Source organism: Aquarana catesbeiana, linkage group LG08 (assembly GCF_042186555.1).
Source record: "Aquarana catesbeiana isolate 2022-GZ linkage group LG08, ASM4218655v1, whole genome shotgun sequence".
Lineage (NCBI taxonomy): Eukaryota > Metazoa > Chordata > Amphibia > Anura > Ranidae > Aquarana > Aquarana catesbeiana.
The window spans coordinates 264,185,631-264,329,809 of record NC_133331.1 but is presented as its reverse complement, the minus strand read 5'-3'; the positions used below and the strand labels follow the sequence as shown (position 1 = coordinate 264,329,809).

The 144,179-nt window shown below is 44.3% G+C and overlaps 1 protein-coding gene across 2 annotated transcripts; it reads left to right on the top strand.

Annotated features, from left to right (window-relative positions):
- The first annotated feature begins 35,886 nt into the window (after positions 1-35,886).
- LOC141106399 (membrane-spanning 4-domains subfamily A member 4D-like) lies at positions 35,887-132,967 on the top strand. Of its 2 annotated transcripts, XM_073597160.1 has the most exons (7): positions 35,887-36,037; positions 86,601-86,881; positions 88,819-88,929; positions 98,163-98,219; positions 113,384-113,554; positions 116,658-116,777; positions 132,797-132,967. In XM_073597160.1, the coding sequence occupies exons 2-7, from the start codon at positions 86,606-86,608 to the stop codon at positions 132,929-132,931; spliced, it is 870 nt and encodes a 289-aa protein (XP_073453261.1). In that variant the 5' UTR covers positions 35,887-36,037; positions 86,601-86,605; the 3' UTR covers positions 132,932-132,967. The 2 variants fall into 2 exon arrangements, with proteins under 2 accessions (XP_073453261.1, XP_073453262.1); XM_073597161.1 differs by lacking the exon at positions 113,384-113,554.
- The last annotated feature ends 11,212 nt before the right edge of the window (positions 132,968-144,179 follow it).

Here is a 144,179-nt window from a genome sequence, read left to right as displayed (position 1 = left end):
AGAAAGAACTCACCACTACCTGACCCTTATGCAGATATTTCTGTGTATTCAGATCTCTCGCAACACACCATGCAGGCCCGTAGAAACCTGGCTACGCTGACGAAGCTCTTTCAAAACCATAAATTACCATACACCTGGGGTTTTCCAACAAAAATCATCATTACAAGGGAAAAGAAAACCTATATTATTACAAACCTGGAAAATGGCTTGAAGCTGGCAAAACAATGGAAACTGATCCCAGAGGATGAAACACCCCCCATTGCTTCTCCCTCCCTGGACTTCAGGAAGCACAGTCCCCTTTATTGTGCTGAAGCAAATGTTTTTGCATATGGCGATAAGTTTACTTTTTTATATGTTCTGTTTTTCTACCCTTTCTTTTTTATGTTTCATGTGTACCAGCAAACTGCAACTAACTTCACCAGTGGAAATCACCTATGACTTCAAGACAGTCAGACCTGTACAGAATCTCCAGAAATTCATTCCTTATGCTTTGCTGCCATCTTCAGGTGAAAGTAAGGTACTGCAATTTCTTTTTCAATGTTCTAGGCACCACTTAGCAATGACTCCTCATATCCATCATGACTATTAAAATAATTTCTCTTAATGCACATGGACTAAACAGTCCATTTAAAAGAAGGTCCATGTGGCAAGGGGCAAAAAACTTAAAGGAGACATTCTTTGTATTCAAGAAACTCACTTTTCCCAGGACAAGCAGCCTAAGTGCACAGACAAGTCATTTCCTTACATTTTTCAAGCATGTGCCTCAACTAAAAAGCGAGGAATGTTGATCGCAATCAACAAATCCTTGGCATTTAAACTTCACACATCTGTTATTGACCCCAAAGGAAGATACATTATCCTAGTCTGCAAATTGAATAACATAATGTACACTTTAGTCAACCTGTACGCGCCTAACTCAAGCCAGGCGCCCTTTTTAAAGGCCTTATACCAAAAAATAGATACATATAGGAAAGGATCTTTGCTTATATGTAGCGATTTTAACTGTGTAGTAGATAGAGCTTTGGACTGTTCCTCCTTGCAAAGAGTGCATTGATACGAGCTAAGATCATTTCTAACAGAATCTAATTTGTACGATACTTGGAGATGTGTTAACTCCTCGGAAAGAGACTACACATCCTTCTCAGCCCCTCATAATTCCTACTCGAGGATTGACTTAATTCTATCTGACCTCACCCTTTTGCAAAGAGCACAAGAAGAAAAATACACGCAATAACTTGGTCAGACCACGCTCCAGTAACTATTACAATTCGGGAGCAACACTCATATAACCCTGCCTATCTTTGGAGGGACAATACCTCTATACTATCCAACCTGCTACATCAAAAGAAATTGTCTAAGCTGCTTGAAGAATTTTTTTTGTGTAATGATACTGAAGACATTAATGTAATATCATTATGGTGAGCACACAAGGCTTACAGTAGGGGCTTGCTGATCCAAGATGCGGCACGGGAAAAGAGGCAGAGGGCTAAAAATCTTACAGATATTTTAATAAATTTAAACACCTTAGAATGGCAAAATAAACAAAATCCATCCCCTTCTACCCAAAAGGCAGTATCAGAACATAGACATAGGCTACGCCTAGCTCTATTGACAGACCATACAACATCTTTAAAACGCTTCAAGGCCACTTATTATGCACATGGAAACAAAGCAGGCAAACTATTAGCTAACTACTTACGCAAACGACAACACCATTCTAAATTAAATTCTATCACAGACCCACATACCAGGAGATTTATGAGCGGGGAGCAATTTGATTGTGTCTGAAATCTCTTTTTCTAAAATTGGTAAATTGAGAGTGTCTAATGCTTCCTTGTCTAGTTTGGACAGGGTGACTGAGTTTAGGAAATTATTTATAGCGGCCTCAGTAGGTTGTGGGGTTGTAGGGTCCTGCGCTAGATTATATAAATCGCGATAGTATTTTTGAAATGGGTTATTAATTGGGTGATAAACCGTCTGACCTGTTAACATGCATGTTGGTTGCCTGGACTGCAAAAATTAGTCAGGAAGAGGTTTTGGGGATTTAGGACCCCTGGAGAACCTATGTTAACATGCATGTTGATTCCTTGGACTGCGAATTTAAGTCTGGATGAGGTTTTGGGGACTTAAAGACCCCTGGAGAACTTGCGTAACATGCATGTTGTTTACCTTGACTGCAAAATTTTGTCTGGATGAGGTTTTGGGGACTTAAAGACCCCTGGAGAACTTGCGTAACATGCATGTTGGTTTCCTGGATTGGTAATCAATCAGGAGAAGGCTTTGGGGTTATCAGATCCCTGGAAAGCCTAAGTTAAAAAACAAAAACAGTACTGATATGTAGCTACTAGTAGAAAAAGGTACCTTTTGTGGTGTAAATAATACTCATGACTTTAGAAATGTCAGGAGAGGTAAGTCCTGACATGTAAATAAGGTAAAGGTTTTTGAGCTCCATTTGTTAACAAAGTTAAAAGGTATGTATCGTCTTTGTGCTATAAGTGTATGTGTTTATATGTATCTGTTGTAATGGTCTGTACTAACTGAGTTAAGATCAGGTTGAGACATTCCTGATCGCCGTGGCAAGCAGGGCTTGGCGGTTTTTCATGTCTTGAGACAAGCGTTTTGGTAAGGAGACGTATGCGCGTACGGTGCCTATTGGCTTTACTCTGAGCACTGCTGTCCATAAGTAATTACTAACTAACCTGTCAGTTTTAATAATTCTGTGAATATTTGTATATTTATATATAGTCAGGAATTTGTGTTCATGTGTATGCATACTTTGCTAGGTGGAGTGACTGTATTGCTATATAGAAAACAGAAGATAATGACATTTTGTTAATGAATGTTCACAAATGTAAGTTAATTTCTTTGTAATCTTTGTAGACTGTTGGGGAATATTGTATGTGTGAGGGAGACTGATCATCTCCCAAATTAGGTTAGAATAAGTCTGTAGTGGTTGTAAAAACGTTGGTGTGGAAGGACCCTGTGTGTTAGTTCTATGAGTGAATTGTAAGAAGTATGTAACTGATGCTGAATTCTGCATAGTGTATGATGAATAGGGAAATGGTATGTATCCTCCATACAAATACAATTAGAACTTTCTGTGTCATATCTTTGATTTCGTGACACTTGTTATTAGTATTTGATAGGAGGATTTATATTTATATGAGTTAAATGTGTGTGTGTGTGTGTGTTTTTGTATGAGGTGTAAAATGAATCCCTATGTGAATGATTGTATGTGTCTTTCGTTGAGAGGCTAGGGATTGATACATCTATGGTGACTGATTGACTTTAGCGTCAAAGTTCTAAATGTTATTGGCAGTGAGTGTGTGTGTGTGGAAGGCACAATTCATTAATCTTTTTATATTCTTTTGAATATGTACCTCAGCTAGATAGCGCCATGAATGAGCTGAGGGAGTTAGAAGTTATTTAAACTGTAGAAAAAAGAAAGTTGTTTGTTTTAAGTAATTTACAACACAAAGTTCACCCATATTTTTTTTGTATCCAGCATACTGCTTCTAGAAGGAAAATATAGTTACATAGTTACATAGTAGGTGAGGTTGAAAAAAGACACAAGTCCATCAAGTCCAACCTATGTGTGTGATTATGTGTCAGTATTTCATTACATATCCCTGTATGTTGCGGTCATTCAGGTGATTATCTAATAGTTTCTTGAAGCTTTCAATGCTCCCCGCTGAGACCACCGCCTGTGGAAGGGAATTCCACATCCTTGCCGCTCTTACAGAACCCTCTACGTAGTTTAAGGTTAAACCTCTTTTCTTCTAATTGTAATGAGTGGCCACGAGTCTTATTAAACTCTCTTCTGCGAAAAAGTTTTATCCCTATTGTGGGGTCACCAGTACAGTATTTGTAAATTGAAATCATATCCCCTCTCAAGCGTCTCTTCTCCAGAGAGAATAAGTTCAGTGCTCGCAACCTTTCCTCATAACTAAGATCCTCCAGACCCTTTATTAGCTTTGTTGCCCTTCTTTGTACTCGCTCCATTTCCAGTACATCCCTCCTGAGGACTGGTGCCCAGAACTGGACAGCATACTCCAGGTGCGGCCGGACCAGAGCCTTGTAGAGCGGGAGAATTATTGTTTTATCTCTGGAGTTGATCCCCCTTTTAATGCATGCCAATATTCTGTTTGCTTTATTAGCAGCAGCTTGGCATTGCATGCCATTGCTGAGCCTATCATCTACTAGGACCCCCAGGTCCTTTTCCATCCTAGATTCCCCCAGAAGTTCTCTCCCCAGTTTATAGATTGCATTCATATTTTTGCCACCCAAATGCATTATTTTACATTTTTCTACATTGAACCTCATTTGCCATGTAGTCGCCCACCCCATTAATTTGTTGAGGTCTTTTTGCAAGGTTTCCACATCCTGCGGAGAAGTTATTGCCCTGCTTAGCTTAGTATCGTCTGCAAATACAGAGATTGAACTGTTTATCCCATCCTCCAGGTCATTTATAAACAAATTAAATAGGATTGGTCCCAGCACAGAACCCTGGGGAATCCCACTACCCACCCCTGACCATTCTGAGTACTCCCCATTTATCACCACCCTCTGAACTCGCCCTTGTAGCCAGTTTTCAATCCATGTACTCACCCTGTGGTCCATGCCAACGGACCTTATTTTGTACAGTAAACGTTTATGGGGAACTGTGTCAAATGCTTTTGCAAAATCCAGATACACCACCTCTACGGGCCTTACTTTATCTAGATGGCAACTCACCTCCTCATAGAAGGTTAAAAGATTGGTTTGGCAAGAAAGATTCTTCATGAATCCATGCTGATTACTGCTAATGATATCATTCTTATTACTAAAATCTTGTATATAGTCCCTTATCATCCCCTCCAAGAGTTTACATACTATTGATGTTAGGCTAACTGGTCTGTAATTCCCAGGGATGTTTTTTGGGCCCTTTTTATCTGTAGATAAATTCAATGCTGCTAACGTAATTCATGTCATGCTTAAAAAAAGATTTTACAGTTGTAGGTTTTTTCATGTTGGACAAGATAATGTATTTCTTTCAGTATGAGCGTAGAAAGTTTAGCCACCATTTTAGAAATAGCTGTCTGTACGTATGTGAAAAAAAGACATTAAATCACTCTGTACTAAGATGAAAGACGCACGTTTAGGGGAGTTATGTCTGGTGCCTTTAGACAGAAACTGGATGAGCTGACCATAAAAATAAATAAAATAAAATCTCAGAATACGTTCTTATTCTTAAACATTTGTTGATTTTTATTAGAATATAAACTGTAGGTCATAATAGGTATTCTGTCTTTTATATTATGGACTGCAGTAGTTCAAGGTGCATTTTATTTTTAGTGTATAACTCTTGTAAGTAGGGTGCTTATTCTCCCTTGTAGCTTTTGTTGTTTATTTTGTCATGTCTCTATCTTATTGTACAGTATTATGTATACTGTCATCTTTATATATTTGCCTATTTAGTAGTATTCACAAAGATAGCAATGGGATTTATTTATTTGGTAACAGGGAACTCCAAATTTATATTTGTTTATTATTTTCTAAAAAGAATAATGAAGAGTGATACATGATAACAACAGTGCTACCATCTTATTATATGTGCTATATGTAGCACATACAGGGGGGTGAATTAGATAATTAGAGTCTTAATTTTAATCTTAGCTTGTAAGCTCTGGTGAGCAAGGTCCTTATTGGTATTGGCTATAACTTATTTTGTCCTACCTGATTACAATATTTAGTAATCATCAGGCTGATTATTAGTTTGCCTAAAGAAATAATTTGTTTCTTTATTCCAGGAGCAGCCAGCACGTTTTCATATGTACAGTTATACTTTGTAAAATTTCACTCCTTTTGATTTTTTTATTATTCAAGTTCCTAGTTATGCTACTACAGGTGGCAAAGTCAGTTTTTTGATTAGGGTCACTCTGCATTAATATGATCTAATTAACAATAAAATTTGTATATAATTGTTCTTAAGGAAGGGACATAGTAATGCACATTTTCTTAAAGGGGTTGTAAAGGTAAACATTTTTTCACCTTAATGCATTCTATGCATTAAGGTGAAAAAACTTTTGACAGTACCGCCGCCCCCAGCCCCCACGTTTTACTTACCTGACGCCTCGAAACTTCGCTGCTCGTGCTCGTCATCTTCATTGCAGCTCAGCCTGGTCGCTGATTGGCTGCAGTGGATGGATTGAAAGCAGCGCAGCCATTGGCTCGCGCTGCTGTCAATCACATCCGATGACGCGGCGCGCCGGGGGGCGGGGCCGAGTGATACAGCGAGCGGCTATAGCCGCCGGCTGTATCACGGGAGCGCGCCCGCAAGCACTCACCACCGTGCGAGGGAGCTCGCATGAAGGTGGTAAATGCTTGCGGGGAGGAGCTGAAACAGCCGCCGAGGGACCCCAGAAGACCAGGTTCGGGGCCACTCTGTGCAGAACGAGCTGCACAGTGAAGGTAAGTATAACATGTTTGTTATTTAAAAAAAAAAAATAAATAACTTTACAACCCCTTTAACCTCTTTTGATTGAACAGACTGTGCAAGTGACCATGTAATTTTATTTTGATTTCTTTTTAATTATGAACAATCACAATGTAGTTTCACAAAATGTAGTTCTTCAAAGTCTATTTTGTATGCCTGTATATAGAGTTTATTGCAATGAAAGAACAAAGCTGTAGATATGGATATACTTTAATAAATGTCTGCTCCTTTTTAAAGTAAATCACAATTTTTCATATGGTCATGCAAATGTACGAGACAACAGCTAAGTGTCTGATGTGGGAAATTTCTCCCAGGATTGGAGTGTATTCAGCACTGATATCAGATAATTGTACCCATTTTTATGAAACATCAGTTCCATTCTGCTCTATGCTTGGCATAGACAATAGAACCTTGTGTCCACACTCATATTCATTGGTGGATAGGTTGTATGGGCTGTTCTAGACCAAATTAAATACAATTTGCTGGGCCATATGAAACTTTGGATAGATTTGTCACTAAGTTTAGGAGTTCTAGAGGCAAATGATAGTTTCTTAGACTTCATGCTGTACAGTGGGAGATAAAATGTTCATGTGTTTATAATAATTAATCAAATTGGTGTAGTTTTGTTTCTAAACAGATCCTTGTTTTAGATGCGATCTCTTGTTCCAGTCAAAGCCACTAAAGGAATGTATGTCAGTAACTCTTGATGACTGCAAGTACATTAAAGATCATAAAAGGAAGTGGAAGAATTCACAATTCAAGTGTCCATTTAAATCCACATTTGTGATAGTGACATTTCCATTTCTATAGTAGTCAAAGTCTGAGTGAGATTACCAAGAGTGTTATTCACATAAGTGCAAGTGGAATACATACAAGAGACTGTTGCAGACAAAGACATTGGAAGTATTTCAGTAATGAACAATTCTAATTAATTATATGTGATACTTTGTATGTAGAGGCTTACTGTTGTCTTGTTTGTTATATATGTTATAAGTATTATTATTGTGAACACCTTAAAGTGGAACTTTGGTTAGAAAATTATTTTCTGCTGGGTTACTTGAGGCTGACCCCTTTTGCAGGTGTAGCTACGAAGCACAGTAAAAAATAAGTGCCTATACTGTTTAAAATCCACTGTTCCACCCTGCTCTACACAGGCTCGGTTGTGCTCTATTTTTTTTGCACTGATTAAAATCTAGAGGCCAGTCTGCTGACAGCCTGAAATTCTACTGCTGCTCAAAGGTTCTGGGCTTCAGTAAAATGGTAGCATAATAATTAATGTGGAATGTATTTTTCTTGCTAATGAACCTTATTTTATCACATTTTTGTGAGTAGAGTTCCACTTTGAGTAAATGTTCAATCATTATAAACAAATAGTTTTTTTTTTTTTTTTTCAAAAAAAATGATAAAAGTGGGGAGGTGTAATGTAATGAGCATGACATTATCGCTAAAAACTGTATGCTATTGATGCTTTATGGGATATGTTATGATATGTGTCTTGATTTTGTTTTATTATTTTATGTTTTAAGACATAGGAGAGGTAGGCTACTGACTTAGACAGTATAGCAGTGACTGACAGATGCTGACCGTTATTGTATAATATTCTGCAGTATAGTATGTGCAGAAATGGACAAAAAGTGAAATGGTTTTGGGTTTAGCAAACTTTGTGGGAAGACTACAAAATTAAAACTAATGAAATATCTGGACTGACTATATTGACAGTATGACATGACCAGGGTAATAGTGACTGATAGGTGGAGTCAAGGTTAAGAAATGATAAGAATTTTACAATTATTGTATGGGAAATAGTATAGGTTGGGAAATGTAAAAATAATAGTCTATATAAAATACTTTGTACTGAAAACATGTACTTCAAGGGATTTATACAGATAATTATTATTATTCTAAGAGTATATAGTATATAGATACATGTATATTATTTTAGCGGATGTTGTAGAAGTAAAAGGAACACACTAAATTAAGTTATTAAATAAAATTGGAGCGTAGGAGCCATTGCTTTGTAGGTTGCCCTGAAGTGCTTGCCAGAGACCTATTGTATCCTGACACTGACTTTATTTTTATTTTTATTTTTTATAACTATAATTTTGAAGTGTATTTTATATCCAGACAAATATCAGGTGATCGCAGAAGACATGATGCAACTTGTTACAAATGATTAATTGCTACAAAGGAAGGATTTCATGCAATAAAGGAACATCTGAGACTTGTACCTTTGCAGAACAGGTATGCACTGAACTTGTGTCTTACAGCATTCAAAGCAGCTTGTGCTATGATACTGGACCAGCAAATGATGATGAAGAAGGAGATCTCTCCAAATAACATCCAGCACTTAGCTAAGCTGAAAAGACCTATGCAGGAAAAGGCAGAGCCTTATGGGACTGAGTCTGCTGAATGCTCCTTGGGACCACATACTTGGCTTTCATTCACTAGCTGAACGGATTGTTCCTCTTCCTTGTTATCCTTGATGTGATGTTGCTGAGTAACTGTTGCCTGTTGCAAGAAGTTTGTGGCAAGAATGATCACAATGCCACTGAGACTGACAATTATGTTTTCCGTGCCACATATGGAGAATGACTTTGCAGCTACAGAAGAAGATGCAGTGTTTTTGATTGGACTGATTTATTTATTTTTTATTTTTTGGACTGATTTGTTTTTATTTTTTAGACAATTTGTGATAAGTGTCGGGTGCATGGGGTCTCTGAAGAGCATGGTGGGTGATCTGTACTGTAATTGCTGTGAGGCTTATGCCTCAACAGGGGGGAAATGTTGTAGAATCTCATATTAGCCAATGTATTTCATATTATTCATATTGATTTGCATGTATTTTATTGATTATTATTATTATTATTATTATTATTATTATTATTATTATTATTATTATTATTATTATATAGTAGTGGTTTTATCAATATTATTATTCAATAAGTAAAGCAACAATTATTAATTTTTAATAATGTATACTGTGTTTTCCATAGATTTAGAAAGTCTTCATTTTTAAATGCTGAACTTTGGATGACCTCTCTGCTTCTTTCTTATACTTTTATAGTTTACTGGGTGAAAGTTCATTAGAATAGATTCAAGTAATATAGAATTGTCTCAGACAGATAAGAAAACAGGTGGTTAAAATAATTGGGTGGAATACAGGAAAGTTATGTACAGAACATTAATTAAGTTTGACAGGGTCAAACAAAGGTCTGCTTGTGCCCTCATTAAAACTGTTAAAATACATGCATATAGTGAAACATATAAAACATCTGGTGGGGTTATTGAAAGTTAATTGTCTCAAAGTCGTAAATCAGCAAATCCTTGAAGCTAGTTAAATCTTATCAAGATAAGGAGAGTTTGATAACACAGCTGGGTGCCAGACTGTCTCTATACAGGTGTTTTTAATTGGACAAAAACAGTTATAAATCACTTTAATGAACATATAGGAATTTTGGGAATAGTTACGTTTATCTGGTTGTAGAACAGGTGTCAGATTTATGGTTGGTTACTTTGACGTAGATCTTAGCGACCAATCATATGTAAGAGAGATGGTTGAGATAAGACTTGTAAAATGGTATATAAATGCAAGCTCTGCAATTGTTAGACAGACATGTCAGATAGGAGCTCATAAGGCTGAACTCTGTGTATGCTGCCCTATTGCATGGGTCATAGAGGTCAGTACCAATGGGCAAGTATCTGTCCTAACTTGTCTCCTCTTACGAGTCAGAGAAGACTTCTTAACTTGTTCCAGAATGTGGTCTCAGGTGAATTTCCCTCACGAACTTGGTCGAGCTGGAACTCAGAACTCTGTGAGGGGACCAGACCACCGGCCAATTGGCTGGTCCCTATCAGGTGACAGGTTCCCAAGAATTGGCAGTAAAGACCCATTCTGGTTCAAGGTGAGAACAATTCACAATTGTTTCAATTCGGTTAGAGGATAAGAATATCTATATCTAATATGCTTGCATTATAAGAAACTGTATAAATTAGACCTGTATCTTGTAATACTTTGAACATAAACCTGTATGTTATCAGTTGTTAATAAACCTGCATTGCTGAAGTTCTGCCTGGTTCGATACTTTACTATTCTACTTCACTGCTGAGGCCAATTTTCCGCTTTCAGCGCTGTCGCACTTTGAATTACAATTTCACGATCATGCAGCACTGTACCCATATGACATTTATGTTATTTTTTTCACACAAATAGAGCTTTCTTTTGGTGGGATTTAATCACCACTGAGTTTTTTATATTTTGCTTAACAATTGAAAAAAATCTCCTCCTACCCTCCCTCCCATTCTTCTGGAAACTTCTCAAAAGTTCCAGCAAGTAGGGGGAGGTACCAGGGGTGCTGCCTGATGAATCATTCCAACCTCCCTGAGTCACTCAAACCCTGGCCCTGAATAAACCGAGAATTGGCTGCCAGCCAAGCCAAATAATTTACCTACACTAACAAAAACCAATGTATATGTAGCAATAACTCACGGTGGAGCTGCTGGTTTAAAGCGTGCTGTTACCGTCACCTTTTTTACCTGAATTTCACCAGAACCGGGTCTAGGGTCCCGTTGAGCTTAATACCAAACAGTGTAGGCACCAGACACTTGAGTACCTTTTCCAATGCTTTAATAAAGAGTAACTGAAGGAAGTAGCAGGAAAGAGGTAGAAGAAGAGTTGCAGGGAAGTTCAAATACCTTTTCTTAGTGTAACATTAGGAATTGGAATCTTGTAGATGAATGTACTTTCCTTTTAGAGTTGAATCTTTGCCCGCCCGGATAGGTTTCTCTCACTAACCTAGCAGCCAGTACGCAGCACAAACAAAAGTCTCTGCCACAGACTTGAATGGAATAGAAACCCGTATGATCCTCTGCCACAGGATGTAATGGTTTACGATGGATAGCAAACACAGCACTAGAACCTTTAAGCCGACCCGGCAGTACTATGTGGTAGGTTAACTTTAGGATGCGTCCTCCAACTGAGTCACCAGGCCCCTCTCCAGGCCAGCACTCTGCATGATCCTTCCATGACGGGTCCTCCCCTGGGATCTTCTCAGTTGTCCAGCTTCTTCCCGTAGGAAGCACAGGACCATTCCCTCGCCGCTGTGGTAGTCCCCAGACAGGCTTCTGGACCCACCCACACGCTGCAGCAACGTGGTCCTCTCGGTCGGAGGACCACGCGGTAGTACTCCTAACACATACCTGTCATCCAGGAGGGCCAGCAGGTGGAACAAAAAGAACCCTAAACATGGCGTCTGTCCGAGTTATCTCCGGGACAGAAGAGCACTCATACGCTTCAACGTGTTGCCTTTCCAACACCGACCCATGGCGACAATGACACCCACAGGCACAGTGTGAAACTACATGCAACACAGCCAAACTGGAACAGAGGCTAAATCTTACTATGTATGAAACAGGTAAATCTACCAGCGCTACATATACTTCTAGCACTCAGTGGCGTAGCATGGGTTGCCAGCACCCGGGGCAAGGCAAAAAACTTGCGGCCCCCTAACCTGCGGACTTAGCACTCCCCGAGTCCCTTCAAATACAATAGGAGGGAGGAGGAGGAGGACAAGGAGGAGGACGAGGAGGAGGACGACGAAGACGAGGAGGAGGAGGTCTCCCCCGCGCTCTAGCTGCCATATTCAGTGTCCGGCGCAGTGCACTGTGATTGGGAGTTATGGGGGTCATGTGCGGAGGCGGGACTTCAGGAGTGATCGAGGATAGGCCAGCTCTATGCCTCACATGACACCCATACGCCCAATCACAGGGCGCCGGACACTGAACATGCTGGCCGGAGCCCGGGGACACAGGAATTTAAAATTAGGAGGAGGCAGCCAGTGACACATACTGGCGCCCCCCTAAATGTCGCGCCCGGGGCCACGGCACCCCCTGCACCCCCCACGCTACGCCACTGCTAGCACTCTACACTAGAGGGTGCTAAATTATGTTTATAAAGGATTATTTATAAATAAATATATACAAACATATGAATTTTAAATTTGGGTTTGAGCTGGGAATGCTGGGTGCTGTAGTGCAATGACATTCAGAGCCCGCCTCCAGAATCCACTTATAAGGCTCCAATAGTCCTCTCCCCACCAGATTGAGTAAGGAGAACACTTGATGTTCCAGGCATTGCGCATGCTCGAAAGCGGGTGACATTTCCTTCCCAGTGATGTCACCAAGCTTCACATTTATAGAGAAGCAAAATGATACCCCAGCTCCACTGCCAATATGATGATCTATGAACTGTGATCCGGTGCTCTAGCCAGGACGTTCAGGCCCCAAAACACAGTACTTGAATCAGAAAAGGGCTGGCGACTCGGATGCTCTTGAATAAAAGTCCTTTATTGGGTTACATGGGTACACGGGTACAGGCTACGCTAACACATGGAGAAGAGAAAGAGAAGCACAGCAGGCATATGAGAAGCATACCATGAACAAATAAAGCATATTCAAAATGGTGCGATAAATGTATCAAACAATGCAACTATGTTGAAAAATGCAATTATGTCAAAAAAAGATTTATATCCATCCTATTGTTCAAACCATACGGTTTTCTAGTATTGAGGGTATGTATCCACCATACTTCACGCTTGAGCTAAATATGATGAGTGTCACCTCCTCTTGGGGGTTTTTTAACCTGTTCAGCACCAAAAAAGGAAAAAGTGTCAAGATTACCATGATGGAATTCCCGAAAATGTTTTGACACATTTGAGATATTTTTAGCATTAGAATTTGTAGTGTCATTCACATGTTCCGAGATTCTAACTCAACGGGCGTATAGTGCACCCAACGTATTGTAGACTGCAGGCACTACACTTAATAACATATACCACCGATTTAGAATTGCAGTTTATATACTGTTTGATGGTATATGTTTTCTTGGTAGAAAAAGAAAAAACTGAGGTGCTTTTTTTATGTCTATGACACTGCCTACAGGTGTTGTGGCCACACATGTAGGAACCTACAGTGGAAAGCCAGGTCTGCGATTTGTTTAACTTCTGGGAGCAAAACAAGCTGGGTGACAACATACTTCCCAGACTGGGGGCCCTTCTACTGGAAAATTGACAACCGCCCTGGATAACGGAGTACAGATCCTTGTCAGCATGCAAAATGGGGAGATGCGCTTTAAGAATCGCAACAATTTTGTTGTATTCTAAAGAGAAAGTAGTGACAAAATTAACTTTATTTCTATTGTAATCCCTACACTGTTTGTGTTTATTTCTGTCACTATTCTGAATCATCTCCACCCGATCTCTATGAAATGCTATATTTTGACTTCTAGCTATTGATCTTGTACTATAGCCCCTTTCTTTGAGTCGCTTTTGAATCGCTGTGCATTCTTGCAAGAAATCCTTATCTGTAGAGCAGTTTCTCTTGGCCCTGATGAATTCACCAGTAGGCAAAGACTTGATGGTGTGACTGGGGTGACAGTTATTGGCCAATAAAAGGGAATTTCCTGCACAGGGCTTTCTAAAAGTTCTGGAAGTCACTGTGTTGCTATCTGGGTGCCCCATCAAGGTCAAATCCAAATAGTCTATTTGGGTCGGGTGGTGCACACAGGTGAACTCCAGGTTTAGGGAGTTGGTATTAATATATTTCATAAAGTCACCTATGTCACCACTCGATCCATGCCATACTACAATCAGATCATCAATGAAACGACCAAACCAGGCGATGTTGGTTTTGAATGGGTTACCATGGGCAAATAAAGTGGATTCTTCCCACCAGCCCATGTAAAGATTCGCCAAAGAGGGGGAAAATTTAGCCCCCATGGACGCACCTTGACTCTGAATGTAGTAACGTTCAACAAACATGAAGAAATTGTGCGTCAGGAGAAACTCTACTGCTCTACAAATAAACTCACGTACATTAGGACTGTAACCACTGTAGCATGAAAGATGATGTTTGATGGCTAACAGTGCTAGAGAGTGAGGAATACAGGAATACAGGGATCTAACATCTGTGGTGATCCAAACGCATTCTGTGGACCAAAACATTTCCTGCATGTGGGCTAACAAATGTCCAGTGTCCTTCATGAAACCAGGTAGACGGACAACAAGCGGTTGAAGAAATTGATCAACCCATTCTCCTAATCTCTCCAATAGTGATCCTATGCCGGCAACTATGGGGCGACCTTTCACTGGATTGTCTTGTTTGTGCACTTTGGGGAGATGGTGAAAAACTGGAGTAATGGGATGTGTGACCATGAGATAATCTACAGTTTTTTTATCTAAAACACCCATTTCCTTGCTTTCATCCAATAAGTGTAACAATTTTTGTTGTATAGTTGCTGTGGGATCAGAACTGAGGGGGCGATATGTGATGTTTTCTTCCAGCTGCCTGAGTGCTTCCTGTTTGTAACTAGCAGTATCTAGGATCACTACAGTACCCTCCTTATCTGCCTGGCGAATCACTATTTCAGATCTAATTTTCAAGGCTTTTAAGGCTGTGGTTTCTTGCTTGGCGACATTAATTTTATTTCTATTATTGTCTTGTTGACACAATTCCTGCTATTTAACCAATTCTGATTCCACAATATTCTGAAACAAATCCACAATGTCATTCCTGTTTTGAACATGGTAAAAATATTTATCCCCCATGTTAATGTTTGATTCCTTTATACCAAAAGATCCCCCCTCTGATTCTGCTTGCAGACTCTCCAATGCAGACCTTGCTACTAAATAATCAAATCTGAAGGAGGTGGTCTCATTTTGAACATTGTGACACACTGTGGATTCGCTATCAGAAGGTATATCCTTGAAATGTTTCCTAAGCATCAGATTTCTTACAAAACGATTGATATCCAGTATAGTGGAAAAAAGACAAAAATGTGTACTAGGGACAAAAGACATGCCTTTAGACAAAACAGAAAGTTCATGCTTGGTTAATTCAATGCCTGACAGGTTCAATACATTGTTAGAAAAGTCTGTACCTAGTTCTGTGTCTTCTTGGCTTTCCTTGGATATCTTCTGTAGCCTGTGTTGTTTGTATGATGACCCCCGCCTCATCCTCTTTTTCCTCTTTGATCTGGTGGCTGTGTTGATGTTTGAGGATTTGTTGCAGGTTGCTGTAATGGCTCCTCTCTGGAAAAAACTGAGCTGACTGAACCTCTTTAGGAGACAGGAGACTGCTGTTCAGCAGTGTCAGAAAATTATGACTCCTCCGTTGAGCTGAAATTAACCCTTCTGTCACCTCCTGATCTCGGTCTCTTTTTAAGAATAGAGTGAGGGAATTTTTTATTTTTTGTACGTATGTAAAAAGTCCCATCCTCATAATCCTTTAAGTCCCGTAGATATTTGGATCTCTTGGTCTCCATTATCTCAGTCTCTAAGCTAGAGATTTTGAGCTGAAGATCGGTATTAAGTGTCAGGGAAATAGTATTAGGACTGGTGATCCTGCCAGTAACCGTCATCACCGCGCCGGGCGCATCCCCAGGCGCATGCGCACACAGTGACGGTGTTTGGCGCCCTCTGGCCTATTTAAACCTGCTGCAGTTGTATGCAAGTTGCTGGATTATCATCAGCTTCCTGTGTTCCCAGTACCTGCTTCCTGCATCTGACTTCCTGGTTCCTGTTTACTACTCGGCTTGCCTGACTCACCCTGATCTCCGCCTGCATCGACCTCTGGCTTGGACTTGACTACGCTCCTGTCTGTACCCCTGCACCTTTGCTTGTGTGATCGGTCTTGACCCCTGGCCTGGCTACTGACCTTGTTCCTGATTAAACCTATTGTGCCTCTTCCGGACTGCTCCTATGGTTCACGACCCCTGGCCTGCCTTGACCCCGTTCCTGGTTTCTCCACTGGAATACTTCCACGCACGGTTGTCCAACGCACCCAAGCGACTCTTAGCTATCCAACCCTCAACATCCGGCAACCCGTGCACCTTTGGGCACCGTACTCCCTGTCTCACTCCCAGGGTTATGCTGCACTAAGTCACAAGGGGCGCCCTCTCAGCAATCGGGCCTTGCACCTAGAACTTGGCAGTATAATCCAGCCATGACTGAGGCCGGCAGAGGTGCGTCCCCTGTGGAGGCTTTGTGCCAACAGACTTCTACTCTTGCTCAAGTAATCCAAAAGCTACAGGAAGGATACCTGCATCTGGAGGGTAGGCTAAAACTACTAATGGAACCAGCTACCCCTACGGTGATGATCCCGCCTCCAGAGCCACGAGTTCCAACGCCTGAGCGGTTTACTGGAGATCGACTAAAGTTTAGATCTTTTAAAAATGCCTGTTTGCTTTATCTGGCCCTGCAGCCCCGGACATTTTCTATTGAAACTACTAAGGTTGGGTTCCTTATTTCTTTGTTATCCGGTGATCCCCAGGCATGGGCTCACATTCTATGGGAACAAAAGGACCCAGCTATCCGCACAGTGAACACTTTTTTCGGAGCCATGTCTCAGCTCTACGAAGATTCTAAGCTCGCAGCCACCGCTGAAGCCGCCCTGCACTCCCTACAGCAGGGACAGCGGCCGGTAGAGGACTACACCATAGACTTCCGTCGATGGTCTGCAGATACAGGCTGGAATGAGGCCGCTTTAAAATATCAATTCCGTTTAGGACTTTCTAAATCCCTCAAGGATGAATTGGCCAGAAGTGGTATTCCTGCTCATCTAGAGGATCTCATCCAAAGGGCCATCCAGTTGGACAGACGTCTACGGGAGCGGCAGGCTGAACGGTCACAAACTCTCTGTATATCCACTCCAGAGACTGGGGCAAGGCCCGCTAGTAGGAGGAGAGCTGCATTGACCCCTGGGGAGAAACAACGTCGGCGACAAGCCAACTTATGTCTTTATTGTGGAGAGAATGGACACTTCCTCTGCCACTGTCCCATTAGGCCCTGCAAGCCACTCAAGTACACCCTAGTAAATTTCCAGATCTCTGGAACTTCCACCTCCCATCTTGTCCTCTATTATGTTGCAGTTAGAAGGAAGCGTTCAGCTGCAAGCCATAGTCGATTCTGGGGCATGCAGCTGCTTCCTGGACCTGAACCTGGCCAAAAGACTTGGCCTATCTTTGCTACCCAAGAAACATAGGCTGGAAGTTCTCCTGGCCGATGGTACCCTGCCTAGTTCTGGTCCTGTTACCCAAGAGACTGTTCCTCTGTTTGTCACTACTCCTGATGAGAAGAAAAAGGATTGTTGCCTGGATCAACCAATGAATTAATTATATGAGTGGTCGTTTTAACGGGTAAGTATCAGACAATCATGTAGGCAAAAGTCTGCATGCAGTTCCCGATGCCCTATATATCATATAGCAAAAAACAAAAGAGAAAGAGTTCTCTTAAAGAGGGTCAGCAAGGAACACTGATGTTGATACAAACCAGCTTTATTAATTACCTAATAATATACCAAATTTAAATACAAAAGAAAGTGAAGAAAACAGCAGTTTAGACTGACGGTTACCACAAACCAATTAAAATAGGACAACGTTGTCACAAGGGGTAATTAAAAACATATGGGAGCCGCGGCTTCACATCCACTCATACACAACATGCACATCTCTAAATTGTTGATAGGGTATAGTGAGCTAAAGAATATAATGAAAATTTAATAATACTGCCCTATTAAAGTAACAATTATATGTAGCAATTGGCAAAAAAATATATTGCAAAGTACTGTATAGTAGGGGCGGATCATATATCAATAGCAGAGATGTGGGTGGATGGACGGTCTGGCTATAAATAAAGTATATTGTGGTTCAACATAGGTAAATCGATCTCATGAGGAGTTAGCGATGCCCAAATATTGCACAAACATTGTATGTATAGCAGCTGTTAGCAAATCAGATCATGTCCCGGTTCCAGCAGGTAGATATAAATTGTGCAGTTCAAACAGCAGGGTATATGTCCATGGAGACAAGTGTAGGAGGTGCAAACAATACTGACATACGTTTTATAAAGATGCTGAATGAAATGGAAGGATCTCACCAGCCTCAGTAGCTCCGTCGCCAGGTTTGCAGTAAGTCCTCAGTCCTCAGTTCCTAGGTCTCTACATGGATCGGTGCCGCTGTGATAAGCAAATAGATGCCAAGATGAAGGAACCGTTTGTTTGTTGGTGAAGCCGCCGTGAGGCGGGTGTTTCAGTATAGAGAGTAGGGATGAGCTTCGTGTTCGAGTCGAACCCATGTTCGACTCGAACATCGGCTGTTCGATCGTTCGCCGAATTGCGAACGTTATGGGCCGTTCGCGCTAAATTCGTGTGGCGCGTCACGGCCCATAATTCACTGCGGCATCGCAGTGCATTGCTGGCTGATGATTGGCCAAGCATGCACTATGACCCGCATGCTTGGCCAATCACAGCGCTGTCAGTAGAGAGAGCTGTAATTGGCCAAAGCCAGGGTGGCTTTGGCCAATTACGGCTCAGGGCATTTAGTACACACCCCACACTATATAAGGCCGCCTGCACGGCGGCCCTGTGTAGTGTGTGTTCCGGTGTGCTGAGAGATAGAGAGAGAGAGAGACAGTGTCATTTGATTTGAGTTAGATAGATTAGGCAGAACAGTCAGTCAGTTAGCTGCACTTACAGTGTATTGTGTATATATATGCATCCCAGGTGTTGCATATATATATATACACTGTATTCAGTTTAGCTAGATCCGTTCCTGTTATCTTCTATCTAGACTATTTACATTTAATGCAGTGCGTCCTGCTCACAGTGTTCAGCTAGATCCGTTCCTGTTATCTTCTAGACTATTTACATTTAGTGCAGTGCGTCCTGCTCACAGTGTTCAGCTAGATCCGTTCCTGCTATTTACATTTAGTGCAGTGCGTCCTGCTCACAGTGTTCAGCTAGATCCGTTCCTGTTAAATTCCTACTGACCGGCAGGCTTGTCTGGTTACAGTATATAAAGCTACCTGAAGAAAATTACAGGTGTTCTATTTGATCCTATTAGTACCACGGTCAGGCAGCTAGACTATTTACATTTAGTACAGTGCGTCCTGCTCACAGTGTTCAGCTAGATCCGTTCCTGTTATCTTCCTACTGACAGGCAGGCTTGTCTGGTTACAGTATATAAAGCTACCTGAAGAAAATTACAGGTGTTCTATTTGATCCTATTAGTACCACGGTCAGGCAGCTAGACTATTTACATTTAGTACAGTGCGTCCTGCTCACAGTGTACAGCTAGATCCGTTCCTGTTATCTTCCTACTGACAGGCAGGCTTGTCTGGTTACAGTATATAAAGCTACCTGAAGAAAATTACAGGTGTTCTATTTGATCCTATTAGTACCACGGTCAGGCAGCTAGACTATTTACATTTAGTACAGTGCGTCCTGCTCACAGTGTACAGCTAGATCCGTTCCTGTTATCTTCCTACTGACAGGCAGGCTTGTCTGGTTACAGTATATAAAGCTACCTGAAGAAAATTACAGGTGTTCTATTTGATCCTATTAGTACCACGGTCAGGCAGCTAGACTATTTACATTTAGTACAGTGCGTCCTGCTCACAGTGTTCAGCTAGATCCGTTCCTGTTATCTTCCTACTGACAGGCAGGCTTGTCTGGTTACAGTATATAAAGCTACTTGAAGAAAATTACAGGTGTTCTATCCCAGCTTAGTGCAGCTACAGGCCATTAGTATGTCTGGAAGGCCAAGAAGGAGAGGCAGACAGTCACAAGCCAATAAGAGAGGGCAAGCAGGCTCTGTGTCTAGTGCTGGTCGTGGAGACGGTGCATCCTCATCAGCACGTGGCCATGGGACACGCTTGGCCTTTTTTTCGGCAGCTGGCCATGTTGAGCCGCAACATGCGGAAGACTTGGTCGAGTGGATGACCAAGCCGTCCTCATCCTCCTCATCCTCTCTCACCCATGCCCAGGGTGCTTTGTCTGGCAAAGCAGCGGCCTCTTCCTTCAGCTCAATGTCATCAGTGACTCCTTCCCTAGCTCCACCATGTCCTCATGAGGATTCCCTCGAACTGTTTGACCACAGTGTTGGGTACATGCTCCAGGAGGATGCCCAGCGTTTGGAAGGCTCTGATGACGATACTGAGCTCGATGAAGGCAGTAACATGAGCGCGGACAGAGGGGGTGCCCAAGAAGGACAGCAATCTGGCAGTCATGCTCCCCCTGCTGCAGCATACTGCCAGGTTTGCTCCAGTGATGAGGAGGGAGGGGATGATGAGGTCACTGACTCAACGTGGGTGCCTGATAGGAGAGAGGAGGAGGAGGAGGAGGAGGAGGAGGAGGAGGAGGAGGAGGCGGCAGCACATCACCAACGAGGCAGGATGCCCTCCAGGGGCCAGCCTAAGGGCAACACATTGACTGCATCACACCCCAAAGCTCCACATGTGCAGGGCGCTGCAGTCTCTGCGCGTTATTCAAAAAGTTCTTTGGTGTGGGCCTTTTTTGAGACGAGTGCATCAGATCGCACCGCTGCTATTTGCAACATATGTCTCAAGCGTATCTCGCGTGGCCAAAATATCTCCCGCTTGGGTACCACATGCTTGACCAGACATATGTTGACCTGCCATGCAGTTCGTTGGCAAGCGTATCTAAAAGACCCACACCAAAGAACAAAGAGGATCTCTCCTTGCTCCTCATCAGCTGAGATTTCCAACCCCACTAGACCTTCAGTCCTCTCTGAGACCTGCAGTGAGAGGAATGAAGGTGTAGAATTAGGTGTGTCACAGCCAAGTACTTGTGGGCAATCTGCTTTTGGTACACCGACGTCAGATTGTACCAGGCAAATTTCCCTGCCCCAGCTGCTGCACCGCCGAAAGAAGTTTGCTCCCAGCCATCCACATGCCCAGCGGTTGAATGCTAGCTTGGCAAAATTGCTAGCACTTCAACTGCTGCCTTTTCAGTTGGTAGACTCTGCCCCCTTCCGTGAGTTTGTGGAATGTGCGGTTCCTCAGTGGCAGGTACCCAAACGCCACTTTTTCTCACGGAAGGCGATTCCGGCTCTCTACCGGCATGTGGAAGGCAATGTCCATGCCTCGCTGGACAGGGCGGTCAGCGGTAAGGTGCATATTACCGCTGACTCATGGTCCAGCAGGCATGGACAGGGACGTTACCTAAGTTTCACGGCGCATTGGGTGACTCTGCTGGCAGCTGGGAAGGATGCAGGACAAGGTGCAGTAGTGTTGGAGGTTGTTCTGCCACCACGCCTCCAAAATGCTGATTGTGACACACCTCTCTCCTCCACCCCCTCCTCTTCTTCTTCCTCCATGGCCTCTTCCTCGGAACCAGCGGTGCTCCGTAGGCGTTCAAGGGGCTACGCAAGTACGCAGGCCAAAAGATGCCATGCGGTGCTTGAGCTGGTGTGCTTGGGGGACAGGAGCCACACTGGGGCAGAGGTTCTGTCAGCTCTGCAGGGGCAGGTTCAGAGGTGGTTGACGCCACGCCAACTTAAGGCAGGAATGGTGGTTTGCGACAATGGCACCAACCTCCTCTCTGCCCTCCGACAGGGACAAATGACCCATGTGCCCTGTTTGGCTCACGTCCTTAACTTGGTGGTGCAGCGGTTCTTGGGCAGGTACCCGGGCTTACAGGATGTCCTGAGGCAGGCCAGGAAAGTCTGTGTGCATTTCCGCCGGTCATATAATGCCAGTGCTCGGCTGACGGACCTCCAAAAGGAGTTTAACCTGCCCAAGAACCGCCTAATCTGTGACATGCCCACCAGGTGGAACTCAACGTTGGCCATGCTGCAGCGGCTGCACACGCAGCAGAGGGCCATCAATGAGTACCTGTGCGACTATGGCACCAGGACAGGGTCAGGGGAGCTTGGTTTTTTTTCCCCACGCCAGTGGGCCATGATCAGGGATGCATGCACTGTCCTGTCACCATTCGAGGAGGCCACGAGGATGGTGAGCAGTGACAGTGCATGCATCAGTGACACTGTCCCCCTTGTCCACCTGTTGGAGCACACGCTGCGTGGAATAATGGACAGGGCACTTGAGGCAGAACAGAGGCAGGAAGAGGAGGACTTCCTTAGCTCTCAAGGCCCCCTTTATCCAGACAGTGTTCCTGCGTGCCCGCCGATCACACAGGAAGAGGACGAGGAGGAAGAGGAGGAGGAGGAAGATTGTGTCAGTATGGAGGTGGAGCCTGGCACTCAGCATCAGCAGCAGTCTTTAAGGGATCAGTCCCAAGAAACACATGGACTTGTACGTGGCTGGGAGGAGGTGGCTGCGGACCATGTCGTTCTTAGTGACCCAGAGGACTCCGGACCGAATGCCTCAGCAAACCTACGCTGCATGGCCTCCCTGATCCTGCAAAGCCTGCGTAAGGATCCTCGTATTCGTGGTATCAAGGAGAAGGACCAATACTGGCTGGCAACCCTCCTTGATCCACGTTACAAGGGTAAGGTTGCGGACCTTATCTTGCCATCGCAGAGGGAGCAGAGGATGAAACATCTTCGGGAGGCCTTGCAGAAAGGTCTGTGCAACGCGTTCCCAGAGACTGGGAGGTTACAAACTCCTGTTTCTGGACAACGTGTTGCTGAGGCTTCGGTCAGTCAAAGAAGGAGCGGTGGAGAAGGTGGCCGTCTGACCGATGCGTTCAGACAATTTTTTGGTCCGCAGCCCCAAGGTATGATCGGTTCCAGCAACCATCGCCAGCGTCTGTTTTACATGGTGCAGGAATACCTAGGGGCAAGATCAGACTTGGACACCTTTCCCACCGAAAATCCTCTGGGTTACTGGGTCTTGAGGATGGATCACTGGCCAGAGCTTGCACAGTATGCAATTGAGCTACTGGCCTGTCCTGCATCCAGCGTTCTTTCGGAACGCACATTCAGTGCTGCTGGAGGCGTGGTAACCGATCACAGGGTGCGTCTGTCCACCGACTCGGTCGATCGGCTGACCTTCATAAAAATGAATGAGTCTTGGATCACCACCAGCTACCAAGCACCTGATGCTGATGTAACCGAATAATTTTTTTTGAAATCTCAGATCCCTTCAAAGACTGCCTATGCTGATGCTGAGTGACTATCCCTGAGTAATTATCCTCTTCCTCCTCAATCATCACGCTGATAGCTTGTAAGAACATTTTTGGTTCTGGGCGCCACCACCAGTGCCTAAGGCACAATTTTTCAGCCCCTGTTTAACAGGGGCGTGTAATTACAATTTTTGATGTAATACTTTGCAGCAGGGCTCGTTCCTGCATTCCAACTAGAGTGTCTGTGAGGGGTTGCAGTGTTGTGGCACCAGCACCAGTGCCTAGGGCCCAATTTTTCTGCCCCTGTCTAACAGGGGCGTGTAATTACAATTTTTGATGCAATACTTTGCAGCAGGGCTCGTTCCTGCGTTCCAACTAGAGTGTCTGTGAGGGGTTGCAGTGTTGTGGCACCAGCACCAGTGCCTAAGGCCCAATTTTTCTGCCCCTGTCTAACAGGGGCGTGTAATTACAATTTTTGATGCAATACTTTGCAGCAGGGCTCGTTCCTGCGTTCCAACTAGAGTGTCTGTGAGGGGTTGCAGTGTTGTGGCACCAGCACCAGTGCCTAAGGCCCAATTTTTCTGCCCCTGTCTAACAGGGGCGTGTAATTACAATTTTTGAAGCAATAATTTGCAGCAGGGCTCGTTCCTGCGTTCCAACTAGAGTGTCTGTGAGGGGTTGCAGTGTTGTGGCACCAGCACCAGTGCCTAAGGCCTAATTTTTCAGCTCCTGTTCAACAGGGGCATGTAATTACAATTCTTGATCTAATATTTCACAGCAGGGCCCTGTGAGGGCTTACAGTGTTGTGGCCACAGCAACACCTAAGGCCCAAATTTCTGCTGAGTATATAGGGCAGGACCCTACTTTCAAACATCTAACTTACAAACGACTCCTACTTGCAAACGGAAGGAGACAACAGGAAGTGAGATGAAATCTACCCCTAGGAAGGGAAATTCTCTCCTGTAAGAGTTAATATGGGAAAACAATTTCTCCTTTCCACTGATGCTTTCCAATCCTTGTTCCACAAAAAAACCCAAATTTTCAAAAAACATTTTTCATTGGGACAAAAAAGTGAGGTGAAATCTTCTGAAGAGGAGGAAAGACAGCAAAACAAATGTCACAGGGGTGATAACCCTTCCCTATGTTTTCCAAAAAGCTTAGAAAAGATTTTTTGGCTGGAGCTAAACACGTTAAAAATGTTCAAAATTACAAACAGATTCTACTTAACAACAAACCTACAGTCCCTGTCTTGTTTGCACCGCCTGTATACTGCTGTTCAGAGTATATAGGGCCTGGTGGCCCCACACCTTTCCTTATTTTAATTTGGGTGCGGGGTTCCCCTTAATATCCATACAAGACCCAAAGGGCCTGGTAATGGACTGGGGGGTACCCATGCCGTTTGTCTCACTGATTTTCATCCATATTGCCATGACCCGACATGACATTAAACCCGCAAGCAGTTTTAAATGAGATTTTTTCCTTTAAAAATGACATTTGGTGCAGGGACTGTTCTAAACATGGGAAACACGCGTCACTTTACAGGCATACTATAGACACCCCCCAGGTACGATATTTAAAGGAATATTTCACTTTTTTTTTTTTACTTTAAGCATCATTAAAATCACTGCTCCCGAAAAAACGGCCGTTTTTAAAAGTTTTTTTTGCATTGATACATGTCCCCTGGGGTAGGACCCGGGTCCCCAAACCCTTTTTAGGACAATACCATGCAAATTAGCCTTTAAAATGAGCACTTTTGATTTCGAACGTTCGAGTCCCATAGACGTCAATGGGGTTCTAACGTTCGTGCGAACTTTCGGTCCGTTCGCGGGTTCTGGTGCGAACCGAACCGGGGGGTGTTCGGCTCATCCCTAATAGAGAGATGTTAGTGGAGGAGACAAGCATCAGCTGTTGAGTTGTGCAGGAATAGGCCGGATCGAATAATACAGGTCGAATTGCCAGATCGAGTTGCCAGGTCGAATAGCGCGTGGCTCCCGGTGACGTGCTGACGTCACACAGCTGACGCGTTTCACCAGCCAATGGACGCTGGTTTCCTCAGGGTGGAGGCTCCCTCCTGCACAAACTTCCACTGTAGATCATTACTCTTCCTGTCACATCATCCTCTTTTGACAAAAGAAACCACTCTGAACAGTCTCAGTTGCTGGCTAGAATTGGTTGCACTGTTACTGGGTCAGAGGTCTGCAGTACCTCTCCCCGGCGGCCTAGTGATTTAGTAGCATGTGCTGATTGGTGGACTATTGCTCCCAGCTAGTCTGGCCTGCAAATCCTGTGCCCTCAGACCGCAGCGATTTGACACTCTCCCCACAGCCTCTCCTCCCCTGCCAATTCCAGTTGGGGATTTGCCAGAGCTCCTCACATGAGCTGCCTGCCACTCCAGTCCTAGGCCCTGCCCCTCTTCCAGATCATTCTTCCTGGAAGCAGGGGAGGCACCTCAGAACTAAAGCACAGGTGGTCACACCCACTGCTGCACTGACCACGCCCTGCCCCCAGATAAAACAAGCAGGCCTAGCCGGAAGCATAGGCCTGCCCAAATTTACCTGCACTGACAGTTTCCCTTACAAAATCCTCACTCTAGCACCTACTTATGGTAGAGGGTGCTACACCTAGGCAGCTGCCTAGTTTGTCTAGCAGTAGTGCTGGCCCTGCCTGCAATGTAATTTAATGAAAAAATATAACTTCCTTCCATTTACCTATACAATTACAATCATTACATACAGAATGTAGGTGTCACACAGCTATCCTTGCTGCAACAGTCATCTCCCTCCTCTTCCCTGCCATGAATATGCAGAGAGGCCATGCAGAATAAAGGCAGACAGCAAGAAGGACCCTGGGGTTACGCGACTTCAGCCATGTCTGGAGGAGAGCCTCAGCCACTGCCCAGGACAGTCATGACTAAGGACTAACGTCCAAAACGCATAGGCTGTTTTACAGCTCTGTGCATGTATTTAATAAAGGAATACTATTTTGGATGTCATCCTGAGTGCCGACCATCTCTTTCCTTATTCAGAATACAGGGATTGGCTGCAGGAAAACTGGGAAAACCGGCCAATTAACCCAATGAGATTTATGAGGAATGTAGTCTCCACCTAAAGGCTAAGCACTGAGAACTGTGTGAGATTACAAGTCCCAAAGGAAAAAAGTACCAGGATAGAGGAAAAAAGACTAGAAATCTTTGCTACCAAGTCAGTCTTTTTACTTGGAGAGACAGGGTAAAACTGTTGGCATGTCAGTGCTGCCTGTAACTGAACTGTTGTACCTGCCAGAGACCACCATGCCGAAGTGACCAGAGGATCGTGTTCTAGAGACGGGGAACCCAGCAAGCTGTGGGAGAGAACATTTGCCCCTGAAATGCCGATAGCTTTGTTTGGGATAGTTTCGACAGTATAACTCTCAGAGACCGTAGGGAGGCAGCCTGATCATGCATCCAGGGTTCAAGATGCCAACAAGAGGGAGGAGACTCCATGGTAAACGTCTGAGTGGTGAGAAACTGTTAGAGAGCACTCCAACACAGTTTTGGGCCCCAACCCTGGCCACTGACAGGATAAGAAGGAACTGTGAAGTTTAGCCCCACGGAGTGTGTAATATATATAAATATATATATACATATACATATATATATATATATATATATATATATATATATATATATATATATATATGTATATGTATATTTATTTATATATGTATATTTATTTATATATATATATATATATATATATATATATATATATATATATATATAGCCTTGATGTGTTAGATGGTACAGTTTTGTCTGAAGGCTTATGAAATAGGGAACCCAATAATCCAGCATCTCCTTTGGGGGTAGAACTATCAAGGTTTTCCCATACATTTTTCACACATTAGGTTAGTAAGATTATTTGTGCTAGGCTCGTCACTTTCAAATGTTTATCCAAAAGACATTAACAAGACATTACAGTGCCTTGAAAAAGCATTTATACCCCTTGACATTTTTCAAATTTCTTCATGTTGCAACCAAAAAATGTAAATGTATTTTATTGGGATTTTATGTGATAGTCCAACACAAAGTGGCACATAATTGTGAAGCGAAAGGAAGATGATAAATGGTTTTAACAATTTTTTACAAATAAATATGTGAAAAGTTTGGCTTGCATTTGTATTCAGCCCCCTTTACTCTGATACCCTAACTAAAATTTAGTGGAACTAATTGCCTTCAGAAGTCACCTAATTAGCAAATAGAGTCTACCTGTGTGTAATTTAATCTCAGTATAAATACAGCTGTTCTGTGACGCCCTCAGGTTTGTTAGAGAACCTTAGTAAACAAACAGCATAATGAATGGCCAAGGAACACACCAGACAGGTCAGGGATAAAGTACTTTGAGAAGTTTAAAGCAGGGTTAGGTTATAAAAAAAAAATCAAAGTTACTTACCGGTAACGTTTTTTCCAAGAGTCTTTCAGGACAGCACACTTGAGAGACCTCGACTCCTCCCCTCTTAGGAAACACCGCCTCCACCAGACTTTTAAGTCGCCCCTTCCATTCAGCCCGTCAGTTTTTGCACGAGAACCTCGGGCCAGTCTAGGGAGACATAAGAACACATCATAACAACCTTCATATTCCTGATGTTCTCACGTCCTAGTGGCAAGACATTTTTGGGTGGGTATCGGTGCTGTCCTGAAAGACTCTTTTTTGGTAAGTAACTTCGATTTTCCCTATTTCGTCTTTGACAGCACACTTGAGAGGATAAGTGAGCACTTACCCTAGGGTGGGACTACTGCCTGCAGAACTTTACGCCCAAAAGCCTGGTCCTGGGCAGACAATAAGTCCAGTCTGTAGTGCTTAACGAAAGTCTTAAAAAACTTGACCAAGTTGCTGCTCTGCAGATCTGATCGGGTGTAGCACCAGCCCACTCTGCTTGTGACGTTGCCATAGCCCTAGTGGAATGAGCCCTAATACCTTCCGGAACTTCCACCCCTTTTGCTATATAGGCCTGACTATAGCCAGATGGCTAAGATTGGCTATCAGTGTGTCTAGAGGCTTTGGAACCCATCCTTGCCCCTGAAAAAGAAACAAAAAAGGAGTCGGATTTCTTAAACTGCTCTGTAACCTCCAGGTACTTTAATGCACATCTTCTGACATCTAACCTGTGGAAGACCTGCTCCTGTTCCTTCACAGGATTTAAGCAAAAAGTGGGTAAACAAATTTCCTGGCTTCTATGAAATTCCGAAACCACCTTTGGAAAAAAGAGCTTGTAGCTCACTAACCCTCCTTGCAGTAGTGATGGCTACTAAGAAAACCGTCTTGTTCGGTGAAGTTTTTAACCCTCAAGACTCAATAGGTTCGAAAGGACCCTCTGTAGGGGCCTGCAATACTAAGGATAGATCCCATACCGGAAAGGGGCGAGAGCTGATTGGTCTCTGCCTTCTTAAAGCTCTAAAAGCCTGGATATCCAGGGATTTACTGCTAGCTGTTGTTCAAGGAATACACTTAAAGCCGACACCTGACTTTTAAGGGTGCTAAGTGCCAACCCCTTATCTGCCCCACTCTGTAGGAACTCTAGCACTGCTACTGGACTGTAAACATTAAAGGAGCTCTCTGCGCACCAAGAATTGAATTTCTTCCAGACCTTCAAATAGATCTTGCGCGTTTATTCTTTCCTAGAATTTAGAACAGTTGTTACCAATCCTTCGGAAAACCCCTTACTTCTCAGCATGTCCTCTTCAGTAGCCAGACAGCCAGATTCCACCTCTCCACCTGAGGGCAGCAGATTGGGCCATGATAGAGTAGATCTTCCCTGACCGGCAATATCCAGGGTGGCTCTACCGCCAGCTTCTTTAGGACCGAGAACCATGGCCTCCTGGGCCAGTGTGGCGCTATCAAGATCAGGGTCGTGTCCTCTAACTGGAATTTTCTCAAGACCACAGGCAACAGAACCGGAAGGGGAAAGGCATAGCACTTGGAAAAATGCCAGCTCTGAGACAGAGCGTCCACCCCTATCACCCTGTCCCATCGGTTCAGGGAGAAAAAGAGGGGGGCCTTCGTGTTCTCTCCTGAAGCGAAAAGGTCCACACATGGGATCCCCCATTTCTCGATAATCATCTTGTAGATGACTTGACTAAGGACCCAATCGCTTTCCCTCAACTTCCTTAGGCTGAGGAAGTCTGCTCTCTGGTTTAATTCCCCCTTTAGGTGAACAGCTGATAGTGAGAGTACCGTGCCCTCGGTCCAACTGAAAATTGTTTCCATCAGACCCCAAAGGGAACCGCTTCTGGTGGTTTAATTCCCCCTTTAGGTGAACAGCTGATAGTGAGAGTACTGTGCCCTCGGCCCAACTGAAAATTGTTTCCGTAAGACCCCAAAGGGAACCGCTTCTGGTGCCCCCCTGTCAGTTTACATAAGCGACTGCTGAGGAATTTTCTGAGCGGATCTGTACATGATGTCCCCGGAGTTCCTGTTGGAAAGCTCTGAGAGCCAGAAAAATGCCCCAACCTGTGCCGCTTGCGTCTGTTGTCACAATTTTGGACACAGACAGAACCCACTCCAGACCCTGCAATAGGTTTGCTGCCTTTCTCCACCACCACAGGGATCTCTTTACCCGTACAGGAATGAAGACCACCGAGTCCAAGGACTTCTGAGTGCGGTCCCAAACTTTCAGAATGAACCACTGTAAAGGGCAGAAGTGCAATCCTGCCCACCTTACTGCTGGGAGGGCAGCTGTCAGCAATCCCAAGGCTGACATGGCCCTTCTTATGGTGATTTGGTGATTGCCCTGCAGAACTGCCAAGGCTCTGTCTATTTTGCCAATTTTCTCTTCGGGAAGGAAAACTCTCCGTTGGGTTGAGTCCAGGATGTAACCTAGGAATGTAATCCTCTGGGATGGAACCAGGCTGGATTTCTCCAAATTTAGGAGCCATCCCAGATGTTCCAGTATACCCCTTGCTACCTGCAAATCCTGGACCAGCTGCTCCGGGGAGGGAGCAAAAAGGAGCAGGTCGTCCAGGTATGCGATTACCGAAATTCCCCGAAGGTGCATAAAAGCCAGAACCTCCACCATAACTTTGGTGAATATCCTGGGCGAAGAGGAGAGCCCAAAGGGGAGGGCTTGGAACTGAAGATGCACTATTTCCTCCCCGGACCTTACTGCCAGCCTGAGGAATTTCTGACTGTCCTCTGTGATCGGAATGTGCAGATAGGCGTCCCTTAGATCTATGGACGCCATGTAGCAATTCGGAGGAAGTAATGTTTTTACGGAACAAATGCAATCCATCCGAAATTTCTTGTGGGAAATTGATAGGTTCAGGGGTTTCAAGTTCAGGATGAGCCTGAACTTCCCTGAAGGCTTCCGAACCACAAAGATGTGGGAATAGCAACCCCTGCCTATTTCTCCAGATGGGACACATGATATTACATCCTGCTGTTCTCGATCCTCCAGTGAGGCTAGTAATGCCGCCACCTTCTCCGCACACTTTGGCAAGTCCGTAACCAGCAGCCTGTGTGGGGGGGGACTTGAGAATTCTAATCTGTTCCCCCTCCTTACGATCTCTAGAATAAACTGATTGGAGGTAACTGACTCCCACTGTGGGAGGAAGGCCCCAAGTCTTCCTCCCACTGGGGTTAACCTGTCATTGGGGCTTTCGGGGCTGTTCAGGAGGGCGAAAAATTGCTCCCCCACAAAGTCTGTTGGTCCAGACTTTTTTCTGAGACTCTGCTCTTGGAAAATTAAACTTCCTTTGTGAGCGAGTCTTCTTTTTAGGCTGTTCCCCCAACTTTTTCTTCAAGGGGAAGGCCTTCTTTTTATCAGCCGTTCGATCAAGAACCACCTCCAGATCCGGACCGAACAGCAAGTCCCCCGTGAAAGGGACTCCGCAAAGCTTGATTTTTGAAGCATTATCCCCCTGCCAGGTCTTTAACCAAAGAGCTCTCCTGGCTAAGTTGGCCAAGGCAGAAGATCTAGCAGACATGCGGACCGACTCCGCTGAGCGTCAGCAATGTATGCGATCCCCTTCAAGAGCATTGGGAAGGAGGAGAGAATCATCTCCTTAGCGGTCCCAGCTTCAATATGAGCTTTTATATGTGTTAGCCAGTGCTCCATGTTACATGCCACCACTGTGATGACCATGGCAGGCTTAAGATTGCCTAGAGAGGAATCCCAGGATTTTCTAAGTAGAGAATCCATCCGTTTGTCAATGGGGTCTGCTAGCACCCCCATATCTTCAAACGCCAAGTCTGTTTTTCTGGATACCCGTGAGAAGGCTGCATCCAGTCTAGGTGACTTGTTCCATACAGCTGCTTCATCCTCTGAAAAAGGGAATCTGCGCTTTAATGCTCTAGAAAAGAAAGGTTTCCTTTCTGGGTCCCGCCATTCCTTTTTAATGGTGTCTACTAGGACCTCATGTACCGGAAAGACCTTTTTCTTCTGCTCTCCAAGACCCATGTACATTTGGTCATGAAGAGACAGAGATTTCTTCTCCTCTTGGATACCTAGGGTGGTGTGGATTGCTCCCAAGAGCTCTTCCACTTCCTCCAAGGATAGTTTATATCGGGAGGTTCTGGAGGACTCGCCGTCCACCTTCTCTCCATCTGATTCCCCTGAGGAATGTGAGGATGCACTATCTGGTCCATCCTCCAAAACCTCTCTGGAGCCCCCCGGTAACTCCTCACTGACTGAGGGACCTGAAGGACCCGGTGCGACATCTTGCTGTGCTGGCAGAGGACCGGCTGGGGGCTGTATAAGCTGAAAATTTTAAAACAATGCTTTGAAAGATTGAAAAGTGCTGGAAAGCTCCTTAACAGAAGCTGCCAGGTCAGAGCTCTGTTCCATAGAGTGTTCCTTAACTAAGCCTTCAATGCATTTACTGCACAAAACCTCCCCCCCAGGACTCCCCTAAAGTACTCCTACATGATGGGCACTTTCTTTTGGACACATGTAAGGGCTTGTTTTTTTCCGCAGATTTGTCCTGAAACGACAAAACAAGCCCCGCCAGCATCAGCAACAGTCTTTCAAAAAATAAAAAACATGTGACCAACACCAGGAGTGCACCCCCCAGGACCAACCACCACCAGGGTCCCAAACGTGCCTCTCCTCTCCTCTGACCACTAAGAGGGGGGTTTATCCGTGGAGCTAAGTGGTAACATGGTAAGGGAACACCACCCCAGGGTTCCACTTACCTTAGTGTGGCTGGTGCTGGCATCACCCGGCACAGAACGGGAACCTTCAGTCTCTGACATCCCTCTGGCCAGGGGAGTGGTCCGCCTCAGGATGCTCCTCTGGCTGGAACTACAGCCTTAATGGAGCCCGCACCAGCCGCCGTGCCATTCGTTTTACGTCCCGCAGGCCGGAACCAGAAGCCTCGGGTCAAACGGAAGTGCCCTCCCCGCCGGAAATGACGTCGCCCGTCATCCGACTCAGCACTGAGTTCCATGCTGACTCCCAGAGTAAGGGGGATCTGGACACTTCCGCTTCGCCCTCCCCAGGCAGCGGATTCCCCAAGGGAGGACAGGGAGCGCAGGGATTCCCCATGCGTGCTGCTGTGTATGAGAGACCTCTGTCTCTCCCTTCCAGGATCATACTGGCCTCAGCCTCCCCAGCTGAAATAGCCCATGTTCCTAGCGATGTCTCCTTGCTGGAGGAAACACCAAAACTGATGGGCTAAAGGGAAGGGGCGACTTAAAAGTCTGGTGGAGGCGGTGTTTCCTTAGAGGGGAGGAGCCGAGGTCTCTCAAATGTGCTGTCCTGAAAGACGAAAGAGGGAAAATATCCCAAGCTTCGAACATCTCACGGAGCACTGTTCAATCCATAATCCGAAAATGCAAAGAGTATGGCACAACTGAAAACCTACCAAGACATGGCCGTCCACCTAAACTGACAGGAGAGCATTAATCATACAAGCAGCCAACAGGCCCTTGGTAACTCTGGAGGAGCTGCAGAGATCCACAGCTCAGGTGGGAGAATCTGTCTACAGGACAACTATTAGTTGTCCTGTAGACAGAAGGTCAGTAAAGTCATGGATGAGTTACTTTTGTGCCATATAAGCTGCTTTAATTTGTAAAATATGATCACTTTTCCTGTACCACCCATTATGTCTTTGTGGTCACTCTCCCACCTCCTACTGTCCAAGCCATTTATTTTCAATTATACAGTGTCTGGTTCACTGTAAATTTAAAGTAGAAAGATGGCCTTTCTACCCCCCCCCCCCCACACACACACACACATACTCTCTTCAGTATAATAGGAATTTGTCAAAAACACATTATCAATAATATAAAAATAGAATTTTGCAGTGAGACAGGGACTCAAATGAATGCTAAAGTATTAGTATAGTATAGAAATTTCTTTCTATAAAGAAATTCAATATTTGCTATTTAATCTTATGTTTTTTGTTACTTACTTGACAAATTCATGGCCACACACCAGGTTCCGCATCTTCGATACTGTCCCCAAGCAAAGTTGGTGTAGGTCACTCTGCTTCCATTAGCATTTATATAGGCACAAGACTATTAAAAAAAAATAGATACTTACAGTATGTTTGTTAGTGAGCAAGAAATACATTATTCCTAAAGATAAACTCCACTATTAGCTATAGTTAATATAAATCCCCCTTTGGTTCCATATTCCTAAAGATGTGACAGTCCACTCATCTCAAAAGATCCTCCTACTTTTCCTAACACAGAGCATGGCAGCTGCTTCAATAAGCAGAAAACCGCACACACATTCTTAAAACACAAAATTCTACTAGTTTATGGCCAGCTGAAGTGGTTCTTGTACAAACACTCAGGCACAGAAATAGATCAAGATAGGAATGTGTTTCCAAAGCAAGCAAAGTCCTTCCTTCTATTAAGAGAGGTATGGACTTCAGAGAGAGAGAGAGATGTCATTTTGCTCCTGTACAAATTATTAGTAAGACCTCATTTGGAATATGCAGTTCAGTTTTGGGCACCAGTACACAAAAAGTATATCTGGGAACTGGAGAAAGTGCATAGAAGGGCAACCAAACTGATAAGAGGCATGGAGGAGCTCAGCTATGAGGAAAGATTAGAAGAACTGAATGTATTCTCTCTTGAGAAGAGGAGATTACGGGGGAATATGATTAACATGTACAAATACATACAGCGCCTTAAAAAAGTATTCATACCCATTGACATTTTCCACATTTTGTCATGTTACAACCAAAAACATAAATGTATTTTATTAGGATTTTGTAACTAAAAGTAACTAAAATTCAGAGTCCTGACCTCAACCGGACAGAACATCTTTGGGATGAATTAGAGCACAGCCTACGGGCCAGGCCTTCTCTTTTACATCAGTGCCTAACCCCACAAATGCTCTTCTGGAAGAATGGTCAAACATTCAAATAGACACACTGCTAAACCTTTGTTGAAGCTGTTATAGCTGCAGAAGGGTGGGTCAACTCAATATTGAACCCTACGGACTAAGACTGGGATGCCATTAAAGTTCATGTGCGTGTAAAGGTAGGCGTCTCAATACATTTGGTAATATAGTGTATGTAAAAAGACTTGCAGCTGTAATTGCAGTCAAACGTGGTTTTAAAGGTGGTTCTACAAAGTAATGGCTCAGTGGGGCTGAATACAAATGCACGCCACACTTTTCAGATATTTATTTGTAAAAACTTTGAAAAACCATTTATCATTTTCCTTCCACTTCATAATTATGTGCCACTTTGTGTTGGTCTATCACATAAAGACACAAAAAAAGAGAGAAAAGTGCACCAAAAATGAGCCACGTCCATAAATCATTGAGGATACAAAATAAGGTAGTACTGAGTATTACCAGGGAGGCGGGCTTTTTAGGCTAAGAAACAGTGGAGAAGATATAGCAGTATAAAAAATATAAATTTATTGAAAAATACAAATATCTAAAAAACAATGACAATTGTAACATATAGCATCTATGATTATTGTGCAGTGAGCCCTTGTATGTCTACGCATTTCGCTGTTAGGCTTCCTCAGGACACGGCCAAGGTTCACAAATGAGACAGAGAAGGGAATATGTCTCTCTATCTTAAATTGGAATGCAAAATCATGCAAGTTACGGTAGAATAAGAAAGTTCAGTCAGCAGTAAGAAAGTATATTAGATATAGCTAAATATCTCAGCAGGGGCATGTAAACAATATTCCTAATTATGGGAGCAGCCATTAGAGGGAGGTGTGCCAACACCGGATGCACCACTTAGATCCTGGATTTAGTATCAGCAATGCTGAAGGCTCAATACAATCCCATCGCTGCATATTCAGGATACAAATAATCCAGCGTGCCCCTGGGAGACAGCAATACACTGCACTATCACAAAAAATCCCAATAAAATACATTTACGTTTTTGGTTGTAACATGACAAAGCGTGGAAAATTTTAAGGGGTATGAATACTTTTTTAAGACACAGTCGTTTTAAGCAAAGAGCAAAAGGCAGCCTGCCAAAACAGATAAGATTTGTATTTATGTTAAAACAACATAAGATTTCAAATGGCATATTTTGACATATACATTAGCTGCATTGCATACTTTACAAACTCTATACAAAGTTATGAATTCTTCCGGAAACCATTGTCACTAATATAGGAGACCTAAAGGTAATATGAGAAGTTGGCATAGCTGCATGCTCAGGACTCTGAAGAAAAAACACTTCCTGATACTTACATTTGGATCTAGACTTAGAACACACCAAGCAGCAAAGGCGTGAGTATAAATGTTTATTTATATGACACTGTTGTCTATGGCCAGCAGTTGGCGACGTTTTTATACTTCCTCCAATGCACATGGACACTTAGAATTGATAAATACTACTGACCCACTCTAGTTATATGCTTGATTCAAAGGCGGGCACTATATGACTATCGCTCCTGACCTTAAAGGCGGGCACTATATGACTATCGTCCTGACCTTAAAGGTGGGCACTATATGACTATCGCTCCTGACCCTAAAGGAAATCATAAGAGAATCAGGGAGGCTATTATTGCTGATCATTCCTTATGAAAATGCTAGTTCTCTGGCTGTCATACTTGCACATTGTGTGCACCTGTAGATTTGAGATGTTGGATTCAAGCACTGTGTTGTTTTTTTCTTAGATGAAGAGAACATGGGGTGTACTATACCCAAATTAATGAAGCACCACACTATGTGTTATGAATCCAATATAATTTGTTTCCTCATATCACATATCACTACACATTTAATAGTAATAAAGACAGACAAGGACTTGTAACTCAAAATAACTTAATAGAAGGAATTTTACTGAGAACTCTCTATAATACTGGACTAGTACAGGAATAATAAAGCAGTGTGTGTCGGTGTTGGTGAGGGAAAAATTGTACATTGTAGCATTCTTGGTCAGTGTTCATAGTTGCTTTGTGTGCGGTGTAAGGGAGTCGGTGACCATTGTCAATGTAAAATGGTTTGTCTCAACCCACTAACTACCATAGAAAATAAAGGAAAAATGTTTAAAAGAAAACAAATGCAGCCATCACATCTAGGAATATGTAAAAGCAATATAATACATTTTTGTTTTTTGGATTTAATGCACTTTAACAGCTACTGGGTAATAATCTACTGGGCTATGTAAAAGCAACTACAGGGCGCTGCAATCTTACTACTGGACAATGTCATTAACAGCTGGGCTCTGTGAAAACCCTGTTAGGCACTATAATAACATTGCTGGCACAGGAATAACGACTACTGGGTACAGAGCTACTGGGCACTGTGATAACAATACTGGGCATTGTAATATCAAGTGCTGGGCACTGTGAGAACACTTGTGGGCACTGCAATAACACTGCTGGATACTGTGATAATCTACTGGGCACTGCGAAAACTGCTTGGTTCATCTTGTAACTGCTGGGTACTGTTGTAGCTGCTGGGCACTGAGAGAAGCCCTGTGTACTGTGAGAATAGCAGGGCATGGCCAGAACCGATAGGCTCTGTAAAAAGGATGGTCTATGGTCTCATGTATAGATCAGCAAAAAAAAAAAAGGTTTGCAATATGACAGTATACCAACATTTTGAGTATCCTCATTAGGCTAGTGGTAAACATGCCCTCCATGAGGAAATGCGACACATTGAACATCCCGCTCCATGTATATGTTCCTCAAGCAGCTATTCTAGGGTGAGCAAGTAGTTCATTTAGAAGCCCACATTCTAGATCTAAATAACCAACATGCAACATTGTGGAGCATTAACAACTTGGAGAGGAGTCTGGGCCTTACCCATTAGCTGCAGTTTGAGGACAGTATAGAGAAGGGTATATATATGAAGGTACAGGAGTCCAGGGTAAGTAGCTGGGTTATGGTCAGAAGACAGGGTAGATCATGGTGAAGCATAAAGAGTTAGGGAGGCTAGTCCTGATTTGGTAAGTATACCCCGATAATTATGCCTGGTTGTATGATGTTGGGGATATCAGCTCAGGGGTACCATTACTGGAGCAGAATAAGTCCACTAGCTGCCAGGGGAGTTTCTTTTCTATGGACAGGAGTTGATAGACAAAGATAAAGAAATACTGCTTGTAGGGGATTCCAGAGTAATCTGTCAAAAAGACTGTGATTGCCAAACAGTATGTTGTTTACCAAGCAATTGAGTTCAACACAACGCAAGTCGGAAGAACAGTTTGTTGGGTGGGGCTGAGAGGACCGAGCTATTATGGCACAGTGTGGTACTAATGACAAAGTCTGAAGGGAGGTGGAGTGGGAATCCTTCTAGCCCCATGCAGCACCTATCAGGTACTTCACCCACCTCCCTCTCTGACACTCTCCTCTTTTGAGGCACACTGCATTCGTCTTTTCTCTCCCATTTCTCTAAGAATTGCTGTCATCTACCGGCCCCCTGGACCAGCATCAGCCTTTCTTGATGACTTCTCTGCCTGGCTTCCCTACTTTCTCTCTTCTGAAATCCCCACAATTATTCTTGGGGACTTCAACATCCCTGTCAACACTAACACTACTATTACTTCTAAACTTCTCAGTCTAACCTCATCGCTTGACCTGAAGCAATGGATACAGGCTCCTACCCACTCCAATGGCAACACCCTTGACCTTGCCTTCTCCTATCTGTGCACTCCGTGCAACCTTTCCAACAATCCACTCCCACTCTCTGATCACCACCTTATTAGTTTTGCTCTCTCCTTGTCTTCCACCTCTTCTCCCTCCAACCGCCTAACAGTTACACGTAGAAACCTTCGCCACCTCAACCCTTCTCTTCTCTACTCTGCTACTGATCACCTCTATGACAAAATCTCCCCCCTGTCCTGCCCCAACCTAGCTACTTTCATCTACAACAGCTCACTGTCTTCCTCCCTAGACAAGCTGGCCCCCCTCACTACACGCAGAATTAGGCCCCGACTGCTACAACCCTGGCAAACAGATGACACCAGAAGTCTCAGAAAACGTAGCCGCGCTCTTGAGCGCCTGTGGCATAAGACTAAGACCCAGGAAGACTTCACACAATATAAATCTGCCCTCCTAAAATACTACTCCTGCCTTCACACTGCCAAACAGACCTACTTTATCACACTCATTAACACCTTCTCATCCAGTCCACGTCAACTCTTCTCTACCTTCAACACTCTACTCTGTCCTCCACTGCCTCCACCCACCAACTCACTCACTGCCCAGGAGATTGCCAATCACTTCAAAACTAAGATTGATACAATTCACGAGGAGATCGCCAATGCGCAAAAACCTCCCCCATGCAACACCCCATGTCCACAGACACAATCATTACTTCCCTCATTCAACCCTGCTACTATTACTGAGGTTGCTAAACTTTTATCTAGCACTCATCTAACCACTTGCCCCCTGGATCCTGTTCCCTCGCAAATGCTACGCTCACCCTCTGACTCGATTCTACGCTCTCTAACTCACATTTTCAACCTCTCCCTCTCCTGTGGCATCTTCCCAAACTCTCTAAAACATGCGCTAGTCACCCCCATACTAAAAAAGCCCTCACTGGATCCCACCAATCTCAACAATTTACGTCCCATCTCCTTACTCTCCTTCTCCTCCAAACTTCTTGAAAGACTGGTCTACAACCGACTAAGCGACCATCTGACCATGAATAAACTTCTTGATCCCCTTCAGTCCGGTTTTCGCCCTCAACACTCCACGGAAACTGCTCTCCTTAAACTCTCAAATGACCTACTAATGGCTAAAGCCAATGGACACTATTCTGTACTACTTCTCCTGGATCTCTCTGCTGCCTTTGACACAGTGGACCACCCCCTCCTCCTCAAAAAACTCCACTCCTTTGGTCTCCGTGACTGCGCTCTTCGCTGGTTCTCATCCTACCTATCCCACCGCTCCTTCAGTGTCACTTACAACTCTACTTCCTCCTCTCCTCTTCCTCTTTCCGTTGGGGTCCCCCAAGGTTCTTTTCTTGGACCTCTCCTTTTCTCAATCTACATCACCTCCTTGGGTCAGTTGATTGCCTCCCACGGCTTTAAATATCATCTCTACGCTGATGACACCCAAATCTATCTCTCCACCCCCCAGCTCTCTCCATCTGTCTCCTCACGCATTACCAACTTACTAGCAGACATATCAGCCTGGATGTCACATCACTTTCTCAAACTCAACCTATCCAAAACCGAGCTCATGATATTTCCTCCCTCAGGTGCCACTTCCCCTGATCTCCCTGTCAAGATCAACGGCTCAACTATCAACCCATCTCCCCACGCCAAGGTCCTAGGTGTAATCCTGGACTCTGAACTAACCTTTCGACCCCACATTCTATCACTATCCAAAGCTTGCCGCCTCAGTCTTCGCAACATCTCCAAGATACGCCCCTTCCTAACCAATGACACCACAAAGCTTTTAATCCACTCCCTGGTCATCTCCCGCCTTGACTACTGCAACTCCCTCCTCATTGGTTTACCTCTAAATAGGCTATCCCCACTTCAGTCCATCATGAACACTGCTGCCAGGCTCATCCACCACACAAACCGCTCAGCGTCTGCTACACCCCTCTGCCAATCCCTCCATTGGCTGCCACTCAGTCACCGAATTAAATTCAAGATACTAACTATAACTTACAAAGCCATCCACAACCTGGCCCCCAGCTACATCTCTAACCTAGTCACAAAATACCAACCTAATCGTTCTCTTCGCTCCTCCCAAGACCTCCTGCTCTCAAACTCCCTTGTCACCTCATCCCATGCTCGCCTTCAGGACTTCTCCAGAGCCTCCCCCATCCTCTGGAATGCTCTACCCCAATCTGTCCGATTTTCCCCTACTTTATCCACTTTCAGACGATCCCTGAAAACTCATCTCTTCAGAGAAGCCTATCTGGCCCCCACCTAACAACTGTACATTTTTCTTCTCAATCAGCACATCACCCACAGTTATTACCTCTTGTATCTCTTGACCTTCCCTCTTAGATTGTAAGCTCTAAGGAGCAGGGCCCCCTGATTCCTACTGTATCAAATTGTATTGTATTTGTACTGTCTACCCTCAAGTTGTAAAGCGCTACGTAAACTGTTGGCGCTATATAAATACTGTATAATAATAATAATAATAATAATAAAGATGAAAACAAATAAAGGGACTTAGGTACTAAGCTAAAATGACTTCAAGGTAGTGTTTTTAGAAATACTCCCTGTGCCATGACCTACTGTCAGGTCACCTTGGGGCTAGGTGACAGATGCACACTGTTGGGATCAGGAGTGCACCACAAGGTAGTGGACCCTACGGCTGACTGCTGCGGATGGTTGTCATGGGTGGTAAAGAAGGCAGGGCTGCTGGAACACCAACACGGATCCCACCGGGGTTAGAGTGTAAGATTCCCTAGGGCGCGGAGTCTAAGAGCCAGCAGGTGTTCACCAGAGCCTCTAGTGGTGAGGATGGACTGGGCTGCAACTGGCTCCAGGTTGCGACCCCCAGGGTCCCCCAGCTCACGTCCACAGTAGGCAACAGGAGGATAGGGATGGTAAGATAATAAGCCAAGGTCAGGGCCACAAGCAGACAAGGACAACAGAGTTCACGCCAAAGGCTCAGGGTCACAGGCAAACAGGGATAGTCGGGGACACGCCAAAAGGTCAGGGTCACGAGCAGACAGGAATAGTTGAGAACACGCCAAGGTCGGTAACAGAAACAAACGTAGAGCACACAGGAAACAGGAAGCCAAACACACAAAGGTTGTTCAGCAGGGCTGGCCTGCAGTGTACAGGTTAATATAGAGTTCACTGATAGGAGCTGGGGTGGAGCCATGCTAGAGGAGAGATTATAAAAGCAGTCAGGAGAGAGTCAGCTGGTATCTAGAGATGAACACATGGTGACAGTTAAGCTGACAGACAAACTCTATTGCATAACCATGACACCTACACCAGAGAGGTCTGCTGGAGCTAAGAGAATTGAAAATATGGCTGAGGAACTGGTGTAAGAAGGAAAGTTTGGAGTTCATTGAGAGCTGGGCTAATTTTTCAGTCAGTTACTGGCTCTACAATAGGGATAAATGGCACATAAATGAGAAGGGTGCAGCTCTGTTGGGAGAATAGTTAAAAGTTTGGAGGGGTTTTTTAAACTAGGCCCTCGGGGGGAAGAGTCAGAAAGGAATCTACCATGCCCAATGCAGGAGGTTTGCCTGATGCTAACTGTAATCCAAGAGTAAGCAGCAATAAATTACTAAACACAAGTAAAAAAGTAAAAGGTATCTACACAAATGCTAGTCTGGCTAACAATATGGAAAAACTAGAACAACTGCTATTTGAGAAGGATTCTGACATCATGGGCGTATCAGAAACCTGGTTAGACAACTCACATGACTGGGCTGTAAATATCCAACAGTACACACTGTTTCGGAAGGACCGGTTAGGTAGGAAAGAGGAGGGACATGCCTGTATGTCAAGAACAATCTGAAGTGTGAGAGATTACATCATTAATTTGACTTGTGAGGGTGCGGAATTGTTTTGTGTGTGGAGCGTCACGTGAATGAAAAATTTGTTAAATTACTGATGGATGTTTGATATAAGCCCCTTAATATAAGGGGAAATGTGGTTGCTCTCAGAGATTGAAATGTCCGGAAGTTATTATAGGATACTTCGCATATCCTGATATTGATTGGACAAACAGAACTTCACACCAATGCCTGGTACACACGATGAGATTATCGGACGAACAATCATCCGTTTTTTTTTTTGCATTGTTGTGAATAATCAGTCAGAATAAGTTGTGCTTTTTTAAGGACAGGTTTCCCGCACAATAATTATTATTGAGTAATTTTTAACGAGGATATTTTTAAGATACAAAATCAATCTATATGACACAGTCTGTGCATGTGAAACTTATTCACGGAGACGTGTGGGCATACGAAACAGTTATTTATTGGTTGACAAAAACAAATAATCACATGAAATTAAGATACTGATTGCGTTACATGAACGTCTTGAAAATCAATAAAAACACTTGCAAAAATGGGCGTACCGTCCCTTTGACATAATACCACCATGATAACTTCTCGGTAGAATCAATAACCTTGTGAACTTGACAATTAAACAGAACATCTGTATTTCACACGTACAACCGTTACTATACTGCAGGTAAGTAAGTGGTTAAAAATGTGAAGTAAATTAGACGTTTGCTTTGTCAAGAAATGTGGCAACTATGCAAAAAGAAAAATATGATGAAAAATTTGAATCTTTAGAGAAAAATCTACAAGGCGGTTATTGATTCGGGAGAATGATTATCAACTGTATAATATTCAATACATCAATATATGAGAGAATATATCAATATTTGAGAGAACATACAAGATAAAATCACATGACATAATTATCCATTCCAGGATAGCTACTGTTCCTATTGGCTGGTTACCAGATTTAAGATGGCTGCTGTAGTTTCAAAATAGAACTCGGAGGTTACAAGAAGTAAATCCTCTTTAAGAGTATCCAAGTATTATGTGTCGAGGAATCTTCATGAATGTAAAGATATGTATTCATGCATGGTGCATGAGTGTCAGTCTGGGAGTGTGTGTATCTCCCAGTGTCCCCCCTCAGGGTGGATCCCTGAGCTTCCTTCCTCCCTTTTCTCATCTTACTTGCCTCTAAATACCATTTCAGATAATAAGACCATAAAAATTATAATGGCTCTGCCCAAAAGGACGTGGCTCGCTCTCCATTGGGTTAGGAGACTTAATTATTAACCTTCTCTGGAAATTAAGGGAGTTCAAATAATACCACCTTCAACCACCAGGTGTCTTACATGTGTTTTGAGTCCATGCTTTTAAGTTAATACGTTCTATTTTCGTAATGTGTATAATGGTAAGGATAAGTATATACCTTTAAATATTCTGGTAATTGGTCTAATGTAAAATACACTCAGTATAATCTTGATTAATCATTTTTACATAACTGGTTATATATATGTATCTTTATAAATGTATGTCTATAAAAACTGGTCTATCTATGAAATACACGCGTTGTTATATATATTAATCAATACTACCTAAAAATGATTATCTATATGGATACCTGTATAATTCTGGTATCTCCAATGAATATTCGTTTATCTAAGCATAGGCTACAGTCTTATATAGTTATAATCATAATTATATGTTTTACCTAATCTAATTAGTTTCTTAAGACACTTCTACTTATAAAATCACACTTTCATATACATTTTCTTCATAGCAAAGTTGTTGGGTCCGCAGATGCCAACATTATAATGTCTCTGTGACCTACAATGTCATAGATAGTTTGAAATGACTTATAATAACCTTATAGATACTTTTAAAATATTTTTGACTGGCACAAGATCCAGCTCTTTCTAACGTGTTGAGATGGACCTTGAACATTCCCACTGGGTGTTTAGAAATGACTTGTTTGTCTAAACCATCCTAAAAGTTCATACAATGAGTTTTGTTAGCCAAGGTGTTAGCTATTTAAACAGTTCCTCACTTGAACACAATAGGTTTAGGCCAGGTGAGGTTATTTCTATGTGAGAATAGTCTGTATAACCTTGTATCCTATGGCTATAAGGGTAGCTTTCGTTTATTCACTAATACCATGTAAATATCTTCTTGTTTTGTGATGAGAGCAGTTATTGTTCCAACAGTTTTCCTCACAATACATGCTTGTAAAAGTCTTCAATATTTGAAGTAGTAGAAAAACTTGGAAAAACATGAGAGCGTCTAATTTGTCCTAAAGGTCTCCAAAAGGGCAACAGTTCAATTATTGCAACATCACAGTTCATCTACTTTTTGAGGCCTAAGCATCTCTCATGTTTCTGCCAGGAATATATATTTCTTCATGAATTCACAACAGCATGCTAATCTCAGATCGAATCTGATAAGTTTAGTAAAGTCACAAATATTTGCCTACGACATAATAAAAATTCGGAAGTGATGTCATGTGTTGTAATGCATTTGTATTGCATTTTTGAACTACAGCTCTACTGATTAAACGAAAATCATACGATCTGGCATTGTACAAAGAAAATTTTCGTGCATGTCCGATCAAATACTATCGGATGAACTGTCCTGATTGTCTCTCGAAAGCTCTGTGCTAACGATCAGATAATTGTACGATCGCTCTGAAATCTGTATTTTTCGTACAATTTTCTGATCGTGTGTACCAGGCATAAGGCTCAACATTTCTTGAATGTATTCCAGCAAATTTTTTATGGGTCAAAAGGTAGAAGCCACAACTGGAAAATCATGCTCTCTTGAACCTACTAATTTCAAATAACACATAGCTGCTTGCAGATGGGAAAATTAGGGACAACTTGCGGCAACAGTGATCATAGAATAGTCTATAAGGTTAATTAAAGGAAAGACAGACATGTTGGTATAACAAGAACCTTGAATTTCAAAAAGGTTAACTTTAAAGCGTAACTTCACCTTTGTTGAGAAAAAAAAACATTCCCCTCTGGCTGATCTAAGTACATTGCAGGCGTTTTAACAAACTTTGTTGCAGATTCCTATCTTTTGTTATTCTGAAGAAATCACTGTCTCTGTTCCTCTGTGCCCCTGTGCTCACTGAGTCTAATGAGAGTGGTTTCATAATTATCAATCAGCTGCAGCAGCTGTAAGGCACTAATGAGGAAAGCTGCTAGGCCTGCATCCCTTTAGATGTAATTTTTCTTTGGGAGCATTGTATAAAAAATTACAAGTTTGATTTCAGGCATCCCCTGCAACAACAATGTATCTTAGTACGGACTTCTGGGAAAATCAGTGAGCCAATCACACAAGCAGGAAATGATGTTTCCAGTGGGGCGTTCTGTACACATTTTGTGTAGAGAACACCTCCAGGTAGCCATTATGTATTGCATTTTCAGAAAATTACAGAACTGCAGTTTGAAAGAAGGGTCATTTTTGTTAACATTCAATTACAATATGATTTGTGAAGTATTTGTATACACTATATTTTTATTTTTTTTTATTTTGCTAGTTTCCTTCTCACAAAAGTGGAGTTACCCTTTAATAAGCTGTGTCACTGCGATTACTGGGAGGCTGGGTTCACACTGCAGCACGGAGCGGCTCACAGCAGGAGTCCGGTGCGTCCCCGTTCACAGTTTCAGGTCTGATTTCAGCCCATATTTTTGGCCAAATTCAGACCTGAAACGGACCAAAAAATGCACAGGGCTCCTGAGCCATTCGCACCGAAGCCGCTCCTGACATTTAAATTGGAGGTGGGGAAACCTGCATCTAATTCACAATAGTGTGAACCCAGCCTGATACTAAACAGGACTAGGGATGAGCCGAACGCCCCCCGGTTCAGTTCGCACCAGAACCTGCGAACGGACCGAAACTTCGCACGAACGTTAGAACCCCATTGATGTCTATGGGTCTCGAACGTTCGAAATCAAAAGTGCTCATTTTAAAGGCTAATTTGCATGGCCTTATTCTAAAAAGGGTTTGGGGACCCGGGTCCTGCCCCAGGGGACATGTATCAATGCAAAAAAAAGTTTTAAAAACGGACGTTTTTTCGGGAGCAGTGATTTTAATGATGCTTAAAGTGAAAAAAAAGTGAAATATTCCTTTAACCACTTCAATACCCAGCCATAGTCATATGACGTCCACAGATGGGATCTCCCATCCTGGGTGGACGTCATATGACGTCCTGGGATTCCCGGCCGTCTAGGGGGCGCGCGCGCACGCCACCGGGAGCACGCGCGCACGCCGCCGGGAGCACGCGCGCGCGCCCGCCGCGTTACTCGGGACCCGGTGCGTGTGCCCGGCGGCCGCGATGTCTGCCGGGCTCCCGCGATTGCCCGTTAACCGGGCCGGCATGTGGATCTGTGTGTGTAAACACACAGATCCACAGCCTGTCAGCTCTGAGGAGAGCGATCTGTGTTCCCAGAACGGAGGAACACTGATCGGTCTCCTCCCCTTGTGCGTCCCCTCCCCCTTCAGTTAGAATCATTCCCTAGGAAACATACTTAACCCCTCCCCGCCCCCTAGTGGTTAACCCCTTCACTGCCTGTCACATTTACACAGTAATCAATGCAATTTTATAGCATTGATCGCTGTATAAATGTGAATGGTCCCAAAAATGTGTCAAAAGTGTCCGATGTGTCCGCCATAATGTCGCAGTCACGAAAAAAAATCGCGATCGCCGCTAAAAAAATAAATAAATATATATTTTTTTAAAATGCCATAAATCTATCCCGTATTTTGTAGACGCTATAACTTTTGCGCAAACCAATCAATATACGCTTATTGCGATTTTTTTTACCAAAAATATGTAGAAGAATACGTATCGGCCGAAACTGAGGAAAAAATTGTTTTTTTTTAAAAAAAATTGGGATATTTATTATAGCAAAAAGTAAAAAATATTGTGTTTTTTTCAAAATTGTCGCTCTTCTTTTGTTTATAGCGCAAAAAATAAAAACCGCAGAGGCGATCAAATACCACCAAAAGAAAGCTCTATTTGTGGTGAAAAAAGGACGTCAATTTTTTTTGGGTACAACGTCACACGACCGCGCAATTGACGTTTAAAGTGCGACAGCGCTGAAAACTAAAAATTGGCCTGGGAAGGAAGGGGGTGAAATTGCCCTGTATTGAACCGGTTAAATATCATACCTGGGGGGTGTCTATAGTATGCCTGTAAAGTGGCGCATGTTTCCTGTGCTTAGAACAGTCCCTGCACAAAATTACATTTTTAAAGGAATAAAAGTCATTTAAAACTGCTTGCGGCTTTAATGTAATGTCGGGTCCCGAAAGTATGGATGAAAATCAGTGAGACAAACAGCATGGGTACCCCCCCCAGTCCATTACCAGGCCCTTGGGGTCTTGTATGGATATTAAGGGTAACCCCGCACCCAAATTAAAAAAAGGAAAGGCGTGGGGCCACCAAGCCCTATATACTGTGAACAGCAGTATACAGGCGGTGCAAACAAGACAGGGACTGTAGGTTGGTTGTTAAGTAGAATCTGTTTGTAATTTTGAACTGATACATTTTTAAAGTGTAGCTCCAGCCAAAAAATCTATTTTTAACCTTTTTGGAAAACATAGGGAAGGCTTATTACTCCTGTGACATTTGTTCTGCTGTCTGTGCTCCTCTTCAGAAGATTTCACCTCACTTTCTGTCACAATGACAAATGTTTTTTGAAAATTTGGGGGTTTTAATGAAACAAGGATTGGTGATAAAGCATCAGTGGAAAGGAGAAACGTTTTTCCGATTTTAACTCTTACAGTAGAGAATTTCCCTTCCTTGGGGTAGATTTCATCTCACTTCCTGTTGTCTCCTTCCGTTTGCAAGTAGGAGTCGTTTGTAAGTTGGATGTTTGAAAGTAGGGGCCTGCCCTATATACTCTGCAGAAATTATGGCCTTAGGTGTTGGTGTTGCCACAACACTGTAAGCCTTCACAGAGCCCTGCTGTGAAATATTAGATCAAGAATTGGAATTACATGTCCCTGTTGAACAGGGACAGAAAAATTGGGCCTTAGGCACTGGTGCCACAACACTGCAACCCCTCACAGATACTCTAGTTGGAGCACCAGGAACGAGCCCTGCTACAAAGAATTACATCAAAAATTGTAATTACACGCCCTGTTAAACAGGGGCTGAAAAATTGGGCCTTAGACACTGGTACCACAACACTGCAACCCCTCACAGATACTCTAATTGGAGCGCAGGAACGAGCCCTGCTGCAAAGTATTGCATCAAAAATTGTAATTACACGCCCCTGTTAAACAGGGGCTGAAAAATTGGGCCTTAGCCACTGGTGGCGGTGTCCAGAAACAAAAATATTCTTACAAGCTATCAGCTTGATCATTGAGGAGGAAGAGGATAGTCACTCAGCATAACAGGATAGTCACTCAGCATCAGCATAGGCAGTCTTGAAGGGATCTGACATTTCCAAAAAAAATTATTCGGTTACATCAGCATCAGGTGCTTGGTATGTGGTGGTGATCCAAGACTGATTCATTTTTATGAAGGTCAGTCGATCGACCGAGTCGGTGGACAGACGCACCCTGTGATCGGTTACAAAGCCTCCAGCAGCACTGAATGTGCGTTCCGAAAGAACGCTGGATGCAGGACAGGCCAGTAGCTCAATTGCATACTGTGCAAGCTCTGGCCAGTGATCCATCCTCACGACGCAGTAACCCAGAGGATTTTCAGTGGGAAAGGTGTCCAAGTCAGATCTTGCCCCTAGGTATTCCTGCACCATGTAAAACAGACGCTGGCGATGGTTGCTGGAACCGATCATACCTTGGGGCTGTGGACTAAAAAAAAGTCTGAACGCATCGGTCAGACGACCACCTTCTCCACCGCTCCTTCTTTGACTGACCGAAGCCTCAGCAACACGTTGTCCAGAAACAGGAGTTTGTAACTTCCCAGTCTCTGGGAACGCGTTGCACGGACCTTTCTGCAAGGCCTCCCGAAGATGTTTCATCCTCTGCTCCCTCTGCGACGGCAAGATAAGGTCCGCAACCTTACCCTTGTAACGTGGATCAAGGAGGGTTGCCAGGCTTTTTCAAGGGATCAGGAGTCACGGTTCGATGGCCCAGTCACACAGAACGGCTGACGTGATGTGCGTGTGACGTCAGCACAGGGAAGGAGCCTAGCGCCGGCTCCAAGGGAGGTGTGAGATGGAGCGCCTACGATCCTCGGAGATGCCTCGCGGGGTGAGAGACCGCGAGATGCCTGTATAAGCGCGGCCGCCCACTCGCCCAAATCATTCCCCCCTGCCGAATCCGCGGAAGCTGCAGCAGCGGCGCCGGCTATACTCCCGGGGACCGCTACGGACAACAGATGAGGCTGTCATCAGCGCACCATCCCCCCCCATGTGGCTTGACGCGGCGGATAGATAGGAGTGTCAGGAGCCTACTAGTCCCGGCCAGGGGGCGCATGGAGAGGAGTTGCGGTTTTCAGCTGGAACCCGGGTCCTGAATGCTGTATCAGGAAGTAAAGACAAAGAAGCAAAAGTAATTACCGCTAAGCTCGGCTGCCTGTGAAAGAAGAAGCAAGGTATGAGAGGTCCTGCTGTTATCTCCTATTGTCAAGCTATGATATGAACTGTGTGGGTTAGATCCGGTTCACCTGTTGTGAGACTGGGAAACCAGGAAAATATAGGTAATCAGGACTTCCTATTACTAACTGATATAGGCCTTGCTTAAAAGGACTGGATTGATGACTGTTGCCCCCCGGTCCCCCCCCCTGTCTATAAGCTGCAAGCGGGCATTTATTAGGGTAATGGGCCATGTTTTATTGCCTAACGGACACTTCATTGACATCAAGGGTAACGGAGCTCCCCGAATGTGAACAGAACTTGGAGCCTAGAATACTAAGCGGGGGGGCCCTCTCCCCTCTCTGAGCATGGTCCTAGAACTAAAAGATAAGTGGCTGCAAGATAACCACCTTTAGCGCACATCGCGGTCTGGAAGGAGAAAGAAGATGGCACGCTTACTACAGAGACTATATATAGTTCCTGTGTGAGCAGCATATCCTTTACCTCTATGGTCTGAGGGGGGAAGGAGATTCCCAAATAGAGAAGTACCTAGAGGCGGTGATTTTGATACTCCTTTCTACCCAATTATTATAAGGGGTACTGGGACAGGGAGCGGAAGTATGAGAGGCCGTTCATCAAGAACAACGGAACCCCAGAATACAAGAGAGAGCCTAAACACCAGCTCTATACAAAAATATTTAAAAGAAGCAAGCGCAAAGAGCCCAGGAATGGAGGTGAAACACCCAGGTACGAAGGACAAGAAAAAAGAACAGCAGAAACAAAAGGGGGGACAGGGGGACAGAACCCATGAAGATCTGGATCTGGAGGGTGCGTCCGCACGGAGTGCCGTCGACGAGCAAAGAATAATGGCTCTAGTGCCGAGTAAATCAGACATGAGCGAAATGTTTACTAAATTGGAAACAAAATTAGAAAATGTGATAAAAGCGGAGATTCTAAATGTCCGCTCTGACATGGGACACCTTCTCCGCCGGGTAGAGGTAGCTGAAGAGGCCTCAGGTATTCAAGCCAAAGAAATCTCAGACTTAAAAGAACAAGTCAGGAAGATACAAAACGAAAATGTATATTGACGTTTAGATTGGAAGAACAGGAGAACCAGAGCCGGCGGCAAAATCTACGAATCAGATCTATTCCGGAACAACAAAATGAGAATCTGGGAGAGAAGATGAGGAAGATATTCAACCCCATTTTGGGCAGGCGAGAAGAGGAAGCCTTAAGGATCGACAGGGTCCACAGAATAAGGAAGCCCCCCCACATAAAGCAGGACACCCCTAGAGCCGTTATCGTCAAATTTCACCAATATGAGGATAAAGAAAAAATCTGGAAGAACTTAAAGGGGGCTCCTCCAATAAGCTTTGAAAACAAAAATCCGCAGATATTCACCGACCTATCAGCTGGAACTCTGGAGCGGAGAAGACAGATGAGACCAATCCTCGAACAACTCAGGAGGGCAAACCTCAAATATAGTTGGGGGTTCCCAACATCCCTGATAGTCACAAAAGATGGACGATCATACAGAATGAGATACCTGGAAGAGACGCAGGACTTTTGTAACAATCTGGGCATCCCCATCCCTGATATGTTATAATTATTGAAGGAAGGTGGACTTGGGGGGGGGGGGCTGAGGGAAAGAGGAGAATATATATATATATATATATATATATATATATATATATATATATTTTTTTTTTTTTTTTCTCTCCTTCTTTCCTCCCCGCCCCTCCCCTCTCCCCCCCTAAGAGGATGATTACCCTTAGAGGCATAAGGATTAATGTTTTTTGGACTCAAGCTGCAATAGAACAAAGTGCAGGGACTGGGAAGGGTTTGTCTCTGGACGGTTCTCTTTTAAAAATATATGGTCCGAGCAGGGGGCGTGGTGGTGGGGGTGTGTCATTGGGCGGGGGGCGCTCTGAACCTTCACCTCCTGCGCCTCTCTCTCCCTCGGGAGGGGAGGGCGCTGGACGTCGGCGCTGGAGCTCCGCCCTGCGGGAGGAGTTCCGTAGTGTGGAATGGGAGAATTTCCATACGTGCGGGCTCGAGGTGAAGCTTCTACCGGGGGGGCGGAGGGGGAGGTGGGAGGGGGGTGGAGTGGGAGTGGGGGGGTGGTAATCAGGGATGGGAGAGGGGGGAGGGAGGGGGGGAAGGGGGAGGGTGGGGCAGATGAGGGGGGGAGGGGATAGGGGTAGGGAGGGGGCATCTGCAGGATGTGCTCGGGAGGAGCAGGGAGTAGTGGAGAACGTCCGCCTCAACAGATATGCCTGAGCTCAAATTTATATCTTACAATGCAAAAGGGTTAAACTCACCCAGGAAAAGACATAAAATATTAAGGGAACTGTGCCACCTTCGTGGGGACATGGGTCTCCTGCAAGAAAACTATCTGACTCTTGACACCAGAATCAGGCTGTTCTCCCCTAGGATTCCTCAATGGTTCTATGGGGACTCTCCTGACAGAGGGTCAAGGGGAGTTGCCATAGGGTTGTCTAAGGCCTCGAACTTCTCGCTGAGGGATAGATCGACAGATCCTGAAGGCCGTTATATTTTCCTAAAGGGAACTATTGGATCTAGGATGTTTACGCTGGCAAACGTTTATTGTCCTAATAGGAGTCCTACGATTTTCCTGGGACAAGCATTGGAGAAGCTGATGGAATTTGGTGAAGGGGAGGTAGTTCTGGCAGGGGATCTAAATTTTTGTTTGGACCCCGATCTGGATAGTACGTCTCGTGCCCAGGGGATAAGGAAGGTGTCACTAGGGTCAATTAGGCGGAAATTACTCCGCAACCAGTTAATGGATGCGTGGAGACTGCAACACGCTAAAGAGAGAGATTTCACCTTCTTCTCCCCTGTGCACGGGACTTACTCCAGATTGGACTATATCTTCGTGGACCATAGTCTATTGGAGTGGGTTACAGAAACCAGAATAGAAATAATGTCCCTATCAGACCACTCTCCGGTCACAATGAGGCTGAAGATCCCAGAAGCGGGGGGACGGCCTTTCTCGTGGAAGCTGAACGAGGATTTGTTGAGGGACCCTAAAGTAGTAGAGCAGATCCAGGATGAGGTGGATTTTTTCTTTAAAACAAATGACACGGGTGAGGTATCACCCTCTATTTTATGGGAGGCAAATAAAGCCTTTATCCGGGGGACACTTATATCCATAGGAGCAGGCCTGAAAAAAAAAGGAAGGAAGAAAGGGGCAAGCTGATAGAGGAAATTTTATCCTTGGAGCAAGTACACAAAAAGAATAAGGGGCAGGATCAGGACTGTTATCGTTTAATGGTCGCCAAGAGGGAGGAGCTGAGGGACATGATGGAGCAGGAGGCTAAGAGAGCCACTAATTTAATAACTAGGGATAACTACTTATGGGCGAACAAGTCGAGTAAACATTTGGCCAGATTAAAAAGGAAAAAAAGAGGTCGGAACTTTATCGACAAAATACACAACAAAGGAGGGGAAGCAATAGTGACCAGTGGAGGCATGGCAGAGGAGTTTAGAAAGTTCTATGCTGACCTTTACTCTATAGGGCAACAGGGGGAGGAGGATAGCACCCGGTTAGCCAGGGGCATGGACTTCCTAAAAGCAGCAGGACTAACGGGGCTGCCCATAGAGGATAGGGATCTCTTGGATAAGCCTATTGAGGAAGAGGAAATTCTAGCCGCCCTGAGAGACTCCCCGAAGGGTAAGAGCCCAGGCCCGGATGGTTTCACTACCATTTATTTAGAGAAAATGAAACACCTATTGGTCCCCAGGCTGTCCCAATACTGGAACGAACTCGGTGCCAGGTGTGGGATGGAAGGCGAGGCATTGACCGCTACGATTACCCTGATACTGAAAGAAGGGAAGGATGCCAGATTGTGTTCGAGCTACCGACTCATATCCTTGTTGAACGCAGATGTTAAATTATATGCCAAGATGCTGGCCAATAGATTGAAAGGGAGTGTGGCCATTATCCCTGCACTGTCTACCAGGAACGAAGGCGGCCTGGTCCGGATGCACCAGGCCGGCTTCATTCCTGGTAGACAGTGCAGGGATAATGGGGTGCGGATGGTGCTGCTGTCGGAGTTCTGTAGACGTGGGGGACCCCCAGCTCTATTCCTGTCAGTTGACGCCGAAAAGGCGTTTGACAGGGTAGACTGGGGGTTCTTGATGAACACGTTGGAAGCCATGGGGTTTGGACCTAGGTTTATCTCCTGGGTCAGAGTTCTATACAGCAGCCCTACGGCAGTGGTAAGAGTAAACGGGGCCATCTCAAAACCTTTTGAGATGGTAAATGGTACTAGGCAGGGCTGCCCGCTCTCCCCCCTCCTGTTCGTCCTGTCCCTCGAACCTCTTCTGGCTTCTATTCGGAATAGTCCTGACTGTAGTGGGGTGAAGGTGGGAACTGAGGAACACAAATTAGCGGCATTTGCCGACGATGTTTTGTTTTTTATTTCAAATCCTAGAATAACCCTACCTAATGTGCTCCGGATCCTTAGAAGATACAGAGATGTTTCAAACTTTGATATTTAAAATCTCGGACTTCCTGGGATTAATTTTAGCTTGGGTAAGCAAGAAGAAGACCATCTAGCTGCAGTGTTTCCCTTTCCCTGGAAAAAGGAAATTAGGTATCTGGGAATTAAATTAGCCAATACTTTCAAAGAATTATTTCAAAAAAATTATATCCCATTGTTAGATGACATCAGGCAAGAAGCAAGAAGGCCGCGGTACAGGTCTCTTTCATGGTAAATGCGGTTAAAATGATGGTAACTCTGAAAATTTTGTACAAATTCCAGCTGTTGCCTATTCCACTACCGAGGTATTACTTAAAGGCTATAAGGAAATTAATAAGTGAAGCTGTCTGGGGTGGCAAAAAAACACGTATCGCCTATGCAACATTGAGTAGAGGGAAAAAAAAAGGTGGAATAGCTTTACCGGATTTCAACAGGTACTACATAGCTGTAGTGCTCTCACGGGTCACTGATTGGGGTAAAAAAGGGTCGGATAAGCGATGGGTGGATATCGAGCACTCCTTGAGTAACAATAATCTGGCGCATTCACTTTGGAACCCCCCAAAATTCAGAGCACTTAGTACTAATACATCCTCGTTAACACACAACACTTTCAAATATTGGGATATGATACATACACAGCACAAATGGTCACATAATTCACCGTTGATATACATGAAAAACAACTTATTTTTTGAACCGGGGAGGAGGGAGGTGGGAGGGAATTGGTTAAAATAGGACTCTATTCAACTAAAAAATTTTATCAGTAAGGGGAAAATTCGCACTTTCACGGAATTGAGTAGGGAACCAGAATTATGGGTTATGGATGGATGGAGGTACCTCCAGCTCTCACACTTTATTGAAAAATTACCGAAGCCACTCAGAAGTATGGAAGAGCTTAGACCGCTGGAGCAACTTTGTATGAAGGAGCAATCAGGAGGTGGCATAGCTCAAATATACAGAATATTGGGAGTGGAACAGGAGCTGGTGGTGCCTCCCTACATCAAAAGGTGGGAGCAGGAACTGGGGTCACAGTGTAATAGGAACACGATAGATAAAATTTTGAGATTGGCCCACCACTCGGCGTTAGACAATAGGAGAACGGAAATCCATTATAAAGTTCTTGTAAGATGGTATGCCACCCCAGACAGAGTAAGTAAAATGGATGGGACAAAGGCCAATACTTGCTGGAGGGGGTGCTCAAACGTGGGCACAATGGCCCATATCTGGTGGGAGTGTCCCATCATTAAATTTTACTGGAAAAAAATCTTATCATTGATAAAGGATATCACGGGGAGGGAAATGGCGGAAGACCCGTGGGTCTGTCTCTTCCATGGGACTTCGGAACCAGTTAAGAGTTATAAATCCTCCCTGGTCCCCATAATGTTAGATGTAGCCAAGAGACAGATTGCTTTAAATTGGTTGAACTCTTCGAGTCCTAACATGCGAGATTGGCTCTTCGGCCTTAACAAAATATTTAATGTCGAGCGCCTGGATGTGCGGGGAATGGAACCCGATGAGAAGACAGAACACACAGGGAAGTGGACAGGCTGGATTAAATTTAAAAGATCTTGGACTTATTTAAAGGAGATTATAAAAACGGTATAATAAGGAAGGGACTTTTAAGAAGAATGGAGTGACCACGACGTAAGGTGTTCCTTGCGAGCAATGTTCTGCAGGGTAGGGTGGGGAGTGGGGTTGGGGGGGGTAGAGGGGGGGGGAGACGGTTTTGCGGGATAAGTAAAATTTTTTTTTTTTTTTTTTTCTTTCTCTTTTTACCTTGGGGGATTTGTATTATGGAATTGTCCCCTGTGGGAAATGAATTGTTATGAAAAATGTTAAATAAAGATATAAGGGGGGAGGGAAGAAGAGGGAAAAAAGAAAAAAAAAAAAAAAAAAAAAAAAAAGGAGGGTTGCCAGCCAGTATTGATCCTTCTCCTTGATACCACGAGGATCCTTCTGCAGGCTTTGCAGGATCAGGGAGGCCATGCAGCATAGGTTTGCTGAGGCATTCGGTCCGGAGTCCTCTGGGTCACTAAGGACGACATGATCCGCAGCCACCTCCTCCCAGCCACGTACAAGTCCATGTGTTTCTTGGGACTCTAAATGATCCCTTAAAGACTACTGCTGATGCTGAGTGCCAGGCTCCACCTCCATATTGACACAATCCTCCTCCTCCTCCCCCTCCTCCTCGTCCTCTTCCTGTGTGATCGGCGGGCACGCAGGAACACTGTCTGGATAAAGGGGGCCTTGAGAGCTAAGGAAGTCCTCCTCTTCCTGCCTCTATTCTGCCTCAAGTGCCCTGTCCATTATTCCACGCAGCATGTGCTCCAACAGGTGGACAAGGGGGACAGTGTCACTGATGCATGCACTGTCACTGCTCACCATCCTCGTGGCCTCCTCAAATGGTGACACGACAGTGCATGCATCCCTGATCATGGCCCACTGGCGTGGGGAAAAAAAAACAAGCTCCCCTGACTCTGTCCTGGTGCCATAGTCACACAGGTACTCATTGATGGCCCTCTGCTGCGTGTGCAGCCGCTGCAGCATGGCCAACATTGAGTTCCACCAGGTGGGCATGTCACAGATTAGGCGGTTCTTGGGCAGGTTAAATTCCTTTTGGAGGTCTGCCAGCCGAGCACTGGCATTATATGACTGGCGGAAATGCACACAGACTTTCCTGGCCTGCCTCAGGACATCCTGTAAGCCCGGGTACCTGCCCAAGAACCGCTGCACCACCAAGTTAAGGACGTGAGCCAAACAGGGCACATGGGTCAGTTGTCCCTGTCGGAGGGCGGAGAGGAGGTTGGTGCCATTGTCGCAAACCACCATTCCTGCCTTAAGTTGGCATGGCGTCAACCACCTCTGAACCTGCCCCTGCAGAGCTGACAGAACCTCTGCCCCAGTGTGACTCCTGTACCCCAAGCACACCAGCTCAAGCACCGCATGGCATCTTTTGGCCTGCGTACTTGCGTAGCCCCTTGAACGGCTACGGACCACCACTGGTTCCGAGGACAAAGCACAGGAAGAGGCCATGGAGGAAGAAGAAGAGGAAGGGGTGGAGGAGAGAGGTGTGTCACAATCATTAGTAGTGGCATTTTGGAGGCGTGGTGGCGGAACAACCTCCAACACTACTGAACCTTGTCCTGCATCCTTCCCAGCTGCCAGCAGAGTGACCCAATGCGCCGTAAAACTTAGGTAACGTCCCTGTCCATACCTGCTGGACCATGAGTCAGTGGTAATATGCACCTTATCACTGACCGCACTGTCCAGCGAAGCCAAGACATTGCCTTCCACATGCCGGTAGAGAGCCGGAATCGCCTTCGTGAGAAGTCGCAATTAGGTACCTGCCACTGAGGAACCGCACATTCCACAAACTCACGGAAGGGGGCAGAGTCTACCAACTGAAAAGGTAGCAGTTGAAGTGCTAGCAATTTTGCTAAGCTAGCATTCAACCGCTGGGCATGTGGATGGCTGGGAGCGAACTTCTTTCGGTGGTGCAGCAGCTGGGGCAGGGAAATTTGCCTGGTACAATCTGACGTCGGTGTACCGAAAGCAGATTGCCCGCAAGTACTTGGCTGTGACACACCTAATTCTACACCCTCATTCCTCTCAGTGCAGGTCTCAGAGAGGACTGAAGGTATAGTGGGGTTGGAGATCTCAGCTGATGAGGAGCAAGGAGAGGTCCTCTTTGTTCTTTGGTGTGGGTGTATTAGATACGCTTGCCAACGAACTGCATGGCAGGTCAACATATGTCTGGTCAAGCATGTGGTGCCCAAGCGGGAGATGTTTTGGCCACGCAAGATACGCTTGAGACATATGTTGCAAATAGCAGCAGTGCAATCTGATGCACTCGTCTCAAAAAAGGCCCACACCAAAGAACTTTTGGAATAACGCGCAGAGACAGCAGCGTGCTGCCCTTAGGCTAGCCCCTGGAGGGCATCCTGCCTCATTGGTGATGTGCCTCCTCCTCCTCTCTCCTATCAGGCACCCACATTGAGTCAGTGACCTCATCATCCCCTCCCTCCTCATCACTGAAACAAACCTGGCAGTATGCTGCAGCAGGGGGAGCATGACTGCCAGATTGCTGTCCTTCTTGGGCACCCCCTCTGTCCATGCTCACGTTACTGCCTTCATCTAGCTCAGTATCATCATCAGAGCCTTCTAAACGCTGGGCATCCTCCTGGAGCATATACCCAACACTGTGGTCAAACAGTTTGAGGGACTCCTCAGGAGGACATGGTGGGGCTAGGGAAGGAGTCACTGATGCCATTGAGCCGAGGGAAGAGGCCGCGTTGGCAGCTGCTTTGCCAGACAAAGTACCCTGAGCACGGGTGAGGGAGGATGAGGACGGCTTAGTCATCCACTCGACCAAGTCTTCCGCATGTTGCGGCTCAACACGGCCAGCTGCCGGCCACGTGCTGATGAGGATGCACCGTCTCCACAACCAGCACCGTTGCCTCTAGACACAGAGCCTGCTTGCCCTCTTTTATTGGCTTGTGACTGTCTGCCTCTCCTTGTTGGCCTTCCAGACATACTAATGGCCTGTACTAAGCGGGGATATAGATATATATAGATATATATATATATATCTATATATATACTGATACTGCAGCTAGCAAAATCAACTGCCTGCCTACAGTATGAGAACACCACCAACCTTCTACAGGTAGCTTTAGCTGAACAGTGCAGAGGTCGCACTACACTAACGTGTAAATACTTTAGCTGCCTGCGGTAGTGATAGGATCAGGAAAACACCACCAACCTTCTACAGGTAGCTTTAGCTGAACACTGTGCAGAGGTCACACTAGACTAACGTGTAAATAATGTAGCTGCCTGCGGTAGTGATAGGATCAGGAAAACACCACCAACCTTCTACAGGTAGCTTTAGCTGAACACTGTGCAGAGGTCGCACTACACTAATGTGTAAATAATGTAGCTGCCTGCGGTAGTGATAGGATCAGGAAAACACCACCAACCTTCTACAGGTAGCTTTAGCTGAACACTGTGCAGAGGTCACACTAGACTAACGTGTAAATAATGTAGCTGCCTGCGGTAGTGATAGGATCAGGAAAACACCACCAACCTTCTACAGGTAGCTTTAGCTGAACAGTGCAGAGGTTGCACTACACTAACGTGTAAATACTTTAGCTGCCTGCGGTAGTGATAGGATCAGGAAAACACCACCAACCTTCTACAGGTAGCTTTAGCTGAACACTGTGCAGAGGTCGCACTACACTAACTTGTAGCTTTAGCTGAACACTGTGCAGAGGTCGCACTACACTAACTTGTAGCTTTAGCTGAACACTGTGAGGAGGACGCACTACACTAACTTGTAGCTTTAGATTAACACTGTTCAGAGGACGCACTACACTAACTTGTAGCTTTAGCTGAACACTGTGCAGTTGTTGCACTACATTAACTTGTAGTTTTAGCTGAACACTGTGAGGAGGATGCACTACACTAACTTGTAGCTTTAGCTGAACACTGTGTAGAGGTCACACTAAACTAACCTGTAGCTTTAGCTGAACACTGTTCAGAGGACGCACTACACTAACATGTAGCATTAGATCAACACTGTTCAGAGGACGCACTACACTAAGTTGTAGCTTTAGCTGAACACTGTGCAGAGGTCGCACTACACTAACTTGTAGCTTTAGCTGAACACTGTGCAGAGGTCGCACTACACTAACTTGTAGTTTTAGCTGAACACTGTGAGGAGGACGCACTACACTTACTTGTAGCTTTAGCTGAACACTGTGCAAAGGTCACACTAAACTAACCTGTAGCTTTAGCTGAACACTGTGAGGAGGACGCACTACACTAACTTTTAGCTTTAGCTGAACACTGTGCAGAGGTCACAGTAAACTAACCTGTAGCTTTAGCTGAACACTGTGAGGAGGATGCACTACGCTAACTTGTAGCTTTAGCTGAACACTGTGCAGAGGTCACAATAAACTAACTTGTAGCTTTAGCTGAACACTGTAAGCAGGACGCACTACACTAACTGTAAATAGTCTAGCTGCCTGACTGTGGTATTAATAGGATCAAAAGAACACCAGCAATTTTCTTCAGGTAGCTGTAAATACTGTAACAAGACAAGCCTGCCTGTCAGTAGGAAGATAACAGGAACGGATCTAGCTAAACTGAATACAGTGTATATATATATATACACACACACACACAACACCTGGGATGCATATATATACACAATACACTGTAAGTGCAGCTAACTGACTGACTGCCCTGCCTAATCTATCTAACTCAAATGAAATGACACTGTCTCTCTCTCTCTCTCTCTATCTCTCAGCACGCCGGAACACACTACACAGGGCCGCTGTGCAGGCGGCCTTATATAGTGTGAGGGGTGTTTTAAACCCCCTGAGCCATAATTGACCAAAGCCACCCTGGCTTTGGCCAATTACAGCTCTCTCTACTGACGGCGCTGTGATTGGCCAAGCATGTGGCTCATAGTGCATGCTTGGCCAATCATCAGCCAGCAATGCACTGCGATGCCGCAGTGAATTATAGGCCGTGACGCGCCACACGAATTTGGTGCGAACGGCCCATATCGTTCGCAATTCGACGAACAGTTGAACAGACGATGTTCGAGTCGAACATGGGTTCGACTCGAAACATGAAGCTCATCCCTACTCCTCATATGCCACTCAGGAGTTTTCCCAGCCAGTCAGAACTTGCTTTACAAAGGAAATTGATGCCATTCTCTCAAATCAAAAAACAAATATAATGTCCTCTTCTATAACACACATGGGACTTTAGATTTTAAGAAATTAGGGAGTAAAGGGTATTTCATGGATCCTTCTCAGGTCCTCCTGGACTTGCCCCAGCCTATAATTGGAAAATGAAAAGAGAAGGAGCACAGTGATGAGCTCATCTCATTCTCGCCTGTTGGCGAACTGCTCACTGATCTTAGCTTTGGCACTGCAAACGTGATTCAGTCATCGGCATATGACTCCACCCCCTTGTGTATTAAGTCCAGCCAATCAGAACTTCCTCAGTAGAAACTACTACCTTCTATGAGAGCAGTTTGTCAATAGGCAAGCATGCTTTATGATAAGCGATATTGATTTATTGATCTTAGAATATGGAGGTGGAGTAAGAGAGACCAGCTTCTACCATTATTATCAGCCCAGTTGGGGTATAGCGCTGTTTGGCCTTTCCTATATTACTGAAATCACAACTTTGAGGTGGGCAGATTTGGTTTGTCACTGGGTGGAGTACACTTTTCTTTGCACAGTTGGAAATGCAAGAAGAAGATTTTTTAATATTCAAGCTACTTTTGGTTTGGTGTTCAGTGGCTTCACTTACACTTTGGTCTTAAGTTTCCCAAAAAAGCTTGGAAATAATTTGATCATTTGAATATTGTTACATATATGTAAAATATAAATCCCCCATATACATGTAGCACTCTACATTTGATAGCAGCCCTGCCCAAACATCAGTTGCCAGGCGATAGTTGCCTTGGCCAATTGTTAGGAGATCAATTGATTTGAATTCTGTAATTGCTGCACTTCTCTCTTCTGTCACTAGGTGGCATTATATCTGGTGACATTGGATAAGAGAAGGGCATGGCAAGGACAGATTATGAATGAATGGGGTGTCTCAGCCAATGGGCAGGGATTTTCTTTGGTCCCTTGGCCTGCTGGGAGCGCCTATTTATTTGGGGTGGAGCCAGATGTTCGGGGTTCTGTGCCACCTGGACGGCTGTCTGGGTGGACGTGTGTTATGTTGCCCCAAGCTGCTAGGTCAGAAGCCTGAGGCCTATCCCAGGGACTAGTGGCTGCTAGGCTATCTGAGGGCCTATCCAAGAGCAGGAGAAGCAGAGCAAGGTTGAGACTGTGGGCTTGTAGTCCAACCAGAAGTAGCAGTTCCCCCTGGCCGGGGGAACTTGCTGTGGTTGGAGGTAGAGGGTAAGCTGTCGCCACTAAGGGACCATCACATCCACTGTGAGTAAGCTAAGGACAGTACCAGAGCAGACTTCTCACCAGCCGGGGACGGTGAACTAGTGGGAAAACTTCAGCAAGTGCCAAGTCAGGGACCCAGCGGGACAGCAGAGGTGACGGTTGTGGAGCATCAGTGAGTGCAAACCCAGGGACCTAGCATGTCAGCGGGGGTGACGCTTAACGAGTATCTGTGAGTGCCAAGCCAGGGACCCAGCAGGGAAGCAGGGGTGACGCTTGAGGAAGATACTGAAAAGAAATGGGCGAGCATAAGTTCGGGCCGAACTTTGGTTGTTCGGATGTTCTGCGAACACCGAACAATATGCGTTGTTCGGGGCAAATTTGAAAGCCAACGAAACACCGTTAAAGTCTATGGGACAGTAACATGAAAAATCAAAAGTGTTCATTTTAAAGGCTTATATGCAAGTTATTGCCATAAAACGTGTTTGGGGACCTGGGTCCTGCCCCAGGGGACATGTTTTAATTATTTTTTTTTTTTTAAAAACGGCCATTTTTTCGGGAGCAGTGATTTTTTTAATGCTTAAAGTGAAACAATAAAAATGAAATATTCCTGTAAATATTGTGCCTGGGGTGTGTCTACAGTATGCCTGTAAATTGGCGCATTTTTCCCGTGTTTAGAACAGTACCACAGAAAAATTACATTTCTAAAGGAAAAATTGGCATTTAAAACTGATCTCGGCTGTAAGGAATTGTCGGGTCTTGGCAATATAGATAAAACTCATTGAAAAAAAAGAGCATGGGATCCCCCCAGTCTATTACCAGGCCCTTTGGGTCTGGTATGAATATTAAGGGGAACCCCGAACCAAAATTAAAAAAAAAATTGCGTGGGGGTCTCCCTATAATCCATACCAGGCCCTTCGGGTGTGATATGGATATTAAGGGGAACACTGCGCCCAATTTTAAAAAAATGGCGTAGGAGCCCCCCAAAAATCCATACCTGACCCTTTAGGTCTGGTATGTATTTTAAGGGGAACCCTGCGCCAAAATTAAAAAAAAATAGTGTAGAGGTCCCCCTAAAATCCATACTAGACCCTTATCCGAGCACGCAACCTGGCAGGCCACAGGAAAAGAGGGGGGACGAGAGAGCACTCCCCTTCCTGAACCATACCAGGCCACATGCCCTCAACATGTGGAGGGTGTTTTGGGGTAGCCCCCCAAAGCACCTTGTCCCCATGTTGATGGTGACAAGGGCCTCATCCCCACAACCCTTGCCCGGTGGTTGTGGGGGTCTGCGGGCGGGGGCTTATCAGAATCTGGAAGCCCCCTTTAACAAGGGGACCCCCAGATCCCGGCCTCCCCCCTATGTGAAATGGTAAAGGCCTACCATTTCACAGAAAAAGTGTCAAAATGTTAAAAACTACAAGACACAGCTTGGGGACAATTCCATTATTAAAAAAAAAAAAAAATGTCCCACGATGTGCAGTCATCTTCTTCTTCACGCCGCGATGGACCGAAAAAGAAAAAGAAATCCGCAACCGATCCACCTCTATGGGAGGCTCCCGCTGTGTGATGCTTCTTCGCTTATGACAGTTCTTATATAACTGAGGGCGGGGCCACCTGGTGACGTACCTGGGTGACCCCGCCCCCTCTTACACCATGGGGGTTTCCCTATGGCTTCCCCGTGGCGTAAGAGGGGCGGGGTTACCCATTTACGTTACCAAATGGCCCCGCCCCCTCTGACACCACGGGGACTTCCCTATGGCTTCCCCGTGGGGTACTTGTACCCATTACCATTTCACACAGGGGGAGGTCAGGATCTGGGGGTCTGGTATGGATTTTGGGGGGGACCCTTACACCATTTTTTTTAAATTTGGCTCAGGGTTCCCCTTAATTTCCATATCAGACCTGAAGGGCCTGGTATGGATATTAGAGGGACCTCCACACATTTTTTTTTTTTAATTTTGGTTTGGGGTTCCCCTTAATATTCATACCAGACCCAAAGGGCCTGGTAATAGACTGGGGGGGACCCCATGCTCTTTTTTTCAATGAGTTTTATCTATATTGTCGAGACCTGACAATTCATTACAGCCGCGATCAGTTTTAAATGACAATTTTTCCTTTAAAAATTTCATTTTTCTGTGGTACTGTTCTAAAACACGGGAAAAATGCACCACTTTACAGGTATACTATAGACACCCCCAGGCATGATATTTAAACGAATATTTCATTTTTATTGTTTCACTTTAAGCATTAAAAAAATCACTGCTCCCAAAAATGGCCGTTTTTAAAAAAAATTTTTGCATTGATACTATTCCCTGGGGCAGGACCCGGGTCCCCAAACACTTTTTATGACAATAACTTGCATATAATCCTTTAAAATGAGCACTTTTGATTATTCATGTTTGTCTCCCATAGACTTTAACGGTGTTCGTGTGTTCTGTCAAATTTTTTGCCTGTTCGGTATGTTCTGGTGCAAACTGAACCGGGGGATATTCGGCTCATCCGTAATACTGAATACTAAAAGTGGAAGAGCTCAAGGGATTCAGTGGCTATTGGGTCCAAGGTCTAGTGAAAGACTGGGAGTTCATTGAGTAAAGATCCATAGTGAGTGACTGTCGAGTTAGGAGAACTGTTTGTGTTGCCAATAGTTGAGTATAACTACGGTTAGTAACTGCTACAAGATTGTTGCCATAGGAGACAGCAGTCCTACCTATACAGAAACGGTGTCTGGCTGGAGGCCTTCACCTGTATAGCTGTCTGCCTATAGAAGTCTCGGAGTCTGCCAATTACCGTTGCATGTTCCTAAGGGTGTCCTGGCACTAACCCTCCCTCCCGCATTTCTGTTCGAGAGACAATAAATCTCTTTGCATTCAAAAAGTAGAAGAAATGGCTGCACTTTGGTGTACAAACGTACACCAGGCCATTCCTGGTGTATGTTTTCAAATACACTTTCAGGCAGGCGATTCAGTGATCTGCAGTGCATAAAATATATATACAGTCTCCTACATATATATCCACTGCATTCCAGTCTAGCCAAGTCTATATCTGACTGCAGGCCATTCCTGGTGTACGTTTTCAAATACACTTTCAGGCAGACAGGCAGGTGATTCAGTGATCTGCAGTGCATTAAATATATATATATACAGTTTCCTACATATATATATCCACTGCATTCTAGTCTAGCCAAGCCTATATCTGACTGCAGGTCATTCCTGGTGTACTTTTTCTAGTAAACGTCAGGCGGTGTTTTGCTAATAAAATTTCACAGCATGTCTGGAAGGCCACCAAGGAGAGGCAGATGCCCACAGGACACTAAAAGAGGGCAAGCAGGCTCTGTGTTTACAGCCAACAGTGCTGGTCTTGGACACCATGCATCCTCAGCACGTGGCCGTGGGGCACGCTTGTCCTTTTTTCGGCAGCTGGCCGTGTTGATCCACAACATGCAGAAGAGTTGGTAGAGTGGATAACTAAGCTGTCCTCATCCTCCTCATCCTCTGTCACCCAGGCTCTGAGTAGTTTGCCTGCCAATGCAGCTACCAAAGCGGCCTATTCTATCGGCTCAATGTCATCAGTCACTCCTTCCCTAGCCCCACCATCATGCACGGAGGAGTCCCCCGAACTGTTTGACCACAGTGTTGGGTACATGCTGCAGGAGGATGCACAGCATTTTGAAGGCTCAGATGATAGTACCCAGGTTGAGGAAGGCAGTAACGTGAGCCCAGAGAGAGGGGGTGCCCAAGAAGGACAAGAAACTGGCAATCATGTTCCCTCTGCCAGGTTTGCTCCAGTGATGAGGAGGGAGGGGATGATGAGGTCACTGACTCTACGTTGGTGCCTGATAGAAGAGAGAAAAAGGAGGAGGAGGCACATCTCCAATGAGGCAGGATGCCCTCCAGGGGCCAGCTTAAGGGCAGTCACCCGACTGCATCACACCGCAGAGCTCCGCATGTGCAGGGCGCTGCTGACTCCCCGCGTACTTTGAAAAGTTCTTTGGTGTGGGCCTTTTTTGATATGTGTGCAGCAGATCACACCATTGCTGTTTGCAACATATGTCTGAAGCGTATCAAGCGTGGCCAAAAGAACAGCCGCTTGGGCACCACATGCTTGACCAGATATATGTCGACCTCCCATGCAGTTCGTTGGCAACGGTACTTAAAAGACCCACACCAAAGAACAAGGCGGACCTCTCCTTGCTCCTCATCTGCTGGTATCTCCAACCCCACTATACCTTCAGTCCTCTCAGAAACCTGCACTGAGAGGAATGAAGGTGTAGAATTAAGTGTGCCAAGTACTTGCGGGCAATCTGCTATCGCTACACCAACATCCGATTGTAGCAGGCAAATTTCCCTACCCCAGTTGCTAAACAGTAGAAAGAAATTTGGGCTCAGCCATCCACATGTTCAGCGGCTGAATGCTAGCTTGGCTAAATTGATAGCACTCCAACTGCTGCCTTTTCAGCTGGTAGACTCTGCCCCCTTTCGTGGAATGTGCGGTACCTCAGTGGCAGGTTCCCAAACACCATTTCTTTTCACGGAAGGCCATTCCGGCTCTATACCGGCATGTGGAAGGCAATGTCTTGGCCTCGTTGGACAGGGCGGTCACCGGTAAGATGAATATTACCGCTGACTCATGGTCCAGCAGGCATTGATAGATGCCATGCGGTGCTTGAGTTGGTCTGCTTAGGGGACAGGAGCCACATTGGGGCAGAGATTCTGTCAGCTCTACAGGGGCAGACTCAGAGGTGGTTGACGCCACACCAGCTTCAGCCAAGAATGGTGGTTTGTGACAATGACACCAACCTCCTCTCCGCCCTCTGACAGGGACACTTGACCCATGTTCCCTGTTTGGCTCATGTCCTTAATTTGGTGGTGCAGCGGTTCTTGTGCCGGTACCCGGGCTTACAGGATCTCCTGAGGCAGGCCAGGAAAGTCTGTGGGCATTTCCGCCGGTCATATAATGCCAGTGCTCGGCTGGCTGACCTTCAAAAGGAATGCAACCTGCCCAAGAACTGCTTTATTTGTGACATGCCCACAAGGTGTAACTCAATGTTGGCAATGCTGCAGCGGCTGCACACGCAGAAGAGGGTCATCAATGAGTACCTGTGTGAGTAAGGCACCAGGACAGGGTCAGGGGAGCTTGGCTTTTTTTCGCCACGCCAGTGGCTACTGATCAAGGATCAAAAAATATTACTCTGCGCTTGCTCAATAATTAGCAACTAACACAACAAACAGAAATTTTGCTCAAAACAAGTGTATCAAAGTGTAGCGCTGTGGTGCCAAATTAAATAACCATAATTAATAGTGAATTGTACATATAACACATGTAATGAAAAATTATATGACAAAGTTATATAAAATAAAGTCTCTAGTAATCTCCAAGTTTCAATCATGTGCGGTGATAACATAGGTTATCACATGGATCCCGCTTAACCCTCTCTTCTCTCCCCCATCCCTGTAGCCCCTGCGGTAAAAATCTTTAGGGACCTTGTCCTTGAGGATCTTGCAAAATTACCCGAGAAACATATTCACCACCCACCGCTGTCAAAAGATGGACTGCAATCTTTGTGTGCACGGAAAAACTTGGTTGTCCGTCCAGCGGATAAGGGGGGTGGTATTGTGGTTCTAGATAAGAGTCAATACGAAGAGGAGATGTATCGTATTTTGAGCGAACCTAATACATACAGGGAACTCCCTAATAATCCCACTAATGTATATAAAAAACAGCTTCAGAAACTTATCTCTAAAGGTTATGATTCAAGGATTTTGAGGCGGGACCCATGTGATAACCTATGTGTCAGTGTAGACCCTTCCATGAAGGCTTTGGGGACTCCAGATTCCAATCACCGTTGATTTCTAAGGTTCCTCCTCCATTGCTGGTTTGCAATACAAGCTCGTTTGACTCATAGAACGTATGTTCTTTTGAGTTCAAACTTTCTGGTAAGCCTGCATTCATTCTGGTGGTGGTACTATCACATTGGTATTTTCACCTTTCATCTACCCTAATGGCTATCTACACGGGGATCAGGACCGTCCCATTCCAATATGGACTACGATTAATCAACGCACATGATTGACACTTGGAGATTACTAGAGACTTTATTTTATATTACTTTGTCATATAATTTTTTCACTACATGTGCTATATGTACAATTCACTATTAATTATGGTTATTTAATTTGGCACCACAGCGCTACACTTTGATACACTTACTGATCAAGGATGCATGCACTGTACTGTCACCATTTGAGGAGGCCATGAGGATAGTGAGCAGTGACAGTGCATGCATCAGTAATACTGTCCCTCTTGTCTTCCTGTTCGAGCACACGCTTCATTGAATAATGGACAGGGCACTTGAGGCAGAACAGAGGGAGAAAGAGGACATCCATACCTTTATCCAGACAGTATTCCTGTGGGCCCGCCGATTACACAGTAAGAGGAGGAAGAGGAAGATGAGTATTGTGTCTGCATGGAGGTGGAGCCTGGCACTCAGCATCAGCAGCAGTCTTCAAGGGATCGTTTTCAGTCCCCAGAAACCCATGAACTTATACGTGGCTGGGAGGGGTTGGCTGTGGATCATGTCATCCTTAGTGACCCAGAGGACTCCAGATCGAATGCCTCAGCAAACCTTTGCCGCATGGCCTCCCTGATCCTGCAAAGCCTGTGAAAGGACCCTCGGATTCGTGGTATCAAGGAGAGGGATCATTACTGGCTGGCAACCCTTCTTGATCCACGTTACAAAGGTAAGGTTGCAGAATTTATCCAGCCTTCGCAGAGGGTGCAGAGGATGAAACATCTTCAGGAGGCCTTGCAGAAAGGTTTGTGCAATGCGTTTCCAGAGCCTGGGAGGTTACAATTTCCTGGCCCTCCTGGACAACGTGTTGCTGAGGCTTCGGTCAGTCACAGAAGGAGCGGTGGAGAAGATGGCCGTCTGACCGATGCTTTCAGACAATTCTTTAGTCCGCAGCCCCAAGGTCTAATCGGCTCCAGCAACCATTGTCAGTGTCTGATTTACATGGTGCAGGAATACCTAGGGGCAAGGTCAGACTTGGAGACCTTTCCAACCGAAAATCCACTGGGTTACTCGGTCTTGAGGATGGATCACTGGCCAGAGCTTGCACAATATGCAATTGAGCTACTGGCCTGTCTTGCATCCAGCGTTCTTTCTGAACGCACATTCAGTGCTGCTGGAGGCTTTGTAACCGATCACAGAGTGCGCCTGTCCACAGACTCAGTTGATCGGCTCACCTTCATAAAAATGAATCAGTCTTGGATCACCAGTAGGGATGAGCCGAACACCCCCCGGTTCGGTTCGCACCAGAACCTGCGAACGGACCGAAAGTTCGCACGAACGTTAGAACCCTATTGACGTCTATGGGACTCGAACGTTCGAAATCAAAAGTGCTCATTTTAAAGGCTAATTTGCATGGTATTGTCCTAAAAAGGGTTTGGGGACCCGGGTCCTACCCCAGGGGACATGTATCAATGCAAAAAAAACTTTTAAAAACGGCCGTTTTTTCGGGAGCAGTGATTTTAATGATGCTTAAAGTAAAAAAAAAAAAGTGAAATATTCCTTTAAATATCGTACCTGAGGGGTGTCTATAGTATGCCTGTAAAGTGACGCGTGTTTCCCGTGTTTAGAACAGTCCCTGCACCAAATGTCATTTTTAAAGGAAAAAATCTCATTTAAAACTGCTTGCGGGTTTAATGTAATGTCGGGTCCTGGCAATATGGATGAAAATCAGTGAGACAAACGGCATGGGTACCCCCCAGTCCATTACCAGGCCCTTTGGGTCTTGTATGGATATTAAGGGGAACCCCGCACCCAAATTAAAATAAGGAAAGGTGTGGGGCCACCAGGCCCTATATACTCTGAACAGCAGTATACAGGCTGTAGGTTTGTTGTTAAGTAGAATCTCTTTGTAATTTTGAACGGGTACATTTTTAACGTGTTTAGCTCCAGCCAAAAAATCTTTTTTAAGCTTTTTGGAAAACATAGGGAAGGGTTATCACCCCTGTGACATTTGTTTTGCTGTCTTTCCTCCTCTTCAGAAGATTTCACCTCACTTTTTGTCCCAATGGATTGGAAAGGAGAAATGTTTTTCCCATATTAACTCTTACAGGAGAGAATTTCCCTTCCTAGGGGTAGATTTCACTTCCTGTTGTCTCCTTCCGTTTGCAAGTAGGAGTCGTTTGTAAGTTAGTTGTTTGAAAGTAGGGTCCTGCCCTGTATACTCAGCAGAAATTTGGGCCTTAGGTGTTGCTGTGGCCACAACACTGTAAGCCCTCACAGGGCTCTGCTGTGAAATATTAGATCAAGAATTGTAATTACATGCCCCTGTTGAACAGGAGCTGAAAAATTAGGCCTTAGGCACTGGTGCTGGTGCCACAACACTGCAACCCCTCACAGACACTCTAGTTGGAATGCAGGAACGAGCCCTGCTGCAAAGTATTGCATCAAAAATTGTAATTACACGCCCCTGTTAAACAGGGGCTGAAAAATTGTGCCTTAGGCACTGGTGGTGGCACCCAGAACCAAAAATGTTCTTACAAGCTATCAGCGTGATGATTGAGGAGGAAGAGGATAATTACTCAGGGATAGTCACTCAGCATCAGCATAGGCAGTCTTTGAAGGGATCTGAGATTTCAAAAAAAATTATTCGGTTACATCAGCATCAGGTGCTTGGTAGCTGGTGGTGATCCAAGACTCATTCATTTTTATGAAGGTCAGTCGATCAACCGAGTCAGTGGACAGACGCACCCTGTGATCGGTTACCACGCCTCCAGCAGCACTGAATGTGCCTTCCGAAAGAACACTGGATGCAGGACAGGCCAGTAGCTCAATTGCATACTGTGCAAGCTCTGGCCAGTGATCCATCCTCAAGACCCAGTAACCCAGAGGATTTTCGGTGGGAAAGGTGTCCAAGTCTGATCTTGCCCCTAGGTATTCCTGCACCATGTAAAACAGACGCTGGCGATGGTTGCTGGAACCGATCATACCTTGGGGCTGCGGACCAAAAAATTGTCTGAACGCATCGGTCAGACGGCCACCTTCTCCACCGCTCCTTCTTTGACTGACCGAAGCCTCAGCAACACGTTGTCCAGAAACAGGAGTTTGTAACCTCCCAGTCTCTGGGAACGCATTGCACAGACCTTTCTGCAAGGCCTCCCGAAGATGTTTCATCCTCTGCTCCCTCTGCGATGGCAAGATAAGGTCCGCAACCTTACCCTTGTAACGTGGATCAAGGAGGGTTGCCAGCCAGTATTGGTCCTTCTCCTTGATACCACGAATACGAGGATCCTTACGCAGGCTCTGCAGGATCAGGGAGGCCATGCAGCGTAGGTTTGCTGAGGCATTCGGTCCGGAGTCCTCTGGGTCACTAAGGACGACATGGTCCGCAGCCACCTCCTCCCAGCCACGTACAAGTCCATGTGTTTCTTGGGACTGATCCCTTAAAGACTGCTGCTGATGCTGAGTGCCAGGCTCCACCTCCATACTGACACAATCTTCCTCCTCCTCCTCCTCCTCTTCCTCCTCGTCCTCTTCCTGTGTGATCGGCGGGCACGCAGGAACACTGTCTGGATAAAGGGGGCCTTGAGAGCTAAGGAAGTCCTCCTCTTCCTGCCTCTGTTCTGCCTCAAGTGCCCTGTCCATTATTCCACGCAGCGTGTGCTCCAACAGGTGGACAAGGGGGACAGTGTCACTGATGCATGCACTGTCACTGCTCACCATCCTCGTGGCCTCCTCAAATGGTGACAGGACAGTGCATGCATCCCTGATCATGGCCCACTGGCGTGGGGAAAAAAAACCAAGCTCCCCTGACCCTGTCCTGGTGCCATAGTCGCACAGGTACTCATTGATGGCCCTCTGCTGCGTGTGCAGCCGCTGCAGCATGGCCAACATTGAGTTCCACCTGGTGGGCATGTCACAGATTAGGCGGTTCTTGGGCAGGTTAAACTCCTTTTGGAGGTCCGTCAGCCGAGCACTGGCATTATATGACCGGCGGAAATGCACACAGACTTTCCCGGCCTGCCTCAGGACATCCTGTAAGCCCGGGTACCTGCCCAAGAACCGCTGCACCACCAAGTTAAGGACGTGAGCCAAACAGGGCACATGGGTCATTTGTCCCTGTCGGAGGGCAGAGAGGAGGTTGGTGCCATTGTCGCAAACCACCATTCCTGCCTTAAGTTGGCGTGGCGTCAACCACCTCTGAACCTGCCCCTGCAGAGCTGACAGAACCTCTGCCCCAGTGTGGCTCCTGTCCCCCAAGCACACCAGCTCAAGCACCGCATGGCATCTTTTGGCCTGCGTACTTGCGTAGCCCCTTGAACGACTACGGAGCACCGCTGGTTCCGAGGAAGAGGCCATGGAGGAAGAAGAAGAGGAGGGGGTGGAGGAGAGAGGTGTGTCACAATCATTAGCATTTTGGAGGCGTGGTGGCGGAACAACCTCCAACACTACTGCACCTTGTCCTGCATCCTTCCCAGCTGCCAGCAGAGTCACCCAATGCGCCATGAAACTTAGGTAACGTCCCTGTCCATGCCTGCTGGACCATGAGTCAGCGGTAATATGCACCTTACCGCTGACCGCCCTGTCCAGCGAGGCATGGACATTGCCTTCCACATGCTGGTAGAGAGCCGGAATTGCCTTCCGTGAGAAAAAGTGGCGTTTGGGTACCTGCCACTGAGGAACCGCACATTCCACAAACTCACGGAAGGGGGCAGAGTCTACCAACTGAAAAGGCAGCAGTTGAAGTGCTAGCAATTTTGCCAAGCTAGCATTCAACCGTTGGGCATGTGGATGGCTGGGAGCAAACTTCTTTCGGCGGTGCAGCAGCTGGGGCAGGGAAATTTGCCTGGTACAATCTGACGTCGGTGTACCAAAATCAGATTGCGCACAAGTACGTGGCTGTGACACACCTAATTCTACACCTTCATTCCTCTCAGTGCAGGTCTCAGAGAGGACTGAAGGTCTAGTGGGGTTGGAAATCTCAGCTGATGAGGAGCAAGCAGAGGTCCTCTTTGTTCTTTGGTGTGGGTCTTTTAGATACGCTTGCCAACGAACTGCATGGCAGGTCAACATATGTCTGGTCAAGCATGTGGTACCCAAGCGGGAGATGTTTTGGCCACGCGAGATACGCTTGAGACATATGTTGCAAATAGCAGCGGTGCGATCTGATGCACTCGTCTCAAAAAAGGCCCACACCAAAGAACTTTTTGAATAACGCGCAGAGACTGCAGCGCCCTGCACATGTGGAGCTTTGGGGTGTGATGCAGTCAATGTGCTGCCCTTAGGCTGGCCCCTGGAGGGCATCCTGCCTCGTTGGTGATGTGCCGCCTCCTCCTCCTCCTCCTCTCTCCTATCAGGCACCCACGTTGAGTCAGTGACCTCATCATCCCCTCCCTCCTCATCACTGGAGCAAACCTGGCAGTCTGCTGCAGCAGGGGGAGCATGACTGCCAGATTGCTGTCCTTCTTGGGCACCCCCTCTGTCCGTGCTTGCGTTACTGCCTTCATCGAGCTCAGTATCATCATCAGAGCCTTCCAAACGCTGGGCATCCTCCTGGAGCATGTACCCAACACTGTGGTCAAACAGTTCGAGGGACTCCTCAGGAGGACATGGTGGGGCTAGGGAAGGAGTCACTGATGACATTGAGCCAAGGGAAGAGGCCGCTGCTTTGCCAGACAAAGTACCCTGGGCATGGGTGAGAGAGGATGAGGAGGATGAGGACGGCTTGGTCATCCACTCAACCAAGTCTTCCGCATGTTGCGGCTCAACATGGCCAGCTGCCGAAAAAAAGGCCAAGCGTGTCCCATGGCCACGTGCTGATGAGGATGCACCGTCTCCACGACCAGCACTAGACACAGAGCCTGCTTGCCCTCTCTTATTGGCTTGTGACTGTCTGCCTCTCCTTCTTGGCCTTCCAGACATACTAATGGCCTGTAGCTGCACTAAGCTGGGATATATATATATATATATATATATATATGTACTGATACTGCAGCTAGCAAAATCAACTGCCTGCCTGTAGTATGAGAACACCACCAACCTTCTACAGGTAGCTTTAGCTGAACACTGTGAGGTGGACGCACCCCACTAACTTGTAGGTTTAGCTGAACACTGTGAGCAGGGCGCACCCCACTAACTTGTAGGTTTAGCAGAACACTGTGAGCAGGACGCACTGCACTAACTGTAAATAGTCTAGCTGCCTGACTGTGGTACTAATAGGATCAAAAGAACACCAGCAATTTTCTTCAGGTAGCTGTATTTACTGTAACAAGACAAGCCTGCCTGTCAGTAAGAAGATAACAGGAACAGATCTAGCTGAACACTGTGAGCAGGACGCACCCCACTAGCTTGTAGGTTTAGCTGAACACTGTGAGGTGGACGCACCCCACTAACTTGTAGGTTTAGCTGAACACTGTGAGCAGGACGCACCCCACTAACTTGTAGGTTTAGCAGAACACTGTGAGCAGGACGCACTGCACTAACTGTAAATAGTCTAGCTGCCTGACTGTGGTACTAATAGGATCAAAAGAACACCAGCAATTTTCTTTAAAATACTGTAACAAGACAAGCCTGCCTGTCAGTAAGAAGATAACAGGAACGGATCTAGCTGAACACTGTGAGCAGGACGCACTGCACTAAATGTAAATAGTCTAGCTGCCTGACTGTGGTACTAATAGGATCAAAAGAACACCAGTAATTTTCTTCAAAATACTGTAACAAGACAAGCCTGCCTGTCAGTAGGAATATAACAGGAACGGATCTAGCTGAACACTGTGAGCAGGACGCACTGCACTAAATGTAAATAGTCTAGAAGATAACAGGAACGGATCTAGCTAAACTGAATACAGTGTATATATATATATATATATATATATATATATATGCAACACCTGGGATGCATATATATACACAATACACTTTAAGTGCAGCTAACTGACTGACTGTCCTGCCTAATCTAGCTAACTCAAATGAAATGACACTGTCTCTCTCTCTCTCTAAGCACACCGGAACACACTGCACAGGGCCGACGTGCAGGCGGCCTTATATAGTGTGGGGCGTGTACTAAATCCCCTGAGCCATAATTGGCCAAAGCCTCCTTGGCTTTGGCCAATTATGGCTCTCTGTTAAGGCGGCGCTGTGATTGGCCAAGCATGCGGGTCATAGTGCATGCTTGGCCAATCATCAGCAAGCAATGCACTGCAATGCTGCAGTGAATTATGGGCCGTGACGCGCCACACGAATTTGGCGCGAACGGCCCATATCGTTCGCAATTCGGCGAACAATCGAACAGCCGATGTTCGAGTCGAACATGGGTTCGACTCGAACACGAAGCTCATCCCTAATCACCAGCTACCAAGCACCTGATACTGATGAAACCGATTCATTTTTCTATGAATGTGAGAGCCCTTGAAGACTGCCAATGCTGAGTGACTATCCTGTTATGCTGAGTGACTATCCTATTCCTCCTCAATGTTCATGTTGATAGCTTCTAAGAACATTTTTGTTTCAGGGCACCACCACCAGTGCCTAAGGCCCAATTTTTCTGCCCCCGTTTAACAGGGGCGTGTAATTACAATTTTTGCTGTAATATTTTGCAGCTGGGCTCGTTCCTGAGCTCAACTAGGGTATCAGTGAGGGGTTGCAGTGTTGTGCAACCACCACAAGTGCCTAAGGCCTAATTTTTCTGCCCCTGTTTAACAGGGGCATGTAATTACAATATTTGCTCTAATATTTCACAGCAGGGCCAGTTCCTGCGCTCAACATCAGAATCTGTGAGGGGTTACAGTGTTGTGGCACCACCACTGCCTAAGACCCAATTTTTCTGCCCCTGTTTAACAAGGGCGTGTAATTACCAATTTTTGATCTAATATTCCACAGCAGGGCCCATTCCTGCGCCCACCAAGAGTAATGGTGGTGCCACAACACTGTAAGCCCTCACAAACACTTAAGGCCCAAATTTCTGCAGAGTATATAGGGCAGGCCGTATAGTATATATCCCCTACTTTCAAACATCCAACTTACAAACGACTCCTACTTACAAACAGAGGGAGACAACAGGAAGTTAGAGGAAATCTACCCCTAGGAAGGGAAATTCTCTCCTGTAAGAGTTAATATGGGAAAAAGGTGTCTCCACTGATGTTTTATCACCAGTCCTTGTTTCCCTAATAACCCCAAATTTTCAAAATCCAATTGTCATTGGGACAGAAAGTGAGGTGAAATCTTCTGAACAGGGGCACAGACAGCAAAACAAATGTTACAGGGGTGATAACACTTCCCTATATTATCCAAAAAGCTGAAAAATTGATTTTTGGCTGGAGCTACACTTACAAAATGTACCTGTTCCAAATTACAAACAGATTCAACTTAAGAATAAACCTACAATCCCTGTCTTGTTTGGACCACCTGTATACTGCTTTTCAGAGTATATAGGGCCTGGGGGCCCCACGCCTTTTCTTTTTTTAATTTGGGTGCGGGGTTCCCCTTAATATCCATACAACACCCAAAGGGCCTGGTAATGGGCTGGGGGGGTACCCATGCCATTTTTCTCAATAATTTTTATCCATATTACTGGGACCCGACATTACATTACAGGCCGCAAGCAGTTTTAAATGACTTTTATTCCTTTAGAAATGTCATTTTGTGCAGGGACTGTTCTAAGCACGGGAAGCACGCGCCACTTTACAGGCATACTATGGACACCCCCAAGGTACGATATTTAAAGGAATATTTCACTTTTATTTTTTTCACTTTAAGCATTATTAAAATCACTGCTCCCAAAAAACAGCCGTTTTTAAAACTTTTTTTTGCATTGATACATGCCCCCTGGGGCAGGACCCGGGTCCCCAAACACTTTTTAGGTCAATAACTTGCATATTAGCCTTTAAAATTCACACTTTTGATTTTTCACGTTTGGGTCTCATAGACTTTAGCAGTGTCCGATTGTTCACGCAAACTTTCGGTCCGTTCACATGTTCTGCCACGAACCGAACCGGGGGGTGTTCGGCTCATCCCTATACACAATCCTATACCCACAGTTGATCCAGAGGAAGGCGAAAAACCCCAGGAAAGCATGATCCAATTTGCTATAGCAGGGGAAGAAGTTCCTTCCTGATCCCAGAGAGGCAATCGGATTTTCCCTGGATCAACTTTACCTATAAATGTTAGTATCCAGTTATATTATGTACTTTTAGGAAAGAATCCAGGCCTTTCTTAAAGCATTCTACTGAGCTGGCCAGAACCACCTCTGGAGGGAGCCTATTCCTCATTTTCACAGCACTTACTGTGAAGAAACCTTTCCGTATTTGGAGATGAAATCTCTTTTCCTCTAGATGTACAGAATGCCCCCTTCTCCTCTGTGTTGACCATAAAGTGAATAACTCAACACCAAGTTCACATATTTGTACATGTTGATCGTATCCCCCCTTAATCCCTTAATCTCCTGATTTCAAGAGAGAATAAATTTAGTTCCTCTAATCTTTCCTCATAGCTGAGCTACTCCATGCCTCTTATCAGTTTGGTTGCCTTTCTCTGCACTTTCTCCAGTTCCCTTATATCTTTTTTGAGAACTGGTGCCCAAAACTGAACTGCATATTCCAGAAGAGGTCTTACTAATGATTTGTACAGGGGCAAAATAATATCTTTATCTCTGCAGTCCATACCTCTCTTAATACAAGAAAGGACTTTGCTTGCTTTGGAAACCGAAGCTTGGCATTGCATGTTATTATTGAGCTTATGATCTACCAAAACCCCCAGATCCTTCTCCACTATGGATTCCCCCAGTTGTACTCCCCCTAGTATGTATGATCCATGCATATTCTTACCCCCCAAGTGCATAACTTTACATTTATCAACATTAAACCTCATCTGCCACATAGTTGCCCAATTAGACAGTGCATTGAGGTCAGCTTGTAAATTGGAGACATCCTGTAAGGACGTTATTCCACTGCATAGCTAAGTGTCATCGGCAAAGACTATAAATGATATAGGGTCTGGGATTAAAAGTATCATTTCAAAGATATTAAAAAGTAAGGGTCCCAGCACTGAACCTTGGGGTACACCACTGATAACCTTAGACCATTCAGAGTAAGAATCATTAACCACTACTCTCTGAATTTGGTCTTTTAGCCAGTTTTCTATCCATTTACAAACTGATATTTCCAAGCCTGTAGACTTTACCTTACACATTAGCCGTGTGTGGAGAACTGTATCGAACGCTTTTGCAAAATCCAAGTATACCACATCCACAGCCACCCCTCTGTCCAAGGTTTTACTTGCCTCCTCATAAAAAGAAATCAGATTTATATGACAACTTCTGTCTTTCATGAATCTATATTGTCTTCATGCTGGAAAATAATATTTTAAGCAACACTCTTCTATGTGGTCTTTTATTAAACTCTCCAGTAACTTCCCGACTATAGAAGTTAAACTAACAGGTCTATAGTTACTTGGTAAAGACTTTGTTCCCTTTTTATATATAGGCACCACATTGGCCCTACGCCAATCCAGTGGTACTATTCCTGTCATTAATGAGTCCCTAAAAATTAGATACAAGGTGTCACAAAGATGGTACTCACCGAGGCCGAGATGCCGAGAGCGGTTTTGCCTTTGCGACTAAGCGCAGTCCGCCCCCTGGAGTTGGGACAGGGAGTGAACGGCACGAAGAGGCACAAGCTCCCCAATGGACCGCAGGTGACTTGCTGGTGAGGTCTAGATAGAGAGGAGCCGGTGTGCAGGTACTGGTAGGCAGGTACAGGCAGGGGATCAAACACAGGGATAGTACTATGGTACTGCAGGATCTGCAAGGCAAGGTGACAAGATCAAGAGAGTCCAGGTACAAGCAGGAGGTCAGGCTAGGAGACAGGAGACAGTCCAGGTAACAGGCCGAGGGTCAAACACAGGAGATTGGTGGGAATCCGATTAACAGGCAGAGGTCAGGTCCAGGAGAGAGGCAAGAGAAGTCCAAAAGGCAGATCCGGGTCACAACGGGTAGTCAAGCAGAGGTTCAGGAGACAGGTTCAGGTAATACAGGAAGCTGAGACAAACCAGCAATTTGTTTGACTCTCTGAGCGCCTTTTATAGGCAGCCCAGGGAATCACGTTGGGTGTGCACCAGTGCGCGTGCGTGAGCGCCGTAACGCTGAGCCGCGAACGCGCATGCGCCGAAACGCCGTTCCGCCGGGAATACGTAAAAAACGACCGGACCGGAACGACGGCTTCTTCTGACAGTGCCCCCCCCCGAGGGGTGGCCTCTGGACACCCAAGGTTGACATCAATTCTGGATGTTCTCGGTGAAAAGCCTGGAGAAGTTGAGGAGCATGTAGATTCCTGGCTGGTTCCCAAGAGTTATCCTCAGAAGGATAACCCTTCCATTTGATTAGATACTGCAGCTGTCTGCCATTTTTCCTGCAATTTAAAATTTTTTCTACCTCAAATTCATCTTCTCCGTTGATTAGAACTGGAGGTGGTGGAGGTTTTTCTCTGTCAGGAAAAGGGCTGGGAGAAATAGGTTTTAAGAGGGATGCATGGAAGACTGGGTGCACCTTGTAAGCATCAGGAAGAGCTAATTCAAAAGCGACGGGGTTGATTACCCTTTTTATTTTAAAAGGACCTATAAATTTTGGCCCCAGTTTCCGGGAGGGAATTGGCAGTCTGAGATGGATAGTTGACAGCCACACTTCTTCGCCTACCTTAAAGGCCGGGTTCTCCTTCCTTCCCTTGTTGTAGTACTTTTGGTAGTCATCCTGAGCCTTTTGCATCGCTGCTTTGATCTTTTGAAAATTTAACTGAATAGAGCTTACTCGATCCTGCACTGCAGGGACAGACAATTCAGGAATGGAAACTGGAAGAAAGGAGGGGTGAAATCCAAAATTGGACCAAAAAGGTGTCTGGTTGGTAGCGGAATGGATGGAGTTGTTATATGCAAATTCTGCATATGGTAGAAGGGAGGACCATTCATCCTGGGAATCTGAACAGAAGCATCGGAGGTATTGTTCCAGGGTTTGATTTGTCCTCTCCGTCTGGCCGTTACTTTGAGGATGATAAGCAGAAGACAAGCAAATTTTTATTTCCAAGGTCTTGCATAATTCCTTCCAAAATTTTGAAGTAAATTGAACTCCTCTGTCAGAGGTGATGCTCACTGGGGTACCATGAAGCCTGATAATTTCTTTAAAAAAAATGTTAGCAGTAGCAGAGGCAGAGGGGGTACCCACCATAGGCAGAAAGTGTGCCATCTTTGAGAGCCGATCAATTACGACAAAGATAGTTGTGAATCCCCCCGATGGAGGTAGATCCACAATAAAGTCCATGGAGATTTCCGCCCATGGGCGTTCAGGGATAGACAAGGGCTTGAGCAGGCCCCATGACTTTGCATTTGAGCCCTTGCTGCGCTGACACGGGATGCAGGATGAAACATAGTCTTTGCAATCTTGTCTCCAGCCTGGCCACCAAAAGAAACGTGAGATCAATTCCATGGTCTTTTGTGACCCAAAATGGCCTGCTAGCTTGTGGTCATGAAAGGACTGTAGAGTTAGGAGCCTAGATTCCAGCGGGACGAAGATTTTTCCATGAGACCAAAATAAATCATTACGTTTCTCCATAGAAGATACTTGGGGTTCAGAGCATTGAGCGGATGTGGATTTGATTGCGGACATTAGGTCTCCTTGAGTAACTAGAAGGAAATTCTGAGGAGACAAAATGGTACTTGGCTCTGTTACCTGGGAAGTTTCATGGAACATCCTTGAAAGTGCGTCCGCTTTTCCGTTCTTTGTACCTGGTCTATAAGATATGTGAAAATTAAATCGGGAAAAGAAGAGGGCCCATCGGGCCTGCCTGGGTCTTAGACGTTTAGCAGTTCGCAGGTACTCCAGGTTTTTGTGGTCAGTAAAGATCATGATAGGATTGGACGCCCCTTCCAGCAAATATCTCCACTCCTCTAAGGCGAATTTAATGGCCAGTAACTCTCTGTCGCCTACATCATAGTTTCTCTCGGGAATGCTTAATTTCCGGGATGCAAAAGCCACGGGATGTAATAGAGCCTTGAGCCCTTGTCTCTGGGAAAGGATGGCACCAGTAGCAGTCTCGGAGGCATCAACTTCCAGAATAAAAGGCAAAGCTGGATCCGGGTGTCGTAAGACTGGTGCGGACGAGAATAGTGCTTTCAATTTTAAAAATGCTTCCTGAGCCTCCAAAGACCATTGAAAACGACTATGCTGGCGTGTCAGTTGAGTAATGGGAGCCACGATAGTAGAAAACCCTACAATGAATCTCCGGTAGAAATTGGAGAAACCTAAGAAGCGTTGTACCCCTTTTCTGTCTACAGGAGCTGGCCATTCCTGGATTGCTTTGACCTTCTGGGGATCCATTGCAATGCCGTCAATTGAAATTATGAATCCTAAGAATTGCACTGTAGTCTTCTCAAATTCACATTTCTCTGCCTTGAGGTATAATTTGTGTTTTCTGAGAATTGAGAGAACCAGTTTGACATGTACCCGATGGAGTTCAATGGTGGCTGAAAAAATGAGAATGTCGTCAAGGTAGACTACTAGAAAGTTATCGAGATATTCACGAAAGATATCGTTCACTAAGTGTTGGAACGTGGCCGGGGCATTACAGAGTCCAAACGGCATTACCAGGTACTCATAGTGTCCAAACCTGGATCTAAAGGCAGTCTTCCATTCATCGCCTGCTCGGATCCGGATGAGATTGTAGGCGCCACGCAAGTCTAGTTTGGAAAAGATGCGGGCAGATCTGAAGCGTTGGAATAATTCCGGGATGAGAGGAAGCGGGTACCGATTCTTGACGGTAATTTTATTTAATTCCCTGTAATCGATACAAGGTCGGAGGGATCCGTCCTTTTTTTCTACAAAGAAAATACCAGCTCCAGCCGGTGATGAAGAGGGGCGAATGAACCCTTTTTCAAGATTTTCGTCAATGTACGTTTTAAGAGCCTTTAATTCTGTTTCGGACAAAGGAAAAAATGCGGCCAAAAGGAATTTCCGCACCCGGCAACAGGTCTATGGGGCAATCGTAAGGCCGATGAGGTGGTAGACAGTCTGCCTGTTGTTTATCAAATACATCTCTGAATTCTAGGTAGCTTTCGGGTACATGTTGCAGATTGTTAGACATGGTTGAAATGGTAGAAACAGAAGCTGGGGCCGGGAGAAGGCAATGTCTGGAGCAATATTGAGATGAGAAAGAGACTTCTCTCTTATTCCAGTTGATCTGTGGTTCGTGGGCTTGAAGCCATGGGAGTCCCAGGATTATAGGGAACATTGGAGAAGAAATTATATCGAAGCGGAGGTATTCCTGGTGGCCAGTATCAGTAGTGGTAAGGATGGGTCTGGTTTCCTGCGTGATGGGCCCAGAGCGGGGAAGAGACCCATCGGCAAGGTGGATCCGTAGACTTTGGCTCTTCGTGATCAAAGGGACATGCAAGCTTGCGGCTAATGAGATATCCAAAAAACAGCTACACGCTCCAGAGTCAATTATGGCGGGTAGGTGAACCTCCTTTTCCGGAAGCTGTAAAGAGACAAAAAGAGTAACGTAAGGCTGGGAAGAACCGGTAACTTGTTGATTAATAGCAGGCCGTAGGTAGGACTTACTGGGTCTCACAGGGCAGGAACGGAGAAAGTGTCCAGAACCCCCACAGTAAAGGCACAGATTGCCCTGGCGTCTACGTAGTCTTTCCTCTGAAGTGAGTGGGGCACGGACTAGACCAAGCTGCATTGGTTCAACTTCAGGAGTGGCAGGAACCGGTGGAGCTGTGTAAGGTGGATGGACAGGAGTCGGTTTAGGCATCATCCAAGTAGGGCGAGGAGTCTGAAAACGCTCTGTGCGTCGCTCACGCATGCGACGATCCAATTTAGTGGTAATTTGGATGAGGTCTTCCAAAGAATCAGGGGTCTCGATCCTGGCCAGTTCATCCTTCAGTGCTTCAGACAGCCCTTGACGAAACTGATATTTAAGGGCAGGTTCATTCCAACCAGTATCAGCTGAACTTTTCCGGAACTCTACAATATAGTCCTCTACAGGCCTTCGTCCTTGGCTCAGGTTATGCAATAAGGTTTCAGCCGTGGCCGTGCGCTGGGGGTCGTCGTAAAGTTGTGCCATACCCTCGAAGAAGGTATCTACTGAATTCAGGATAGGGTTCCTCTGTTCCATTAGGGTATGCGCCCAAGCTTGTGGTTCATCGGCTAAGAGAGAAATGATGAACCCAACTTTTACCACTTCTGACGAAAAGGTCCTGGGTTGCAGAGCCAAATACAGAGAGCAAGCGTTTTTAAAAGCCCTGAACTTCTTGCGATTGCCAGCAAAACGCTCTGGTATGGGAACCCTAGGTTCTGGAGCTGCCATGACCACAGTGGGACTGGTTGGCATCTGAGGAGAGGATGCTCCACTGGGAGGTGCAGAAGCTGCGGCAGGAGCTGGAGATGGTCCGGAAAGCTGCTGAAGGCGGCCATCAATTTGGGCGTAACCATCTTGCAATTTCTGGACGGCCTCAGTGAGGGCCGAGACCTGCTGACACAGGATCTCCAATGGGGAACGCACTCTGTCGGCCTCAGACATGGCTGGTTTGTACTGTCACAAAGATGGTACTCACCGAGGCCGAGATGCCGAGAGCGGTTTTGCCTTTGCGACTAAGCGCAGTCCGCCCCCTGGAGTTGGGACAGGGAGTGAACGGCACGAAGAGGCACAAGCTCCCCAATGGACCGCAGGTGACTTGCTGGTGAGGTCTAGATAGAGAGGAGCCGGTGTGCAGGTACTGGTAGGCAGGTACAGGCAGGGGATCAAACACAGGGATAGTACTATGGTACTGCAGGATCTGCAAGGCAAGGTGACAAGATCAAGAGAGTCCAGGTACAAGCAGGAGGTCAGGCTAGGAGACAGGAGACAGTCCAGGTAACAGGCCGAGGGTCAAACACAGGAGATTGGTGGGAATCCGATTAACAGGCAGAGGTCAGGTCCAGGAGAGAGGCAAGAGAAGTCCAAAAGGCAGATCCGGGTCACAACGGGTAGTCAAGCAGAGGTTCAGGAGACAGGTTCAGGTAATACAGGAAGCTGAGACAAACCAGCAATTTGTTTGACTCTCTGAGCGCCTTTTATAGGCAGCCCAGGGAATCACGTTGGGTGTGCACCAGTGCGCGTGCGTGAGCGCCGTAACGCTGAGCCGCGAACGCGCATGCGCCGAAACGCCGTTCCGCCGGGAATACGTAAAAAACGACCGGACCGGAACGACGGCTTCTTCTGACACAAGGCTTTGAAATGACAGATCTCAATTCTTTTAGGATCCGTGGGTGGATGCCATCTGTTCCAGGTGCTTTATCAACCTTTATTCTGTCTAAATATTTCTGGACCATATCACTTTTGAGCCATTGTGAATCATTTGGGGCTGTGTCACTACCACCCCCATTATGGACATGAGCTCCCCCATGCTCCTTTTGTATACACAGAGCTGAAGAAAGTATTTAATAAATTAGCCTTCTCTTTGTCCCCAGTCACCCACTCTAGAATATTTTGTAAAGGGCCTACATGCTCAGACTTGACCTTTTTACTATTAATATATTTGAAGAATTTTTGGGGGTTTGTCCTACTATCTTTTGCAATCTGTCGTTCGTTTTGAGTTTTTGCATCCTTGATTTCCTTTTTACATATTCTGTTATATCCTTTGTAACATTTAAATGACACTAGTGTTCCTTCATTTTTATATTTTTTAAAAGCTCTTTTATTATAGTTTATAGCTTTTTTAACTTTGTCCGTGAGCCACATTAGCCTTTTAAACTTATTGCCCATGGGAATCAACTTTGCAGTGAGTTCACAAACAGTCTTTTTGAAGAATTCCCATTTCTGTTCTGTGGCTTTTGATGCCAATATTCCCTCCCAGTCTAAGACCTGGAGAGCAGCCCTCATCCTTGGAAAATTTGCTCTCTTAACGTTAAGTGTTTTTATCTTTCCCGTGTTTTTTGCTTACAGCTAACATCAAATGAAATCATGTTATGGTCACTGCTACCCAGATGTTCCTTTATATGAACATTAGTAATAAGCTCTGCATGGTTTGAGATTACCAGGTCCAACAGAGCATCATTCCTGGTTGGGGCCTTAATAAACTGGACCATAAAGTTGTCCTGTAATAGGTTTAAATGTTTGCCCTTTAACTGTTCTAGCAGTGCCATTACTCCAGTCAATTTCCAGGTAGTTAAAATCCCCCAATTATTATCACTGTCCCAGCCCTTGCAGCCCTTTTCATCTGTGCAAGGAGTCTCCATCTCCTCATTAACATTGGGTGGTCTATAACAATCTCCAATGAGTAACTTTGAACTACGCACATCTATATGCAGTTCCACCCATAATGCTTCAGCCACATCACACTCTCCATCAATTAGGTCCTCATTCACACTTGTTATTGGAGACCTGAAGACAGCCTTTGTCCAACCAGCCTAGAACATAGCTTCTCACATGCAGAAATTGTGGCGTGGCACTGGGAATCAGAATCAGCCTATCAACTCTATACTTTTGTCCCTAGTAGTTTCAAATCTGTAATGCAACCCAACGTTTAACAACCAGAAGTGGCCTTCAGATGCCCAACCTGGCTCTAGCCTATACTGGTTATTGAGCCCTGAAAAAAATAGCTATAAAATCCAAGGACAAAGGGGACAGGGTTAATTAGACTAACATGAGCTGTTTATAAACTCTAACTCTATAAAAAACAGGTTCAACTTCTAATACATTGGAAGGTGACCGCTACACACATACAGTAGCACAGACCTAACTATCTGGCACCGTGCATGTGAGATAACAATAAGACAAAGATTAGGCACCCAAAAAGCTATGGGCAGCTTTGGTTAAACTATTAGGCAAGTATTGCTATGTTCTAATAGTCACGATGGGCAGTAGCAGCCCATCGTGACTCAATTCTCGCTCTGTTTCTCTCTCCACTTCCTCCATATAGGGTTTCTAAAGTCAGCCCCCAGAGACAGGAACTGTACATGAATAATCTCTGTGAACATTAGGCAGCAGAGCCACTTACAGACAGTACAGGGCAGCACATCCCTGGGAAATTTTTACAGAACTGCACTAATTTGTGTATTTAATATCAGCTTGGAGTTCAACTTTAAAACATATCTAAACTCGTAAACTGCAACATATAATTTTTTATTTTAAAATCCTTAGATGTGGTGGTGCATTAGGTTCCCTTTTTAAAGGCTTTTTTAACTTTTTGTTTAGCTGGTGATCCCATAGCTTGGAAATCTGATAACACTGTTTGAGATTTAACTTACAGAGGTTCTAAACATTCTTAAACATGTATTTTTATTTTAGGATTCCTCTCCTAATAGAGTGGTTAAGTAAAATATTGTCTCACTGTTGTTTTTTTTTTTTTTTTTTTGGAAAAGCATACAAAATCCTGGTTTTAACTTTTTAAACATTTTTTTTCTTTCTATTTTAGATTTCATGATGTCAGATCTTGCGAGTAAATGTGAGACTCTAATGAACAGCACTCCATCTGCAGTCCCATCTGCGGTCCCAGCGTCAAATGTGCCTGTGGCATCTTTCTTTCAGAACATCAGTCCTCCGCCCCCCACATTCTACATCCCTCCTTCAACCCAGGCCTTCAGTTTCCCTACTGTGGCACCACAATGGCGGCTGTCCGCCATCATACCCCAAAATATGGACCCATCTTTACCATTTTTCCAAACATTTCTTAAGGGTAAACCAAAGGCTTTGGGAGTAAGTATTAAAGGTGACCATACAGCACACAGTTTTTACAGGGAGCCCAGGAAATTATGGGAACCACATCTAAAAGTGTACCTGTCTTTTTGCAATAGACAATATGATGCATGAGGGGGAGTAGAGATGGAGATACAGGTATGTAGCGTAGACCCCTTATGGGTCCCGCAGATTTGTCTCAGGATCCATGCTCAATCAGGTGCTACGCAGCCAGGCACACAGCACCTCCCACAGTCTCACAATGCAATGACCAGGCAGTGTGTATCTTTTTAGATTTTTAGGCTGGTTGAACTTGGTTCAACCAGACAGACCGGCTAAAGCACTACATGGCATCTTTTAGCCTGACTCGTTGAATGGCCCCTTGAGTGCGTAGGGGTACTGGTGGTTCATACAACAATCCAGCAGAGGAGGGCACAGAGGAGGAGGAGGGGGTGCTGCTGACAGATCTCACATCATCACCACCAGCTGTATGGAGATGTGGTGGAAAAACAAGCTCCAGCACTGAGCCCTTTTCTGCATCTTTTTCTATTTGCAAGCAGAGTTACCCAGTGTGCTGTGAACAAAATATATTGTCCCTGACCATACTTGCTGGACCATATGTCAGCAGTAATGTGGACAACGTGGCTGACTGCCTTGCCCAACAATGCCAAAACATTGCCTTCTACGTGATGGTACAGAGATAGAACGGGCTTACGTGCAAATAAATTGCAGAAAGTGCTGTACCTCAATGGCAGGTTCCCAGTAGCTAATTCACAGAAGGGGGCAGAATCCACCAGATAGAAAGGCAGGAGTTGTAAAGCCAGCAATTTGGACAAGCTGGAATTTAGATGCTGGGCATGTGGGTGTCAGGGAGTGTATTTTTTTTTTTTCGATGCAGCAGCTGGGGCAGAGAAATTTGCCTGCTATACTCTACAGATGGTGGTATGCTGCTGGCAGACGTGTTGCAAGGACCTTTGACACCCTTTGCTATACCATCATCCCTGTCAGTGGAGGCTGCTGAGAAGTCATGAGATATAGCGAGTGTAATGTAGCGGGGGTAGGCATTAAAGGTGAGGAGAAGAATTGTGTCCCTTTTGTGTGGCTTTCGGGTGCTCTTGCCAAGGGGTTGAGTGGTGGGGTTAATTAGCTTTTGAAGCATGTGGTACCCAAATGGCTGGTGTTTTTGCGGAGTTTGATCTGCTTGCGGCAGAGATTGCAAATTGCAACAGTGCGATCGGCTGCACATGTGTTAAAAAAGGCCCACACAGCTGAGCTGCGGGAAGTGGGCCGGGAGATAACAGTTCCACAATCTGATGGAATGGGGTGGCTGCTGTTTACTCTTCCATGATGGCTGCCTCTGGAGGACATCCTGCTTCATTGGGTATTGTTTCTCCCATTCACTTTCCACCTTTGCTCTATCTGGCACTCAAGTTGTGTCATTGACCTCATCATCATCATTCCCTCTATCCTCCTCATCACTAGAGCCAACTTAATGGCATAAGGCTTTTTTACCTTCATGCATTCAAGTACTTCCCTTTTGTTCTGTCTTCTAAAGGGGAAGTCAGGCCTGGCACCAGTGGATTGGGGGGTGCCATCTTGGGGGACCCTGTGTCTGATTGGACACAGAGTTCTGTTGAGATTAGGGTGGATTTTGGCATCTTCCTCTGTCCTACCCTCCTGTTAAGTACTGGTTGGTTTAGTTCTACCTAGAGCCTCCACACTTCTTCTATGTTCTTCTATCTTCTGTATTGCAATTAGAATTCTGTACTGCAAAAGAATGAGAAAATGTTCTTTGGGGAACTTGAATTTGCCTTGAAAGAATGCCCATCTGGGTTCAATCATTAGTTGGGCAAATATATTCATTTATCTCTAGCGGACCATTAGGTATCAATTGCACTTAGCAGAGTATTGTTCAAAGCTGCATCAAACTAATTAAACCTTGTTCTTTCTCTGCTCAGATTCTGGTCATTGTGGCAGCCATATTGGAGATTGGCCTCGGCATTGCATTGGGCTTCACCAGGTTTACTATCACGTTTCCAAGTGGCATTCCTTTTTGGGGCCCAGTGTTTGTAAGTACCTTTACAATTTGCTGTTTGTGATTGTAATAACTGGGTGCAGAAAAGCATCGGCCTGCAGTACCACCTATTGGCTAATCATAGATTAACTTTCACCAATGTAAAAGGGGAGGGTTTGAATCAATGTGAGATGTTATTGCCTGTGTCAGCATTGGAGAGTTTCCCCACACTTCCTGTCCTGGTGACCACTCTCATTTGATCACTGGGACAGGAAATGGGGTTTAATCTTCCCCAATAAGAACAAAGACAAAAAGAGTAACCGGAAAAAGTTCTATCTCTTTTTTATGACCATCCAATCATATTTCTCTTTGGATAGCATAGGTGAAAAATTGCCATTTAAATATGCACAAGTGTTTCAACAGATTAAGCCCCTGTTGTGTGATTAAGGCCGATAGAGAGGCTAAGCCATCGAACATAGATTGGTAGCTTTTTGTCACTTACAGCTGGATATCAGTGTGTTTCAGGACAGAGCTGTTGACAAAATGTTGAGCAGTTGGTGAATCATCTGCTGGTACAAAATGACTGCAGTATAGAGGAACGTATTGTGCAGCATTTCTCAACATTTAACCCCTGAGGTATCCTTTAAATAATTTTCAGGTCTTGTGGAGCCCTTGATAAAACCATTGGGGCTCGATGCAAATACCCCTTACATTGGTGGCCGATGAGAAGAATGCCTTCCTTACAGATACAGATAGCTAAAAAAAAATATTGGTGTCATACCACTGATTCTGCTCGGAACTAAGCACACATCATCGGCTGGGAGGTCAATCAGCTTAAGGGACCTCAAGCAATCTCTGGAGGAACCCTAGGGTTCCAAGGAACTCTGATTGAGAATGGCTGGTCTAGTGAGTTTATGTCAAGGGTTAATTTAGGTTAGTTTCCATTTAAAAGGGTTTAAATTCAGTTACAGGGTTACAGTAAGTCTACAATTTCACTAATTGAGGGAAAAGTGATGAATCCTTTTAAATGCCCATCTCTTCTACTTCCAATACTTACCTTTCCTGCTAAATCCCTAGGTTCAGTTGTGCTCAAAAGTTTGCATACCCTTGGAGAATTGGTAATATACACAATGTAACATTTTTTAAGTAAACATGAGGGAGCAGGCAAACACATTTCTTTTATTTCCCACGGGATTATTATTCTGGTACAGTTATTTTTATTGAAAAAATATAACATCTTGACAAACGTTCACCCACGCAGGGGCGTAGTTCAATGAACATAACGATCTTATAACATGAATAGGAAATAACTATTATAACATGAATAGGAATTTACTAACTATCAACTGGGGGACGTATGGGGCACCCCATAGGTCCCTATACATCACCAGGGCATAAGGGCCAACCAATTAGGGTCCAAGTGCACTAGATCACAGCGGAGGGACATGTGTATATTAGTCCAATGAAAATCCCTGTCACAGACCGGGATGAACATTTGGCAGAAAGATACAAAACTAAAAAAGATTGAAAATATAGCGATGGTGGCCGCCGACCATCATGAGGTGGGCCCCAACTTCGAGGATCCAGGGTCACCCAAGAGCACAAAAGACCAAGAAAGGCCCTAGGAATAGTCTTGATTTCAAAAAGAAAAAGGAGGGGGAGGAGTGCAAAAACCAGGAAAGGCAGACCAGAATATAGAGAAAAGAAGGGGAGAAGGAGAGGAGGGGGGGAGTCCTGCAGAAGGTGAGAGTGACAAGACCGTTCTCAGGAGAGGCCCAGACTGCTCAGGTGTAAAGTTGGACGAGCATAGGTCCACCAAGGAGACTATACTTTAAGAAATTTATAGTGAAAGTCATTTAAAATACTCAACATTTTCTCATTGATCATGAGATCAGTTAGAGTGCTCTTCACCATAGCAAATGGAACAGAGGGCCTCTTCCAAGCTCTGGCTATAACCCGTTTGGCCGCAATAAACAAATACGTTGCCAGTGTCTGTTGGTAAGAATACAAGCCTTGGATCGGGCAGTGCAACAAAGAAAATTTAGCATCTCTGTGAATGGGTATATGAAATAAGGAATGCAGGTGGCCAAACACCCTGGGCCAAAACCCTATGAGGCGAGGACAGGACCACCAAGTGTCTATTGCATCACCCCGCTGACCACATCCTCTAAAGCACAAGTCTTTATAGAATGGGTTCGCGCTCACTATCTGGGCTGGGACCTAGTACCACCGTAAGAGGACTTTGTATGCAGCTTCTAAAGTAGCCATGTTGAAGGAGCATTTGGCCACAGAGAACCAAGCCTTGTTCCAGTCATCCGGTTTGATAGAGGTCTCCAAGCCCTGTTCCCAACGCAACTTATAAGACACGGCCCCAGGCAAGTCCATAGCTTTTAAAGAAGAGTAGATTTTGGCGATAGCTCCTGGGGCCCCATGGAAATGAAAGCAAAGGAGTTTAAAATCATTTTTTGGAAAGGATAAACGGAATTGCGTCTCAACGAAGAGACCCAGTGACTTGGTTTAGTATGGTGATAGAATTGCAAAGAGGGTGCCTCATGGGTGTCCTGGAAGCAAGACCAGGAGGGAAGGAAATGCGTTGAGATAAAATGTCAGACCTCCGTGAAGTCATGGAAGGACCACCAAGAGAAAAAGCTTAGTTGATCAAGGCCCCGCGGGAACAGGGGGTTACTAAAGAGAGGGGGGAATGGTAGAAAGGGGAACATGAGGTTACCCAAGTAGCGAACAGAGTCCCAGAGTTTAAGGCTATAACCCATAAGCGGCCTGAGCGAGGGGGGGGGGGGCGAAGCTTGTAAGAAAGCCAAAGTAGGGCCAAAAGCCATGGGATTCATATTCAGTTGTAGGCTATAACAGAATGGTACAATGATAAAACAAATTATGGCAACAAGTAAACAAATTAAATTACCCCTTTTTTTAAAGTGTGCATCTATGAGGCCCCAAATTCTTGAAGGCGGTTCAAATTCATCTTGGCAAAATACCTCCAGGCCAGGCTGCACGTTTGAGATCTCCACAGATCTCGGTGACATTAAGGTTATGAGACTGTGATGGCCACTCCAGAACCTTCATCTTTTTCTGCTGTAACCACTGGAGGGTCAACTTGGCCTTGTGCTTAGGGTCATTGTCGTGCTGGATATTCCAAATGTCCCATGCTCAGCTTTCATGCAGGAGTAATTTCTGATAACATGCTGCATTCATCTTGCCATCAATTTTCACAACAATCCCCATGCCTTTAGAGCTCACACACCCCCAAAACATCAGTGAGCCACCACCATGCTTCACAGTTCAGATTGTATTCTTGTCGCTATAGGCCTTGTTGACCCCTTTCCACACATATAGCTTATGGTTGAGACAATAAAGCTCTATTTTGGTCTCGGCACTCCAGATTACAATGTGCCAGAAGCTGTGAGGCATGTCAAGGTGTTGTTGGGCATATTATACAAAGGCTTTTTTTGGGGCATTGGTACAGTAAAGGCTTTTTCCTGTCAACTCGACCATGCAGCTCATTTTTGTTCAAGTAATGGCATATTGTACACCTTGAAACAACCACACTATCGTTTTCCAGAGCAGCCTGTATTTCTCCTGAGGTTACCTGTCAGATTTTCTTTGTATCCCGAACAATTTTTCTGGTAATTGTGGCTGCAATCTTTCTTGGTCTGCCTGATCTTGGCTTGGTATCAAGAGATCCCCAAGTTTTCCACTTCTTAATAAGTGATTGAACAGTACTGACTGGTATATTCAAAGCTTTGCATATCTTTTTATATATTTTTCCATCTTTATAAAGTTATATTACCTTGTTAGGCAGATCTTTTCACAGTTCTTTTCTGCTCCCCATGGCTCTGTGCATCAATGTGAGTGCTAACAAACTGAATGACTATTTATACACTATTTGCAATTTAAAAAGTCACAAGATGTGAGAAATTCACCTTTAATTGCCATTTTAACCTGTGTGTGTCACCTTGTGTGTCTGTACCAAGGCCAAACATTCCAGGGTATGGAAACAATTTGATTAGGGCCATTTGGGGGATTTTTGTTATCATTATGATTTAAAAAGGAGCCAAACTATGTGATTAATGGCTTCATATGATCACCATCCTTAAATAAAATAATTTTTTGGCATGATCAGTCATACTGTCGATATCAATGCCAAAATGTCATGATTTCTGCCAGGGTATGCAAACTTTTGAGCACAACTGTAGGTAGTACTATGTAAGCTCATTGTCAGCCTGTGTTGGAGTTGGCATCAGGTTTGGACATTCTCCCATTACCATGTAACAAAGGAGACTGGCATTTGGCAGGTGAGGTGCCAGGAACTATATCACAGTAGGAATGAGAGAGGTTTGCATGCTAACCTGTATCTCTGAAAACTGAGGCAATGGAGGACTGACTGTATGGAAGACACGCATCTACAAAGACCTAAATGTGCAAAGTGTCAGGGTTACTTTAAGGTTGGGGTCTGCTTTACCAGGGTTAGTTCAATATGAAAGTTATTTTTTTTTTTAAGCTTTGGATAGATTGGAGAGGTATTAGAACACCTGTCAGATCCAACATGTTATATAATGCTAAATAGTATACAAATGACCTTCATAATCAACTATATTGCAAATGTGCACATCTGACTTAGATATTAGGCTGGTAAGCAGGAGATGGTGACTCTGGCCTAAAATTAGGCACTAGACAGGACGGCTATGTACCATGATGGACTGTGGACTGTGAGGTTTTTTTTTTGTTTTTTTTTACAAGAACTTTATTGGAAATTAATAATAAAGTAACAGCAAATAAATCGCCATGACAAAGATATAATAGAATTTTCTGGGGAGACAAGTCCCTAGGTAAAGGAAGATGAGGAAAACATACATTGTATATAAACATAAGAGCACTTTATCTAAGGCCTCTTTCACACGGCTGATCCGTTTAGGTCCGCCTGTCAGTTTTTTAGGCGGACCTGAACGGACACTCCATGGAGGTCTATGAAGCGTCAGATGTCAGCGGTGACATGTCCGCTGACATCCGACTCGCTCCGATCCGAAAAAGTGTAATGGAGGAAAAATCTACTTTTCCATCCGTTTTCGGATCGGATCAGGTGACGACGGACTCTATGGTCCGTCATCACCTGATCCCCCATAGGGGAGAGCGGCGCTCTGACAGGTCTGTCGCTGCACAGTGTGCAGAGACGGACCTGTCATCTTCCTGCTCAGCGGGGATCGGCGGAGCGATCCCCGCTGAGCAAGCGGATGTTCACGGGGCGGATCATCATGGATCCGCCCCATGTGAAAGAGCCCTTAGGTAGTAAACATGAATAATCACCATGCAGAATCTGTTAGTATCAACGCAGAGTGGTGCTGCGGATACATATAAAGTAATCTGTGCCACGTTCTATGATTAAATAGATTAGGAGAAAAATGTGTGGGCTTGGACTTTTTAGGCATGATGACAGGTATTATTCAGTTAAAAACTAAAATCTATTGAACATAGATAACATATATTTAAAAGAGGAAAACAGATCCAAAAATCTGTACAACATCAGTCCATGGGAATGGTTACATCAAAACAAACCATACACAGCTCAGTGAAATGCTGGATGCTTCTAGCACTATTTACCACAGTGAAAGTTTCTAGGTCATTTTCCTCGCGTGGCACTCCGCCGCCCTCCCCCTCTTTTTCTTCCCCCTTCACATATAACTACTACATTACTACTATTTGGTAAGTACCTTAATTTTTGATATTGTTAAAATTATTATAATTATGAGGTTCCTGTAACTAGAGGTTATTCCTATCTATGAGTTTTCAGGTCCACTATTTAATACCTATTTTTTTCTATCAAAATCAATCGCTGTATACCTTTTTATTACAACACAATTCAATTGTTATTCTGGGTAGCCCATCCCCTCTTTCCCCTTCCCCCCTTCCTTCCCCCCCCTTTTTTTCCCCCTCCCCTTACTATTTCCTCCCTTTTCCTTCCTCCCCCTACCTTCCCTCTTTTCTTATCCCCTCCCTTCCCCTCCCTCTCCCTCCTCCCCCCGTTCCTCCCTTCCCCCCCTTTTTCCTCTTCCCTCTTCCCCCTCCCCTTTCCTTTCCCTCCTGCCCCTCCCTTCTTTCTTCCCTCCACCCCCCACCCTTCCCCCCCCCCTTCCCCCCCTTCCCCCCCTTCCCTTCCCTTGTTGCCAGCTGCCATACATCTATTTACGGATTAATACGTTTTTTGGTTATCTTCACATACTGATTTTGCTAACCATACTACTAGCAGATATAAATATACCTTTGTTATTATGTTGCATACGTCCCTATAGTGTACGAATCCTTCCTGGGTCTTTCCTGACTCGGACTGGCCTGTATAGGTTTCCATCTTAGTCTATCCAATTTGCAGTGTTTATTTATTATTTTTTTTCACTAATATCTTTGGTTTATGTTTTACATTGACGTATTATCTGTTATATTTATTCAATGTCCTATATTTCAGTTCCATGCTCCTGAAGAAGCGCTAGGCTATAAGATTTATAGCTCCGTTGGTAGATGTTAACATCTACCAACGACATAGCTCTCCTCTGAATTCAATACTTCTATGATGGAATGATGGTTATCCTATCCTTGAAATGTTTATGATATTTCATTGAGCTGTGTATGGTCTGTATTGATATAACCATTCTCATGGACTGATGTTGTACAGATTTTTGGATCTATTTTCACTTTAAAAACTAAAATTTATTGAACATAGATAACATACAGTATATTTAAAAGTGGTGTTCCGGCCGAAATTATACTTTTTAAATAAAAATACCCCTATAATACACAAGCTTAATGTATTCTAGTAAAGTTAGTCTGTAAACTAAGGTCTGTTTTGTTAGTTTATAGCAGTAGTTTGTTATTTTATAAACTTACAGCAGGCCGTGGCCATCTTAAGTGTGGGCATCTGAAGCCAGACTGTATTTCTTCCTGGATCTCATCCTTGCAGATCTCGCACATGCTCAGTGCAGCACAAGCAGTGTAATAGGTTTCAAGTCAGGTTTCCATAGCAACGACAGTTTCAGAGGAAGTGGCCGCCCCTTCCCAGAAGGCATTGCAAACAGGAAATTATGCGATGGGCCGCGGCCAGGGAGGAGGAAGTGAAAAATGAATACAGCAGATATACAGTAGGTGCTGAGAAAAAAAAATTTGAAAATATCCAATTTGTTTACAGTGCACAGTTTAGTGAGGGATGCTGAAGAGTTGTAAAAGTGGGTGGAACTCCACTTTAACTGAATAATACCTGTCATCATGCCTAAAAATTCCAAGCCCACACATTTTTCTCCTAATGAATAATCACCAATCATCCTAGAATCATAAAAACTAAAGATAAGAATTAGGCTACAAAGTCAATAACCTTTTATTCTCCCCAATCACAGAACTATCCATCCATCACATGAGACTGATCCAAACAATATGTGTGGCAATACACTGGCTGATTGCATACCATTGGAAATCCCCATCAGTACCTCTAGCCCAATTGAAAGTACGAATAAACAATATTAACCTCATGGAAAAAATATTTCACACCCTACAAAAATCACTTATATGATAAGAAATGGGATCCTTGGTTCACTCACTCTAAACACTTCTTAAACCCAGAATAATAAGTTTTTCATTGATCTGTGATAAAAAGTATTAAGTTGTTTATTGAATTCAAGGATACTACTGTTAGCATATTAGTTAACCATAGCAATGTACATCTATCACATATTGTATAGACTAACAACATTTTCCTTACCTGTAAACCATGTGTAATGCCTTTTTCTTCTCATATGCCACCACTTTTTGCACCATTCTTTTTTGTACTCAAAAAAAAATTGTTTGTAAACAAAAAAACGAAGTCAATAACCAGTTAAAAAAAAAGAGATGTTACCTAATAAGTGGGTGCAACTGACATATATCTATAACCATTTAAACATGGCCAGACATGAAGAAAAAACATATGTTATAGAAACTTATAGACATAAGACAGTATAGGTAAAACCATAGTACTAGCAAAAATTGTTGAAATAGTAATCCAAACAGGTTGGCTTATGCCTATTTACTAATAGGTCCTAGGCGGTGCAGTTAAGGGAATATAGGGTCAGGGAAGTAGAATAGTAGGGAGGGTAGAATACAAGGAGTAAGGGGAAGGGGGGCAAAGAAGAAGAAGAGGAGGGGAGGTCAAGGTAAGAAGGGGAGGTGGGAGGGGGTAAAGGGACAAAATTATTCCTCCACCTACTTCGTACTGCTTGATCAAGGTGGGTGCGTCATCATTTGTATTCCGTAGACTCCACCAAATGGTTCCAGCAGGCCCAAGTGGTCATATATTTCGAAGTTGTTTCTCATGCTTCATGGATAAGTTACTCCAACTCTGGCTCTGTTGAGTGTGCAGAGTTGCAATCTGTAATTTTTGGAAGATTTGCTGATCGCCAACACAATAGTATAGAGCTTCTTTTTTGCCACCCAGTATTATTCTGTGCATCACAGAATGTATGCATATACCTAGGGGTGATGTATATCTTATTATGCATGCCAGTACTAGTTATACATATCTGGAGACAACTCACTGCACCTTCCTGGGTACTTGGCACTTACATTTATCAGGGGGTCCCAGAATGTGGTCTACAAAATTCATGTACAGAACATCTGTCTTGACAAAGGAGCTGTACTTTAAAATGCCTAGCAACCTCCCACACCACTCTGCAACCTGGAAGGACCTCTATCTTGACACCTGCACAGCATGTACACTGAGAACCAGCAGCTTCAGTGATACCCCTTCCAGCACTCTCACTTCCATCAACCAGCTTTTTGACAGCTCCCCCCACCAGCTTGTCTGGCTCTGCCGCAGGCTGTGGCAAACGGATGCTCTGTGCACGGATCTTGTAGCCTTCATTCTGGGACCCCCTGTTATGTGTAAGTGCCAAGTAATATCAGTTTTGATATCTACATTTAAATTTACTGGTGTTCTATCTTCTGTTAGGTGCATTAATGTCAGAAGCATTTGTGCAAGCTGAACAAAATGTCACCGTATTTTTTCTAAGAGATAAATTCCTGTATCATCAGCTCCATCTAGTGGCCAAATGCAGCATTGTTTACAGTTTGATGTAGTTCAGAAAACTATACTGCATTTTGGCCACTAGATGGAGCTGACAGTACAGAAATGTCTCTATTTAAATACAGTACAATTAAATTTTGTTCAGTTTGCACAAATGCTTCTGAAATTTGTGTGTAGAATGTTTCAGAATGTGAAGATGTGTTCTTTTTTTTATAATTCTTTTTATTTTACAGTACATCATTGCCGCATCTCTGACACTTGCCGCTCAGAAAAAACCCAATATCTGCTTGGTGAGTTTTTTTTTCTTTTAATTTTCTAAGCAGTCGGAAAGTAACATTGCTATAAGGTGAGTATAAACTTTCTTCAAACGTTGAAAAAAATCTATTTATAGCTGGTAGTGTTGGGCCGAATACCCCCTGGTTCAGTTCGCACCAGAACTCCCGAAAATGGAAAAAGTTCGGACCCGAACAGCGAACCATATTAAAGTCTATGGAACCCGAACTTGAAAAACCAAAAGTCTCCATTTTGAAGGCTTATATGCAAGTTATTGATACCCATAATAAGAGTGTGGGAGCTGGGGTACTGCCCTGGGGATCAATGCAAAAATGTTTTTAAAAAAATATAATTTTTAAATGAGCAGTGATTTTAATGATGCTTAAAGTGAAACAATAAAAATGAAAAATTCCTTTAAATATAGTGCTGGGGGGATCCCCTTAGTCTGCTGGTAAAGTGACACATATGTATAGAACCTACTGTAGCAAAACTGACATATATAAAGAAAAAAATAATGTTTAAATTGATTTTCCCGGCTGCAGGCTTTTTTGAAAAAAAACCATTGCTGATAACACACAAAGTGAAAAAAAAAACAAAACGGCCCTTTGGGTCTGATATGGTTTTAAGGCAAATCCTACACCAGAAAAAAAAAAAAAATGGCGTAGGCGTCGCCCCAAAATTTATACCAGACCCTTAGGTCTCGTATGGAGATTGATGGGAACCCCCACACCATTTTTTTTTTAAATGACGTGGCCCCCCCCATAATCCATACCAGACCCTTATCTGAGCATGCAGCACCCCCCCACCCTCCTGAACCATAGCAGGCCACATGTGCTCAATATAGAAGGGGTTGCTTTGTGGTGGGTGCCCTGTTCGATCGAGTCTCCTTTGTGTAAACACAGAAGCAACGTCAGGATGCCACTTCCGGTTTAGTTGGCTGCCAATGGCGGCAATTAAAAAAAAAAAATGAAAATGGCGATCTAAATACTTTAAAGTGCTAGGGAGGGATCGGGGGTCTAAAAAATCCCCCATTCCCTTCATAAGGAGTCCCTGCCACCACCTATTACTATCACAAGGGATGTTTACATTCCTTGTGACAGCAATAAAAGTGATCAACATTTTTTGAGTTTGTGCAGCAAAGAAAAAGCACGCATAAGTCATGCCCACATATGTAAACCGTATTCAAATCACACATGTGAGGTGTCACCGCGATCGTCAGAGTGAGATCAATAATTCTAGCACTAGATCTTCTCTGTAACTCTAACCTGGTAACCATAAAAATGTTTTAAAATGTCGCATATGGAGATATTTAGGTACTGTAGTTTGTCTCCATTCCTCAAGTGTGCTCAATGTCAAAGCATGACGTGTTAGGTATCTTTTTACTTGCTGTAACATCATTTTTCACATGATACCAAAAAACTGGGCTAACTTTACTGTTTTCATTTTTTTTAATACATGAAAGTGTCTTATTTCCCAAAAATTGCGTTTGAAATGACATAAAATATTGCAACGATCGCCTTTTTATTCTCTAGGGTCTCTGCTAAAAAATATATATATAATGTTTGGAGGTTCTAAGTAATTTTCTAGCAAAAAATATGGATTTTAACTTGTAAGCAACAAATGTCAGAAATAGGCTTAGGCATGAAATGGATAAGCATCAAATAGACCATCAAGGTCAAATGTCAAAAATGTCATATACGGTAATTGAAAACAAAAAGGAAGGTAGATTGTTGACTGCCTGTCTGATTAAAAACAAGGTAATTAACCAATCATAAAGCAAAAGTACATTTCAATGGGTCTGGAGAACAACACTGTGAGTACCACATAAGAACTGATAAAAGGGAAAGGGTCATGAAAAAGGAGTAAGAGAATAAAAGAAGTAAAGAAAAGGGAAGAAATACAGCGGTAGTAAGGGGTAAATTTGATAGAGGTAGTGCAGCTTCAACAGAATGAAGGGTGATGAAAGGGTAAATGAAGTATTATTACCATGGAAATAGTAAAGTGTCATCAAAGTTTGGAGGTAAACAATGTTTAACCCAAGGTAAGCAAAGTTTTTCAAATTTGCAGATCCGATTATTGGTTCTGTGAATGGTGTCGGCTACAATCAGATTTTTCCATGCCTTAGCTATGGTTTGTTTTGCTGCTGTTAAGAGCTGTAAACGAAGGCAAAATTGATTCCGTGTAATTCCGTCTGGTTTAGATTCAAAAGAGTTAAAGCAGGATTAGGTTGTATGGAAGTTTCGAACACTTTAGAATCTAAATCAAAAACTGTCTTCCAAAATTTTTGGGGTATTGGACAATCCCACCATATATGGGGTTGGGTGCCAGGATCTGAACAAAACAAGCCACAGGGTAATCAGGAGCATATTTCGATATCCTAGCAGGAACTAAATACCAACAAGAAAGCACCTTATCATTTGTTTCCACAGCAACATTAGAGGAAACAGATTTAGTGGCTAACCATATACTGGACAATTCAATATCATCGAATGAGTGGTTTAGATCTTGTTCCCATTTAGAAACTTAGGAAGGGGGCTAGTATCAAAACTAGCTAGAATTTGTTTATAAAGAATTGAAACAGAGCCCTCTGATATGTAGAACATAATTACATACAGAATCTCACAAAAGTGTGTACACCCCTCGTATTTTTGTAAATATTTTATTATACCTTTTCATGTGACAACACTGAATAAATGACACTTTGCTACAATGTAAAGTAGTGAGTGTACAGCTTGTATAACAGTGTAAATTTGCTGTCTCCTCAAAATAACTCAACACACAGCCATTAATGTCTAAACCGCTGGCAACAAAAGTGAGTACACCCCTAAGTGAAAATTTCCAAATTGGGCCCAATTAGCTATTTTCCTTCCCCAATGTCATGTGACTCGTTAGTGTTACAAGGTTTCAGGTGTGAATGGGGAGTAGGTGTGTTAAATTTGGTGTTATCGCTCTCACTTTCTCATACTGGTCACTGGAAGTTCAACATGGCACCTCATGGCAAAGAACTCTCTGAGGATCTGAAAAAAAGAATTGTTGCTTTACATGAAGATGGCCTAGGCTATAAGAAGATTGCCAAGACCCTGAAACTGAGTTGCAGCACGGTGGCCAAGACCATACAGCGGTTTAACTGGGCATGTTCCACTCAGAACAGGTCTCGCCATGGTCGACCAAAGAAGTTGAGTGCACATATCCAGAGGTTGTCTTTGGGATATAGATGTATGAGTGTTGCCAGCATTGCTGCAGAGGTTGAAGGGGTGGGGTGGGTCAGCCTGTGAGTGCTCTGACCATATGTCACATGCTGCATCAAATTGGTCTGCATGGCTGTCATCAAAGAAGGAAGCCTCTTCTAAAGATGATGCACAAGAAAGCCCGCAAACAGTTTGCTGAAGACAAGCAGACTAAGGCCATGGATTACTGGAACCATGTCCTGTGGTCTGATGAGACCAAGATAAACTTATTTGGTTCAGATGGTGTCAAGCGTGTGTGGCTGCAACCAGGTGAGGAGTACAAAGACAAATGTGTCTTACCTACAGTCAAGCATAATGGTGGGAGTGTCATGGTCTGGGGCTGCATGAGTGCTGCCGGCACTGGGGAGCTACAGTTCATTGAGGGAACCATGAATGCCAACATGTACTGTGACATACTGAAGCAGAACATGATCCCCTCCCTTTGTTGACTGGGCCGCAGAGCAATATTCCAACATGATAACGACCCAAACACACCTCCAAGACGACCACTGCCTTGCTAAAGAAGCTAAGGGTAAAGGTGATGAACTGGTCAAGCATTTCTCCAGACCTAAACCCTATTGAGCATCTGTGGGGCACCATTAACCCAAAGGTGGAGGAGCGCAAGGTCTCTAACATCCACCAGCTCTGTGATGTCATTGTGGAGGAGTGGAAGAGGACTCCAGTGGAAACCTGTGAACTCCATGCTCAAGAGGGTTAAGGCAGTGCTGGAAAATAATGGTGGCCACACAAAATATTGACACTTTGGACCCAATTTGGACATTTTCACTTAGGGGTGTACTCACTTTTGTTGCCAGTAGTTTAGACATTAATGGCTGTGTGTTGATTTATTTTGAGGGGACAGCAAATTCACACTGTTATACAAGCTGTACACTCACTACTTTACATTGTAGTAAAGTGTCATTTCACAGTGTTGTCACATGAAAAGATATAATAAAATATTTACAAAAATGTGAGGAGTGTACTCACTTTAGTGAGATACTGCACATGCTCAAAATGTGACACCTGGGAAAACAGAGTGCCTGATTGTAGGTATGATTGGAAACAATTTTTAATCTGTAAATAACGGAATAATTCTGATTGGGGAAGTCCATAAGTTTCACATAGAGTAGGAAAGGAGTGTATATAGATTTGTATCCGCATCTTCTTTAATCTAAATAGATTAGCTGCACTCCACGCATTAAAGGAATTAGGGGAAATCAAGGCAGGGTAAAGGGCTGGGTTTTTAATAAAAAGTGGTATATGGGGTGATTGAAGGCCGAGAGTGGTTTTGAATCTATCCCAGATGGATAAAGAGTGTTTTGTGATAGGATTGCAGATAGAGGTATGATCAACTGGACGTAACCATAACATATTAGCTACTGAGATAGGGTCACAGTCAACAGACTCAATTGCTACCCATACTAGAACTTATCAAAGACAAAATGTGCATAGAGAGTGCACATAGGGGTCGCCCCTTAGGACTTTAAAGGCAACAATGGAGTAATAAAGAGTAATTATATATAAAATGCACAGTAGTGCTATATTTATTAAATTTGTGGAAAAAATATATAAAAAAAAAAAAAATACAAATATAAATACAGTTAACAATATACATGTGCACATGTGTACATTTACAATACACATATCAAATTATAGAAAGTCGATATGTCAACCCAGTGCTTACACCCTGTAGCCTATATCTTAAAGGTCAAACGGATGATTATACAGCACATATCCCGACATGTTTCGGAAATTGGTATGTATTATTCCTTCATCAAGGGATTTACAGTTGGGTGATCAATCTTTATCTGCAATATAGATTTAAACATAGTAAAATAGCAGCATACTATGTGAGGCTACTACAGAATATTGATTACTTCAAAACTCTTTTGGAATATTTGGGCAGTTGTACTATGTCCTAATAGAAATTAGGACATAGCAAAACAAAGCAAAAAACAACCAAATGATATGGAATACAGGGTATTCCAGCTTGATTGTTCCAGCTGCATTCGGGATAAATTTATATACCCCCCTCTTTTTCTATTTTTTTTACTATGTAGACTTCTATCAGGTGCCTCTTGTGAATGTGTGTCAGCATTTAGCCCTGCACTCGAAGCTGCCCACCCCGCTTGTTTGTGGACTTTCCAGCCAGCCTGTTCCATATCATTTAGTTGTTTTTTGCTTTGTTTTGCTATGTTTAGCTGTGCCCCAGATAAATTACATAATTCTATGCTGAATAAGTCATAAGAAATGGGATGGCACTGAAATGGGCAGGACTCTAAAAAAGGTATAAGAATTTGGGTAAAATAGCCTTCTTGATTACATAAATTTTTCCTATTAAGGATAAGAAGATAGAGGACCATTGTGTTAACCAATTTATATTCAGCTAACTTCCCTCCATTACTGAAATAGGTTACCGAATTGTTATTTTAGCAGTAAGTTGGATTCCTAGGTATGGGAGTCAATGTGGTATCCATGCAAAGGGGAGTGAGTTTTTAGCAAGTTGAATTTCAGCAGGAGATAGGGAGATGTTGAGTGCAGTGGATTTTTGGTAATTAACTGTCAGACCTGAAATGTGTGAAAAACAGGAGATTAGGTGCTATGATATGGGGAGAAGTCATAAAGAGTAAGATATCATCAGCAAAAAGGCAGACTTTATGATGATATCCGCCTAATTCAATACCTTTAATGTTTTGGTCTGATCTAATCAATTGGGCAAGAGGCTCAATGATGAGAGCAAAAAAAAAGTGTGGAAAGGGCATCCTTGACAGGGTCCACTTCCAATAGGGAATAGGTCAGATTTAAAACCGGATATATGCTTTCAGTTTATCATATAGGGATGAAATCTACTTTTCAAAAATTGGGATTTTGACCACATTTCTTAGAGTGTACTTAAGATAGGACCATGAAACTGTGTCAAAAGCTTTTCTAATATTGAGGGTAAGAAAACATTCTGATAAACATCTAGATTTGGTTGCATGAGTAAGTAGTGAAGCTCTGCGAACATTGTCACCTGCTTGGCATAGGTGGATAAATCCAACTTGATCACTGTGAATAAGTTCATCTATCGCCTGATTTAAATGAGTTGCTAGTATTTTGGCTAAACGTTTTATGTCAAGATTAAGGAGCGAAATAGGATGATAATTTGTCCAGGAGGTTGTACTAGATTTAGGTTTAGATAACATAGAGATTATAGCCATTACAGATTCTGAATGAAAAGAGTGTCCCTTCAGCAGCTAATTAAATGCTTCAGTCAGAATATGAGTTAAAATATGAGAAAACTTCTTGTAATAAGAAGCTGAAAACCCATCTGGGCCAGGACACTTTTTAGGTTTTAAAGCTTTGATCGCCATACTAACTTCCGCTACAGAAATTGGGCACTCAAGTCTTTCACGATGAGTTTGGGAAAGTGTTGGAAGTGTGATAGGGGAAAAAAGGGCACCAGCAACTGTGTGATCAAATATATAGTTTGAAGAGTATAATTTAGCAAGATTTGAGCAAAAGGTGTGTAAAATTTTGACAGGATTACTTGTATAATTATCTTGATTTAGCTTAAGTCGCACAGATGTTGTGGGTTTATACAGTGAACGCAAGGTTCGAGCTAAAAGGGTATCAGGTTTGTTTGCCTTGAGATAATAGAGGTGTTGTGATTTGCATAAAAGATTATCTGCAGAGTCGGTAGGAAACAAGTCAAACTCTAAACGGGCCCTATCAAGTTTAGCTTTAGCGGAGGGGGAGGGAGAGTTTTAAAATGCGTTATGACAAGAATTAAAATAAGTTTCTAATTTTTATTGGAGGAGTTTGCGCTCACGTTTGAGAAATGATGCCTGTCGGATAAGGGCACCCCAGATTACAGGTTTATGGGCTTCCCAAAGAGTGAGTGGAGAAATATCTGGAGAAGAGTTATTAGTGAGATAGTCAGTGAGAGCGAGCTTGATATCTAATGAGTGGGATGGGTGAGTTAAAATCAAATTGTTTATACACCAGGATGTATCTCATGCTTTTGGGACAGGGGAGGAGATGGTAGTACAAACTGCACTATGATCAGACCAGGTAAAGGGTATAATGATCGAGGAAAGGACTTCTGGTGCCATACCTATATTTAGGAAAATATGATCAATCCTAGAGAATGATTTATGTGCATGAGAGTAGTAGGTAAAGCGTCTGCGAGCTGGGTTAAGCTCACGCCAGGAGTCAAACAAGTTATATTTAGAAAGAAGTTGTTGAAATGAAAGTTTAGAAGGAATGGAAGAGGGACAGGGTGGGGATTTATCTAAAAAGGGAGAGGACTTGGTTTAAATCTCCACATATTATCACAATACCTAATTTATGGGTATCAACTACATGGAAAAGATGGGAAAGAAAAAAGTTTGGTTGTTTATTAGGAGCATAATATGATACTATGGTTACCGTTACATCAGAAATGTGTCCAGTAAGTATGAGATAACGACCCTCTGGGTCTTTAATTTCAGACGTGGGTACAAATGGGGTTGTACGGTGGGAAGCTATAAGAACCCCTCGTTGTTTAATAGCTGCTGAGGCTGTAAATACTTGTGGATAAAAGGTACTAAAAAATAGGGGGGTGGCTCGAGCCGTAAAATGAGTCTCTTGTAGACAAACAATATGGCTTTTGGATGCAGCAAAACAGCGAAATGCCTTGGTACGTTTATGTGGTATATTAAGACCTTGGACATTTAAGGTCAAAACATTTAGGGGGGCCATGATAATGATGTTATGAACTGAATTACAGATGATTTAACAATATATAATGGGACTGCGACTACCGCAGGAAAAGAAGTAGGAAAGAAGGAAGAAGGACTATCTCTCGTAGAGCAAATGTATTTAAAATTTGCAATATGGTATAGAGAGCAAAGGACAAAACACAAGGGCGTACACAAGAGGCCAAAGTGCTACCGTCCGATACCCACATAATATTAATGGTGATCTGAGGGTAGCTAACTGGGGGCGCAAAGACTCCTCTAAAGGGAGCACTGCCAACAATAAAAATATAATACATATAGAAAGTTGATAACTACGTCCCTAAAAATGTCCAATGAAAGCCCAAGAGGGGGAGCATAAATATAAGTGTAAGGAGCAACCATGTAACATAAAGCATCAAATATAACAATAAAAAAAAATAGCATAAGGCTACGTAATAAAGTAAAGCTGGTCGCTGTGCCGGGACAAGGCCATCTAGAGCCCAAAACGACCATGCTTTGATTGCCCCTGGCGACTTCTATCACTTCCATTAGCCGCTGGTGTTTGCAGAGAGTGGGGGGCTAATCGACTTTGCGTGCTATTTTGGTTGAGAGGGCGTTCTAAAAGCTGCATGTCTTGTAAGAAAGACTAGAATTCTTCAGTAGAACGGCAGACATATTTAGACCCTTGGTGCGTGAAACAAATTGAAAATGGGAAACCCCATTGATATGCGATTTGATGTCGCTGTAGAATTTGGTGAAGAGGCTTTAAAACCTGTCTTTTAGAAATAGTGAGCAAGGAGAGGTCAGCAAATAGCGGATACACTGACCTTCCAGGTACATACTTATCGTTCACTCTAGCTGCAGCCAGGAGTGGTTCTTTGGTGCGAAAATAGTGAAATTTGGCGATTATATCGAGCGGCGGTCCATCAGGAAACGGGAAGTTTCGGTCTTTAAATGAGGTCATAGACATGGTGGAGATAGATTGAAAAAAAGTACACATTTATTGTCATAAAAATCATAAAACATGTCAATGACAGAAACCACATAGGTGAGAAAACATTGTAATAAATGTAATTTCATGTTTGTTCACACACACTATTGAAAGTGTGCGTGCAATACAGGCAACTAGGGTACATCCAGGTATAATAGCCACTTGCCCCGCAGTGGTCTGGATTGATCAGTAAATACATTCTAATGAGTTCATAATGGTACAAAAAGTATGTAAACAGCACTTGCAAATGAGACAGTGAGACCATAGTAAATTGCAAAATCAGATTTGAAGATAAGAAGTAGAGTAATCGGAGTGTGGGGAAACAACCCAGAATGCCCAAGGTGGATGGTTGAATGGGGGCTTGTATCTGCATCCCAAACAATGCCTGACGCGTTTCGTGTGTATCACACTCATCAGGGGTGGGTGCTGATAGTATATAGGGACTCACTATAATGAGGTATAATAAGTATGGAGCCGGGGCCAACCAATCTTTGCCGGGAGCTGAGGTGATGGAGCAGCGTGCTGGCAGGGCGTACATCCGAAACTTCCCCAAAACACAGAACACAAGTTGGGGGTATCTGTAGTAAGACTGGATATTGCACCAATGGTGGCTGCCAGAGGGAGTTAGTGTCTCTGCGCTGGAAAGGAATAGTAAGGTGGACTGCAGCATCAAACTTTGAATGACAACAGGGAGCTGCGTCTGGGGAAGCCAGATATAGCAGCCCTGCACACGTGCAAGCTGACTCCCACCAGCGTCACGCAAGCATGGCAAGAACGGGGAGGGGCTCCGACGTCGGCGGTGAACACCGCCCACGACAGACGCTTGTTTCCCCAGCTGTGCCGGCTCGGATGGTAAAGTCGCATGCTCAACGTGATGGCGCCAAGTGATGACGGCACACGAGAAACAGGTTGCGTGGCTCCGATGCTCTGTGAAACAGCCCTCCCCCCCACACACACCCATCCCCCGCCACCCGAAGGGGGCGGGAAGGAGGGTGAGGGGACGGGGGCACGCAGAGCGCATCGCAGCTCCCGGCAATAGACAGAAAAAGCCCAGGTCATACAAACCTCAATATGGAGACTCTAAACTAAAATGTCTGTGCTGAATCATCTCACAGACATAGAAAGAACATCTATGTCTCTAGAACACAAACCCGGACGTAGTAGATAAATGTCAAGGGTTTGATTATCTCACACCTGGGTGACAGGGAAAAAGAGGAGCTGTCAATCCAGTCTATAAGCCTCCATCCCTAATACGAGGAAACAATGGGGAAAGTGGTGGGACTTTATATGAGGTACATATAGAATGTGCCTCCATCCCTAATTTGAAGGAAATGGGAAGTTTGGGACTTTAAAAGAGGTCATAGACATGGTAGAGATAGATTGAAAAAAAGTACACATTTATTGTCATAAAAATCATAAAACATGTCAATGACAGAAACCACATAGGTTAAAAAACATTGTAATAAATGCTTGCGTGACGCTGGTGGGAGTCAGCATGCACGTGTGCAGGGCTTCTATATCTGGCTTCCCCAGGCGCAGCTCCCTGTTGTCATTTAACGTTTGATGCTGCAGTCCACCTTACTATTCCTTTCCAGCGCAGAGACACTAACTCCCTCTGGCAGCCACCATTGGTGCAATATCCAGTCTTACTACAGATACCTCCAACTTGTGTTCTGTGTTTTGGGGAAGTTTCGGATGTACGCCCTGCCAGCACGCTGCTCCATCACCTCAGCTCCCGGCAAAGATTGGTTGGCCCCGGCTCCATACTTATTATACCACATTATAGTGAGTCCCTATATACTATTAGCACCCGCCCCTGATGAGTGTGATACACACGAAACGCATTGGGCATTGTTTGGGATGCAGATACAAGCCCCCATTCAACCGTCCACCTTGGGCATTCTGGGTTGTTTCCCCACACCCCGATTACTCTACTTATCTTCAAATCTGATTTTGCAATTTACTATGGTCTCACTGTCTCATTTGCAAGTGCTGTTTACATACTTTTTGTACCATTATGAACTCATTAGAATGTATTTACTGATCAATCCAGACCACTGCGGGGCACGTGGCTACCATACCTGGATGTACCCTAGTTGCCTGTATTGCACACACACTTTCAATAGTGTGTGTGAACAAACATGAAATTACATTTATTACAATGTTTTCTCACCTATGTGGTTTCTGTCATTGACATGTTTTATGATTTTTATGACAATAAATGTGTACTTTTTTTCAATCTATCTCCACCATGTCTATGATCTCATTTAAAGTCCCAAACTTCCCGTTTCCTTCAAATTAGGGATGGAGGCACATTCTATATGTGCCTCATATAAAATCCCACCACTTTCCCCATTGTTTCTATGTTAGAACGCCGGGCCCTATTTTCATAATCCTCTAAATGGGATTGGAGGACTAAATTTTCCTCTTTGAGATTTTCAATTTCAGTCATATAGGCTAGTATGCTATTTTCCGGTTCATCAACCATCAACTCAAGGTTAGCAGTGCGTTGGCCCAATTCTCTGATTTCCCTAGTCAGACTGATCTGAAGTCTGTTTAAAGTGGTTGTAAACCCACGATCAAAAAAAAAAAAAACCTGCAAGACAAAGGCATAATGAGCTAGTATGCATAGCACACTAGCTCATTATGAATTACTTACCTTAGATTGAAGCCCCCGCAGCGGTCCTCGTACGCCGCTCCGGCCGGCGACATTGCTCCCGGAGTTACTTCCAGGCATCTCGGGCTCCGGCGCTGTGATGTCAGCACATGCAAATACAGCGAATATCTCCTAAACCATGCAGGTTTAGGCGATATCCGGGGTAGCTACAGGTAAACCTTATTATAGCATAATGTAGCAAAAAGTGGTTGTAAAGGGCTTAAAATCACTTTAAGGGCTTTGTGAAGCATTTTCTCTAATTGCCTCTGTCCAGTAGAAGGGTCTGTAGGTAGAAGACGTCAATTATGGTGCTTATGTTAATGAATCAGAGTCAGATTCCTCCTGTGTTACAGCTTTTACTTTAGAGCGCTGAGAGGGTTTTACAGAGCGTGAGGTAACAGGAGGAGAGCATTGAGCCGGTGACATTTTGATGGAAGCCTGAGCAAGCGCATATTTGAAATTTTTGGAGACCATTGGAGTACAGTGACCTCATTGTCATGTTCAAGGAACCAGCATTATCCTGCTGGAAGCTATCAGAAGATGGGTACACTGTAGTCATAAAGGGATGGACATGGTCAGCAACAATACTCAGGTAGGTTGAGGTGTAAGGACTGAGCCTCTTTTTGAGATTTGTTGTTAACAAGTTAAAAACATTTTTTTTTTTTTTGCTATAAAATGGCGGTTGTTGCAATACTTTCTGTCACACCGTATTTTTGGAAAAAATACACTTTTTTTTAACTAAAAAATAAGACAACAGTAAAGTTAGCCCAATTGTTTTTATATTGTGAAAGATAATGTTATGCCGAGTAAATTGATACCCAACATGTCAGGCTTCAAAATTGCGCCCGCTCGTGGAATGGTGACAAACTTTTACCCTTAAAAATCTCCATAGGTGACGTTTAAAAAAATTCTACAGGTTGTATGTTTTGAGTTACAGAGGAGGTCTAGAATTATTGCCCTCGCTCTTCCGATCACGGTGATACCTCACATGTATGGTTTGAACACCGTTTTCATATGCGGGCGCTACTCACGTATGCGATCACTTTTGCATGCAAGCTCGGCAGGATGGGGCGCGTTTAAAAAAAAAATTTTTCTTATTTATTTTACCTTTTATTTTATTTTTTTACACTGTTTTTTTTTTTTTTTAAATGTGTCATTTTTATTACTATTACAAGGGATGTAAACATCCCTTGTAATAGAAAAAAAGCATGACAGGACCTCTTAAATATGAGATCTGGGGTCAAAAGAAGGGCACCGGATAAAGGCGGGAGCGGGGGGGCCCTCTCCCACCACCGATAAAAGTGATCTCGCGGTGAATTGGAAAGTGGACCGCCGGACGAAGAAGAGGATACCGGGGTTATGGCAGTTAGCTGCTGCCATAACAATGATATTCCTCTTCAAAGTTAGAACATATATTGGCGTGCGGCGGTTCGTAAGTGGTTAAATGATGTACAAATGGTTCAGACTGGTGGTGGTGTAATGGTGTGGGGGATATTTTCCTGGCACACTTTGGGCCCCTTAGTACCAATTGAGCAAGGCAGGATGGATCCATGCTTTTATGTTGTTTATGCCAAATTCTGACCCTACCATTTGAATGTCGCAGCTGAATTTAAACATGTACAAACTGTAGCCTCAGTTTCCTGTTCTTAGCCGATAGGATTGGCGTCTGGTGTGGTCTTCTGCTGCTGTAGCCCATCTGCTTCAAGGTTCGATGTGTTGCGCATTCAGAGATGGTATTCTGCATACCTTGGTTGTAACGAGTGGTTATTTAAGTTACTGTTGCCTTTCTATCATCTGGAACCAGTCTGCCCATTCTCCTCTAAGCTCTGACATCAAAAAGGCATTCTCGTCCACACAACTGCCGCTCACTGGACATTTTCTCTTTTTCAGACCATTCTCTGTAAACCCCAGAGATGGTTGTGTGTGAAAATCCCAGTAGATCAGCAGTTTTTGAAATACTAAGACCAGCCCGTCTGGCACAAACAACCATACCACCTTCAAAGTTACAGTACTTAAATCCCTTTTATTCCCCATTCTGATCCTCAGTTTGAACTTCACCATGTCTAGTTGCCAAAATGCATTGAGTTGCTTCCATGTGATTGGCTGATTAGCAATTTGTGTTACCAAACAATTGAACAGGTGTTCCTAATAAAATGGTCCGGGAGTGTATATGTAAATATAACCAAATATCATTTATAATAGGGCTGTTACTGATTAAAATTTTCGTGTTCGATTAATTGATTTTTTTAAATCAATTAATCGACTAATTTTGATTAATTATAATGCACATACAGATCCAACTACTTTTAGCTGACGTCATGCGTAGCTCCTCCCCCGTACGCGTTACGTTCAATCAGAACTTTCTCAGCGAGGCGAGGCGGGGCTACGGTGTCACCCTACAGTCTATTTAAATAGCACCATTGTGCATCAGTGGAGAGCCAGAGACATCCATCACCTGCTGAGACAGCAAAGTGTCAGCTCTTTGGTTATCCAGCAATCAAGAAACATTTATGATGAGGGCACTTTTTTTCCAATCAATGTCAGTTCATCGTCAAACTGACTTACCGCCAGGAAAGCCCTCAGATTTGTGGATTTTCATAGCAAAGTCCAAGATTTACATAGATGTTTATCTGAATACTTTGACCAGTGAGATCAATCAAATCGTTAGGATCTGTCTTCCTCAATTTATGATTTCACGGACATTGATGTCACAGGACTCCTCCCCCTTCCCTTCGTTAGCAGACGGAGGCACTTGGGGAAGGGGGGAGGAGTCTGGTGATGTCGCCGGATCTCCGACGGAACTCCCTGAAGACCCGGAAGCCGGCGGAGAGGTGAGTACCTATCAAAAGATTTTTGATCGATCAAAAAAATTAATGATTAATCGAGGAATTAATCTTTATTTTCCCAGCCCTCATTTATAAATAAGTATAATAAATAAGTCCACTATGATGAATAGTGATGGAAATAAACAATTGTTCCATCCATTAGTATGTGAACTTTCTTCACCAAACATCCAAAGGTTTACACCAACAATCGTGCACTTTCTTCCACCAAAAGTGAGACTAGGCACTCATCGCATGAACGTGCTGCCAAAGAATGAAGCAGCAATACGAGCTCAATCTGAGATCCCCGGATCAATCCACTCAGTGGGTCTGGCAACTTTTAAATCCTCTTCTCTCATTGGGGGCAGTATATGCACTAAGCACTCACAAGACCCATCAAACGCTGCCACTGACCCGACCGGCGTGGCGGCTCGATGTCACGCTCTATTCTCCGCCCAACACCTTTCCCGCACCTGCTCATCCTCAGGGACCTCCCACACTGACAATGCTGCTGTCCAAAGGCATCTCTGTTCCTTCATCCAGAGTGTAGGCTCTCTAAAATAAAAAGTGTGTTCCTGGTTAGATCATCAGGTGAAAACACAGGAGGGAAATTACAAAAAAAAGAAAACAAAAGCAGCCACCACATCTAATGATTGGTAAACTGTGATATATTACATGTTTGGTTTCGGGTTTAATACCACTTTAACATTTTGTAAATGTTATAAATAAGACTGTTTATGGTATTGTTGTATCATTGATTTATTCTTCCTGATTTCACTTTACAGATCAAAGGCTCTCTGTCTCTGAACATCATTAGCTCCATTTTCAGTATGGTAGCTGTGATCCTAAATATTGCCGATTTGGCAACCCTGCGGTGCTACAGTTACGGTTACTATGGCGATAGTGGGTACAATTATAATTACTATGAAGCTCAGAGGCTATGCCAACAGAAACTTGTAAGTCTTATTCTGGTCATTATATAAAACACTTGATATTCTAGTTATATATGTTTAATTTCTTTAATACATTAATCACTAAAAATATGTATACTGATTCAAATAATATCATATATACTATAAAAAGGGGCAAGATTGGATATCATACGAATAATATAAAATCTTAATGCAGTTTTTCTTCGTTTCTGTTATGACATTTTTCCAAGCTGTATTCTGCTACATATCTTTGGTGAAAATAACCCAAATCAGTGTATATTATTTAGCCTGTAGGAAAGTTATCCAGTATATACAATAGCTTATAGACTCTATACCTGAAAATCGATCAATCCTGATGTACCGACTCATTTCTTGAGGCCTGAAAATGCCAGGAAAGTACAAATATCCCCCAAACGACCCCTTTTTGGAATGTAGACAACCCAAGGTATTTAATAAGATGCATGGGGAGTTTTTTTGAAGTTGTATTTTTTTTTGTCACAATTTTTTGGATAATGAAGAAATTTATTTATTTTTTACATTTTTATTACTGTCAGCAGTGCAGTACAGCATCATCATAAAACTGGTGTGGCCGTGATCAGGGACACTGACTGGGGACAGTATAAGTAAAAGAAGAAAATATTATATATTTTTTTAATTTTTTAAAATATTTTCTTCTTTTTTATTACATTCCTTTTCTTTTTATAAATACAGTGACCAGAGCAATTTAGTGTTACCATAGTAACACTGTACTACTCTGGGGAGGTGATCAGGATTTTTTTTTTACAAATATGATTGCTTATAACTGAATTTTACAGTTATAAATCAACCATTTTTTCTGAATAAAAACGATTCATTCAGTGTTTACTATTGTGATTAGCTGTGATTGGCCACAGCTAATCCCATGGTACAGATGGGCTGTGACTAGCCCTGCTTGTACCATTTGATCACTGTGACCAATCACGGAGCTCATCACAATAGTACACATGAATCAAAGCCTTTCATTGTGTACAATGTGATCTTCTGTGATTGGCCACAGCGATCCCATGGTACTGGCAGCAGGCCGATAAACTGATCTGTCATCCGCTGTGTCCGGTGGACACAGCGGGTGACAGATCGTGCCAGAGCGTGGCCTGTGAGGCACACACGAGGTGCGATTATGAGAGGACATCATATGATGTCCTCCCAGGATAATAGGGATCCCTAAAAAATATAAAAAGTAAAAAGAAAGAACTCTGCGTTATGAGTGAAACTTAAAAAATATAACAAAAAGCTGCTCCCCTCAAAGTGCTTGGTGAGCAGACTTTGAGCTTGTGGGGGGTGTATAAAAATAATGGGGCGCTAATAGTTGAGGAGTGTGACAGTAAAATACCAGTGATCAATATTTCATGGTCATTATAAACAATACTGTACAAAATAAATCATATTAAATAGCTACATATAGTGAATATAATAAACTGTTCATCAGTTAACAGCCAGTATTGTGCTCATAGCAGATATATTAAACACCTTCCTGCAAATAAGTCAGTCTCACACTATTAGTCAACGTGTGGTTTATCTGATCTGCTACACTCACACTATTATCTAATGTGTGGTTTGACTTATATTAAACACCTTCCTGCAAATAAGTCAAACCACACATTAGATAATAGTGTGAGTGTAGCAGATCAGATAAACCACACGTTGACTAATAGTGTGAGACTGACTTATTTGCAGGAAGGTGTTTAATATATCTGCTATGAGCACAATACTGGCTGTTAACTGATGAACAGTTTATTATATTCACTATATGTAGCTATTTAATATGATTTATTTTGTACAGTATTGTTTATAATGACCATGAAATATTGATCACTGGTATTTTACTGTCACATTTAGAAACTATTAGCGCCCCCTTATTTTTATACACCCCCCCCACAATAGGGATCCCGCCTGGCCATCATATAATGCCCTGTAAACACGATCGGACATTGATCGGACATTCTGACAACAAAATCCATGGATTTTTTCCGACGGATGTTGGCTCAAACTTGTCTTGCATACACACGGTTGCACAAAGTTGTCGGAAAATCCAATCGTTCTGAACGCGGTGACGTAAAACATGTACGTCGGGACTATAAACGAGACAGTAGCCAATAGCTTTCGTCATGCGTGGCACTTTGTGCGTCGGATTTGTGTACACATGATCGGAATTTAACCAATCGGATTTTTTTGTCGGAAAATTTTATAGCCTGCTCTCAAACTTTGTGTGTCGGAAATTCCGACAGAAAAAGTCTGATGGAGCCCACACACGATTGGAACTTCCGACAACACAATACGATCGCACTTTTTCCGTCGGAAAATCCGACCGTGTGTACAGGGCATTACAGTAGGCCGGATATGAAGGGATTACATGTTAGGCATCATCTCCATACAGAATATAAAGGAAAGAGAGGAAGCCTCCAATATTAAACATGTCAACCACAATAGGAAACACACTCACTTGTATTATCTGGGTCACAGACTAATTTCCAGCATTTTTAGCTGAAGAATTCTGGCATCAGGCTCCGGGCATCTCTTGGCTTCACCCTACGCGTTTCCCCAACAAAGCCACGTCGGCTAGTGGCTTAGAAAACAGCAGTCATATTTAATGTCTATACACCCAAAACACACCATAAAACATTCCATAAGCTCCTTATGAATAAACTTCAACCTTACCACAGAGAATGCCTAATCTTATGCAGGCATTTTCAATGAAGTTATTAATACCACATTTGCAGAAAAGGGACTACCACTCTCTCTTCCTTCCTTCACTCTGCAGATCTTTTTGATCCTTGGCGGTGCCTACATGTTACAGAAACAGACTATATAGTCTATTTGAGGACAGGTGAGATATTAGGGGTCTTCTAGACTCCTGAATTCTCATTAAAGAGAACAAACCTAATCTTCAGACCTAACAAACAAAAAACATAAAAACAGCTGTGGCTGTAAAAGGGCTAAAGGGACCAAAACCCAAATAACAGGGAAAGTGAACCTAACATCCAGGACACATCCCAGCATCCTGTATAATAGACATATACTGCATATATTAAACTAAAAGATTCCCCATAAGAATCATTCGCTGACTTACTATTTTTAATTTTGTTTACAGAATGGTGCTTATGCGGTTATTTCTCTACTACTTGTGATAAATTTGCTGCTCTTCTGTGTCACCATTTCCACCTCTGTTTTTGAATGCCGGTCTCTCTCAAAAGTACAAAGTGTCACCCAGGTAAGAGACGTATGGGATTACTGTAAAAAGGACGTCAGGTCAAGGGACCAGCAAAGTCTATCACCCACCAGCTTTGGGAAACCCTTTGCTTTGAGATCCTTGTCCCAGCTCTCCCCTGTGGCCTTAACTAGGATTGTGTTTAGGCATCACCCTACTTGAGGCAGAGGTCTGTTTGCAGTGTGGCAAAAAGGATCCCCCATCACAGTACTGCTAACAAAAATGACATATTTACCAGAATGGGGCCATACCATAACCACAAGCCAAACACTAGGCATTCAGGTGTCAGGAAAAGAAAACGGAATTCGGGAGGTTACAGTGTTCCCTACTGAATGCCTTTCAGTTGCACCTGCATCGCTCTGAAAGGGACTCACTACTGATCTCTCTTTAAAGACTGACACAGGTGTAAAATGAGCCCTAAGAATGGATTTCTTCTCACTTTGGAAAGATTTCATCCTACTTCCTATCAGTGGCGGCCCATAATGCAGGGGCACCGCCCTCCCCCCATCCATGCGTTCGGCCCCCTAATCTACATGCGGGGCGCCAAATGCATGGATTCCAATGGGGTTTTTTTTTAAGCTCGCGATTAAAGCCAGAGGCTCTAATAGGCTTCAAAAAAGAGTGGGCTCGGGGCATAGAGAACTGCGCTCCGAGCCCACCCAGTTGTGTGACCATAGGGGATGAATATTTGCTAATGTCATACTGATTCTCCTCCCGGCCAATCAGAAAGCGTGTCCTGAGGCCTCAGGACCCGAACTGAGAGGTGATACGATTGGCCGCCTAGGAGGAGGAGGGAGGAGATGCATGGCACACAGAGGAAAGGAGGGAGGAGATGCATGGCGTGATGCAGGGAAGGAGGAGATGCAGAGGAAGCTGCCACCTGGAGCAGTGCTGCCTGTGACCTAAAAGGGGTAAGTGCTAGGCATGGGTGACCCGACCGACTGGGGGGGTGTGGCGCCCCCCCCTAAAAAATACACCACTAGCCGCCACTGCTTCCTATTGCATCTGCAGGAAGTGGAGCAAAATCTCCCCACTAGGCCATACAATAAGAGAAAAATAACCTGACAAGGGTTTTAAGGCTTCTCTACTCTATTCAAAACATTTAAGAGTTTGGGCTATACTTACACTGTAAGGGTGGACCTGTATTTAAAGTGTAACCAGAGGTTAAGCTTTTTTTAAATCTAAATGTGCTGAGGGATTACAACCAATACCAGGTTTTTATTGCAAAATTTTGAGTTGCTACCAGAACAGGAATAGAGGGGAAATTTTCCAATGATAACATTTGCTCCCATGACAGCTGTCTAAGAGAGGATTTCCCTGACATTGGAATTATATTCTTTCACTTTCTACTGAGTCTACAGGAAGTGAAGGAAAATCTCCTGAGACACAGATGGTTAAAAAAAAAAAACTGGCAGTGATTTTAACCCTTACTCTACATGCTCTTTCGAATATGATTTTTTTTTAAACTTCTGAATATTTATGGGAGTCGGACCAATCCACAGGCTGTAGGCTTGGCAGGGAGGTCACACAGGCTCATAATTATTGAGGTCAAACAAATGGCCACTGTCCCCACCTATAACTGGACTTCACAGCAAGGAGCACACGGACAACCAAAGAAAATTCCCAGCTTACCAACCAGTCTGCAACCAACTGAATTATCCTGTCTACCAGTTTGCATTAAAAACAGGGGTTTAGTTTGCACACATTTGCAAATACATGCCTAAGCTGCAGAGCCACTTCACGGTACCCCAGTATTATCTGCAGTCCTAATTCTATAAATTTGTGAGAGCCTCCATAGTGGAAGCACATGTATAATAATGGATAGATAGAGGGCAGGTAAGCCTGGAGGGGCCCAGCCCTCCTTAACAACTTCAATACCGGGCACTTTTACCCCTCTCCTGTCCAGGCCAATTTTCAGCGCTGCTGACAATTGCGCGGTCATGCAACACTGTACCCATAAGGAATTGTTATCATTTTTATCACACAGAGCTTTCTTTTGGTGATATTTAATCATCACTGGGTTTTTATTTTTTTGCTAAATAAACAAAAAAAGACCAGAAACTTATAACTGAAAAAAAATGTGTTTTTCTTTGTTTCTAACATTTTGCAAATGAATAACCTTTCTTCATAAATGTACGTCAAAATGTATTCTACTACATTTCCTTGGTGAAAATAACCCAAATCAGTGTTTAATATTTATTCTGTAGGAAGGTCCAGAAACGATGATATATAGGTGAAAATCATTTAAACCTGATGTATTGATGGCCTATCTCATTCCTTGAGGCCTGAAAATGCCAGAAAAGTACAATTGTCCCCTCAAATGCCACCTTTTTGGAAAATAGACAGTCCAAGGTCTTTAGTAAGAGGCATGGCAATTTTTTTTTTTACATACTGTTACCAGCGCCTTCTGAGAGGACATCATATGATGTCCACTCAGAAGGACAAAAGGCCCGGCCATCCATCAATCTGCTATAGGCCAGATGGGAAGGTGTTAAAGGCACAGGAGCGAACTGGACACCCAGCATATAGCACAATGGCAGTAATGGTGTCCAGTGCATCACTTCACCTGTATTTTAACAGTACAACCAGCCTGTGCTATATGCTGACTGTCCAATGTGCCCCTGTGCCTTTAAGTAGGGGTGGGCTCCCTCCAGGCTTACCTGCCCTTTATCTATCAATTTTTATACATGTGCTTCTACTATGGAGGCTCTCACAAATTGGGACTGCAGATAATACTGAGGTGCCATGAAGTGGCAAATGTGTGCAAACTAAATCCCTGTTTTAGATGCAAACTGTTAGACAGGATAATTTGGTTGTTTTCAGGCTGGTTGGTAAGTTGAGCTGGGAATTCTTTTGATCTTGTTTGCCATAAATATTGAGGAGCCTGCCCAGTAAGGGGAGTCAGGTGGAAGATGGAGTGAGGAAGCTGTGCCGTTTAGCCTGGGAGGAGACCCCGGGGTGGAGGGGCTCTGCCTCCAGGCTGGGAGCTGAGAAGGACAGAGGGAACAGTGTAAAAATGTAGAGAGGGTGTAAAAACCTTCTCTTCTCAGACACGTGTTATGTCAACAGTGTCTTAGGTGTTTTGTTCAAAAGTTCAGTAGACAGACTGTCTTAAAACAAAGTGTGAATTTATTTGGTCACACTTGGCAACAACTTGAAAATATATACAAAGTTAAATTCTTCTTACAGCTTGATGTAGTAAAACAAAAGATAATAGGAACAAAAACTTATATCAAGAGAGTTCAAGAGATGTTTCAGCTCTTGTCTGTGCTTCTCTATGTCAGAGAGGTGTCTGCTCTAGCAGCTGTTTGTGACGTAGGCTGTGTATAGGCGTAATGTAAACAAAATGTCTTCTTCAGTGTAAGGATGCGTGTGTCCTTCTTCTTTGTGTGTGAAAAAGTAGTGAAGTCCTTCTGTGTGTGTGAGTGAAGGACATGTGTTGTGTGTGTGGTGTGTCGTGTGTGTGTGAAGTGTGTCGTGCGACCTGAAGTGAAGTGTCACTCTGTTTTTATACTATTTCAAATCTACTAGTCAGCAGACTATAGCCATAGCCATATACGGCTAGAACTAAAAATGAAATGATCATATTCGTGATTATTCTAAATATTCTCTTTGCCAACAGCTGATACGTCTCTTAAGCTTCTTTGATTGTCAGTAACACACAACAGATTCTTATAAAAAACTCAGGGTGAATGACCTTTCCAAATGGCCGAATTCTTGTAATGGATATCCTTTAAGCTACAGAAATGCAATTCTGTACCAAACCTTACAAATGCATATTAAACTATAATTGGATACATATAAATATATATATTACTTCACACAAACTCAATCTAGCTAACTAATTAAATAACTATATCAAATAACTAACTATATTATAGATAATATATGTTTTTAATTTTAAAAAGATCTTTACAATAAAGTCTATGACAAATACTCTGAGTATATTCTTATCTGTGAAACCACTGACATACTGACCTTTATTCATTAACTCTGTACATGGAGAACAACTGGTACAAAAATGACATGCACACAACCTAGCTATTTCAAGATTCGTCTTATGCTGAGCTGAGTGAGCTTTTTCAATGTCAAAGCATAAAAGGGAACTCAGACTGCATACTTACAGATCTTGATTATAAAGCCAAATGAATATAATTATTCTACAACAGCAATACCCTGCTCATTTTCTTGTTCTTCAAGTCGGGCATCCCATAATCCCTTATCCCTATCCAAGTTTACTATCCCTAATAAATACTAAAAACCAAGTCCATGGACTGTTTCTTGTCTCTGCCTGAAAGTAAGAAAATACATGTTGCCTGGCTGTGTGGGCTATAGGGGGACCCAATACGTAGTGGCTCCTAAGGGGGTAACGCTACATCTACATGCAATTACTGTTGGCGACTATAGCCTTCCGTTAGTGTTTGGAACGCATGCTGAAAACCAGTCAAAGTTGAGCTCCAAAAGCTGTAATGGGCAAATACAGCCCCAGCTCTTTAAATTGTATATGCACCAATGTCCAGGCTGTGCTACACCGCATAATGATGAAGAGGTTGAGGAAATGAGGAAGCCGCTGTGGACTGTGTATATTGTGAATTCATCAATTCAACCAAAAATCTCATTAATACAATCCTTCCATAGCCCATACAACATGGATTATGTGAATAAACTTGTTTATGTGCATTAATCTTGTGCATAAACGTCACCAAGTAATCCACTACAAATATGTGAAAGATCAAAAACATTCAGAAAATGTATGCCATGATGACATTCATATTTCACCCCAACAAAAAGTCTCCTTTGAATTGATCCACTCTCTGCAAAAAAAGGTCTTCCATATTTCTTGTCCCATAGAGGACAATGGTGAAATATAAGCCTTGCATATGCAAGTAGATGTGATGGAGAACAATACTGCTAGTTGCTGGCATGGCTGTTATGGCTTCAACGCTTGTATGGTGAATTTCTCAAACGGATTCGAAAGCATGTGTACATGTGAATTAAAATGGAGCCATACAAGGGGTGTTGTCATGAACATAGCGTTGCGCCACATGTGAAGGCACAATGCACATAACACTGCAACGCACATTGACGTCAAGACATATGCACTACATGTGGCCCCATAATATATACAAGACAAAAGGAAGAAAACCAAATAGAAGGCCAAACGAAAGCCAACTAAGTTGTCACGATACAGTCATTGGAATTGAACTAATAGACAAAAAACAATATAGAAATGACTGAAAACAAGTTGGCAATTTTTCCACAAATAACCCCCTCTCCCTCCTTATTCCAAAATTTCAGGAGCAAATCTAAGAATCCAAAATACAGGCAAAATTATTTGAATTATTTAGGCCCAGAAAATTATGGGCCCTTAATTTATAGATCCACCTGCTCTCCAATCTCAAAAGATATTTAACAAATTCACACCTTTCGCTCCTATGGTTCCATCCAGAACCCAGAAAAGGGGGATTCCATGTTATCATTATGATTGTATAAAGCATGGCGGGCTAAAGGTGATTGGATATTTTCTTAACATATGTCTGGGACATGGTCTGAAATTCTCACTTAAAATGGACATTTTGTTTTCTGCCAAAATGGCCTTCGCAAACCATGAAGGAGGAGATAAATAACTCCCTGTGTGTTACAATTAGCAAAATTTGTCAGCGTATACCTATTTGCAAGTTGAACAAGCCCCATGCTTATAGGTGCCCTTAGTTCGGCAGCATAATTGGTGATTGCTACAAAAGTGACTCTAGACTAATTGATCCCCTATTAAGTGTGGATATATATGTAATAGATGGTAAGATAAAGGTGTCACAAGTTCAGATATGTACTAAATGGATCAGAAGATTGGCACAAAATGTTGAAATCCATAAAAGAGGTTTATTCCAAGCATGTAGTAAACTTAATAGCCAACACATTTTAGGGGCCTCGTTGTGCTCCCTTCATCAGGACTTAAAAGAATGACTGCAGATAAAATCTAAAAATGTTTATTAAAGAGTCTCAGTCCTCTTCAGCAGCTGGTACATGTTGCATCCCATGATCCAACTATTACTTTACATCCCAAAGTGGAAGGGTCCCTAGTGTACAAAAGCAGCCCACATATCTCCTAGATGCCCAGTTAAGACAGTAACAGTATAGTTTTGATAAAACCAATCATTTGTAGCAACTAACATCCACCTAAGGTTCCAGCACCAAAAAAATTGTTTAGATAAGCAGTAACTGGATCTTCAGTGGCGTAGCTAGGGGGGTTGCAGGGGTTGCAATGGCGACCCCGCCCCTGCTTTGGGAGGCCCGTGTGGCTCATAGAGAGAGGCTCTCAGATCTCCTCACCAAGTCACTGACAAAGGGCATCAGCTTCTTCTCATCGGTCGCCTTATGGTCTCCTCTGGTTACCCCATGGTCCAGCACCCCCCCCTGCATGCTGGGGGCTGCAGTCCACTGTCCATTCAGTGTTGTAGGGCCGTGCTTCTTTAGGACTACATAGCCTACGGTGATCCTCTCCAGCTCCTCTGTAATTGGTTCATTCTTTCCCCCTGCCAATGAGGAAACAGGGGAAAGGAGCAGAACAGTCGGCTGCCCTTGCTGCGCCACCCACACCGGCATGGCAGCACAGAGAAGAGAGGGAGAGGGGAAATCCCCGGCAGCTGCTGTAGTTCTGTGTGTGTCAGTTCCGCTGCCTGTGTGACCGGTGGCAGCAGTGGCTGGCTGGATGAGCAGGGGAATCGGCATGTGTTTGTGTGATTGTGTTTGAGTGTGATTGTGTAAGTGTGTGAGTGATTGTAATTTTTTTGTGATTGTGATTTTTAGGAACAAAGAACACAAAAGGAAAAATGGGTATGCTTTAAGAGCATATTAAATAAGGACATTAGCCAGTGCATCCCAATGGGAAATAAATTTAAAAGAGCTAATAAAAGTCCTGGGTGGCTTAACTCCAACGTAAAAATGCATATAAAAGCAAAGGAGAAGGCCTTAAAAAAATACAAGACTGATGCCTTGTACACACGGTCGGATTTTCCGATGGTAAATGTGTGATAGGACCTTGTTGTCGGAAATTCTGACGGTGTGTAGGCTCCATCACACATTTTGCATCGGATTTTCCGACACACAAAGTTTGAGAGCAGGATATAAAATTTTCCGACAACAAAATCCGTTGTCGGAAATTCCGATCGTGTGTACACAAACGGACAAAGTGTGTCGTGTGTCCGACGGACAAAGTGCCATGCATGCTCAAAATAAATAAAGAGATGAAATATATTGGCCACTGCCCCGTTTATAGTCCCGACGTACCTGTTTTACGTCACCGCGTTTAGAACGATCGGATTTTCCAACAACTTTGTGTGACCGTGTGTATGCAAGACAAGTTTGAGCCAACATCCGTCTGTAAAAATCCTAGGATTTCGTTGTCGGAATGTCCGAACAATGTCCGACCGTGTGTACAGGGCATGAGAGATCATCATCAACATTCCAGCATTTCAAAGAATGCAACAAGAAATGTAAGGGTGCATTCAGGCAGCTAAGATAGAACACGAAAGGCACATAGTGGAGGAGGGTATAAAAAATCCCAAGAAATTCTTTAAGTAAATAAATAGTAACCAGATTCCCTTCATCATTCTTTATGGGACCAATATGATCTGACCTCTATTTTTTTACTAAGGATGGAGAGATGGCGAAGGTATTGAATTTATTCTTCTCCTCAGTCTTCACGAGAGAAATGGGGGGCTTCAGTAACCAAAACTGCAATGTTTATCCTCCTGACACGTCACAGGAAGCACCCTCATGGCTAACAGAGGACAGAATTAGAAATAGACTTGAAAAACTTAACATTAATATGTCACCGGGACCAGATGGCTTGCACCCCGAGGGTCCTTAAGGAACTCAGTCAAGTAATTGCCAGACCATTGTTCCTAATTTTTACGAACAGTCTACTGACTGGAATGGTACCAGATGATTGGAGAAAAGCCAATGTAGCGCCAATATTTAAAAAAGGGCCAAGATACATCTCTGGGAATTACAGACCAGTTAGCCTAACATCAATTGTATGCAAGCTCTTGGAGGGGATGATAAGGGACTATATACAAGATTTTAGTAATGACAATGGTATCATTAGCAGTAATCAGCATGGATTCATGAAGAATCGTTCTTGCCAAACCAATCCATTAACCTTTCATGAGGTAGTGAGTTGCCATCTAGATAAAGGAAGGCCCGTAGATGTGGTTTATCTGGATTTTGCAATAGCATTTGATACAGTTCCCCATAAACCTTTACTGTACAAAGTAAAGGTCCGTTGGCATGGACCATAGAGTGAGTACATGTATTGAAAAGTGGTTACAGGGGCGAGTTCAGAGGGTAGTGATAAAAGAGTACTCAGAATGGTGAGGGGTGGGTAGTGGGGTTCCCCAGGGTTCTTTCCTGGAACCAATCCTATTTAATTTATTCATAAACGACCTGGCGGAAGCAGTGGCGGAACTATAGGGGTCGCTGCAGTCGCACTTGCGACTGGGCCCTGCCATTCTGCCGCTGTGGGGGGGCCCAAGACCCGGCATCTCCCCCTGCACCTTTGGTTTGCCATTTGGAATGCAGTGGGGGGAGGTGGGAGGCAGCAATCGGCAGCTCTATTGTTCCTGTGGGCGGTGGGATCTCCCTGCAGCTTGTAGTTCTTCCCAGTGTCAGTGTATACAGTGGAGAGAAGAGGGGAGGGGCCTCTGACCCAAGCAGGTATCAGTTTCACTTTCAGTGAGTTGCTCTGCTTGTACACTGCTGATACATGCCCGGGTCAGAGGTCCCTACCCTCTCCACTGTATACACTCAGGAGAAGAACTACAAGCCACATGGAGATTCCCCTGCCTGTGGACACCATAGAGCTGCTGATCGCCGCCTCCCACCTCCACCAGCCAGGTACATGGGGAACCTCTTGAAGGAGGGGGGGTCAGCAGTCTGGGGACCCTGATGTAGGGGGGGCTCTCTGGGGACCCTGATGTAAGGGGGGCTCTCTGGGGACCCTGATGTATGGGGGGCTCTCTGGGTACCCTGATGTTAGGAGGGGGCTCTCTGGGGACCCTGATGTATGGGGGGGCTCTCTGGGGACCCTGATGTATGGGGGGGCTTTCTGGGGACCCTGATGTAAGGAGGGGGCTCTCTGGGGACCCTGACGTAAGGAGGGGGCTGTCTGGGGACCCTGATGTAAGGAGGGGGCTGTCTGGGGACCCTGATGCATGGGGGGGCTCTCTGGGGACCCTGATGTATGGGGGGCTCTCAGGGGACCCTGATGTAAGGAGGGGGCTCTCTGGGGACCCTGATGTAAGGGGAGGCTCTCTGGGGACCCTGATGTAAGCAGGGGCTCTCTGGGGACCCTGATGTAAGCAGGGGCTCTCTGGGGACCCTGATGTAAGGGGAGGCTCTCTGGGGAACCTGATGTAAGGAGGGGCTCTCTGGGGACCCTGATGTAAGGAGGGTCTCTCTGGGGACCCTGATGTAAGGAGGGGCTCTCTGGGGACCCTGATGTAAGGAGGGGCTCTCTGGGGACCCTGATGTAAGGAGGGGCTCTCTGGGGACCCTGATGTAAGGAGGGGCTCTCTGGGGACCCTGACGTAAGGAGGGGGCTCTCTGGGGACCCTGATGTAAGGGGAGGCTCTCTGGGGACCCTGATGTAAGCAGGGGCTCTCTGGGGACCCTGATGTAAGGGGAGGCTCTCTGGGGAACCTGATGTAAGGAGGGGCTCTCTGGGGACCCTGATGTAAGGAGGGGCTCTCTGGGGACCCTGATGTAAGGAGGGGCTCTCTGGGGACCCTGATGTAAGGGGAGGTTCTCTGGGGACCCTGATGTAAGGAGGGGCTCTCTGGGGACCCTGACATAAGGAGGGGGCTCTCTGGGTACCCTGATGTATGGGGGGCTCTCTGGGGACCCTGATGTATGGGGGGGCTCTCTGGGGACCCTGATGTATGGGGGGGCTCTCTGGGGACCCTGATGTATGGGGGGGCTCTCTGGGGACCCTGATGTAATGAGGGGGCTCTCTGGGGACCCTGGTGTAAGGGGAGGCTCTCTGGGGACCCTGATGTAAGGAGGGGCTCTCTGAGAACCCTGATGTAAAAGGGGCTCTCTGGGGACCCTGATGTAAGGAGGAGGCTCTCTGGGGACCCTGACGTAAGAAGGGGGCTGTCTGGGGACCCTGACGTAAGGAGAGGGCTGTCTGGGGACCCTGATGTAAGGAGGGGGCTCTCTGGGGACCCTGACGTAAGGAGGGGGCTGTCTGGGGACCCTGACGTAAGGAGGGGGCTGTCTGGGGACCCTGATGTAAGGAGGGGGCTGTCTGGGGACCCTGATGTATGGGGGGGCTCTCTGGGGACCCTGATGTATGGGGGGCTCTCAGGGGACCCTGATGTAAGGAGGGGGCTCTCTGGGGACCCTGATGTAAGGGGAGGCTCTCTGGGGACCCTGATGTAAGCAGGGGCTCTCTGGGGACCCTGATGTAAGGGGAGGCTCTCTGGGGAACCTGATGTAAGGAGGGGCTCTCTGGGGACCCTGATGTAAGGAGGGTCTCTCTGGGGACCCTGATGTAAGGAGGGGCTCTCTGGGGACCCTGATGTAAGGAGGGGCTCTCTGGGGACCCTGATGTAAGGAGGGGCTCTCTGGGGACCCTGATGTAAGGGGAGGTTCTCTGGGGACCCTGATGTAAGGAGGGGCTCTCTGGGGACCCTGACGTAAGGAGGGGGCTCTCTGGGGACCCTGACGTAAGGAGGGGGCTCTCTGGGGACCCTGATGTAAGCAGGGGCTCTCTGGGGACCCTGATGTAAGGGGAGGCTCTCTGGGGAACCTGATGTAAGGAGGGGCTCTCTGGGGACCCTGATGTAAGGAGGGGCTCTCTGGGGACCCTGATGTAAGGAGGGGCTCTCTGGGGACCCTGATGTAAGGGGAGGTTCTCTGGGGACCCTGATGTAAGGAGGGGCTCTCTGGGGACCCTGACATAAGGAGGGGGCTCTCTGGGTACCCTGATGTATGGGGGGCTCTCTGGGGACCCTGATGTATGGGGGGGCTCTCTGGGGACCCTGATGTATGGGGGGGCTCTCTGGGGACCCTGATGTATGGGGGGACTCTCTGGGGACCCTGATGTAAGGGGGGGGGTTCTCTGGGGACCCTGGTGTAAGGGGAGGCTCTCTGGGGACCCTGATGTAAGGAGGGGCTCTCTGAGAACCCTGATGTAAAAGGGGCTCTCTGGGGACCCTGATGTAAGGAGGAGGCTCTCTGGGGACCCTGATGTAAGGGGGCTCTCTGGGGACCCTGGTGTATGAGGGGGCTTTCTAGGGACCCTGACATAAGGAGGGGGCTCTCTGGGGACCCTGATGTAAGGGGAGGCTCTCTGGGAACCCTGATGTAAGGAGGGGCTCTCTGGGGACCCTGATGTAAGAGGGGCTCTCTGGGGACCCTGATGTAAGGGGGCTCTCTGGGGACCCTGATGTATGGGGGGGCTCTCTGGGGACCCTGATGTAAGTGGGGCTCTCTGGGTACCCTGATGTAAGGGGGGATCCCTGGGGACCCTGATATAAGGAGGGAGGCTCTCTGGGGACCCTAATATAGGGGGAGGCTCTCTAAGGACCCTGATGTAAGGGGAGACTCTCTGGGGACCCTGATGTAAGGGGAGGCTCTCTAGGGACCTTGATGTAAGGAGGGCTCCCTGGGGACCCTGATGTAAGGGGAGGCTCTCTGGGGACCCTGATGTAAGGGGAGGATCTCTGGGGACCCTAATGTAGGGGAAGGCTCTCTGGGGACCCTTATGTAAGGGTAAGCTTTCTAGGGACCCTAATGTAGGGGGAGGCTCTCTGGGGACCCTGATGTAAGGAGGGGCTCTCTGGGGACCTTGAAGTTAAGGGGAGCTCTCTGGGAACCCTGATGTAATGAGGTGGGTCTCTGAGGACCTAATATAAGTAGGGAGGCTCTCTTGGGACCCTGATGTAAGGGGAGGCTCTCTAGGGACCCTAATGTAGGGGGGCTCTCTGGGGACCCTGATGTAAGGAGGGGCTCTCTGGGGACCCTGATGTAAGGGGAGGCTCTCTGGGGACCCTGATGTAAGCAGGGGCTCTCTGGGGACCCTGATGAAAGGGGAGGCTCTCTGGGGAACCTCATGTAAGGAGGGGCTCTCTGGGGACCCTGATGTAAGGAGGGGCTCTCTGGGGACCCTGATGTAAGGAGGGGCTCTCTGGGGACCCTGATGTAAGGAGGGGCTCTCTGGGGACCCTGACGTAAGGAGGTGGCTCCCTGGGTACCCTGATGTATGGGGGGCTCTCTGGGGACCCTGATGTATGGGGGGGGCTCTCTGGGGACCCTGATGTATGGGGGGGCTCTCTGGGGACCCTGATGTAAGGAGGGGGCTCTCTGGGGACCCTGGTGTAAGGGGAGGCTCTCTGGGGACCCTGATGTAAGGAGGGGCTCTCTGAGAACCCTGATGTAAAAGGGGCTCTCTGGGGACCCTGACGTAAGGAGGGGGCTCTCTGGGTACCCTGATGTATGGGGGGCTCTCTGGGGACCCTGATGTAAGTGGGGCTCTCTGGGTACCCTGATGTAAGGGGGGATCCCTGGGGACCCTTATGTAAGGAGGGAGGCTCTCTGGGGACCCTGATGTAGGTGGTGGATCCCTGGGGACCCTGATGTAAGTGGGGGATCCGCATTTAGATATGTAACTATATATATATTTTATATATATATATATATATATATATATATATATATATATATATATATATATATATACATACATATACATACATACATACATATACATACACATACACATATATATTATATATATGTGTATGCCCGCCAAAGTGTATGACTTTCCTTACTTAGCTGCTATGGGCTCTAGCCCGAGATCTTTTGTAGACCTAGCAACGCCACTGGTGGGGGCCCTTCATGGTTTCTTGCACCGGGGCCCTGAAGATTCTAGTTACGCCTCTGGGCGGAAGGAATAAACAGCTCAATCTCTATATTTGCGGACGATACTAAGCTAAGTAGGGCAATAACTTCTCCACAGGATGTGGAAAACTTGCAAGAAGATTTGAACAAAATAATGGGGTGGGCAACTACACGGCAAATGAGGTTTAATGTAAAAAAATGTAAAATGATGAATTTGGGTGGCAAAAATATAAATGTAATCTACTCACTAGGGGGAGAACCTCTAGGGGAATCTAGGATGGAAAAGGACCTGGGGGTCCTAGTAGATGACAGGCTCAGCAATGGCATGCAATGCCAAGCTGCTGCAAGAAAAGCAAACAGAATATCAAGACAAATAACAAGGGCACTAAATGTTGGCATGCATTAAAAAGGGGATCAACTCCAGAGATAAAACGATAATTCTCCCACTCTACAAGACTCTGGTCCGGCCCCACCTGGAGTATGCCACCCAGTTCTGGGCACCAGTCCTCAGGAAGGATGTGCTGGAACTGGAGAGAGTCCAGAGAAGGGCAACAAAGCTAATAAAGGGACTGGAGGACCTCAGTTGTGAAGAAAGGTTGCGAGCACTGAACCTTGTTCTCTCTGGAGAAGAGATGCTTGAGAGGGGATATGATTTCAATGTACAAATACCGTACTGGTGACACCACAATAGGGATAAAACTTTTCTACGAAAGGGAATTTAATAGGACAAGTGCCCATTCACTAAAATTAGAAGAAAAGCAGTTTAACCTTAAACTACGTAGAGGGTTCTTTACTGTAATGCCCCGTACACACGGTCGGATTTTCCGATGGAAAATGTCCGATCGGAGCATGTTGTCGGAAATTCCGACCGTGTGTGGGCTCCATCGGACATTTTCCATCGGATTTTCCGACACACAAAGTTGGAGAGCAGGAGATAAAATTTTCCGACAACAAAATCCGTTGTCGGAAATTCCGATCGTGTGTACACAAATCCGACGGACCAAGTGCCACGCATGCTCAGAATAAATAAAGAGATGAAAGCTATTGGCCACTGCCCCGTTTATAGTCCCGACGTACATGTTTTACGTCACCGCGTTTAAAACGATCGGATTTTCCGACAACTTTGTGTGACCGTGTGTATGCAAGACAAGTTTGAGCTAACATCCGTCGGAAAAAATCCTAGGATTTTGTTGTCGGAATGTCCGAACAAAGTCCGACCGTGTGTACGGGGCATTAGAGTGGTAAGGATGTGGAATTCCCTTCCACAGGCAGTGGTTTAACCTCCCTGGCGGTATGATTATTTCGGATTTTAGGTGCTGAAAGCGGTACAATTATTTTGCATGGAAATTTGGCATTTTATATTGTAGGTCTGTAAATCTTAACAATAACACACTTAAATCTGTCCAAACCAGAGTCTAGTAGATATCCCGGGTATGATAAAGTTTGAAACACAAAAACATAAATTATAATATAATAAATAAAAATAAATAATTAAAAAAAATTTAAAAAAATAGTAATAAAATAAATTTCCCCACAATTCACTATCGCTCAATTCTGCAAGTGTTCTAATTTACTATCGCTGTTTTCTAGCTGGTCTAAAGCCACTTTTGACGTAAAGGGACACTTTTTGGTTGCTATGGACAATCTCCAGTTTCCAGGCAGAAAGAACAGTGTATATCATGTAAAACTGCATGCAGGGCATGGGCCAGAGCACTGGGGACAAAAGGGATGTGAAATCTTTTCATACAGTACTGTAATCTGTAAGATTACAGTACTGTATGTGTTATGATTTTGACAGTTTTTTGAATTTGCCGCCAGGCTCCGCCCCCGTGCGTCGCGCCGCTCGCAGGGAACGGAGCCTGGCACGGAGAGGCTTCGGAGGAGGACGGAGCCCTCGGACACTGCGGGGGACATCGCAGGATCCCGGGGACAATGTAAGTAACGCCGCCCCGGGATCCTGCAATGCGATCCCGAGTGTGGCTCGGGGTTACCGCTAATGGTACTGAATTTTAACCCCGAGCCACACTCGGGAAAACCGCCAGGGAGGCTACGCGGGGAGCATCGATAATTTAGAAAAACTATTAGAAAAGCACCTGAACGACCATAACATGCAGGGATATACAATGTAATACTGACATATAATCACACACATAGGTTGGACTTGATGAACGTGTCTTTTTTCAACCTCTCCTACTATGTAACTATTGTGTGATTGTGATTGTGTGAGTGTGTGTTTTTATATCTGTTTGTATGCGTGTGTATATGTGTACAGAGCATTCCACCTATCACATAACACACTGCAGAGCATTTCACCTATCCCATGACAAACTGCAAAGCATTCTACCAATCACATTGCACACTGCAGAGCATTCCACCCATATCCTGATACACTGCAGAGCATTCCCCCATCCCATAATACACTGCAGAGCATTACAACTATCCCATGATACACTGCAGAGCATTTCACCCCTCTACTGACACTGCAGAGCATGCCACCCATCCCATGATACACCACACAGCATTACAACTATCACATAATATACTGCAGAGCATTGCACCCATTCCATGACACTGCAGAGTATTTCACCCCATGGCAGAACTACCAGGGTCTCAAAGGTCGCACTTGTGACTGGGCCCTGACGCTTCGCCACCGTGGGGGGCTCCAAGGTGGCAGTAAGGGGGCGGCTGAAGAAAATGTGAAAGGGTAAGACTGTGGGGTCATAATAAAGGGCCCAACGATGGGAGTAAAGGGGCCCGGGCTCTGAGGGAAGTGTCTCAGGACTAGTGGGTTTTGCGGGGGCCCTTCATGTTTTTTTGCACCGGAGCCCTGAAGGTTCTAGTTACGCCGCTGCAGACCTTCCTGGAACCAATGCCAGAGATCTCTTTTTACCTAGAGGATTGTTCTAAAAACCTAGTAATATAACAAACAGACATGAACATACCGTAATCCACAATAAAGATTTACAAACACGATGAAGCTTCTAAGAGCTTTCCTTCTATGATTTGCATTTCTCGGAAATTTGTCCTCATACCCTCTATCCTTGAACCTTGGTCATAATATTTTGTCTTCCTCCTCAAAAATATTATCCTTTATCTTATTGTACTTTTATCTTTTGAAGGTGTTCGTGTTACAGAATGATGTCGTCCTTGCCATGAATCCTGGTGCCGTTCCCGTTCCCTTTCCTGTAACCACCACATATGCTCAACCACCACCGCAGCCACCGGCATATACAGTCAATGTAGTTAAAGCTTGACCAGACCATTAATAAAGAGCACCTGTCATATACATATTTTCTGGCTATGATCAGCTTTCTAATGGATTGTTTCCTAATTATTACAAATCAGTAATTTAGCAACATTACTAAATTCTTGGGTTGTTTTTCTAAAAGTGATTACTTGTGCCAAAAAAGGTTCCTTAAAGGGGTTGTAAAGGTAAAAATTTTTTCACCTTAATGCATTCTATGCATTAAGGTGAAAAAACTTTTGACAGTACCGCCGCCCCCAGCCCCCCCGTTTTACTTACCTGACGCCTCGAATCTTCGCTCCTCGTCCTCGTCAGCTTCATTGCAGCTCAGCCTGGTCGCTGATTGGCTGCAGTGGATGGATTGAAAGCAGCGCAGCCATTGGCTCGCGCTGCTGTCAATCACATCCGATGACGCGGCGCGCCGGGGGGCGGGGCCGAGTGATACAGCGAGCGGCTATAGCCGCCGGCTGTATCACGGGAGCGCGCCCGCAAGCACTCACCACCGTGCGAGGGAGCTCGCATGAAGGTGGTAAATGCTTGCGGGGAGGAGCTGAAACAGCCGCCGAGGGACCCCAGAAGACCAGGTTCGGGGCCACTCTGTGCAGAACGAGCTGCACAGTGAAGGTAAGTATAACATGTTTGTTATTTTAAAAAAAAAAAAAAAACAACTTTACAACCCCTTTAATGTGATGGACTGGCCAGGAGGTGGGACTTGACTTGAGAAAGGGGATTGTCTGTTTCACCTCTACTAGTACCATTTGTCTGCTCTCTATGGTTAGTCCTTCATTTCATTATATTATCTTTTTTGTATTGAATCTTTCCCCCCTTTCTTATATATGACTATTGTTTGCTCATAGCTATTGGCTGCACTTTTTGTAAAGCATGGCTAGACTAATTTGGGGGCACATCCAAAAATATACATATGCTGTATGTATTTGTATGTACTACATTGTTGCTATCTGTATACTATAATATATTCATCTAACTTAGAACTATAAATAAAACTATAGCATTGGTAAATAAGTCAGCGCACTACAATTCTATGTCACCTTTTAGCATAGACCTTATTTGACTTATACTTTGGGCAGACCGGTAAACCTTTGTTCAAAATGCACTAAAGAAATTTCAAAAAAGTATAATAAAAAGTAAAATGTTGCTTTTCTAAAAAATGACAATCAAACTAATCAGTGGGTTTTAGGTTGGTTTTGCCAGGCCTAAACTTGTTAAGTGTCCAAAACCCTACCAGCAATATACTTTTAGGCCTGGTTTACATACCTTGTCCCATGGAAGAAACAAGAACAACTTTTTTTTTACAAAAGCTGTTTTTAAAATTCTACTTTATTTTTTTTTTTAAATAACAAACATGCTTATACTTACCTGCCCTGTGCAATCGTTTTGCACAGATCAGCCCTGATCCTCTTCTTCTGGGGTGCCCCGCTGGCACTCCAGGCCCCTCCTCTTCATCGGGTGCCCACACGGAAAGCCGCTTTCCCTGTGGGAACCCGTGCAGGCTCACTCCTGAGTCCCGCTGCTGCATCCATTGACACAGACAGCAGGACTCAGCCCCACAACCCTGCTCCTGTGTCACTAGATTTGATTGACAGCAGCAGGAGCCAATGGCAGTTGAATCTTATTTACTAAAAGATTAATGGCAATGACATTCAATAATATAAACTCGTTACCTGCAGGGAATTTACTTTGACTGTTTCTGCTTTCAGGGTTATTTGTCAAACAGCGATAACTGGTTATAGTGGAACATGAACACTTACACAGAATCAGCAAACTCTGCCTAGAACCTGCTCCTTTAGTGCATAAAGTTCTGTGTGGAAGTATGGGCCTTATAGCACCAATGGCATTTATCCCTTGTGGGGGGGGGTATGTTGTAGTCTTTTAGAAGAAAAGAAGGTCTTGCATCTTCATCAAGCTCTTTAGTGAAGTGCTTGAAGTGTCCTGACAAGCAGGGTGATATAAAGTATACTTGTGGTGTCCTGACAATCTCCTGCAGGGTCTGGCTCAAGGGATTGCACTTGGCCTCGTGTTGCACCATGTTGCAGCCCAGCTGGATCTGGCATGGATGTGATGAGAGCAGCCTCCAGGCTTCCGCTAAATGACCAAAAGAGGCTGGAAGTGGATGCTCCAGCACCCTCTCATGATGACTCTCTTTCTCCTGGTTGCAGAGGCCGCAATTCAGCCACAGCACAATCTAACGCAGAGTCACTCTTTGCAGATCCAGACCGTGGTCCTAAGAGAGTAATCCCTCCCCCACACAGGCTTTATATCACCTTTCCCAGCATCTCATTCTACTCTCCAGCCGGGTGGAATTTGTATTCCATAGCAGTTCGACTGAATGTACAACTTGGCTCCATAGACTACATGTCTCAAAATGCTTCGCTCCTTTCCTGGATCTCAGTCACTCTGCGTCATCAAATCCTGAAGGTAGAGTCTGAGCTGAGCACTAGGAGGGAACAGCCTCACCATAGCAATTCTACGAGTGTTTCCTGAAAATGCAGGTGATATTAGCCAGCTCCTAGCTACATTAACATGAACCTTCCCTGTAACCTTAACCCCCTATTCACTTGATTCCCTACACCTGACTACACAGGATCATTCTTCAAAATTATTCAAGGCACAACAGAACAGGTTAAATGTACTAATTGCTATGTTTGGTATTTTTCTCCATTTCAGGATTGAGAGAGAATAGCACTAAACTCAATTTCTTGTGTTCTCTGTATTAGTATTATTGGTGCTGTGTTATCTCCGACCAATGACCTGGGTTTTAAGAAAATGCAGAAAAGAGTGAGAGGGGAGAGGGAAAGAAATGATTCAGGAAAAGTAAGGAAAGATATAGAATGTGAAAGAAGGATATAACTAAGACCATAACTGGAACTGGATGCACTGTTGTCTTTATTCAACACTACCAACTATGTTACTGTAGCGGTACCCCCGTAAGGGCTGCTGATATGGTTACTTAGCAATCCGCCAATCGCCCTGTTGCCATCCTTCTCACGATCAATTAAGAAAATGAACAGTCAGTTTCATGGCTTTGTCATATTTATTGTGGGATACAACTTGAACTGGGAAAAGGATGATATGAGATGCCCATAGCATTTAACACATTGCAGATTGTATGTAGTTATTCAGTGGCCGTGGCCTTGCAAAAACTGGATACACTCCTTGCACCCCATTCTCTTTCATTTGAATAACTCTTCTGCAGACTATTACTTCTACTTTCCTTGTACAAATTCTTACTGCAAAACATACTGATATTCTATTTCTTCACTTCTATTTAAACAAAGAAGAATCACTATGAATAATTCCTCCTCGTAGACCATGATGGGATTCTCCATGCAGATCAAAGAGCCAGAAGCGCACGCTGCTTCTCCCCAATGGTCCAGAGAATCAGACAGCCACACAGTCTTTGGAAGGTACTACCATAGTGCTAACCAGGCCGGAGATGACTTGGTATCTCCACACAACGGCCTGACACATGGCAATGGGCAGACCACTGCTTTCAGCCAATCCAGGACTATCAACGCTGCGTTCCCCGGCCACAGCATTCTGCACTGATCTTTCTCTAGGAGAATAATAGTTCTGTGTTCCCAGTCACAGAACGCTGCTCTACTCTCCTCCGCTTGACTGCTACTTCTTCCTTCCAGATCGCCTCCAGCATGCAAGTCCTGTGTTCCCCGGTCACAGCAGCTTGATACTTCTTTAAGGATGAAGATCTTATCTAGGACTCCCTCCTAGCGGTTCCTCCATCCCTCCTCTGTGCTCGGTGCATCCCCATGTGGGGATGCCCGGAACAGCAACTCAGTACTCCATTATCTGTTCCTACTTTACAGAACTCCTCCCTGGCAGCATGTGACCCCAGCTTATATGGGAGGCCTGCCCCCGCCAATACCCAGAGATAATTGGTCAGGGCTCCTCACATAAGCTGCCTGCCACTCAAGCATCAGCTCCAACCCCTCTTCCAGAACAATCCTTCTGAAAGCAGGGGAGGTACCACTGAGTCAGAGCACAGGTGGCCACACCCACCACTGCACTAAACACTCCCAGTCTCCAAATCACAACAACCAGGCCCAGCTTAAAGCACAGGCCTGGCTAAATTTACCTGCACTTGGATCCTGCGTTAAAGAAATACTACTCTAGCACCTACCTTTAGGTAGAGGGTGCTACATTACTATGGAATAACGGCTAACCTGTGTCCTGCAACTTTATCCTGAATTCAAGTCACATCTCTGTCCAACTCAGGCCTCTAGACCCCTTCCTTCTGGACAGATCACTTGACTTACTTACTGTACATGTTTAATATCGCATTGCCCTTGCTTTATCATTAACCAATTGATGACTGCCATGTTAAACCCCTTTCCTGTCCAGGCCTTTTTTTTGTGGTACTTTTATTCTAAGGTTCTAGTTACACCTCTGAGTCAAAGTGTCCCTCGCGCTACTAAGAGTAACTAGTGAATGTGGCTAGTGACAGAAATCCAGTGATAAATGTATAATTATGCAGCAAAACCTAAACGTGTATCACAAAACACAAAAACATGTAAAATCTATATAAAGTGATCTTGCGCAAAAATAAATATCACTATAAAAACACTATGGTTAAATCACCAAACATATGTAAAAAATATCTGAAAAAATAATAATATATATAAAAAATATCTGAAAAAAATGTATATCTCCACGTGGAATCAAATGTTATAAAGTGCAACAAGTGTCCAAAATATTCCTCAATCCCGTGAAATAAAAAGAAAAATCACAAAAATGTATATTGAGACCAAATAGTCCTCTAAATATAATAGTTAATATAATAAACTTCTGCTGAATTCACAGAATGGTGGATCTGATATATGTGATGCTGGGTGGGCAAAAACACATACAGTGGGGACAGAAAGTATTCAGACCCCCTTAAATTTTTCACTCTTTGTTATATTGCAGCCATTTGCTAAAATCATTTAAGTTCATTTTTTTCCTCATTAATGTACACACAGCACCCCATATTGACAGAAAAACACAGAATTGTTCATATTTTTGCAGATTTATTAAAAAAGAAAAACTGAAATATATGAGTGTCACAGCAAATGGTCTGAATACTTAGGACCATGTGATATTTAACTCAGGTGCTGTCCATTTCTTCTGATCATCCTTAAGATGTTTCTACACCTTCATTTGAGTCCAGCTGTGTTTGATTATACTGATTGGACTTGATTAGGAAAGCCACACACCTGTCTATATAAGACCTTACAGTTCACAGTGCATGTCAGAGCAAATGAGAATCATGAGGTCAAAGGAACTGCCTGAAGAGCTCAGAGACAGAATTGTGGCAAGGCACAGATCTGGCAAGGTTACAAAAAAATTTCTGCTGCACTTAAGGTTCCTAAGAGCACAGTGGCCTCCATAATCCTTAAATGGAAGACGTTTGGGATGACCAGAACCCTTCCTAGAGCTGGCCGTCCTGCCAAACTGAGCTATCAGGGGAGAAGAGCCTTGGTGAGAGAGGTAAAGAAGAACCCAAAGATCACCTTGGCTGAGCTCCAGAGATGCAGTCAGGAGATGGGAGAAAGTTGTAGAAAGTCAACCATCACTGCAGCCCTCCACCAGTCGGGGCTTTATGGCAGAGTGGCCCAATGGAAGCCTCTCATCACCTGTCCAATACAGTCCCAACAGTGAAGCATGGTGGTGGCAGCATCATGCTGTGGGGGTGTTTTTCAGCTGCAGGGACAGGATGACTGGTTGCAATCGAGGGAAAGATGAATGCGGCCAAGTACAGGGATATCCTGGACGAAAACCTTCTCCAGAGTGCTCAGGACCTCAGACTGGACCGAAGGTTTACCTTCCAACAAGACAATGACCCTAAGCACACAGCTAAAATAATGAAGGAGTGGCTTCTCAACAACTCCGTGACTGTTCTTGAATGGCCCAGCCAGAGCCCTGACTTAAACCCAATTGAGCATCTCTGGAGAGACCTAAAAATGGCTGTCCACCAACGTTTATCATCCAACCTGACAGAACTGGAGAGGATCTGCAAGGAGGAATGACAGAGGATCCCCAAATCCAGGTGTGAAAAACTTGTTGCATGTTTCCCAAAAAGACTCATGGCTGTATTAGATCAAAAGGGTGCTTCTACTAAATACTGAGCAAAGGGTCTGAATACTTAGGACCATGTGATATTTCAGTTTTTCTTTTTTAATAAATCTGCACAAAATGTCAACAGTTCTGTGTTTTTCTGTCAATATGGGGTGCTGTGTGTGCATTAATGAGGAAAAAAAAAGAGCTTAAATGATTTTAGCAAATGGCTGCAATATAACAAAGAGTGAAAAATTTAAAAGGGGTCTGAATAGCCTTTTTTGCAGCTTAGCCACATAATGGAGAGGAGCACCTTCAAGCTTTCGAGGGGCATAAATTACACATCTAATTTCCGGACTACCTATCATGTATATATTATATTTGAAGGCCCTGAACTGCAACGACAGTAGAAACTCACACAAATGACGACATTTTGGAACGTAAACACCCCATGGTCTTTTTTAAGAGGCATGGTGAATTTTTTGAGGATTTATTTGTTTTTCTGCAATAAACTTTTGAAAAATGGGGAAGTAAAATATTTTTTTTTTTTTTAAACAAAGTGGAAAATTAATAAGATATTTCTACCACACAGCATGAGTATTCTAAGAATGTAAAGGACACAAGGTCAAGGTGGGCTTCTGGGACTTTAAGCGCACAGAAACCAGAAAAGGTGTACATAGGAATATTCCAAAATTATTGTTACAGTCATAAAACCATGGGTAGAAGAAAGCTTCCTTGTTGATCTAATACAGAATCTCACTCCTCTCATTAGAATATCCAAAGTTGTAGACACATATAGTAATATAATGATGTCCTTAGAGGATCGAGAAGCAAAGCCCTCAGGGGCATATGGACATTCATCTATAGCCAAGGAGAGTTAAATACATACGATAGATAAAAACACGCCAGCCTGTAAACCGAGGAAAAAGCAGAGGCGTACAAAAGTGAAGTGATACATGCGGGAACATACACATTTGCGAACTGTGTAGTGTTAAAGAGTATCCTGAGATTCCCACCAGCAATACCAATCCCTAAAAATCAACCAACATTGTATCAAAAACAGTGTATAGAGAGGCCCGGAGTAAAAGGAAGAAAGCAATAGACGCAGGACCAGCATGACAGGGGTTAAAGGGGCTTGTTTAAGGTACTGAGTATAGGGCTACAGGATAGGTCAGCAGGCTGCACGGGGCAGGGTTTGAGCTGGGTGGAGAAAAAGGGGAATTAAGCAGTGGACAGGAAGGGGAGGGCTTCAGTCAGAGAAGAGAGTGGAACAACTTCCCACCCTCCCGCCCTGAATATGGTGGTTTGGGACCGGTTTGGGGATTAAGGGGGTCGTTCTAAGCCAGATGTGGTGAGGATGGGGTGCAAGGTCCTTTTTTAGGTTCATATGGGCACCAAAGGTATGGTGTAGGGACCCATCTGAGGTACGGCTTCCAGGTGGTGGATGTGTACCTGCTAGTTGTCTCCGAGTTGGTGTTTTTTTGCGGCTGGAGGCCTGTGAAGTGACAAGATGGTACTGTCCTGGGTTTTATGCCTATTAGGACCTTGTAGCCCTTTCTCTTTAATAAACAGTCTGGTCTGTTTTTATGTTATTAATTTTAATTATTGGTTATTTATATTTGTTTAATAAAAAGGCTGCTATGGCCAATTTAACTCCAATTTTGTGTGGTGTGGTCACTAAGGGAAAAGGGTGGGGTTTCTTGGTATAGCAGTGACAAGACATATTTAATACCATAGGCATGTAATGCTCGCCTCTGGTCAGGGAATAAAGCTTAGTGTAGCATCACGTCTAGCAGTCCCCAATCCTATAAGCCAAGCAAGTCTAGTGTACTGGTACATGACTGCTGCCAGTAAATACCTTATACAGCCCACTTCCTGTTTCTTGTATGGTCATTAGCCTAGGATTATGACATCATGTACAGCTCTCTCGCACTCTTGTGAGAGTTTGCCAGGAAGGGAGGGAGGATGAATCATTAGAGGACCAATGAGAGCTGCAGAGCTGCAAAGCTGGAGGTGTGCCTCTGTGCGTCTGTATAAATCCAGGAAGTGAACAGGCAGCAGCTTTAGCTGCCCACAGTTAAAATGGCTGCAGCCAGACTTAGTAGAGGGAGATTTCTGCAGCATATTTGGCAAGTACAGAATCACAGTATATATAAAATAATATGCAAATTGGTTGGAGGGAAGCTTCAGAATGGCAAATATGTTTTTAATACAAATTATGTGAGCAGACTGCAGTTCCTCTTTAAGACTCACAGATAAATACATACAATAAAAATGTAAATTACCCTGGTAATATATGCTCATATAAATCCCAACATTTTCACCAAAGATGTAAAGCAAATAATCTTAGAAAATGAATGTATAATCTCAGTACAGCCTCCAATTGAAAAATATAATACCATCATGTATGAATGATGGACCAATCGCCTCAAAAAATTCAAAACTCCCATGTTATACATATGGCCCATTCACAGGGGGGGTGGCTGTGGAAGTAGTATACTTGGATTTTGAAAAAGCCTTTTGAAACAGTTCCCCCATACATGACTAATGTGTACGGTAAAGTCTAAAGGCCTGGAAAGATCAGTTTGTAAATGGATCAAAAACTGGCTAAAAGATAGAATTCAGAGAGTAGTGGTTGATGATTCTTACTCTGAATGGTCTAAGGTTATCAGTGGTGTACCCCAAGGTTCAGTGCTGGGACCCTTACTTTTTATTATCTTTATAAATGATATAGGGTTTGGGATTAAAAATACCATTTCAGTCTTTGCAGATGACACCAAACTGCAATGGAATAACATCCTTACAGGATGTCTCCAACTTACAAGCCGATTTCAAAGCAATGTTTAATTGGGCGACAAATGAGGTTTAATGTTGATAAATGTAAAGTTATGCACTTGGGGGCTAAGAATATGCATGCATCATACATACTAGGGGGAGTACAATGGGGGGAATCCATAGTGGAGAAGGATCTGGGGGTTTTGGTAGATCATAAGCTTAATAATAACATGCAATGCCAAGCTGCGTTTTCCAAAGTGAGCAAAGTCCTTTCTTGTATTAAGAGAGGTATGGACTCCAGAGAGAGAGATATCATTTTGCCCCCCTGTACAAATCATTAGTAAGACCTCATCTGGAATATGCAGTTAAGTTTTGGGCACCAGTTCTCAAAAAGGATATCGGGGAACTGGAGAAAGGGCAGAGAAGGGCAACCAAACTGATAAGAGGCATGGGGGAGCTCAGCTATGAGGAAAGATTAGAGGAACTAAATTTATTCACTCTTGAGAAGAGGAGATTAGCGGGGATATGATCAACATGTACACATACACAAGGTGTCCATTTAGTGAACTTTGTGTTGAGTTGTCCTCTGTAATGGCCTTAAAGTGAATAAGGGGGCACTCTTTACATCTAGAGGAAAAGAGATTACATCTCCAAATATGGAAAGGTTTCTTTACAGTAAGAGCTGTGAAAATGTGGAATAGACTCCCTCCAGAGATGGTCCTGGCCAGCTCAATAGATTGCATTAAAAAGGGCCTGGGTTCTTTTCTAAATGTTCATCATATAACTGGATACTAACATTTATAAAATAAAATTGATCCAGTGAATATCCAAATTCCTCTCAGGGATCAGGAATTTTTTCCCCTGCTGTAGCAAATTGGATCATGCTTTCTGTGAATGTTTCACCTTCCTCTGGATCAACTGTGGGTATAGGATTGTGTATATGGGATTGTAAATATATATATTTTTTTTTATTGGTTGAGCTAGATGGACTTGTGTCTTTTTTCAACCTGACTAACTATGTAACTATGTAACAAAAAGATAATGGAAATGGGATGTCATACATTACTAATGAACGCATTGACATCTTATTCCACATTCATGCCATGCAGAAAAGAGATCCTGAGCTCATGGATCCAAAGGGTTTCAATTTGAGAAACCCCCTTTTTAACAGATCCGCTTCTCCAAGATGCAACATATTTGTCGATGGCCAGAAAAAGGGTCCCACTGGGGTCCCTTTGTGACAGCCGGCATAATGTTTAGGGACACTATGTCCTTTCATACCTATTTTGATTTTGTTAATATGTTCATTAACACGTACTGAAAAAGATCTAGTAGTCCTGCCCACGTATTGTGTACCACATGGACATTGCATGAGGTAAACAACATTTTTGGATGCACAAGTAATACATTGTTTAATATTGTTAATATGTTTAATAGTATTGGATCTGGATGTAGCGGTAGATGTAAATGTACAGGACTTTCTATAGCCAAAAATGTTTACTTGGCGAACTGAACACTTCTTACATGGGTAATATCCAGTAAGGTTATAAAAAAGATGGCTCAATCAGTGGATCAAAGGTATTTGGGGCCAACTTAGCTTGCAGGGAACGTACACCCCTAAAGACTACCCCAGGTTTGTCTGGGAGCAGCGGACCATGGGGTTGATTTACTAAAGGCAAATACACTGTGCACTTTGTAAAGTACAGTTGCACTCTGCAAGAGCAGTTGCTCCAGAGCTTAGTAAATGAGCAAAAGCTCTGCTGACTTCCATCATCCAATCATGTGCAAGCAAAAATGCAGTTCTTTTTATCTTCCTTGCATGTGATTGGGTACCTTTTGCAAAGTGAAGCTTTACCTAATTTACTAAATGTTGAAGCAATTGCACTTGCAGAGTGCAATTGCACTTTGTAAAGTGCACAGTCTTATTGCATTTAGTAAATCAACTCACTCACGCCATTTTTTAACACTGCCCAGTGTCTGTTAATATTTTTAACCTGTCTGTGTTGCACTGAGAAGGAGGTAATAAAAGGACCACTTGAACTTGTGTTTTACACAGAGCAGCCCCAGTCCCCCCCCCCCCCCTTCCTGGCAAACTCTCATGAGAGTGAGAGACAGAGTTCATAAGACATGATGTTCATAAGCCTAGGCTTTTTTCCATACAAGAAACAGGCAGTGGGCTATATAAGGTATTTACTGGCAGAAAAAATCTAAAGTTTAAAATGAAAAGGGCAGAAGATTTAATAGGGTAAGACAGAATAACTTAAAGAGGAACTTTAGTAATTTTTTCATCTTTCCATCTGTCTTGAAGGAGATTTTCCTTATCCACGTCTCTCACATTAATTAATTTCAAGATCTAAAGCATTGTAATCCTAAAGCATTTTCATTATAACCTTTTGGTATAAAGCGGGACACTG

Excerpts from the sequence above, each read along its gene's own strand:
- LOC141106399 (XM_073597160.1), top strand. The coding sequence starts at position 86,606 with ATGATGTCAGATCTTGCGAGTAAATGTGAGACTCTAATGAACAGCACT. Across the intron at positions 98,220-113,383 it reads AAAAACCCAATATCTGCTTG|ATCAAAGGCTCTCTGTCTCT; the intron begins GTGAGTTTTTTT and ends TTCACTTTACAG. Across the intron at positions 113,555-116,657 it reads GGCTATGCCAACAGAAACTT|AATGGTGCTTATGCGGTTAT; the intron begins GTAAGTCTTATT and ends TTTTGTTTACAG.